The 123,123-nt window shown below is 45.2% G+C and overlaps 1 protein-coding gene across 3 annotated transcripts; it reads left to right on the top strand.

The window, feature by feature from the left end:
* Positions 1-1,539: 1,539 nt before the first annotated feature.
* On the top strand, positions 1,540-87,853 carry PPP1R14C (protein phosphatase 1 regulatory inhibitor subunit 14C). 3 transcript variants are annotated; one of them, XM_067701777.1, is made up of 5 exons: positions 1,540-1,992; positions 66,998-67,081; positions 68,512-68,544; positions 82,591-82,695; positions 86,275-87,853. In XM_067701777.1, exons 1-4 carry the CDS (start codon positions 1,687-1,689, stop codon positions 82,672-82,674), a joined length of 507 nt encoding a protein of 168 aa, XP_067557878.1. In that variant the 5' UTR covers positions 1,540-1,686; the 3' UTR covers positions 82,675-82,695; positions 86,275-87,853. The 3 variants fall into 3 exon arrangements, with proteins under 3 accessions (XP_067557878.1, XP_067557877.1, XP_067557875.1); XM_067701776.1 differs by lacking the exon at positions 82,591-82,695 and having other exon boundaries at positions 1,543-1,992; positions 68,516-68,544; XM_067701774.1 differs by lacking the exon at positions 82,591-82,695 and having other exon boundaries at positions 1,552-1,992.
* Positions 87,854-123,123: the final 35,270 nt, after the last annotated feature.

Genomic DNA, 123,123 nt, shown 5'->3' with positions numbered 1-123,123 from the left:
AAAAAATCTCTAGGAGCCAATCAGCGTAGTTTTGTCTCCCTTCTCCATGAAAGGTTGGGTGAGAAACCTACCACCTTAAGGACTGCTGGCCTCTTCCAGGGGGCAGGGATTTTTAGCCTTGACCTCCTCTAATTACAAGAAGAGTCCAAGACGCACACCAGCCACCTATTTCACACAGTCCCCACTAGATCTTTCCTTTCACTCTTCAAGGCCAGACCTGTCCCGATGATGCACATTAGGCATGGAACACTTGGGAAAATCCCTTCGCAGTCATGTTCTGGCTGGAAAACCCCAAGTGAAGGAATAAAGCGGACACAAATCTGGATAGAGCAGACCAGGGCACCAGCCAGAAGAGTCAGGACAAAGCTGCTGGCTACTTTTATTTTCAGTGTCTTTATAGCTGTGAGTCTAGGAGCCCCCCCAGAATCCTCTCCATCATAGAAAGTGTTCAGAGGAAATTGACTTGATTCTTTATCTCTGAGAAACTTGAGTAGCTGCCAGTAACCTTTACCAGGTTTTAAAAAAGTTCATAAAAGCTACTTACTTGTGTTTGAACATCTTTTGCGGTTTCTTCCAGTTGCCTGAACAGAAATGTATTGTTATGTACAACAGAAACATATTAGTGTCTCCCTATAATTTTACACACATACACATGCAGTTTTCTGTTTAGAACTTTCCTCCCCATCTCCTTGCCCTAAACCGCATAGTAAGCTCATTCATTTGTAACCCTTCTTGGCTGCCTGATGTTTTAAAAGTAGTCAGTCAGTGCTGTAACTTTGCTAGCTTCAAAGACGTTGTTTGGAAATGGTATTAAGAAAGCTGGCTATGCAGGGAATACAATACTAGAAATGTAAGACCAGTGACCAGCACTGACTCTTAGAGAAGTATTTGCTGTCAGGATATCCCCAGTCCTTTGCCCAAGAGACATCAAGCCTTCTGCCCTTTAGATACGAAGATATCTGAATGCACTGTCATTGAGGTAACAAGACACTGTCTGGTCTGAAGAGAATTTCTCAGGCGCGGTGATTGCCTGATGGCACAAACATCGCCTCGTCAGTTTTTCTCACTCTCCCAGAGAGGAAGTGGCACGGATAGGAACGGGTGTTTGGAGCGGCGGGATGGGCCCGGGAGGGGAGGAGACACCGCCCCGCCCTCAGAGGAGGCGGCAGGGAGAGGGAAACCTCTGTGAGGAACCTGCGCCTCGGCCCCTTCCCGCGTCCCCTGCCCCAGGCGGTCGCCAGCGCAGTTCCCGGCAGCGCCGGCCGAGGCGGCGGGAGAAGCGCAATCCCCGTGTCCAGCAGGGCAGCACACGGTCACCCGCGCAGAGGACCTGGCCCCAGACCCACGCCGGTCGCCCGTGTGTGTCTGCGCGCCCACACCCCCTTCGCCGCGCGCAACTCCCACGCCCCGGGCCCGCTGCCTGCCGGGCGCCGGATCCGCCTCCGGGGCTGGACCCAGACGGTCCTCGGCTGAGTCCCTAGGGCTGCGGCCCCCGCCCTCCCCCGCCCGCGCTCCTCCCGGTCGCCGCGGCTCCTCCTCCAGAGCTCCCCGCGAGCCGGCGGCGGCGCGGAGCAGGTGCTGACGAAGCCCGCGCATGCCGCTGCCCGGCCCAAGGCGGTAGCGGCGCCGGGCGCTCCGCCCGCCCCCTCCTCCGGGCCTCACTCGGTCTCCGGCGCGCACGGGGACATGTCGGTGGCGACGGGCAGCAGTGAGGCGGCCGGTGGGGCCGCCGGCGGCGGCGGCGCGCGGGTTTTCTTCCAGAGCCCCCGGGGCGGCGCCGGCGGCAGCCCAGGCTCGAGCAGCGGTTCGGGCTCCTCCCGGGAGGACTCGGCGCCCGTGGCCACGGCGTCCGCTGCCGGGCACGTTCAGCAGCAGCAGCGGCGCCACCAGCAGGGAAAAGTGACAGTGAAATACGATCGCAAAGAGCTTCGGAAGCGGCTCGTGCTAGAGGAGTGGATCGTGGAGCAGCTGGGACAGCTTTACGGCTGCGAGGTACCTGGACGCGGGACCGGGAGGGTCGGGGGCCTCCCTGGCCCCGCTGCGCAAACACAGGAATTCTCCAGGGCTCTGACTCCCTGGCGCGCACCGCCCTGGCTCCTGGGGACCCAGGGCTGGGAGCGAGGCGCGGCGTGTTCTCTCTCCAGAGTGCCCTCTGGTGCCGGGGCGCAGCGATGGGGAAGCCCCTCCTGGGTTCAGCTGCCGGGTGCCCGGAGAGCTGGGGGCCCCCTTGATGGCCGTACCGAGAGCTAGGTCTTGCTCGGCGCGCTGCGTTTCTGCCAGCCCCGGGCTCCTCTCGGCTCCAGCTGCAGCTCCCCGAAGTGGGGCTCGGAGGGGATCACCCCGGCTGCGCGCAAACCCACGAGAACAGCGCTCACTGCTGGGACCCTGGCAGACCCGGTTTCTGTGGAGGGGGAGCAGGGAAAAGACTGAAAGCTGCTTAACGGAGAGGAGAGATTCTGGGGATCTTAGAGACCACCTCGGTTTCTGAAATATACAACAAAATCATAAGCTGAACGCTTTCCCTTTGCTAGCCAGCCCCGACGCACGTCTCCATAGTTCGGCCTTGCATTACCAAAGCTGCACACGTTGGGCTTTGTTGAAGCCGCTTTCCTTCTTCCTGCCCAGTTTCAGTTACTCCCGTTGACGGGCGCAGAATGAGAGCCTTGGGCAACCTGGAAGGGTGCCTGGGTGGAAGGAAGGGAGCCTGCGGGTGGTGTGCGGGATGCCCGGAATCGCCCAGCTCCCCCTCCGCCACGACATTTACTTCCCACAGTTCAGGGGCTAAGCTTATACGCAAATCTGACTGCCGCGTCAGGAGAAATAGTTGATGTAAGGAGAAATATTTAGAATAAGCTGTAACAAAACTATGGCAGAAAAATGACCGAAGCCAACATGATCGCCCATGAGAGTCTTTAATAACAGTATTTGTAAATGAAGTATTCTACTTCTTTTAAGGGAGTGGAGTTTGGAAAGGGTGGAAGAATGAAGAGGGTTAATAATTAAGGATATGGTTTCTAAGTTAAAGCTAGGTTTGTGTCTATAGGGCTGTTACCCTCTACAGCAAAAATGAAAGCCAGATGAACCCACTGGCTTTTCCTCTGGTTTAGATTTCACACATTTTATGGCCTATTGTGAATACATATTTTCCTTAACATTCTCATCGCGCAAGGAAACAGCATTCTCATTACAGACTCCTGATGAATGATTGTGATATAATGAAGCTTGACTATATGACTAATGGGCTTGTAAAAATATATTGTTTCTCCAGCCCAGCTCTTATAAAAAGCCATTTTAATTGCATAAATAAAACTGGCCAAAATAGGAAGTGTTTATGGGTTTTTTTTAAATAGGAAGTTGGCAAAACTCTTTAAAGAAACAATATATTTGATTTAGATGGGATTACTGTGGGATGGATGGATGTGCTCAGTCTTGCCTCTGTAGAATCCAATTACTTTTCACTTATTTCATACTGGTCTTTATACTCCATTTTGGGTTTGGAGAAGATTTGGGTTAGTAGAGAAACTGTTGTTGAAATTAACAATGATTTAGCAATGTTCTTTTTATGGGAGACTAAATAGATGTAGCTTGGGAAAGAGTTCCAGCCTCTCATCAGGTTGGCAAATCATATATTTTAAAGGTTCTTCTGAATAATTGGAAAAAAATGAAAGATTGAATACTCACTGTATTAAACATGTAGGTTAGGTACCTATTTTAAAGGGTAAATTGACCTTGAATCTTTTCCTTGTACTTCTCCCATTTCAGACCTCAACGTATAGCAAACAGCTAGAGAGTTGAGAGGTTTTGTGGTGAAATGACACAAGATGCTATAGGCTGCCCGCATGTCATTAAAATGGGGCAAATATTCCTCTTCAAGTTGTTCTGTCATTTTAGGTTGAAGAAATATAAGTCATTGAAAGGGCTGTTGGCAATTTGTAAATACTATATTGATGCTACACCTTCGTTGAATAATAAAAAGCCTGTGGACTAATAAGTATCCACGTAAGGGATTGTCTTCTGCCATCTATTTTTCCACTGTTAGGGCTCTATTTTTAGCTTCATTTCTCTGGTCTGGTAGCCTTTCCTTGCTGATAGCTTCAAGTATTTCAGCCTCTGGTTTGTGAATCGAGAAGGACCTACCTGGCTTGTAGCTCTGAATCTCATGAATATGAAGGTTAGGAAATGTCCTTTTTTACACTTAAAATTGGTAATGTCTCCAAATGTTTAGCCCGTGAAATTGACACGGAAAGCCAGCTTGCCACACTTCAAACCAGCCAGAGCCCTGAGCTATCTGCCAGGTTGGGGGTCTTCCAGATGAACATGTATTTAATTTCAGAAGAACTTGCATCAGGCAGGTCAGCAGTTAGATGACTTGTCCTTTTAAGAATAGAAAATAGTGGTCTTTTAGAGTGGCATAAAGTATGATATTTAAAATTAGAAAGGAGTGGGAGAGAAGAAATACACAGAATAACTTCCTGGCTATGGTTTTATCTAGAAGTTTTCAGTGGCCAATCGGTTTTATACAGAGAATAATACAAAGACAGAATTTATGGAGTACTTATATTACACACGGCGTGCTGTTCCAGGCACTGATTCAGTTAGTCATTACAACAACCCATATGAAGAGAGTGCTGTTATCATCTCTGTTTTACAGATGAGGAAACTGAGACACAGAGGGATTAAGAGGCTTTCCCAAGTTCACATAGCCGGTGAATGTCACTGGGTGAGGTGGGGTAAGAACCCAGCAGTGTGGCTCTGGTCCATGTTCTAAGCACCGAGCCTGCTTATAACTCTGCAGGGTCCTGTGCAAGAGAACAGATGGGGGCCCTCATAGCATGTGTCAAAACGTTTCAAAGTTATGAATCAAGCTAATGAGCATTTATATATATTCTGTCATCCTACCTTGGCAAAGATATCTTCATAATGGCCTGGAAAGCTAGGCTTGAACTTTGAATTCTCAGATTTCCCAGAGCTCATAGCTGGTTGGGAGAATCTTCCCCTGGGCCAGGACCTGCTTCCCTCGGTTCTTCCCTCGGTTCTTCACCTGTGATACCTTCAATGAGGTAAAGGACATCGTGTCCACTTGCATGTCCAGTCTGTCCACACCCTTTGTCCCCCCTCTAACTGTGCCTCTGGCTCCAACCAGTGGCAAAGTCCCCCTTTGGGAGGCCAGACCTGGAAGGAGCCTGTTCATGCCCTGGAAGTGTCCTGGTATTTGATCAGGGAATTCTGGGGACAGAGTGTAGGCTAAAACCAGATGGAGGGATACCTGCTCTGGATGGGTAAGTCCACCTGGTCCCAGGAACTCTGCAGGAAGATGAGTGGGCCCAGGGCTGTGGCCCTCCTACACAGTCTAAGGGTGGTATTGTTCCTACACAGTCTAAGGGTGGTATGGTTAAACACCACATCGTACATAAGTAGAAACGAACACAACATTGTAAAGCAACTATACACCAATAAAAAGTAATAACCCCCGCCCCCCACATCATACAGCCTTTTGGTTACATAAATAAATGTCTTTATAGATTCTAAAATGATTATTTACGTTTATAGTTATTTTCCATTTCATCTTCTTGTACAGTTAGTTACATTTTCACCTAGGAATTTACTTATAACAGAACTGCTAGGTTAAATCTACATCCACATGTAAGAATTTCTGTTTTAAGACATTTTCATATCTCTCCCAAACCCTGATAGTTTTTAAGAGCATTTGATATCTGGCATAGTGTTTACTTTGACGAGTATTGCAAGAGGACTTAACTGGATAAGTCATGTCAATTTTTCCCATCTTGCCCAGCATCAAGATAACATCTGTACTTCCAGTTTTGCGGTTTGATTTGCTTTGGAAATAAGAGCCTGTTGTTAACCTCGGATTACTGAAACGCCCGCAGCAGCCTAGCCATAAACAGACTTGTACACTGAGAGTATCTCCTGGGTTATCCTGAATGTCCATTTGGGGGGCTTTCCTTTTGCTGCAGCTGTCTACATTTTAAAAAGTGGTTTCTGGCACATCACACTTTTTCATCTTCCCTTACTCCCTACCATCCTCATTCTGTAAGTCAGTGGTTCTCAAATTTTTTTGATTGTGGCCCTAGAAAGAAACACTCTTGCTGCCTGATAGATACACTGACACATGGATGGATGAAAACAGAGATTCACGAAGCGCCACTTAATGTTACCATGTACGTGAAAGAAAAATTACAACGTTAATATAAAATATGACTTTATTAATGTTGAAATACAATATTCTGTTCTATTTAATTTACCACAATTGCTGGTTGTGACCCTCTAAATTGATTTCATAACACATTTTGGGGTAACCTGCCATTAAAAAAATACTGCTCCTGAAGGGGAAACGCTTAAACATATATAAGATAATTAGCTAAAATTTATTGAGTGCTTTCTGTGTATCAGGTATGGTTCATGGAATCCTAGTAACAACCTCTGATATTCCCATTTCATGGATGTGGAAACTGAGGCACAGAGAAGTCAAGAAGTTGCCCCAGGCCCCTGAGCTGGGACACAGCAGAGCAGGGCTGTGTCCAGAAAGTCAGCTGTACCTTAATCACTGCTTCCTGAGGTGGGCCAGTGCCTGGCACCTTCTTGAACCCCTGTAGGTTTTCTACTCCCCTGATGCAGCGGTTGTAACTTCTGAGTTGACTGATGTTGCATGTTGGGGGACTCCAGTGTCCGTGGATTTGTTCTCGGATCAGGCCTCCTGTTTTTAGTTCAGGTCGTTGCTTTGTTCTAGATTCCTCCTCTGCAACACCAAATTAGCCTGCTTTGCTGCCTTGTTAGTCCCTCAGCTGGAAGGTAGAAAGTGCTGTCTAGAAGATGGTTTGTGGATAATGTGGTGAATCCCCATTTGTGTAGGTATTTGAGAATGAATAGACTTTTAAACCAAACTGCTTAAAAAAAAAAAAAACTCCATAAACTCAATCTGTAAAATATTAAGGAATAAATTAAACATGTTAAAAGTCCATGAATAAAAGAATTCTAAATTGCCAAAGGATGAAATGAAAACTGTACTTAACAGGTTTCCCTTTGGAACAGTGGTTAGGGAAATTTGGTGTGGAGGCAGTGATTAAAAGAGTAAATGCTTCGAAGCGAGGTGAACCTGAAAGGTACGTTGGCCCCAGCATTTAGTAGTGCTTAGAGATCGGGCAATTTCCTTAACCTCTCTGAGCCCCACTTTCCCCCTGCGTTGAAGGGAATAGTCCTGGCCCCTTTGTGGTGGTGTTAGGAGGACCAAATGGGTCAGACCGTGGAGATGGACCTTAGTCAGTGTTGTAGTTTGAATCATAACCAGCCACTAACTGTTGGTCGTTCTCTGTGATGTGGGAGAGCAGGAGGGGGGAAGAAAAAAGAAGTATTCATACCTATTTGGTGGTAGAATTTGGAGACGGATGTGAGGTCAGAGGCATTGGTGTATTTCTGAACTTGAACATGGGCAAATATTCGCTCTGTCATTCCCTTTTTTCCTAGAGCCTTCCTCATTCTGGAAGTTCCTGTGGATTTTCATATATGTGGAGAGAACTTAGGCATCAACAATTTGAAGGCAGGATTGGTCTGAATTTTCTTTGTGTTCCTTGTAGGGCACAGTTCTTCGGCCCTTAAGCATTTATTTGAGTGAATGAAAAAGGGTCAACCTTCCGAAAACCTTTTAAAAGTCATTGATCTTTTACTATCGGCTTATTTGGTGGTGCTCCTTGATCATACTCATGGCTATGGAAAAAAACTGATGCAGGGTTCGGTTATAATCATCTATATCAAGCTCTTGCATCATTACTGTTTTATTTCAGCATTTTTGGATATACACCTACCTCCATTGACCTATTTGCTCAAAACAGGAATTTAAAGACAGTAGTCGCAGCTAATTGATTTTTAAGCTTAGACTGAGAGAATTCTTTTGAAAATTGAATCTTCCTCATGTCTCCTGTCCAGCCTTTTCCTTTGCTTCTACTGTTCCCCTTGCCACACTAGCCTACCTGCCCTTCTCATCTCTGACACCTGTTTGTTTCCAGTATCTTCCGTTTTTCTCTCACCTTTGAAACAACCTGGCTTCATAGGGTACCCTTGCTCAGCTCATAGTCTCCTCAAAGACATCATCTCTTTCTAGATGGAGGGAACAACTGAGTCTGTTTCATTTTCCATGTGGTGTGTGCACCATGTGCATAACTGCATTTTGTAGTTTACTCTCTTGTCTCCCGTTTCCTGCACTTGTCTATTTCAAACCTTCACCTGTCTTTTAAAAAACCATCATTATTATTATTTTTATTTTGTTTTTGGCTGTGTTGGGTCTTTGTTGCTGCACATGGGCTTTCTCTAGTTGCGGCGAGCAGGGGCTACTCTTCGTTGCGGTGTGTGGGCTTCTCATTGCGTTGGCTTCTCTTGTCGCGGAGCCTGAGCTTTAGGTGCGTGGGCTTCAGTAGTTGTGGCTTGTGGGCTCAGTAGTTGTGGCTCTTGGGCTCTAGAGTGCAGGCTCAGTAGTTGTGGCACACAGGCTTAGTTGCTCCACAGCATGTGGGATCTTCCCAGACCAGGGCTTGAACCTGTGTCCCCTGCGTTGGCAGATGGATTCTTAACCACTGCGCCACCAGGGAAGTCCCCACCTGTCTTTTCAAGGCATCCTTTCTGTTACCTGCCCTGCCCCTTGCAGCCTCCCGCTGTTCTAGCCAACCATCCACCCTCCCGGGCACTTCCTCCTCTTAATTACCTTCCTACCTGGGCTGCTTTTCAACCTCCTCCTTTCACCCCAGCACATACACAAGTTGCGGTGTTTCTTTCCCTTACCAACAACCTCCTACCACAAAAATGCTTCCCTTTCTCAATCCTGTACTCCCTCTGGTTGCTGCCCTATCTTCTCCTTCCCTTACTATTTTTCTAGCTCTTTCTCCCCCCATGACACCCACTGTTTATCCACTGCAATCTGATGTTGGCTCCTCCCATGGCTTCCCTGAGGATCTTCTTGCTTTGCAGTCCAGTGGTTTGTTTGGGTCTTTTTTACTTGACCTTCTGAGGCATTAGGTGCCCTTCACCATTTCCTAGGGAAACCTTTGAGCAGTCCTCTCCTGGCTTTCATCCTAATCTCTAGCTACCCTTCCAGCCTCCTTTCCGGCTTTTCGTCCTCTGCCCACCTCTTCAGTGCTGTCATACTGCCTCTGTCTCTGGGCCTCTGCTCTATTCTTTCTATTTTTTTCCCCACTCCTGCATCCTCTTTCTGGTTGATACGAATACTCCTGTGGCTTCAGTTGCTGGCCATGTGCTGACAACTCTTCAATCTGTATATTTCACCCTGATCTGTTTTCTGAGTACCAGACATACTCAGATGCCCCGTGGGAACCTCAACTGCAGCTGCTCTGAAACTGAGTTTCTCATTTTCCTCTGCAACCTGCCCCTCTTCCTCAGTTCCCTGGGTGAATGGTAGGCACGCTGTCCACAGGTGTCCCAGCCAAGAGTATACTGGCATCCTCCTCTGACCTCTCCCTGCGGGTCACATCCAGCAGTCAGGAGGTCTTGTGGACGCCTCCTTAGAGCTCTGGAATCTGATTCTTTGGCTTCTCACTGCCACCGCTTTAGTCCAGCACCATATAATTTCTCACCTGTATTATAGAAGAGACACTTTGGTCTCATGTCCCTCAAATTACTGCTCCTACTAGCACTGGTACTACTACCAGCCCTCTACTATTGCTGCTGTTATCGCTACTTCTGCTACTCGAGTAGCTCTCGGTCGAGGGCCAGGTGATTTATACATTTTATCTCCTCCAGTCGATCCTGACAGTAACTTTATGAGGTGGGTGGTATTATCTTAATTTCTTCTCGTTATAGAGGAAGAAACTGAGGTCAGAGAAGTGGTTCCTTGTGCTTGTCCAAGGTCACGCTGACTCCCAAAGTCACATAGCCTCGATGCTACCATGGCTTCCAGCAGCTGCATTTATTAAGTTCTTACTGCACAACCCGTCCTTCCTGAGCCCTCGTTCATTCCCTACAGTAACTCTGCAAGGGAGGTAGAGAGACTGAGGTACAGAGAGCTTGAGTGACAGGTCAGGGGACACGTGATTCTCAAGTGGCAGAGGCTGGAGTGAAGCCCTGTCTTTGGTTCCTGGGCTAGGGTCTTCTCCTCTGGTCCTTCATCTCCAGCTCTCCCTCACCACGGGAGCTTCAGAGCCCCCTCCACATGGCCGGCTGGAGTGTTTCTAAAATCCTGACCGGATCTAGTCCCTCCCCACAGCTGTCAGGATATGGCCTGCGACAAGGCTCAGGGCTCCGCTGCTGCCCCCTCGCTGGTCTCATCTCCTTCCCCCACCCCACCCTTGCTTCTTCAGTTATCAACCGAGGTCCTAGTGCAGGTCAGGCAAGAACCCCTTCCCGTTTGTCTCCCTCTGCCAGAATCACCTCTCCCTCCTCCTCACCTGCCTACGTCTTACCTGCTCTTCTCCAGCAAACCTCTGTCACAGGTGTCGTCACCGGCTGATAGCCCTTTGCTGGCCTGTGCTCACCCCTGTCTCGGCACCTTTCTATAATTCTGTCTCCTGCAGCTTCTGAGGGCAAAATCTTGTGGTCCCTGCAGCCCTAGTGGCCTCTTGCATCCTGGCTGCACTCAGGGGTCCAGGACCTGGCTGTCAAGTGAGTGACGCAGAAACTGGTCCCCTCGACCAGACGGCAGCATCTTCTGGTGCCGTGCATTTCAGAAATACATACCCCAAGTTAAGGGCATTAATCTAATTTGGCTCTACCTGTATTAAAAATCTGTTCTTCATGGGACTTCCTTGGCGGTCCAGTGGTTAAGACCCCGAGCTTCCACTGCAGGGAGTGTGGGTTTGATCCCTGGTTGGGGAACTAAGATCCCACATGCTGCACGCAGTGCAGCCAAAAAAAAAAAAATCTGCTCTTCTATCGTTGACCTTAAGTTTCAGTTCTTTTTCATGCTTAGGAATTATATACATTTTTTTTTTTGGTACATGGGCCTCTCACTGTTGTGGTCTCTCCCGCTGCGGAGCACAGGCTCCGGACGCACAGGCTCAGCGGCCATGGCTCCGTGGCATGTGGGATCCTCCCAGACCGGGGCACGAACCCATGTCCCCTGCATCGGCAGGCGGACTCTCAACCACTGCGCCACCAGGGAAGCCCCTACATGTGGTTTTTTTGAAACTGTGAGCTAAAAGGACATTATGATGGAATAAGGCACAGATGCCCGGGTGATGAAAGTCTTCAAAGGAAGTAATCACACGTTACTGCCATTCTTCTCTGTAATTTTAACTTTTCAGTATGTACAAGAATATTATTTTGTTTGTAATCGTTCATTTCTTTGGAAGTGGAGATGCCTGCTGTGCTGGGAAGGGGTGAGGGCTTTTCCATTAGAAGATAAGATTCAGAGCAACAGGCTCACACAAGTCTTGATAGAACAAGGAATGAAAGCCAGGATTCCTGCCTCTGCTTAAAAGTCCGGGCCAATAAATTCTCACCAGATTTTTCTTAGTCACCACTGGCATTTTGGAAATCTGTTCCACTGTGTAAAAGCTTAGAAAAAAGAAGAGACCAGAGTGTGAATTAGTCTGTAAAGCGTCACTTTATGGTTGAAGAAAAAGTGATCACAGAAGGGCTTTTCCTTTTTGAAAGAATCCTTAGGTCAAGCTGTGGAAAGACCTGTGGAGGGAAGGAATATTCATTCATTCCAACAGATATTTACATAGATGGGGAAAGAGGAGGAAGATGCCTTCATCCATTTAAACTGTATAAGAGAAAAAGAGAAAGTAAAGGAAACCTTCCTGTTGTAGGGGAAGAACGGAGGTGTCCATATGATTGGAAGCCCTTTGAGGGCGGCAACTATTTCCTGTTCATGGTTGTATTAGTGTTTTCAATACACTTATTTACCACATAGTGGTTGTGTATTTCTTCCTTTACTCAAAGCCTGTTTTCGGGAAAGGTTATCTTAAATTCATTGACATTATAATGTAAATGACTAAAAACACTTTATCGTTCATGTTAATAGGAAGTAAGGTCTTAAGTAAGAGAAAGTCGTCACTTAATAGCTGAACTTCGGGAGTGAATACACAGGGCAGGCTGTATCATTTGTGGGCTGTGGGACCATGTTGGCATCTATGAGATCTATGAAACGTGTTCCCAATATGATGTGGTGGGAAGGGTCCTGGCCTCAGTTCTAGCAGGGCTGCCGCTTACCAGCCAGATGACCTTGGCAAGTCATTTTCACATAGGCTTTTGTTTTCAGGTTTTCTTTCCTCATCTGAAAAAAACAAAAAAGAGGGAAGTCTAGGGCTTTTAAGCTCTGATCTTTATAGAGATTCTATAATAAAGCTGACCGTGCATTGGAGAAAATGAGATTTATTAAAGAGACAGTGATATTTAAAGCAGTAATAGAGGGTCTTTTCTCTCAAGGCAAACCTGAGACAGACTAGTTCACCAAAGGATCATCCGATTTACATAGTCATTTCAGTAGCTAAATTGAGTGTCTCCAACCTTCCCTTGCATGATGTCTTATGTGATGCCACTTGGATGGGAAGGATCCAGCTGAGAAGCCTTTTTAAAAAAAACCCTCTTTTCCCCTCCAGCACTTCCTCCCCACTGTTGATTTCCAAGTTAAATTAACAGGGCAGATACTCAGAGCTACCCTATCTGCCTATTGTTTTTTTTTTTTTTTTTTTGCATTTAATTGGGTTAACCTTTAAGAAGAGCTGGCATATTTGACTTAAAGCTTTTAGGCATATAAGTTATAATACTGCCTGTTGGAGGCCTTTCCTGTTATTATTTGTCCATTATCTTGGCAGTGTCTAATTAACTAATGGTGGTGTTTATTTTAACTTGAGGAAGATTTGTGTTGAGATATAAAACGAGCATCTGAGAGAGAAAAGTGCGGCAGCTTTAGGAAATAAATTTTTAAAAAGGCAAAGAGTACAAATTAGCCTAAATAAGAGTCTGAATAAATCTGTACTAAACAAATTAATTTTCACTGGGGAATTTATTCCTGGAATGTCACTTTAGAGTTAGTTTTAGAACATGATGGGATAGAAAAAAGAAAGTAAGATTTTTCATAGGCAGTTCCGGTAGGAAGTGAAAAGCAGAATTGATTGATCTTTATAATATTTGTTTATTTTGTTTCATGATAGAATCCATAAAGCACCATCAGATAATCCCATTCATCCACACAAAAGCTCTGTGATGTAAGTAGTTATCCTATTTTTAAAATGTGAAAATTGAGACTCAGAGGGGCTTCGTAACATGCCCACGCTGAAATTGCCAGTAAGAAGAAAAGGAAGACTCAGAGTTGGAAACAGCTCTTGGAAACCATGAACATCATTTTCACCTTCACCCCCTGATCATTTCCATGTATTCTAGCATTTTTGACTGATACACTGGGCAAGCCTTTTCTGCTTAATTTATTTGACATATTTTCAAATATACTGCATTAGTTGAACAATTTACAGTATTCTGTTATTTTTTAGATGAACCATTTACAGGATTCAGCTGTTTCTTTAGAAAAATTCAAATCTATTAGTTCTCAAGTATACATCACAGTTGAGTGTGCTACTTATTTCTGATTGCCAGGTTTGCATGAGCAGTTAGTATTGGAGTCCTTATGTTCTCTATTTATCCAGTTAGATGGAATTTTGAGGTAAAAAGTTGGAAACTCACTTTAAATAAGCCATTTTATCCTACATGTTTGAAAGTACAAAATATTACCTTTGACATGGCTGAACTAAAGAAATAATGCTTCTTCTAAATAAAATGTGAAAAACCCTTAACAACATCCTTTGCTTCTCTGCCTAAGGATGTTTTTGTCCTGAGCTGCTATGGTCCACCATCTATTAATATCTTTTATGTTTTCTATGTCAGTAGTACAGCTGACAGAGCTCCTTCATTCGTTTCTGCAAATGTTAATGGAATCAAATCTGTTTCAAGCCAAGCAGGTAAGATGTTGAGTTTTCAGATTGGTAAAGATAGCTTTTCTGCTTAGTTCTTATGAGCTAATACTCCACGTAACAATTCTAACTAGTCAACTGGTTTTTCTCCTGTTTGTGATGGGGTGTGGAAGCTCTCTAACAAGTCGGAAGAGAGTGAGTCATTGATTTGGTGCTAAAACATGATTATGCTTGCTATAATGAAAACACTCTACAAATATTATAACTAAAAAAAAACATGTACTATCTCTGGTAGACAAGGGCCTTTTGTTAAGCTAAAATATTCCATTTCATCATCAAACCCCAGATGGTTCAGTATTTAGTAAGCTTATGCCAGAAGCAGTTTATATGGATGGATGTTTAGATAGTGAAAGTGTGTGTGTGTGTGTGTATCTAGGTAAACAGACAGACCATCACCCAAACTAGCCTGAGTCTTTAAAAGCATCTAGTTGCCAGTCACGTCTCAAACTTCTGCAGTATTCCCATGTTAAATTTCAGAGAGGGACAGTGAGCTGCATTTAATACGTGGAAGATCCTTGGGTTGCGTTAACTCATTATTCTGAAGAAGAAGAAAATGAGGAACGAGTTTATTTATCCTTGACACCTTACTGTAAATTGCCTTGCATAAAGCAATTTAAAACAATCAAGGAGGGCAAAGAATGAGATACAGAGAACATATAAAACAGTAAAGTGAAATCCAAATTCTCAAGCCAGTCGTTATGACTAAGAGGCTAACCCCCTCTGCTGCCTCTGCGGGTGCGAGGCCGACCTCTGAGCAGTCCTGAAGGGCGTGAGTGTGGACCTGGCCTTCCTCCCAAGGAATTCAGGCTATCTTTTCCATTTCACTAATCAAAACAAACTGAAGTTTTTAGAGACGGCTTCTTACTGGTGATAGGAAATAGGTTGTCTCATCTCAAGATCCCTACTGGTTGGGATCACGGTTCTTTTTCCATCCTTTATGCCGGGATGGGTAGGGGTGGGCGTGGTCTTCCAGAAGGAGGAGGCAGGCTCCCCCGACCCGCCTTTATTTGCAGACTGTGTGTGAGCCGTCATTCTTGGCTTCCTTTAATTTCCCCCTTTAAATGATAGAGCCCTCTCGGGGATGTTTTGAGGGTTAATAAGGTTAAAAAATCATCCCAGGAAAAGTCAAGGATGCTTATGAAAGTACTACTAGCAACATCTGTGATCTTTTTTTCCATAGTTAATTCTGCCTTGTTAATACATATATTCAAATGAAAGGTACGTCCTTTGGTCAAAAAGAGAGAAGAGGCTTTTGGAGTTTTTTTTTTTTTTTTTTTTGCGGTACGCGGGCCTCTCACTGTTGTGGCCTCTCCCCTTGTGGAGCACAGGCTCCGGACGCGCAGGCTCAGCGGCCATGGCTCACGGGCCCAGCCGCTCCGCGGCATGTGGGATCTTCCCACACCGGGGCACGAACCCGCGTCCCCTGCATCGGCAGGCGGACTCTCAACCACTGCGCGACCAGGGAAGCCCTGGAGCTTTTTGTTTTGAATAATTTTTGGTGGAGTTTACACCTTGATTGAAAATTTTGGTCACACACCAGGTTTTGTGGATATAGAATAATCTAGTCAGTGTCCCAATGAAAAGTCTTCTTGTTGGGTTGCTTCAAGAAAATTACCTTTTTAATTCAAGAGAATTATCACATTTGAGTTAAGTGATAATGGTTAACTTGCATTCTGGATACAAATCGTTTTCATAGGATGTCTTTGTGCTTAGAAAAAAGACCGCAAAGATATAATAAAAAGTGCTTTTTAGTATCATTATGGGTACTTTTAATTTTATTTATGCTTTGTACAATGAATGTGTATTCCTTTAATAAGAGAAATCTAAGTTATTTAGAAAAAGAGGTGGGGGTGGGTATCCTGCTCTGCTGTCATCGTAAGAAAAGGCTTCCTTTCTCTTCCATGATCAATCTCTCTCCTGTCACAGGGCTTGATAATGTTCAGAGCAACTTTTGGGGTGTTTTGCCTTCTCAGGCAGTTTTTTTTTTTTTTTTTTTTGCGGTACGCGGGCCTCTCACTGTAGTGGCCTCTCCCGTTGCGGAGCACAGGCTCTGGACGTGCAGGCTCAGCGGCCATGGCTTACGGGCCCAGTCGCTCCGCGGCATGTGGGATCTTCCCGGACCGGGGCACGAACCTGTGTCCCCTGCATCGGCAGGCGGACTCCCAACCACTGCGCCACCAGGGAAGCCCAGTTTTTTTTTTTAATTGCAAACAATTAAGGGGAAAATGAGCCAACAAGTGTGTTCGTATTAAATGCTTTTCATTTTCAGAATAACTAGTGATAAGGCTTTTGGAAAGTAGGGTGTCTATCTTTTTGGGTGGAAAGACCATCTGTGGAGAGGATGGTGCTACCAACCACAGGACAGAAGGAAGTTTAGAAGGAAGATGGGATCACCCTTTACCTTCTCTGAGGAGCCCATCCCCATCCTCCTACGCAAAAGGGGCTTTCTTCTTCATCTTCAGCCTTTCCTTCAAGAGTCATAGAGCTGTACACTTAAGATCTGTGCATTTAATGGTATGTAAATAATGCCTCAATCAAGTGCTAGACACACAGACACAAGACTCTCTCCCTGTTTCCTCCTCTCTTTGCCCAGGTCTAACAGGGAGCTTGTCTGTACCTTTTGCCTGCATTTTATCACCTTCTGCTCCCCGCAGCCCACTGCTGTGTCGCTGTCTCTCCACCCAGAGGGCTTATGCCCTTCAGGTTGCTGAGACCCTCGTGTCCATCTCAGTTCTCGTCTTTTGTGTTTTTTTGTTTCTATTTAAATAAATTTATTTATCTCAGACCATAGTTGGAATCCTGGGCATTTTCTCTCTTCTTTTTTTTTTGAATTTTATTTTATTTATTTTTTTATACACCAGGTTCTTTTTAGTTATCCATTTTATACATATTAGTGTATATATGTCAATCCCAGTCTCCCAATTCATCCCACCCCCCCCCCCAGCAGTGTTTGCCCTGCTTTCTGAAGCCACTCTATCCATTATCCATCCATCAGCCATTGTGCCATCGTCTGTCCCTGTCTCCAATACCCATCCATCAGTCCTTGCAACCACTTTCTGTTGGGCCCACTTACTTTTCTTTTAACAAATAAACTTTTATTTTTTTAGATGGCTTTAGATTTACAGAAAAACTACAAAGACTGTACTCCATGTACTCTGTGACCAGTTTTACCTATTTACCTTAAATTACTATGGTAAATTTGTTACAATTAATGAACCAATCTAGATACTTGATTTTAACGAAAATCCACACTTTAGTTAGCTTCCTTGGTTTTTATCCAGGGTCTTTTTTCTGCTCCAGGGTTCTGTCCAAGACACGACGTTACATTTAGTTGTCATGTCTCCTTAGACTCCTCTTGGCTATGACAGTTTTTTAGGCTCTCCTGTTTTTCATAACCTTGACAGTTGTGTGAAGTACTATTAGGTATTTTGTAGAAATGCTCTGCAGATGGGTTTTGTCTGATGTTTTTCTCATAATTAAACTGGGATTATGGGTTTTTGGGAGGAAGGCCACAGAGGTGAAGGGCAGTTCTCATCACATCCTGTCAAGGGGCATGCTATCAACAGGACTTATCACTGTTGATGCTGGCCTTGACCACCTGGCTGGCGTGGTGCCTGTCAGGTTCCTTCACAGTAAAGTTACTCCCTCTCCCGCTTTCTATACTGTATTCTTTGGAAGGAAATCACTACGTGCAGTCCCTACCTAAGGAATGGGGAGTTATGCTCCAACTCCTTATATTTCTGTATGATTTATATGGAATTCTTCTGCATGGGACATTTGTCTCCTCTCCCCCATTTGTTTATTTAGTCAATAATTTATTTAAATCAATATGGACTTGGGGATATTTATTATGTACTTTGGGTTAAAATTCAAATTGCTCAAATTGTTTCAACTTTGGGAGCTATTTCAGGTGGCTCCTTTGTATGTTTGACGTACTCCCATCATTGTGTGTGTGTGTGTGTGTGTGTGTGTGTGTGTGTTTAATACTTTCTGGCACTACAAGGTGTTCCAGGTTCATCTTGTATATTTTTTGCCCCAGGCATAGAATCAGCCGTTTCTCCAAGGAGATCGGGTTCCTTTTATTGGAGAATGGTATCAGAAACCAAGACGTGGATGATAGGTGTGCTTGTTGCTACTGGGGTGTCATTGTTTCTAGGGTCTGTCAGCTGTCAGAGTAAGGAAATGTATGTGTGTATACTAACCTGTGTATATACATATATCTGTAAATATTTCTATACGTAGCCATCAGTATCTATATTAAGTGAAACATGAGTTCAAGATAATGTCTCCAGCTCGAATCCATTACCACGTGAATTATTCTAGCCTCTTTCTCTTGCCCATCTGTAAATTCTCACTCCATCAGCAAGAAACCTGAAGTTCCCACCACCTGCCATCCATTCACTTAATTGTTCGATTGTGGCATACAGGTACAGCAGCATCGGAGTTAACCCATACCCCTGTGGGAAACAGCTTTATCAACTAGAGTGCTTACGCGCAATTCACTTGCATTTAGTCTTACAGACTCTATTCATTTCCCGTTACTTAGATCAGCACCTTTTCCCCATACCTCCTTCAGTGAGATTGTTTCATACATTTGTAATATAGTCAGATTGTTTTATCACATTCTGCATTCCATTTTGGGATCCCCCAATCTCTTAAATGATTTTTTAAAAATTTGCATACGTATTCTTTGTGCTGTAAAGTTCATGTGCCTTGACAAACACATGATGTCACATATCTACCCTTACAGTATCATATAGAATAGTTTCATCACGCTAAAAAAAACCTCCTGTGCTTTACTCATCCAACCTTCCCTACTTCCCCCTGAGCCCCTGACAACCACTGATCTTTTTACCATTGCCGTAGTTTTGCCTTTCCTAGAATGTCATACAATTGGAACCATGTAATATGTAGCCTTTTTAGACTGTCTTCTTTCACTTAGCAACATGCGTTTAAGATTCATCTATGTCTTTTCATGACTTGACAGCCCATTTCTTTTTATAGCTGAATAATATTCCATTGTTTATTGGCTTGTACCACAATTTGTCCATTCAGCTGTTGAAGGACATCTTGGTTGCTTCCAGTTTCGGGGCAATTATAAATAAACCTGGCATAAACATTTGCACACAGGCTCTTGTGTTGTTATAAATTTCAAATCATTTGGGTAAATATGCCAGATGTACTTTTAAGTGCTAGGGGTATGGTGCTAGGGAAACAGCAGAGAGGCAGAGTCCCTGTGCTCTGAAAGCAAATACACATGAGTGAAACAAAATGGTTTCAGCTTGTGAGAAGTTCTGTGAAAGAAATAAAACAGACTGATGGAATAAAGTATGAATGACTGTGCCTAGGTTGCTAGGACCAGGGACGACCTCTCTGAGGAAGTTTGTTTCATTTGAACCAGGACCTACATGGTGAGAAATGACACCAGCTGTGCAAAGATGGGAGAGGATGAGCTTTTTCCCAGCGGGCTCAGTTATTGCTGAGACCCCAAGGCAGGATGGACCTTGACATGGTCAAGGGACTAGGGACAGAAAAAAATGTGAGCTGAGATCATGAGTGAGAGTACTTTAAAAAAAACCTTTTTCCTGTAGTATGGCATACAGAGAACACAAATCCTAAGTGTGTGGGTTGATGAATTGTCTAGAATTGAACCCACCGCGTAGCCACCATCCAGATCAAGAAAGGGAACATTGCTAGCACCACAGGAGTCCCTGCTGTGCCCTCTTTCCATCATTAGCATCACCCCACCCCCCACACCCCTGCCTGCAAGGTAATCTGGTTGCCTTTTTTTTTTTTTTTCGGCACGCGGGCCTCTCACTGTTGTGGCCTCCTGTGTTGCGGAGCACAGGCTCCGGACACGCAGGCTCAGCGGCCATGGCTCATGGGCCCAGCCGCTCCACGGCATGTGGGATCTTCCCGGACCGGGGCACGAACCCCTGTCCCCTGCATCGGCAGGCGGACTCTCAACCACTGCGCCACCAGGGAAGCCCTGGTTGCCTTTTAAAATAACTTTTATGTCTGTTTCTTTTGTTCAACATTGTGTGAGATACATCCAAGTCGTTGCATGCCATTGAGGTTTGTCCATTTTAGTTGCCATGTAGTGTTCCATGTATGAATACATCACAATTGTTTGTTAATCTGCTCTGCTTTCGATGGGCATTGGGGAGGTTTCCAGTTTGGGATTATTCTGAAGTGAGCCGCTGTGAACATTATTGCACGTGTCTTTTGGTGAACATATGTCTGCATTTTTGTTGGGTTGCCTACATAGTGGAGAAACTGCTGGCTTATAGGGTATACATATGTTCAGCTTTGCTAGATATTCCCAGACAATTTTCCAAAGTAACTATAGTGACTTACATTCCCACTACAGTATCTGAAAGTTCCAGTTGTTTCACATCTTTGCCAACACTTGGTATTTTCTCTTTCATTTTAACCATCTGTGAGGTATATATTGTTGTTGCATTGTGGTTTTAATTTGCATTTATCATGAAGTTCAGTCCTCTTTCATGTTTATTGGCCCGCTGGGTATCCTCTTTGTGAGGTGCCTGTTCAACTCTTTTGCCCATTAAAAAATAAAACCTTAGGTTGGGTTGCCTGTCTTACTGATTTTTGTATATCCTGGACGCTAATCTTTTATACATCCTAGATATCAGTCATTTGTCAGAAATATGTATTGTATGTATTTTCTCCCACTTTGTGAGTTGCCTTTTTTACTCTTTTAATGTTTAAGTGTTTTTAGATGAACAGAAGTTCTTAATGTTAATATTGTCCAGTTTACCAGTTTTTTTTCTTAATAGTTAGTGCCTTTTGCATCCTGTCTAAAAAATCTTTGTCTGCTCCAAGCTCATGAAGGTGTTCTCCAATCTTTTGGACCCTTCATTGTTTTACCTTTTATAATTAGATCTGTAATCTATTTGAAATTGATGTTTGTGTATGGTATACTGCAGGGATCAAGATTTCGTTTTTTTCCGTGGGGATATCCAGTTGACCCAGCACTATTCATTGAAAAGATCATCCTCTTCCCCACTGTGCAGTAGTCACAAAACAGAGGACCTTGTATGTATGGGTCTATTATAGCTTCTGTTGAGTGTGTTTTCATGCTGGATGGGACCTTCCCGTCACTCTCACTGTACTCCATCTCCAAGTCCTGGCACAATGGCCCATGCACTGTAAAGGGTCAGTAGGTATTAGCTAGTTGATGATCAGGTCTGAACTTGCCTTTTTGGTAAGAGTATGTAAAATCCCTAGGTTCAGGCTCAAAGAAAAGATACTCAGATTTCATTTTAGAGAAGACTTTGCTGACTACTTAACTATATTTCTTCAACAGGCCCAAATATGGTTTTGGAAAAGTCCTGCTGGCCACAGTCCTAGGGAAGGTCAGTTAACTTCAGACGAGTTGGTAGGGCCACGTCTATTCAACCATCCAGTCAGCCACCCAATAAATAGCTGTTGAGGGCCTACTATGTGCCAGGTGTAAAGTAGAACTATGAAACAATAGGATTCTTGGCAGAGTTTCTGTTTTTCTTATTTATTTATTTATTTATTATATCCTTATTGGAGTTTAATTGCTTTACAATGTTGTGTTAGTTTCTGTTGTACAACAAAGGGATCAGCTATATGTATACATATATCCCCATAACCACTCCCTCTTGCGTCTCCCTCCCACCCTCCCTATCCCACCCCTCTAGGTGGTCACAAAGCACCGAGCTGATCTCCCTGTGCTATGAGGCGGCATCCCACTAGCTATCTATTTTACATTTGGTAGTGTATATGTGTCTATGCTACTCTCTCACTTCATCCCAGCTTCCCCTTCCCCCTCCTCGTGTCCTCAAGTCCATTCTCTACGTCCGTATCTTTATTCCTGTCCTGCCACTAGGTTTATCAGTGCTGTTTTTTTAGATTCCATATATACGCGTTAGCATACAGTATTTGTTTTTCTCTTTCTGACTTACTTCCAGAGTTTCTATTTTTGATTTTAGAACATTTGTTGTTTCTTTCTTTACAAGTTAAATGTTCAGTGTGAGGAGGGTAATTTTTAGAATTTTCTTCTGTTTCGGGGATAGCTTTGTTGTTCTATTATAGTTATTTTAAATTATTTTTGTGTGACAGTCTGGGTAAACAGGCAACAAGCCTAAGAATTAGAGCTTTTATGTTGCTATCAGAATATTTTAAAACAAAACCCTACAAAAGAAAAGAGATTAAACATTTTTTAAAATTTTTTAAAATTTTTATTTATTTTAATTTTTATTTTTTTTGCGGTACGCGGGCCTCTCACTGTTGTGGCCTCTCCCGTTGCAGAGCACAGGCTCCGGACGTGCAGGCTCAGCGGCCATGGCTTACGGGCCCAGCCGCTTCCGGCATGTGGGATCTTCCCGGACCGGGGCATCGGCAGGCGGACTCTCAACCACTGCGCCACCAGGGAAGCCCCAAACATTTTTTTTAAAAGCACATTATTTCATCCAGTGAATTTAGTGAGCAGTGAAATACTTTTTTTATTTTCAGAATTTAGTGCCAGCCCAAAGAACACATTCAGAGGAATAGAGACGTGCCTTTTCAGGAGGTTGGCACTGTGCCTAGGAGAAGAGTCGGTGCTGTTTCCTCAGTTTGCACTGTAAGTGGGTCTCATGTTGGTGCCACTCCTGCTACCTGTCCGTTGCGTGACCTGTCGGTTGATGGCTTCTCCGTGGCCGCCATCTTGCTCCGTGTTGCTAGGGCTCTATTCATGTCCCAGGGCCCCGCTCCTTGCCTCTCTCCAGGGATGTGAATGAGGAGGGCTGGGTTGGGCAGATGCCCTAAGCTGGAGCCAGCCGCCAGCATTAGCTGCTGGAAACTGGGGTTGCCCCCGCCTGCACTTCCTTGCCCACTGTTGCCTGTTTCTGGTGGTTTCCGGCACTCAGAGCCCTTTGTTCACACTGGGAGAGGCAGCCCTGGAGCTGGGCCATGGCCGGTTCTGCCCTCTGGCTCAGGAAAAGGACAGAGACTGGCAAGAGAACAGGGTTTCCTTCCTTCGACTATCACTTACATGCAGGACTTTGATTCACTTTCTTATTTAGTGAATGTTGGCCCTTTATTTTCTCTCTCTCTCTTTTTTTTAGTTTGTCTCAATTGAATGTTTTTATGTGCTGAGTTAAACCTCCCCTATCCAGAGGCCACTCATTTGGACACAGAGAAGAACCTAAAAGAAAGCAGAATGGGAAACTTTGGGAGCTGAAGGAGCTGTCCCGGAGTGTCTGTTCTTTCTTCCTTGGAGAGGGCCTGAGGCTTTGGGGAGAGCTTGTTTCCTCCTACTTTAGCCGTGGTTCTAACAAGCTTGATTTCCCGTCTTCTTAGTTCATTCTGATTTAGAAGCAGCAAAGTAGGCTGCTAGATAGAAGTACGGGGAGAACATCTTCAAGACGGCTGGCAGCCTGACGGTAGGGGGTTGACAGGGAATCTATAAAAAGCTCAGGAGATTGGAGCCATCTTCACAGAAGACAGAGAGCTCTACGCGTGTCAGTGGCCTGGAGGGTTGCAGTGCAGCGCAGTAGGACGTCTGACCTGAGTTATTAAGAGAATATTCAACTCTGTTGGTAACCTCTGCTTCAGAAGGCAGGCACATTTAGAGCAAATTTCAGAAAAAAAATTGTAAATATTGGTTGTCTGGAATAATTTGCTTACACATATAGAGCCATTATTTTCCTCAGAATACTGAATCGAGAAAACAATTCTTTCTCTCTCTGTCTTCCCATCTCTCCTCCTCCTCTCTCCCCTCTTCCTCTGCTCCCCCCTCTTGCTTTCTTCCTGCCCTTTCTCTCTCCCTTTCCCCTCCCCACTCTCCTCCCCTGTCTCCCTCCTCCCACCTCCCCATCTCCCCTTACTACTTTCTCTGCCCTTCCACTTTCTCTCCTCTCTCCCTATCACCTTCCCCTCCCCAACACAATACAGTTTCCCATTTCCATTGTCTTTGAAGGACACAGAGGTCCAGTGCGTTGATGGTAAATGTATAACAACCAGCTCTCAGAAGAAAACTCCCCTGATTTATAGCATTTGCCCATGTCCTCGGTGTAAACACTCCCTCCATGGTTGATTTCAGGCTACCATTGTGAAGTCACAAACTCAGAGCAGGGAATTCACCTCAAGAGCATAGATAATAGTGAAATTAATAAAATCATTAGAAAGTGATGAGTTTTGAATATTTACTAACTTTGTTTTATATATAATTAATTTACTTGTATGTCTATAAAATTTAATTTTTAATAATGATTGTTTACTAGCTGTCTTGTAAAATTCCTGAAAAGCTACCAGTTGTCTCTGGTGAGCTGGTATAAACCCGCTCCAGCACCCCACTGCACATACCTAACTCCTTAGAGCTGAGGGATACTGTGTAACCTTATTTGACCATAACAACAAACTAAACTCTGTGAAAGAATCCCAGAACCTCAGATCTAAAAGAGCCCCTAGAGATCATCTATTCCGCCCTCTCTTCCTGACACATTAATTCCATCTACAGTCGGGTAAAAGGATATTCCAGGGCTTCTGCTGCTCGGATTTCCCATGTCCCTGTACAGAACCCATAACTGACATACACATTTGAAAGTTAAGGGACTTTCTTCAGGCTCCAAACCAGGACAGGAGTTTAATCTCTTTCTCCTGTTGCTCTCTAATTTCACTCTTATGGAAACAACCCGATTCCTGATTTCATAATTTAGCATAAGATATATTTTATTTGGAAGGATTAATTTAAAGACCACCAAACCAGGGCTTCCCTGGTGGCGCAGTGGTTGGGAGACCGCCTGCCGATGCGGGGGACGTGGGTTCGTGCCCCGGTCCGGGGGGATCCCGTGTGCCGTGGAGCGGCTGGGCCCGTGGACCATGGCCGCTGGGCCTGCGCGTCCGGAGCTTGTGCTCCGCGACGGGAGGGGCCACAGCGGGGAGAGGCCTGCGTACCGCAAAAAAAAAAAAAGACCACCAAACCATGTCATTAAGTAAAATCAATGAATGTTTATTAGCATTTATTATGTGGTAGGTGTTCAGAATCTCTCTTGTTTTTTACTGAAGAATTTACTGATTCATCACTCATGTTTTAAAGGATATTCATTATATAGGTTTTATTTAACCTATGTTCATTATATGGTATATTCACGCACAGGTATATATACATGATACGTATATTTTGTATACATATATATTCACTCTATGCTACTTTCAACATTCAGAACTGATGGTTCAAGTTGTATAGGTAGGAAATATTTGATTCTCCCAGGCCAGTGAGACTAGTCAACTTTCTAGAAGATCTCTCTAACCCTGGGGTGTTGGTGCTTTTGTGAGATGGTGAAGCTCTTTTGTGAAAGTGCATTTCTGTGTGTGTTTGGCAATGCAGCAGACGACACATGGCCTTCTGTACGAGGCCGCGTGGAGTGGTGGGGAGCACAGTTGCAGAGCAAGGCTTGCTACAGAGCAAGGCCGACCTGAGTTACTGAGAGCCGCTGCTAGGGGTATATTTTCCTTAAGAAGCCTCGGTTTATTATGGGCCTCAAAATAGAAGCTTCTTGGTCTGAAGATAAAGTTCTCTGGAAATGCTATCTGACACGGCTCCTGCTGGGCAAAATTGCTGTAACAGGAAGCAGCGTGCGTGTAGGGGGATGCTCTACGTAACTGGGCTGGGGAGGTAGCTTCCTGACGAGGACCGTGAACATGGTGACTGGAGAGTATAGTCCGGCCATCCCACGTCCCTGAGAGGCCAGATTTGTCCAGATCTGACTGAGGACCTTAAGTTCTTAAACACACCAGTCTCTCCACTCAGATTTAAGATGGCTCAGTATTCCCCTTCCCCAAACCCTCCTTCTCCCTCGTTTAGGATCCTATCCATCCTCCGAAGTGCAACTCAGATCTCATCTCCGTGATGTTTTTCATTTTAGGCAGAAATCAATCAGCTTACCCAGCACTTCTTAGCACATTTATAAGTCAATTAAAAATAAATGTGATAGCATCGCTCAGCTGGCTCTTCCTATATGCTGCCTGTGGTTTCTTATGTGTATGTGTCTTATCTTCCTAATTCTTCTGTAAGCTCCTAGAGGGTAGGAACTTTGGTTTATGGTGTATTGTGTCCTCCGAAAAGTCCAGCAGATGTTCCCTGTTTAATGGATGTGGGCACGAGGTCACGCTCTCCCATGTCAGGCTTGCGTATCTCCTTGGTCTCCCAGCAACCGTATTGCTGTCTAAGTTCGTCAATCAACTCGTTACCTGAACTCCAAACCAGTACTTGCCGTGGCTTCCCTCTTTTTATTGATGATGTGATGACTCACCCAAAAAGACCTGGAGTTTTGTTTTTGAAATAATTTTGGATTTACAGAAGAATTGCAAAGATAGTATTCAGTTTTCCCATATTCCCATTCACCCAGCTTCCTCTAATGCCAACATCTTATCATCTGGTCCATGTACCAAAACTCAGAAATCAACATCAGTACAATACTGTTAGCTAAACTACAGTCTTTATTCAGATTTCCTTGTTGTTGTTTTCCCACTAATGTCCTTTTTCTCTTCCAGGACCTAATCTAGAATATCCCAGTGCATTTAGTGGTGTTTGTTCTTGACCCCTTCTCTCCTAGCCCAGCCATTCTTGGAGCCACCTGGTCTGGCCCCTTACACCTGCCCGTCTTTCCCATTCCTGGGACAAGTGCCTGGATGCAGCTGCAGCTCCTTATCACTCACATGTGGACCCTGGCCCGTTATTATCAGACTCCTGCCCCCAATTCTCCCACCTTCTTGTGAGATGCCCAGAGATGCCAAGTGAACCATCGTAAAATGACTCTTCCCAGGCGGCTCAGATCTCTCCCTGAGTGAAAGCTGGGCTCTCCGCAGCCTCCTTTCTCACCTTCCAGCTTCGTCTTGCACCACATTCCAGCTTTGACCTCGGCCTCTTCTGCAGAGAAGCAGCAGCCTCCCTGACACCACTTAATGTCTCACAATGCCTGACCTTGACTCCTACTGTGTGCCAGGAACTGTGCTAAGCTCCTGAGATGCTTTATCTTAGTCTTCAGGACAGTACCTATGAGGGGGACCGATTAGGAAACTGAGGCACAGAGAAGGTTAAGTAACTAACTGCTCACAGTCCCACAGCTAGTATGTGGTTGAGCAGGGGTTTGGACAGGGGCCGTCTGACTCAGGACCTTAAGTTCTTAAACACACCAGACCATCGTCTCAAATTTAAGACAGGCCAATATTACCCTTCCTCAAACCCTACCCGTCTCTCTCAGTTAGGCTCCTATCCATCCTCCAAAGCCCAACTCAGATTCCACCTCCACGATGTCTTTCACTTTAGGCTGAAATCAATCAGCTTATACAGCACTTCTTAGTATTTATAAATCAATTGAAAATAAATGCTAAGGCATCGTTCAGCTGGCACCTCCCATATGCTGCCTGTGGTGTGGTTTCTTATGTGTACGTGTTTTATTTTCTTAATTCATCTGTAAGCTCCTTGAGGGTCGGAACTTTGGTTTATAGTATATTGTGTCCTCCGGAAAGTCCAGCAGATGTTCCCTGTTTGATAAATGTGTTTTAATAAGTAAGTGTGATTTCCTGGGAAGTCATGTGATAATAAATAATGAAGAGTGTGTGTGTTTTGGTCTCATTTCTACCTGAAGCATACTGTGAGTGGCTTGAACGTGGCTAATGGTGCTGTTATGGCTTCTAATCCCCGCTGAGCAAATAATAAAACCCGAACAACAGTTAGCCTTCCCCCTATTAACTCTTTAGCCTCTTAACAGACCTGTGAGGCGGGTGCTGTCACCTCTTGTTTTGTTTCCTGTCTCAAGGCAATATCTTTTGTTTTAAACTGAACTTTCTCCTTGACTGCAAGTCTTAATGCCAAAGGGATGACAGAAGAGCAGCATCCTGTTTCTGTCTGTGCTGACATTTAAAGTACCAACTAAGTTGAAGCTCAATAAATGTGAGTACTGCCTTAGTGCAGCTGAAGGGACTGTTCTCTGCTTCACGCTCTGCTTCTTTATATGGGTATTTCGGTGGATTCGTGGGTTAGTGTGCTGGGAACCAGCAGAGCCTTTACGATCATCTTCAACTAGTCCACATTCAGACAAATCCCTTTCAGGTCATAGAAGCGAGATTTTTCTTTTAAGCTGCTCTTGGGGGTGAGGCCCGTGTCAGGCAGGTCCCTGCCATCGCGCAGATGCGTGGTTTCAGCAGAGGGCTTAGAGGAGTGACTGAATCAGGAGAATCCTGTTCGCTGTTGGGGGGACCCTGTGGGTGAGGCGGTGGGTTTTATACTGACGGATGAGGCCCCTCAGGGAAGTGGGATGAAAGATCTGCAGGCACAGCTAGTTATTTAAGGCAGGTGCCCCCGGGCAAGTGACCTGGCCTTGCCCTGTGTGTTAGCTGGCCTGTCTCTCTACCTTCTGGTTTCCCGAGTTCATGACTCCATGTCCTGTTTGCTGTCTTCCTTTTACCAGAAATTCTAATATCCATGTTCCCAGCCTGCAAACTGGGCCCTAGTTCCCGACAGGTGACTTGCTGAGTGGTTTTGTTGTAGATGCCCTGGGCCCTGTATTGTCCTCTGTACTCAGTCAAGCCCAGTCGCAACAGGCAGCAGAGAGGATGCAGGCCTTTCACCTGCATTGCGGGTTGGCCAAGAGGGAAGGGGCGTCTGCTTCAGGAGAAGCATCCCAACAGTTCCAGAGGAGCAAGGACACACCACTCTGTACCTGTCGCTTCTGTGAAGGGATCTGGGGAGGAGAGATGGAAAATGAAGTGACAGTTTGGGCCCAGGTGTGGGTCTCACTTAATGGGGCTTTCAGGCCAAGTCTATATTGGGAAGGGAACTATCTCGGCAGATAAGAAGTGAAAATCCTTGCCAATGTGACCGAGGACTGGACCCTGTCTGTTGACAATAAAGAAGGGAAACAGGGTCATGTGAGGTGTATCCGAGGGGCTGCGGAGATGCGGTGATTCCCTTCTCCTTTCCATTCTGCACGCCTGTCTTCCTCTCCCATGGACGGAGGCAGAGGACCGATGGGGGAGAGTTACTTTAATTGGGCCGGTTGGTCCTGCATCAGAACCCAGTGGCCAGGGCTGCTCAGAGATCCTCCCAGCGAGTAGACAGGACAGACCTCATCGCCAGGGCCCTGTCTCGGGCGAGGAAGATGGGCTTCTTTGCTGTCTGTGTCCTTCTTCTTTGCACTTAGCCCTGGCCGTGGAACAAACATTGTTCAGTTGCTTATTGGTTTAATGTTTTACCTCGATCATGAACATGCTTTCCGCACATGGCTGTGGGCTGTGACATCATTTCCCAGCGGGCTTCATATGTGTGTCCTGGCACCCGGGGCCCTTCGCCACCACCCACAGTTCCCCTGAGGAGGCTTCCTAGTCCGTCTGCGTCCTGGGATCAGGGGCTGGCACCATGCTGGAAAGGCGTGCGGTGGCCTGTCTCGGGCCCACCTGGGAGCAGTAGTGGGAGGTCTGGCGAAGGGTCTGGTCTGTCTGATAACCCAGCCCATGCGGGAGGCTGGAGGAAACCCCAAGTGTGGGCAGAGGAGCATGTTGGGGGCCACGAGGACGGTGGAAGTCCTATGGGGGCTGACAGAGAGGGAGGGGCAAGACCAGCTGGAGGGTCTCAGGAGACTCCGGGCTCTGATTGGAGGGGAAGGGGGTTACCGCAGGTGAAGATTTGTTGTTCTCCTTTTATGCCCGGCCAGCCCTTGAAGTTCAGTTCTTCATGTTAGTAAATTGATGATTGATCTAGAGACCTGCTGGAAAAGTATCTCAACCCAAGAGATGACTGTGTGTGTGAGCTAAGCACAGTCATAGACACATCACCACACGGCTTGGTTTCCACTTTCCTTTTTTGGATTCAGAGTTACACCTGGCTTTCAAAATAGTCATGGTGCTACAAAATACGGCATCAGGAACCCTGAAGAGGATCTCTGTGCTGTTGGTTGTTGTGTTACTACGTCTGATCTGAGATGAAGAGCTGGCAGACTCTGACCTGGCGTGAGGAGATACGGAGGCATGTAGGCACGCTCCCTGAGATGGGGATTTTCAAATCGCACAGCTGACTCATTTCTTCATCCACAGAGAAGGAGGGAAGATGAGATCCGTGCTCCTCTTGGATGCCGCAGACACAGCAAGCTCTCCAGGGAAGGCCAGCCAGCTGTGCTTGTTAGCTTCCTAGACTCTGTCACTGGGAGTGCAGAAGTCCCTTTCAAAGCTCTGTTCTACTTCCTAAATTACCCTCCCAGCCCACTTCCTCCTGGACGGCAGGGAGGCCTGTGGTGTCAGCTGTCCTGAGAGTGGATCCAGTGTGGGGAAGCCTGGGGAGGGGCACAGGGAGGGAAGAGACTTCCAGGCCCAGAGGCCTTCATCCTCAGTGAAGGGAACGGCCCCCCAGGGCCGAGGGTCCCAGTAAGTGTCCGGACTTGGGGGCCTGTCTTTTAAGGGGAAACTAATCCAGCAGATTTGCCCTTAATTAGAATCTGAATCCCCAAATACGCATCTCATGTTAAAACTCTATTGTTGGTTCATGAGCTATTAAAATAATGGCCATTATTCAGGATGATGATGTTATATATGTTCGACGAAACATCCTTCTGATTATTTTTTAATGTGGTTGTGATGAAACTGAAGGATAATAGCATGCAAAGAATGAGTGAGGAAGAGGAAAGTTTGAGCACCAACTGTGCCACATAGTGACTGTGCAGCCTTGGGGAAATTACTTAGCCTTTCTGATCCTCGGTTTCCTCATCTGTAAAATTGGGGGTCACGAAAGGGATGTTGTGAGATTGAATTGAGGTGATCCAGGTGATAAAGCATTTAGCTCGGTGTCTGGTAGATACTAGGCTCTCAGTAAATGTTAGCTATTATAATGTTTGAGGCGGAATAGTGTAGACTGATACAAGGCTCCAGTTGTGTGACTGTGGGCAAGTAACTGAACCTCTTTCTCTGAGTCTCAGTTTCTTCATTCGTATAATGGGGAGATTAGTTCACCTATATGAAAAGGCTGTCACAAGAGCGACCGTGATAGTGTTTGGGGAAAGTGCTTTCACAAAATATAAGTACTTTGGACCATACGTGGTAGTTTTTTAATTCTCCAGCATTGCATAAAGAACTCTACACATGGAGATAAATCTCGAGAGCTCCTCAGTTTGCCTTTGCTTGTTTCCTTTGATGTAAACATTGTCACAGCCATACAAGTGATGCTTTAAGCGTGTGTCTGGAGGACATCCCAGGGGTCACTTCAGTGGGAGTCACAGGAGAAGCCATTTGTGTGAGCTCCTTCAGCACATGGGATGTGGAGATCAGAGTGACACCAGGGTGATTTTGCAGAGATTTAGGACTGTCACCAAACAGTGTGATGGGGGAAGGGGTGGGTGAGTGTGAAAACTACAGGTTTGAACTTGAAGGAAGCCTGGGTGTGGTTTTTACTGCTGAATGCTAATCCTGAACCATATCATCAGGTTTCAGAGGGGCTCTTCTTGAAATAAGAAATGACTCAGTTGGAACTTCCCTGGTGGCGCAGTGGTTAAGAATCCGTCTGCCAATGCAGGGGACACGGGTTGAAGCCCTGGTCCGGGAAGATCCCACATGCCACAGAGCAGCTAAGCCCGTGTGCCATAACTACTGAGCCTGCGCTCTAGATCCTGCGAGCCACAGCTCCTGAGCCCACGTGCCACAACTACTGAAGCCCACGTGCCTAGAGCCCACGCTCCGCAAGAGAAGCCACCGCAATGAGAAGCCCGCGCACAACGAAGAGTAGCCCCCGCTCGCCGCAACTAGAGAAAGCCTGCGCACAGCAACCAAGACCCAACGCTGCCAAAAATTAATTAATTAATTTTTTAAAAAAGAAATGATTTAATGCCAATCTGCATTGTCACTAGAAAAATTAATGTCCATGTTCTTATCGCAGTGCATCTGAAATAAGGACAGACAGTCAGAGTTTAGGTTTATTTGGGTGAGAGCAAGGTAGACAGACTATAGCTTCTCCCTTAGGAACTAATGGTCAGATTTAAATTTAGTAGTAAATGATATGTATCTTTTTTAAGGTGAAATCAACTAAGCCTGTCTTCAGAAGTGCAAGTTTTCTTCGCTCTGCTTCCTTGTCTATTTTTCTGCAAGGGGCTGACTGCTTCCGGTGAGGCTGGCAGTCGAGGAGATAGTCTTGATAAGGATTGCCCAGCCCGGTGGGGAATCACCTCCTCACCTGGAGTTATCATTTGAGGGCACTTTTCAGGGAGGGGAGGCACCGGTGGGCATTTCCCCTTCCTTTCTGCTTTATGATTCAGATTGTCCTTAGAGGAGAAATGTTAACAGTATGGTAGAACCTTTAAAAAATCTTGTCTTGAATATTTAACTGTTAGTTATTCATGTTCTTCTCTGTTATGCCAGCTCTTCACTTTTACTCCTTCCTGTTTCCCCAGGTGTCACACTTCTCAAATTTAAAAAAGGTCTCTTACACATAATGGTTTTCTTGCTTATACCTTAATTAGGGAAAATGTCACATAGGAGCCTAGACTTCTTGTTTCTAAACATAATAAGATGCTTTGTCCTTTGCCTTAATTGTAGCACACTGGAGAGAGAGGTTGCCCACAGTCTGTGTGAGCCATCTACCTGACAAACATGGCACACTTTGTGGGTATCTTTGTTAAGATTTTTCATTAATGTGATGATTGATTTATTTATTTGTTAAAATTGATTTATTTTTGGCTGCGTTGGGTCTTCGTTGCTGCGCGCGGGCTTTCTCTAGTTGCGGTGAGTGGGGGCTACTCTTCGTTGCGGTGCGCAGACTTCTCATCCCAGTGGCTTCTCTCGTTGCAAAGCACGGGCTCTAGGCGCGTGAGCTTCAGTAGTTGTGGCTCACGGGCTCTAGAGCACAGGCTCAGTAGTTGCGGCGCATGGGCTTAGTTGCTCCGCTGCATGTGGGATCTTCCCGGACCAGGGATCGAAACTGTGTCCCCCATAGGCAGGCAGATTCTTAACCACTGCGCCACCAGGGAAGTCCCGATGATTTATTTTTGATTTGGGTCTCTGACTGGTTTTCTTTTTCATTGCTCCTCTAACTTGAGACTTGAAATAAAACTACCTTGTGTGGTAAATGGTTTGTCTCTTTCTTCCTTTTCTTCCATAGCAGCTCCTGGATGAAGTGGGAAATTGGGTGCAGGGGTAGAATAAGAATCCGTTTTGGGGGGCTTCCCTGGTGGCGCAGTGGTTGAGAGTCCGCCTGCCGATGCAGGGGATGCGCGTTTGTGCCCCGGTCCGGGAGGATCCCACATGCCGCGGATCGGCTGGGCCCGTGAGCCATGGCTGCTGAGCCTGCACGTCTGGAGCCTGTGCTCTGCAACGGGGGAGGCCACGACAGTGAGAGGCCCGTGTACTGCAGAAAAAAAAAAAAAAAAGAATCCGTTTTTTGGAAATGCTGAACTTGATGTGGACTATACAGCTAACTAACTTGGGTGTCAACAATATTAAAGAAAAATAGAACTTAATCTAGTCATTGGATTACATTGAACCATTTTTATCAAATTGGTTAGGGTCAGTACCAGAAGCACCGTTAGTTTAGTATGGCCAAGGGCACATATTCAACATTCAGACCTGCTGGGTTTGAATCTGGCCTGGTCACTTCCAAGCTGTGTGCCTTGGGGCAAGTTACTTATTAGCCTCTGTTTGCTCAACTGTAAACTGAGGATAATAAAGGTGTATACCTCCTTTATAGGGTCAGTGTGAGGATTAAATGAAATGGTACGTGTAAGGTGCGCTGTACCGTCACCAAGGAAGCACGCTATAACTCTAGAAGTTCATAAATCCCCAGTTAAAGTGCAAATATTCTGCTGGCTTGTGGGTTGTCTTCTTCATAATTGCTGTGGTAACTTAGACTTTCCACATTTGAAAGGGAGTGATTTTTTGAGATGAATTATCTTGGACTATTAGCAAGCAACTCTAGCTAATGTTAATCATAAATTTCAATTGAGTGTTCTATAGTACAGTTAGCTACAGAATTATAAAAAGGAAAACAAGTTGGTGAAATGGGTTTATAAATTCAACTTTATCTCCACAGAATGGAAATAGAATGAAAAATAAAATGTATTTTGTCTTAGGACTTCAGGGAAGTTCAGCGTTCAGAAAAATCCTTCCCAATGTCATAGTACACGGAGAGTTATTACAAACCTATGGCGAAACATCTGAGTGTTGCTTTCTACCTTTCTAAACTGGGAAGTTTCTTGAGATGAGTGAGTAAAACAGAAAAGTTTCAGTGATTTATGTAAAATCTCACACGGATGCAAACATTAATAAGTCTTTATTTTAAACATCTGAGAAAAGCAGAGGAGACGTGCTATGGTGTAATGCTCTCCTTTTGACCGTTCATATATTTCTCAAGTTTTGAGTAGTCACTTTGGGTGTCAGGTCAGTGATTCATCTGGCTTTTGAAGAAGGATTGGTTGTCAAAACTTGATGAGCAACTAAATCGGGCAGGTTAAATATCATTTTCTTCCTTGTCATAGACGGACTCAGAAGTTAATGTCTGGGCTCTCCATTGACTAATCTGCAGGTGTAGTCATGCGTCTGAGTACAGTAAGTGCTGCACCTGGTGAGCATGTATCCCAGGTAGCATGTGATGCTCTCACAGCAGGGGCTCAGCACTGGGCCTGTCACGTCTTTGAGCTGAGGTGGCACTTGTGTGGAGCACCGAAGGGCTGTCTTACTCACTGACACGTCCTCCTGTTAGCAGGCAAGCTGCCTTCTCTTTGATGAGCACATCCAGCCAGCTCCAGGTACATATGGATGCCTATTTCTCTGTCCCCTTCCCCACTGCTCTCCCTTTATGGCCACGTGCAGTGATTCGCCATTGCTTGCAATTTGGGGGATATTGCTTTTTAGGCATGTTTAGAGCTTCTCTTTGCCGAAGATATAGAGTGACCCCTGGTTTGCCCACGGGGTCCACACTCGCAGTTTGTCTGTTTTCTTCATTGGATAAAAGCCTCCTGGAGTTCAGCTACTGCATGGGCTCATTAACGATTGTATCCTTGAATGTACAGTAAATAGTACCTTGCATGTGGCAGGCGCCCCAAAAGATTTGTGAATGAGTCAGTGAATGAATGATTTTATGTCTTTGAGCAAACCAGAGCTGGCACACGTGGCCTGCCTGAGATACAATGAAGAGGTTTTGGTCTTGACTCATCCACCGGGGGAGGGAATGACTGATTCCCCCTTCTTGCCCTTGATTCCTGGCCGGGCAGCCAGGACCTTCTCTCTGCTAACCATACCATCTGTTGTTGGATCTTGGCTATCACATTCTGTTACAGATCTTTCCCCCTTTTAATTTCATATTATTATTAAGATAGCTAATTTCTAATGTCTGCATTCTCACATCCCTACCTCTCAGCTTAGCTGGGTTGCTTTGGGTGAGTTATTGAACTTCTTTCCTTATCACTTTCCTTATCCATGAAATGACAACCGTGGTTCTGCCCATCTGATGGGCTGGCCGCGAGGAGGAGAGGAGTTAATGGTGTGAAGTGTCAGTACTTAGAAAGTGCCTGGCAGTGGTCAGCTCTGATCACTAACAGTCACTCTCAGTGTCGTGTGCACATGCAGAGCTGTCTCCACTCAGGCCCTGGGCCATCTCTGCTTTACTCTTGCCCCTGCCAGCTACCTCACTGGTTTCCGAACTTTGTTCAACTTGCCCTGGGGACACCCCTCCCAGCCACCAGAAAATTTACTGTAGTTTTCCAGTTACAGTCCACTGTATCCCTAGCACTTAGCCCAGGGTCTGCAAGTAATGCATATCAATAAGTAACTGTTGATTGGAGGATGCTGAGGTTCCCTGCCTAGGCCCCTGCCAGGTGTGAGGCTTAGGGCCCCACAGTCTGAAGGCCTCTACTACATAACAGATCTGCAGACTCCTAGTCTGTAATAGGAAACTAATGATGATTTTTTTTTTTTTTTTTTCGGTACGCGGGCCTCTCACTGTTGTGGCCTCTCCCGTTGCGGAGCACAGGCTCCGGACGCGCAGGCTCAGCGGCCATGGCTCATGGGCCCAGCCGCTCCGCGGCACGTGGGATCTTCCCGGACCAAGGCACGAACCCGTGTCCCCTGCATCGGCAGGCGGACTCTCAACCACTGCGCCACCAGGGAAGCCCTGATGATGATCTTTTATTACAACAGTCAGTGACAAATCAGCTCAGCGTTGTCAGTCAAGATAGGTTAGGTTATGTTGCAATCAGGTGTGACCCCAAAATTTCAGTGGTCTGAAACAACAAAATCATCATTCTCACTCATGCCGTGTATCCAGTGTGGGTTGATGCGGGGGGTTGTGTTCCTCATCACCACTCAGGGGCCCAGGCCGACGGGGCTCCCTCTAGACACGTGTTTCCACGATTAGCAAAGCAGCAGATCAAGTGGCCTGTGAGACACCCATGGGCTCTTAAAGCTTCTACCAGGAAGGGCACACAGCACTTCCGCTCCCCGTTTATTGGTCAAAGCAAGTCACTTGCCACACCTAACTTCAGAGGGAGCAGCAAAGCACAGACCCTCCCTGTACCCGGACGGAGCCACCAGAATATTTGCAACCAGAGAGATTTTGCTGAAAAATGGAGTGTTACTGTCACTAAAGGGATTGTTTCCTGCCACGTCTCTGCCCTCATATTAAATCATTATTTTATTTAGTCAAGGAGACAAATTAATCCCAGGAAGCTTAACAAATGGGGTTTTCCTTTTTGAGGGTCTTCCAAAGCCCCCCCGGAACAGTCTTCCCGTCCACGTTGAAGGAAATAACCGCTGTCTGTCTGAAGACCACATGTCCTGTGTAATCTAGAGCCGGGCCTCAAAGGGGAGTGTTTTACAAGGAAAGCCCCTCAGTTATTTTATCAGGCTGTTGCCAGGGGTTTATACAGCCTTGCATCCTGATGACTGGGTGGGCCTGTCATTGTATGGATAAGTTCCACGTCCAGTAAGCATGCTTTGATAATCTCGTAAATAACCCTTTGGGGGGGTAACCTCCCTGTGCCCAGCACTGTGCTGGGAGCTGGGGTGCTATGGTCATGCGGTTAATAAACACAGCGATGGTGGCTTGAGAGAAGAAGCAAAGGGAAGTGTTGGGCTGAAGAATGAGGGAGGGTCAGGCAGGCTGGGCCTCTCGCAGGCGCTGACCAGGTGGTGGAGCTGTCAGCAGTCAGCTGGCCTGCAGTGGAAGGCGTGTGTGTGTGTGGGGGGGGGGGCGGTGCACTGCAGGACAGGCTCGCAGGCCTACATGGCTGCCTCAGGCACAAAATGAAGATGGTAGAGTCAGATCAGGAGACCCTTGTGGGCAAACTGAGGAGTCAGAATTTTGAGTTTAGTCCGTCGCGGTGGAAGCAGGGGAGCAAGGTGTTCAGATTTGATTTTTTTTTTAAAGTTATTCTTGATTTAGTCATAATTTTTTGTTTCCCATGCTTTACTTCTTGGTATGATTTATACTTCCACGACTAATGACTCTCTGCAAAATTTCTGTCTTAAACCTAAAGCTATATTTTATGCTGAATAACCACATTTAAACTCATCTTTTCCAGTATTTTTCACTCACACAGAAAATTCAACAAAAAACAGAGGGAGAATATTATTCTCTCACATAGATTCAGTCACTGTGAAGAGAGATCTGTTTATTATCAGGGTTTATTTCTCTTGTTAGGTGATAGCTACCATTTGTTGTTTTGTCAAAATTTAACATTGTGTGTGTGTGCTTAAAGCATTAAGTGTTTCTAATTTCAACAGATTAATCTATATACTTCTGGCTTTGCTGGTTTTATGGTGAGATAATCTATTTACTTGAATCTTTCTTCTTTTGGTAAGAGCTTAATTAGATGGTCAGACAAATGTTTATCCAACACATTCTAAAACTATAAGTTTTGTTTCTCAATGTTTGAAGGCAGATCAGAATTTGGAGAAAACCCAGGTGGTTGCTGTGTGTAGACAGTGCCAAGTTCGAGAGAGAGTTAGGAGGCTGGTGGGGCCCTGTAGCCTGGACCAAGGGGGTGGGGCTGGGGGGAGGGGGTGGGTGCAGGTGCTCCTTGGAGGTGAGTTGACAGGACTTGCCAGTGGATGGGTGTCATGTCTAGCAGGAAGGCGACAGTGGTCATTTGCTCAGGGCAGCTGTCCTGCAAGGCAGGGGCACCAGGGTACTGAGAAGGGAGATCAAAGGATTGGTGGTGAACAGAACAAAGGGAGCTGCCTTTGTAGGAGGTATTTTCAGTTCCCTTTGTTCACTCCCTAAATTCCCCCTCCTTTGAGTTATGTTTTGTGGATCTGACTGAAATCAATCCTTGAGAGGCAGTGCGATCCCTCTCCCCCCAAAGTGCCAGATAAAGAGTGACACATTTAAAATGTTTGCGTCCACGTCTCATCCCTCACCCGCTGTGCTTCTTGACGTATTTCCTTCTGTTGACACAGTGCCAGCTCAGACGGAGGTCAGAATGCAATAGAGCAGATTGCAGTGTTCTTTCATGACTTAATTGACATCCTCGTCCCATTTTTCATGGTCACTGTTATTGGATTTGAGGGAGACTCCAGACTCTTGATTTGATAAGGAAGACACCTGCGTGTCCCTGATTGAATTTGGCAGGTGTTCTGGTCGCCTTGTGGAGGACTGAGGAAGTACCCAAGTCTCATCCTCAATATGTTATCAAGCCATCTTTTACCTTGGAGGGATTCTGGTGACGGCCAAGCTATTATAAGCATACCTCTGGGTAGAGTTTGAAAGCCGTAGACATCTTAACACCGACAACTATGGTTTGGAATCTTAATCCTGGCTGGCTCTGTACTGAATCCAACCCCCTTCTTCCTAGTGTTCTGAATCGATGGAGTCACACAGATCTGTTCCGGGCTGTAACCTCCCACTCTCCCCAACACAGACCAGCTCCTGGAAGGTGAAGGTCAAGTAGGTCACTGCCCATCAAGACCTTCCCGGCTCTTAGCCTGGCTTTGATTCTCCATCTCACTTGCAGGTTAAAGGAGGAAAAAGATGTTTTTGGTCAGATCACCTGTGGGTCAAGCTGCCTGACGGAGGACAGATCATGGAACCTCTAGAAGTCTACATGTCCTCACTTGTTATACTAGTACCTACAATTAGGTTGAGATGAGAAGTAATTAAACTCTTGATTGTAAAAGTTACAGGCACAATGCCTGGCACAGAGGTGTTGATAAATATTAGCTATTATTATTTTGAAAAACAGAGGACTGCCTTACTTACTTTTGCACTATTTGACCAGACCTACGCCTGTGCTTTGTGATAGTTTGTGTTTTACACAGATTTCTTAGAGAAAATAAACACGTAGGCTCTAAGTCACTGATTCATAGCTGATTATGGTTCAGGACTTTGCCTTTTTATTACTAATCAGTGGATATAATAGTCTCTACTCTGGGGCTTTCCTGATTCTCAGAGGCTGTAGATCTGGTGGTTGCTAAGCGGTCTTCTGGACAGAGGCCAGTCGCCCTAAAAAGCTGCGTAATAAAATATTTTGAGCTCGGTAAACAAAGGCATCGCTCAGATATGATAAAGAATTTGAATCAAGACTAATCTTTTCCCTGGCCTGGGTCCACTGTTGACTTCCTCGGATTATAGAAGCTCTCATTGGTGAGCACTTACCATAAGGCCGGCACAGTGTTAAGCAAAAGACGTGCTATTTAATCCTTGAAACAGCCCAGTGAGGTAGGCTGTCTTATTCTTCTTCCCATTTTTATGGACGAGGAAATGGAGCTGCAGAGGGGTTAGGTTGCACAGCCTATAACTGGCAGGGCTGGGACCCAAACCCTGGTCTACTCGGCTCTAGTGTCTATGTTCTGAAATACTGTTACGGCTTGAAGGTGCAGGTGATGTTGGGTTTGAGAATGTTCCTTCGGGAGCAAATATTGAATGGAGTGTCAACAGTGTGCAAGGTGACGTGAGAGGTCCACTAAAAAGGAACCTGCTTTACTTGTGTCCAACCCTGGGTTCTGCCCCAGCACTTCACCAAGGCCATTCTTGTCAGGGAGCTGTCACGTCCACGGTGCTCAGTCCAGTGTCTCATCTCACTTGCAGGATCTGATGCAGCTGATTGGCCCCTCCTCCTTAAAACTTGTTCTTCTACATCTGGCTTCCCAGGCACCACACTCTTCCCATTCCCTTTGCTGGTCCTCCCACATCTTTCTTTTTTCTATTTAAACATCTTTATTGGAGTATAATTGCTTTACAGTGTTGTGTTAGTTTCCGCTTTATAACAAAGTGAATCAGTTATATGCATACGTATATCCCCATATCCCCTCCCTCTTATGTCTCCCTCCCACTCTCCTTATCCCGCCCCTCTAGGTGGTCACAAAGCACCGAGCTGATCTCCCTGTGCCATGAAGCTGCTTCCCACTAGCTATTTTACAGTTAGTAGTGTATATATGTACATTCCATTCTCTCATTTCGTCCCAGCTTACCCTTCCCCCTCCCCATGTCCTCAAGTCCATTCTCTACGTCTGTGTCTTTATTCCTGTCCTGCCCCTAGGTTCATCAGAACCATTTTTTTCTTTAGATTCCATGTATATGTGTTAGCATACGGTATTTGTTTTTCTCTTTCTGACTTACTTCACTCTGTATGACAAACTCTAGGTCCATCCACCTCACTACAAATAACCCAATTTCGTTTCCTTTTATGGCTGAGTAATATTCCATTGTATATATGTGCCACATCTTCTTTATCCATTCATCTGTTGATGGAAACTTAGGTTGCTTCCATGTCCTGGCTATTGTAAATAGTGCTGCAATGAACATTGTGGTACATGACTCTTTTTGAATTATGATTTTCTCAGGGTATATGCCCAGTAGTGGGATTGCTGGGTGGTATGGTAGTTCTATTTTTAGTTTTTTTAAGGAACCTCCATACTGTTCTCCATACTGGATGTACCAATTTACATTCCCACCAGCAGTGCAAGAGGGTTCCCTTTTCTCCACACCCTCTCCAGCATTTATTGTTTGTAGATTTTTTGATGATGGCCATTCTGACCAGTGTGAGGTGATACCTCATTTAGTTTCGATTTGCATTTCTCTAATGATTAGTGATGTTGAGCATCTTTTCATGTGTTTGTTGGCAATCTGTATATCTTCTTTGGAGAAATGTCTATTTAGGTCTTCTGCCCATTTTTGGATTGGGTCGTTTGTTTTTTTGATATTGAGCTGCATGAGCTGCTTGAATATTTTGAAGATTAATCCTTTGTAAGTTGCTTCATTTGAAAATATTTTCTCCCACTCTGAGGGTTGTCTTTTCGTCTTTTTTATGGTTTCCTTTGCAAAAGCTTTTAAGTTTCATTCGGTCCCATTTGTTTATTTTTGTTTTTATTTCCATTTCTCTAGGAGGTGGGTCAAAAAGGATCTTGCTGTGATTTATGTCAAAGAGTGTTCTGCCTATGTTTTCCTCTAAGAGTTTTATAGCGACTGGCCTTACATTTAGGTCTTTAATCTATTTTGAGTTTATTTTTGTGTATGGTGTTAGGAAGTGTTCTAATTTCATTCTTTTATATGTAGCTGTCCAATTTTCCCAGCACCACTTATTGAAGAGACTGTCTTTTCTTCATTGTATACTCTTGCCTCCTTTATCAAAGATAAGGTGATCATATGTGCATGGGTTTATCTCTGGGCTTTCTGTCCTGTTCCATTGATCTATCTTTCTGTTTTTGTGCCAGTACCATACTGTCTTGATTACTGTAGCTTTGTAGTATAGTCTGAAGTCCAGGAGCCTGATTCCTTCAGCTCCGTTTTTCTTTCCCAAGACTGTTTTGGCTGTCCAGGGTCTTCTGTGTTTCCATACAAATTGAGAAATTTTTTGTTCTAGTTTTGTGAAAAGTGCCATTGAGAGGTTGATAGGGATTGCACTGAATCTGTAGATTGCTTTGGGTAGTATAGTCATTTTCACAATGTTGATTCTTCCAATCCAAGAACATGGTATATCTCTCCATCTGTTTGTATCATCTTTAATTTCTTTCATCAGTGTCTTATAGTTTTCTGCATACAGGTCGTTTGTCTCCTTAGGTAGGTTTATTCCTAGGTATTTTATTCTTTTTGTTGCAGTGGTAAATGGGAGTGTTAATGGGAGTGTTAATTTTTCTTTCAGATGTTTCATCATTAGTGTATAGGAATGCAAGAGATTTCTGTGCATTAATTTTGTATCCTGCTACTTTACCACATTCACTGATTAGCTCTAGTAGTTTTCTGGTAGCATCTTTAGGATTCTCTATGTATAGTATCATGTCATCTGCAAACAGTGACAGTTTTACTTCTTCTTTTCCAATTTGGATTCCTTTTATTTATTTTTCTTCTCTGATTGCTGTGGCTAAAACTTCCAAAACTATGTTGAATAATAGTGGTGAGAGTGGGCACCTTGTCTTGTTCCTGATCTTACAGGAAATGGTTTCAGTTTTTCACCATTGAGAATGATGTTGGCTGTGGGTTTGTCATATATGGCCTTTATTATGTTGAGGTAGGTTCCCTTTATGCCTACTTTCTGGAGAGTTTTTATCATAAATGGGTGTTGAATTCTGTCAAAAGCTTTTTCTGCATCTGTTGAGATTATCATATGGTTTTTCTCCTTCAATTTGCTAATATGGTGTATCACATTGATTGATTTGCATATATTGAAGAATCCTTGCATTCCTGGGATAAACCCCACTTGATTATGGTGTATGATCCTTTTAATGTGCTGCTGGATTCTGTTTGCTAGTATTTTGTTGAGGATTTTTGCATCTATGCTCATCAGAGATATTGGCCTGTAGTTTTTTTGTGTGTGTGTGACATCTTTGTCTGGTTTTGGTATCAGGGTGATGGTGGCCTCATAGAATGAGTTTGGGAGTGTTCCTCCCTCTGCTATATGTTGGAAGAGTTTGAGAAGGATAGGTGTTAGCTCTTCTCTAAAGGTTTGATAGAATTTACCTGTGAAGGCATCTGGTCCTGGACTTTGTTTGTTGGAAGATTTTTAATCACAGTTTCAATTTCAGTGCTTGTGATTGGTCCATTTATATTTTCTGTTTCTTCCTGGTTCAGTCTTGGAAGGTTGTGCTTTTCTAAGAATTTGTCCATTTCTTCCAGGTTGTCCATTTTATTGGCATAGAGTTGCTTGTAGTAATCTCTCATGATCCTTTGTATTTCTGCAGTGTCAGTTGTTACTTCTCCTTTTTCATTTCTCATTCTGTTGATCTGAGTCTTCTCCCTCTTTTTCTTGATGAGTCTGGCTAATGGTTTATCAATTTTGTTTATCTTCTTAAAGAACCAGCTTTTCGTTTTATACATCTTTGCTATTGTTTCTTTCATTTCTTTGTCATTTATTTTTGGTCTGATCTTTTATTTCTTTCCTTCTGCTAACTTTGGGTTTTTTCTGTTCTTCTTACTGTAATTGCTTTAGGTGTAAGGTTAGGTTGTTTGAGATTTTTCTTGTTCCTTGAGGTAGGATTGTATTGTTATAAACTTCCCTCTTAGAACTGCTTTTGCTGCATCCCATAGGTTTTGTGTCATCGTGTTTTCCTTGTCATTTATTTCTAGGTATTTTTTGATTTCCTCTTTGATTTCTTCAGTGATCTCTTGGTTATTTAGTGGCATATTGTTTAACCTCCATGTGTTTGTATTTTTTATAGTTTTTTCCTGTAGTTGATATCTAGTCTCATTGCGTTGTGGTTGGAAAAGATACTTGATATGATTTCAGTTTTCTTAAATTTACCAAGGATTGATTTGTGATCCAAGATATGGCCTATCCTGGAGAGTGTTCCATGAGCACTTGAGAAGAAAGTGTATTCTCTTGTTTTTGGATGGAATGTCCTATAAATATCAATTAAATCCATCTTGCTTAAAGTGTCATTTAAAGCTTGTGTTTCCTTATTTATTTTCATGTTGGATGGTCTGTCCATTGGTGAAAGTGGGGTGTTAACATCCCCTACTATTATTGTGTTACTGTTGATTTCCCTTTTTATGACTGTTAGCATTTGCCTTATATATTGAGGTGCTCCTATGTTGGGTGCATTAATATTTACAATTGTTATTTCTTCTTCTTGGATTGATCCCTTGATCATTATGTAGTATCCTTCTTTGTCTCTTGTAATAATCTTTATTTTAAAGTCTATTTTGTCTGATATGAGAATTGGTACTCCAGCTTTCTTTTGATTTCCATTTGCATGGAATATCTTTTTCCATCCCCTCACTTTCAGTCTGTATGTGTCCCTAGGTCTGAAGTGGGTCTCTTGTAGACAGCATATGTATGGGTCTCGTTTTTGTATCCATTCAGCCAGTCTATGTCTTTTGGTTGGAGCATTTAATCCATTTACATTTAAGGTAATTATTGATATGTATGTTCCTATTACCATTTTCTTAATTGTTTTGGGTTCGTTTTTGTAGGTCTTTTCCTTCTCTTGTGTTTCCTGCCTAGAGAAGTTCCTTTAGCATTTGTTGTAAAGCTGATTTGGTGGTGCTGAGTTCCCTTAACTTTTGCTTATCTGTAAGGCTTTTAATTTCTCCGTGGAATCTGAATGAGATCCTTGCTGGGTAGAGTAATCTTTGTTGTAGGTTTTTCCCTGTCATCACTTTAAATATGTCCTGCCACTCCCTTCTGGCTTGCTGAGTTTCTGCTGAGGAATCAGCTGTTAACTTTATGGAGATTCCCTTGTATGTTATTTGTTGCTCTTCTCTTGCTGCTTTTAATATTTTTTCTTTGTATTTAATTTTTGATAGTTTGATTAATATGTGTCTCAGCATGTTTCTCTTTGGGTTTATCCTGTATGGTACTCTCTGTGCTTCCTGGACTTGATTGACTATTTCCTTTCCTATGTTAGGGAAGTTTTCGACTATAATCTCTTCAAATATTTTCTCAGACCCTTCCTTTTTCTCTTCTTCTTCTGGGACCCCTATACTTCGAATGTTGGTGCGTTTAATGTTGTCCCAGAGGTATTCTGCTCCCTGGCAGTTATTTTCACCATTTTATCTTCCAGCTCATATACATGTTCTTCTGCCTCAGTTATTCTGCTATTGATTCCTTCCAGAGTATTTTTAATTTCAGTAACTGTGCTCTTCATCCCTGTTTGTTTGCCCTTTAGTTCTTCTAGATCCGTGTTAAATGTTCCTTGTATTTTCTCCATTCTGTTTCTGAGATTTTGGATCACCTTTACTATCATTCCTCTGAATTCTTTTTCAGGAGGTTGCCTATTTTGTCTTCATTTATTTGGTCCTTAGGGTTTTACCTTGCTCCTTTGTCTGTAACAAATTTTTTTGTCGTTTCATTTTTTTTTTGATGGATGGTGCTGTATTTCTGTCTTACTGGTTGTCTGGCCTGAGACGTCCAGCACTGGAGTTTGCAGACAGTTGGATAGAGCTGAGTCTTGGTGCTGAGATGAGGACCTCAAGGAGACCTCACTCTGATTGATATTCCCTGGGGTCTGAGGTTCTCTGTTAGTCCAGCAGTTTGGACTCGGAAGTTCCCACCATAGGAGCTTGGGCCCAGCCTCTGGCCTGGGAACCAAGATCCCACAAGATTCATGGTGCAGTTAAAAAAAAAAAAAAAAAGGAAGAGAAAAAGGAGCAGTATAATACCAAAGAATAAAAAACCAAATAAAATTAGATAAAAAATATATTAGGAAAAATAAAACTATATTTGAAACAACTGCAGCAAGGTAAAATAAAACCACAACAGAAAAAAGAAAAAAAAAAGGGTGGGGGGTAGGAAACAAGCCAAAAGGAGAGATCACTAACAAAGTAAAAAGAATAAAATAAAATTAGAAGAATAAAAGATTTATCAGGAAAAATAAAAATATAAAAGAATCAACAACAATGAATCAACAAGGTAAAACAGGACGCCAATCCAGAAGAGGAAAAAAGAAAAGAAAAAAAAACCTTGGCCATGGGGGCGGAGTTTAGGCAGGGGCAGTGTTTAGGGTGAGGCGGGACCTAGGCGGGTGGGGAGGTGACGTTTGAATGTGGGGCGGAGCCTAGGTGGAGCGACGTTCAAGCATGGGGTGGGGCCTCTGCTTAGGACCTGCGCAGAAGGGAAGAGGCAGCACGTGGAAAGGAGGGCCTCCGGAGTGTGGCGTTCTGGAGCTTGGAGGCACGGCCCTGAGGAGGGTGTGTGGGTGTGGTTTAGGCCCAGCTCGGGGTCTCCGAGTGTAGAGGTGGGGCCCTGGGGGTGGGGGTGTAGGGGCGGGGCTTGGGCTGTGCGCAGCAGGAGGGAGGCTCACAGGGCAGAGGATTAGGCCCGGGAGCCCAAGAGGCTTGCGGGTGCCTAAGTGGACAGGGAAAGCACTGGCCCCGTTCCCTTCGCGCCCCTCCCCCACCATCTCCCCGAGGGTCGCCCCTGTCCCCGCTGGACCCCTAACTGTGGGTGGGTCCCACTGGGTGTAGGAACTCGTCCCCTCCCCCAGCCACCCCTCAGGGGTGCCGTACCCGAGGTCCAGCCTTTACTTTTGCTCGCCCTTCCCTCCCTCCTGCTCCCTCAGGACCCGCATGGCTGGAGGGGGCCTTGGTGGGCAGAGGATCAGGCCCGGAATCTCAGCAGGTTCCTGGGGGCCCAAGTGGGCAGGGGAAACCTGGCCACGCTCCCTTTTGATCCTCTGCCCTCCCAGTGGTACCTGTTTATCCCTTTGGGCGTGGGATCCTTTCTGGTCCCCCAGCCGCCCCACAGGGTGCCAGTCCCATCCCACTTCTCCTCCCCCTTCACTCCCCCCCATGCCCCACGTCCTACCTGGTTGCTGGGGGTTCCTCCCGTCCCCTTAGATGTCTGTGGTCCCCCACACCGTGCCTGGTAGGTGCCCTAGTTGTGAGGAGATGCGAATTCCACATCCGCCTAGTCCGCCATCTTGACTCCCTGCCTTGTTATTTTTGTTGTGAGGATTTCCACATCTGAAGAATCAGCAAATTCTCCCAGACTTTGTGGCCTGGTTTTCCTCAGGGAAGACCTTCCAAACACCCTCCCACATCTTTATAACTTCTACACATTAGAGGTCTCGAGGATTAGCCCTCAGACCTTTTTTCTTTCTACATTCCATCTCTTGGGGGTTCTTATTTGGTTTCATAGCTTAAAATGTCATCTATACACTTGTGAAATTTATGTCTCTAGCCTGGACCTGTCCATCAGACTTCATCCTTACATATCCAACAGCAACCTCTACATCTCCGCTTAGATACCTAGAATGTGGCCGAGCCTCAGTACGTCCAGAACCAAGCTCTGACCTGTAGCTCCATCCCTCCCCCAACTGCTCTTCCAGCCCATCTTGCTCATCTCAGAAATGGCAGCCCCATCCTAATGGTTCCTCAAGTCAGAAACCTTGGAGCCGTCCTCTCCTTGCATCCTGTATTCCAGCGGTCAGCAAATCCCATTGGCTCTACCTTCAAAGTATAACCAGAGTCTGACCGCCTCTACCGTGATCTGTATCACCTACTTCTCTTGCCTGGATTATTTTAGCTCTACCTGTTCTCCTTGCTTCCTCCTTTGCCTCCTACCCCTTTATTCTCAACACAGGAGCTAGAGTGATCCTGTTACTGTAAGTCAAATCATGTGTATGTCTTTCCTCTGATCTACAGAGTCTGCATGATCTGACCCTCACCCCCACCCCGTTACCTCTCTGATCTTCCCCTTCTTTTCCCTTCACTCTTTTCCTGAACAAGCCATGTGTGTTTCCTCTCCAGGGCTTTGCAACTTGCTGTTCCTCTGCCTGGGATATTCTTCCCCTGGACGCCTGCATGTTTTACTCCCTCACCTCCTTCAGCGCTTTACTCACAGTGAACCTTCCACAGTCAACATTTTTGGTGTTGCAATACCTCAACCCCTCGTATATCCCTTTCTTGCTCTAATTTTCCTTATAGTACTTATCTCCACTTAACATTATTTTGCATACCTAAATAAGTCCCAGGAGGACAAGGATTTTGTCTATTTTGTTTCCTACTCTATTCCTAGTACCTAGAACAATGCCTTGCATATAGTAGGCACTCAATAAACATCTGAGGAATGAATTTATCTGCCAAATGTTTACTTATGGTCACTATGCACAAAGAATGGTGCTTAGAATTGGGAGGGACACAAAAATAAATTAGACTGTATAATGCTCTCAGACTGTTCTCGATAGCATGACAGAAAAGACATGTGCATAACACCTATTTTTAGAATCATTATTTAAGTGCCATCCCGATATGAGGCTTTAAAAGAGAGAGATCTTACCCTGCCATCTGTTCTACAAGGAAGTGGCTTCAGGCACCAGAGTGGTCTTAAGCTGGGAGTGAGGTGTAGATGGGGATGGAAGAGCATTCCAGGTGTGGACGCCCATGTATGTGGAGGCGGGAGCTTTCAGACTCGATGTGCAGAATGAGTCACTTGGTTTGCAGTTCCATTTTGTCTGTTTCTAAGCTTCCCGTAGGAGATACGCCCTGGAATATTCTGAGTGCTCGGTTCCCTTTCTGCATGTCTCCTCTCTTAATCTCTTGTTTAACTGCAAAGTAAAAATCATTTGTGTAGGCTACCACTGGACAACAGGTAGGGGCCAGGCCTTGATTCATGGAGGGAAAAGCTTAGAGGTTATCAAGTCCTGTGTTTCCCAAGCTTACTGCTTATCAGAGTCATCAGTGGAGTTTTCTAAAGCCACTCCAGGCCTACTTCATCTGCATCTCCGGAGAAAGGGCCCAAGAATCAACATTGAAAAACAGAAGGAGACTATAGTCTGGAGGAGGGATGGTGCCCTCCATCTGTCTCTGCTGGGTCATTCAGGTCTGGAATGGCCTTCCAGTGCAGCCCATTCTGGTTTTGAACAGCTGGGCTTGATAATAGCTCATTCCCCGTTTCCTTCAACTGTCGTTCCTATGATGTGGCTCCTGACACCACTGTCCTAAGCCTCCTTACCCTGCCTCTCATCCAGTTCTCTGGCAGACATTCATTGAATGCCTGATGTGGGCATGGTTTTCTTAGCTCTTTTTCCCCCAAATCCCTCTTCCATTTTGATTACCCTTCTCTTATCCCAAGAAATGGTTACTCAACGGGTCCATAACCCTTCTGAGGATTCGGACACAGCTTGAGCCAAGATTTATCTTTGTATTGCACAGCTCTGTTTGTTTTCTTTTTAAAGAATGTGTACAGAAGGATACAGTCAACAGGACTTATAAGCGGTGTGTGTAACTTAGTGACGAGAACCAACTAATGTCCCACCATAATTTACGTGTCAATTACAAATCATTCTTTTTCCATTACTTAAAGGAAGACCTCTCCAATTGTCTACCAAGTAACAGTTTATTATCCTAGGATGGTTTTTTGAATGTTATTTTGAAGTGATGAAAAAACTTCTCATTTAAAATATTTTACTTTGTATAGAGTTACATCGGCCTCTCCTCATTCTGACATCACTAACCCTTTTACTTAGTAAGAAGCTGGCGACTCTTGCGTCATTTCACCTTTAGCACCAACAGTTTTGGCATTTGTTAACTTTATGAAATGCCTGCCTTGGCCGACTACAAAATGCAAAAGATGCTCTTATAATTTGTTCCATAATTTAAAACCCTGTTTCATTTATTTAAACTCCTGGGCAGTAGATGTTTTCTATTCTATAACATCTCAATGAGTCAAGGGGAAATCCTCTTGTTTAAGTACTGATGCTTATTGAATTTAATTATTGATATTGAATTTAAAGGTGAGCTCGAGCCAGTTCATAAATATAACGATAGATCCAAGAGGGTCTCTGTCTGGGTTGAATCAATCAACAAAGGCAAGAATTATAAAAAGAATGTATGCCCACTTTCTCTTTGGACTATCTTTACTTACATACCTAGAGCAGTTACTATCTACAGCCTCTCTTATATAACCTGCATGATTATCTTATCTCCAATTCTGGGTCAATTTCAAGAGGAAATTAAGTACCCATGCGATTATATGGCTTCCTCATTCCTAACTTGAATAATCTAGAAAGTGTGTTTAATGGTAAAGCTTCAGGCCTAAGCATTTTATTTGGGAGAGGGTTTCATTTATTCACTCAATAAAAATTTCACTGCGCGGTTATGTGGGTTGGATACCATGGTATACATGAGGGTTACTGAAATAAACGAAGCACAGCCCCCGCCCTCCTAGAGCTCTGAGTTTGCCGGCGGAGACAGCAGATATACATCTTGATGAGTTTTAATGTGCTAGTGACCGTGATGAGATTTAATGTGCCAGTGACTGCAGAGTGCGGGCGGCTGGAGACTCCAGGTGCTAACACAGTGTCCGCTTGTGGGCAGTGGTTGCCCTGAATGGCTGGCACCCCATCTACTGATGCTCACTGGATACCGAGGGGAGAAGGCCCGAGACCCTTTGGCCTGATCACTGTCTGGGCAGAAGAACCTGTCTCAGTGAGGGAGAAACAGGGTTCTCCTGTCCTGTGTCATAGACTCTGAGGACTATAGTCCTAGTAGAGCCTCCCTTTCCAAGTAGGAATAACAACAGGGTTTTCAGAAGGGAATCATCACAATATACTGGCGTTATGCCTGCTGAGTACTAGCTGGGCTGCTTCAGGCAGCCTAGAGGCTGGCAACGATTTATGGTCATGGGGGCAACTGGGCCATCATAAATCTTCAACCCTGCTTGCCTTTGTAACAGCGGAGTTAGCTTGTTGGTGCAAAGGCCCATCGGGACTCAGACTAAATCATTCAGGCGGTCGCTCACAGATAATTATGGACTGCCCACTAGGTGTGAGGCCTTCTTCCCCCATTTATGTCAATATTTATTTTTTTATTTTATTTTTTTTTTGCGGCACGCGGGCCTCTCACTGTTGTGGCCTCTCCCGTTGCGGAGCACAGGCTCCGGACGCGCAGGCTCAGCGGCCATGGCTCACGGGCCCAGCCGGTCCGCGGCATGTGGGATCTTCCCGGACCAGGGCACGAACCCGCGTCCCCTGCATCGGCAGGCGGACTCTCAACCACTGCGCCACCAGGGAAGCCCTATGTCAATATTTAGCGGAGTAGGAGCAGGCATCGGATTCTTGAATCTAATTTCTGTTCTAAGGACTTTCTGAAAAAATTGGTAAGGTGGTTTTGAGTGTATCACCTTCAATCCAAATTGTTCTCTGCTCAGGACAAAATAAATAAAGCTTTGGGGGAAGATTAGACCATTCAGCACCTTTCTGGGAATAAAAACGTAGTAAATGCAAGAAATTTGCCCCCCCTGTTATTTGTCACCGTTTTTTCCCTTTGAAAAATAAGTCTGTAGTTCAATCCATGCATTTGTTAAAATGAAAAAGTATAGCAGCCCTGCTCCTGTTCCATCTGCCAGTGATGGTGATCTCAGGTGGGTGTCTGTTCCAGTAGCTAAAGTCACAGATGGAGGCGAGGTGGCAACCCGCTGCCTCACTAGTTGAAGTTTACTTTGTGTCTGAATCAGAATAACAGAATTGGGGTTTTGGGGATTACTGGAATTGTATGTGACTTGCCCAGGGTCTAAGTTACAAAGCTGTTATCGTAAAGGGGAAGCTCTATCATAATCAGGGCTGACAGCATTTATGGAAGACAGATGAGAATTCCCAGGTTTCAGGAAGGCCTGGGCGTCCTCCGCTCCCCTGCCCGCGGTGCCACATAAACCTAGTAACCTTCCATTCACCACTGACTAAGCCTTGAACTTCTGCTGCTTGCCTCACCCCTTTAGTTCCCAGACACGTAGCCTGGGGGAACGATTCAGACTGTCCTAGAAGGACTGCCGAGGGGGTTACAGGGGATTAGCAGCCGAACTTGCCTTCCTCTGGCCACGTACAAGTGGAGGATGGGGGAGTATTTCTGTGGGAGAGGGAAAGTCAGGAGAGGGATCCAGGGTGAAACCTCAGCCCCGCCTGAGAATTTAAACTGGACCCGCTGCAGGTTCAGTTCAGGTGAGGACTGCTTTCTATTCCCTGTCCTTTGTCTAGGAGGTTCCACTGTGGACCTCTTCTCACCAGCACCTGCTTCCAGAAGCTGCTCCAGCAGACCCGTGGCTCCGGAGGGCACTTGGCTTGCGTGTAAAAGGCACCACGTGTTTGAATTGAATTTGATGTTAAACCCGTCCCTGGGATCTGTGAAGTGAGGGAGAAGGGGGCCGGTGGCCCCCTTAAGTTAAAGTTAAAGGGCTGCTTGTAGGTTGGCAGATTGCTGAATTCCGGGCTGTTATGGGATGTCTGGTGGTAGGTATCGCCTTCCAGTGTGGAAGCAATCTGCCTGTGACATCAGTCCCCTGACTGCCACGGTCGATGAGGTGGAGGCCCTGGGTTAGGCCCTGCTCTGGCTGCGCTGTTGTCAGATGACCTCCATCCCCCGCGGGAGGAGGGCAGCTCCTTGATGAGGGCTGGTGGATGGCTCAAGTCCCCCTGCCGCAACTTCCTTTATCCTGGGCATTCTCCTGTGTTTAAGACCTGCGCAATTACAAAAGCTATGGAAGATGGCTTTTTGGGGACTCATTTCCAAAATAGAGGCCCCGGCAGGAGTTGGGAAACACTCAGGTGATCGCAGCAGTGCCATCTGTTTGCAGAGGGTCCTGAGCAGCAGCAGAGCAGCGGCGGCCTTGGGCCTGGAGAGAACCTCCCGGGCCCCTGATTTGGTCGGGACAGGGCGGCCGGCTCCCGCTCGCTTAGCTGAGCTTTGCTGTCACGGTCAAGCGGCAGCGTGCCTTTGGGTAGTGGCCACCTGCCTCCGTCAGCATCCTCTGTGCACAGGTGTGGGTCTCCCATCTTGTTCGTGGTCTAGTCCTCAGCACCCAGCCCCTGCCCAGCCCCTGGTAGGCAGCCAGTGTAGAATGAAGGATTTTAAAGGGCTGTGGAAATCAGCCACCACGGACAAGGAAAGGCTTTTCCTTTTTTTGTTGTCACTATCTTAGAAGACGCTCAGAACCTCCTGAAGCAGTGGTTCGCAAGCTGTAATTGGCCTCAGTTCCCCTGGGCTCCGGTTACCTGCGGGGCTTCTGAGTTCCTCCCTACACGCTAGGGTCCAGATGACCCTGAGGGGGGTGCCCGGGAATCTGCACCTCCACAGGGGGCTTCGGGGGCAGGTATTCCATGCATCATGACTTGAGAAAGAGACCTTCAAGTTTCTAGCTGAGAAGTGCTCTGGAAAAATCTCTCCAAGTGGGGAATCAACAGTTGGAGAAGGGAGCTCTTGCCCTTTCCCCCTGCTTTCATCGTGCACCTGGGGTTTCCCAACCTTTGATTTCTTTTGCCGTCCCACATTGAGTCTCCGAGGCACACTTTAAAATTCTCTTCAAGTACACTTTAAATCTTCAGTGGCATGGTTGCAACCAGCTGACATTTTAAAAATTGAGTACTTTTGTAGGAGAACAATAATAAACAATTACTGGACATACATTTTAAAAACATGTAAGTTTCCAAATATCAGATCTTAAAGAAACTCGATTTTAGCCCCAGGAGACTTAGCGATACATCACAACCGCCCCTCCTGGTGTCAGGGTCCTAATTACTTGCTTCTACAGAACAGTTGAGGGTTTTTTTTTCTCAGTAACCTTGAACCCTTCTCTACCCAAGTCTCCAGACTTGGGCTTATCCTTTGCACCCTAAGGAAATCCATCCAGTTCCAGCTTCCAGCCTGGGGAACACTCCTTTCTCACCACTGACTGCAGGGTAGTGGGCACTGGCCCAGCCCCCGGCTCCCGCCCTGTGGACAAGTCCCCTCAGGGGCAGATGTAACAGACTCAGAGAACAGCAATGTCTAAATCAAAAAACCTCCATAGGATTTGTCACAGGTGAGGCCCAGGCCTCCAGCTGGCGGTTTAGCATGTTCTCTGGAAATGGTTAGTCATTCCCAGACTTGCCCTAAAACCCTGAGTCCATTTGCTTCTATCTCACAAAGGGTGTGGTCCGTGGAAATTTAGAGTTGCTTCCAGATTGCCGTGGGTACCCCGGCTGCTTCTGATGTGCCGAGTGCCTGGAGGGCTCCCTGGCTGCTGGCCCCCCACCACTGACAAGGCTCTGCCATTCTCCCTCGCTGCTCCAAAAGTCATGGAAATCAAAGGGAGAGAGCTTTTCCCCCAACAGTGCCTCATCCTGAAAGACGTAGAGCACACGTGTTGAGTCAGGTTGTCCGGGTTTGAAACTAAACCTATCAGCCCCGTTAGTCAAGACCCTGACACACTCCATCTGTAAAATAGAGATGATAATAATACCCACCTCCAGGAATTGTTCATTGTTTAACTCAAAAAATGATTATCAAGGGTTTACTGTGTACCAGGCCCTGTGCAAGGCGCTGCTCTATGGACTTGGAGTTTAGGGAGGGAGACCAACAGATGGAGATTTTATCTGTTGGTAAGTGCACAAAGGAGAGATGCATGATGTTAGGAACGCACTTTTCAGGGGTGGGGAGGGGGACCTCGTTACAAGGGAGACCAAGGAAGTAATTGCTGAGCTAATGAGTATTGCATATCACATATGCACGCAGCATGTGCAAAGGCCCTGTGGAGGCCTAAGTGGGGAGTGTGAGGAGGAATTAAATGAGGCTGGAGAGGAGGCCAGGGGCCCGGCATCCAGAGCCTGGTAGGCTGTGTTAAGAATTTGGCTTTTAAGAACGATGGGAAACCACTAAACGTTCTCAGCAGGGAAGTGACAGATTTGTGTTCTCAAAGTTGGAAGCTATTTGGAGGGGGAATGAGAGTGGATGTGTGGAGGCCATTAAGAGAGTCCTGGAATAATTTAGGCAAGAGATGATTTAGCTTAGACTTGGAAGGTGGTAAAAGTGCAGGTTCAGGAGACAGTTAAGCCGTGGAATTGATAGACTTGGTGATGATTTGATGGTGGGGACAGAGGGAGAGGAGGGGTCGGGGGCAAGGTATCCTTGAATAGTCACATTGCCTACACAGAGTAAGCCCTCATTAAATGTAAATTATTATGCTAATTATAAAGCAGCTCTCCCTTTGGTATGCTGAGTTCTCATGGAAACTCTCGTTAAATGACTTTTAAGGGGGGACGAGAGGGCTGGCCTGTCTCCCTGAGGCTGGTGTTTGACCAATGGCAGTTGGGCCCATGTACCCTCTGACAGCGATGTGGCCCTTTCAGCATGAAGTTGAACCCTCCACTCAGGCCGAGCAGGCTCCTTTCAGTCTGCCCCCAGGGTCCTCATCCTACACCCTCATCCTGGTCCGTGGTGGAGCTAAGTGCCTGGATACACCTAAGTTGGCTGAATGTCATAGTTTGACTCACACTTGGGACCTTTTACACCTCCGTATACTGTAATAAGGATTCACATGGCCATTAACGGGAGGGTCAGCCTCTCACACTGCTGTGTGTTGTCACCACCAAACAGTAGTCTTTCTCTCTCTTTTTTAATCAGTAGGCTTTATTTTTAGAACAGCTTTACATTCATAGAAAAACTGAGCGGAAAGTGCAGAACTCCCATACACCTGTCACGGTCCCCGCCCCTCCCTCTGTTTCCCCTGTGATGAACAACTGGTATCTAGTCTGGTGTATTTGTTAAATTGATGAGCCAATAGTGATACGTTATTATTCACTGAAGTCTATAGTTTACATTAGGGTTCACTCTGTGTTGTACATTCTGTGGGATTTGACAGTGATGACACGGATCCACCATGACAGTTTCATACAGAGTGATTTCACTGCTCTAAAAATGCCCCGTGCTCCACCCATTCAACCCTCCTTTCCTGTGAGCCTTTGACATCCACTGATCTTTTTACTGTCTCCATGGTTTTGCCTTTTCTAGAATGTCATACAGTATGACTTACATATACAGTCTGTAGTCCTTTCAGATGGGCTTCTTTCACTTAGTGATATGCATGAAGGCTCCTCCACGTCTTCTCGTGATTTGATAGCTCCTTTCACCAAGTCTTTTGAATTCCATCTGCACCGTGGCTACCGGTCTGTACCTGGAGGTCTCCTTGTGGAAATCACAATTTCTTTTCGGTGCCTGGTGTATCTTCCAAGCGGCATTTCCACATCATCTTCTCAGTCTTGCCCTTCTCCGCACCTGTCAGTCCTGAAGACATTTGGCTGATTTAGGAGCCTTCCCAAGACAGGAGCTGGAAAATGACTGGATTCAGTGTTCCGTGTTCAGGAAATCACAGTGACTCCATATTCCCATTGGAATGATTCAGTGAAAGTTTTGGTAGCTGGGAGAACTGCCTTCTCTAAGAATTGGGCTGTACCACACTTTGCGTTATTATTGCCTTTGTGACACCCTGGGGGTAAATTGAGGGTTTCCAGCCTAAAAAGTTTTGCTTGGTCCCTAAGCAGTTCTACTGCAAAGGTGAGTGTATACCATCTTTTATCAGAAGACGTTCCTGGCCAGATCACTGAATGGATGGGAAGCGGGTCATAGCCAAGTGTGACTTCTTGGAGACAGGCTGCACGGCCATTGCCTCTTGCTCTCCTTGGACGACATCAGCCCTGTCCTTTGGCACACTATTCTTCCCCAGTGTCCTCATTCACTGCCTGCAGTCCAGGACCAATTTGAGATCATTGCTGAGTTGCCTTGTTCATATTATGTTTTGGAGCTGCCCGGTCCCTCCTGTCTTTTCATGGTGTCCTAATGTCTGTGTCCTCCACTCCCTCGGTACCCACTTGGGAGCTTACGTGAGGTGTTCCTCATGATGCAGGTGCTGCCATGGAGATGAGAGGGTCAGAGGCCAGGCAGTGCTGTCAGTCAGCCCAGGGAGCATGAGGATGGTGGTTGAGCATCTGCTGTAGCCAGAGCCTTTAGGATGTCCGGTCCCCACTGTCCTCAGGTATGCCGTGGCTAAGAAGGTTGTCCCTGTCATCCTTATGATATGCCTTAGCCACCCCTTATTTTCAAATACCTTGTTAGGGACAACCTCCCAGTTTTCTTGTCACTTTGGCATTGTTATAATGTTCATATGCAGAAATGCAGAACCAAGTGTTATTGTTTCCAGAAAGCTCTGCATCTGGGGATTTTTGCTTACATTTTCTTTTTCTTTTCTCCTCTTAATCCTTATGTTTTTGTTTTTTGTTTTTTTGTCTTTTGTTTTTTGTTTTGCCGTACGCGGGCCTCCCACTGCCGCGGCCTCCCCCGCTGCGGAGCACAGGCTCCAGACGCGCAGGCCCAGTGACCATGGCTCACGGGCCCAGCCGCTCCACGGCATGTGAGATCCTCCCGGACCGGGGCACGAACCCGCGTCCCCCACATCGGCAGGCGGACCCCCAGCCACTGCGCCACCAGGGAAGCCCAGTCCTTATGTTTTTGACCAAGTTGTCAATGTGCTAGGTCTTTACTTACCATTTTCAGTCATCAGGAATGAAAGAGTTCTTGGAAGAGACATTTACATGGAACTTTATTTATTTATTTTTAAAGAGGAATGAAGTGATCAAAAGTGCCCAGTCAACTGAGCACCTTCTGAGGTCATGTTACCATTTGCTACTTTGCACTACCTGGCCAGGCACCTGCAGGCCAGCTTCTTATCCAGCCCTGAGAATTACAGGTGTGGGAGACAGGGTTAGGGAGGTGAGTTATCTTGCCCCTCGCACGCCAGTTGTAAGGGGGAGGGACAGAATTTAAACCTGGCCCTGTCTCCAAACTCCGCGCACTGGGCCCACCACTATGTGTCCCCTGCCAGAGGGGTGTCATATGTGCTGAGAAGCAGAGCCGCCTGAGGCGTGTGTGGGAACATGCAGGGTCTGACCCAGATCTCCCTGGTGTCCTTTTATCACAGAAGGATGTGGCCTCATGAGCTCCTGGGACCGAGGATGGGACATATAACCCTTTCTGCCCCGACTCTGAGTCCTTTTTTAAAAACCTTGTTTGGAGAGTTATGATGATCTCTCCAGAGACAATCCTTTGTTCAAACGAATTGCTAAGTGTTTTAGGAAGGGCAGAGATTTGGGGGTAGAGGAGGCCCCCACCCCGGCTGCCCTGTGGAAGGGGAGTGGCATGCATGGAGGGTAGGGAAGGAAACCGGGGTGCAGCCTGGGGAGAGCCCCTCAGCGGGCTCCACGCTTTCCCAGGCAGCATCTAGGTCGTCTCCCCCAACATTCGGCCTGGGCACCCTCGCCAGGTGCCCTCCCTCACTGCCAACAGCTCACACCCACCGTCGCACCCACCGAGCTCAACAGGGGGCCTTGAGGTCAACTCCTCGCAAAACGCTCCGGCTCAGCCCCCCTTGTTAACCGGTGCAGCTACACATAGAGGAGTTTGCCCTTTGAGGTTTGGATTAGCGGTGACCCAAATAAGAACAGAATACATTTTGTGCAGTCGCCCTGGTCTAAGCCAGTGTCATCTCTTACCCAGTTATTTCTGCAGCCTTGTAAGTGGTCCTGCCTATGCCCTCAGCCCTTTCTTCACAAAGCAGCCAGGGCGAGCCTTTGTAAAAGGTAAATCAGAGGGGATATGGGGATATATGTATACGTATAGCTGATTCACTTTGTTATACAGCAGAAACTAACCCAGCATTGTAAAGCAATCATACTCCAATAAAAATGTTAAAGAAGAAAAGAAAAGAAAAGAAAATCAGATCACGCCATGCCCTGCTCAAACCCCCAGAGGCTTCTGTCTCAGTCGGGGTCCAAGTCAGAGTCTTTACAGGGGCCCTACCCCAAGTCCACTGCAGTGACCCTGGAAACCTTGCTTCTCAGACTTACCTGGGCACCTGCTCTGTTCCCCTTCGGTGCTCTTCCCTCAGATTTCAGCACAGTCCTTCTTCAGGTCTATTCTTCAGATATTTCTCTCACTACTCTGACCACCCTATTAAAATTCCAGCCATCGTATTAGCCCCTGTCCTTCTCCTCTGCTGTTTTTTCTTGAAAATATTTATCACCATGTGCTACATCATATATTGTACTTAGGTGTTTATTGCCTGTCTTTCCCATCAGGGTTTTTTTTTCTTTTAATAAATTTATTTATTTTAGTTATTTATTTTTGGCTGCATTGGGTCTTTGTTGCTGTGCGCAGGCATTCTCTAATTGTGGTGAGCGGGGGCTACTCTTCGTTGCGGCGCGCGGGCTTCTCATTGCAGTGGCTTCTCTTGTTGCGGAGCACGGGCTCTAGGCGTGCGGGCTTCAGTAGTTGTGGCATGTGGGCTCAGTAGTTGTGGCGCACAGGCTTAGTTGCTCCTCAGCATGTGGGATCTTCCCGGACCAGGGTTCGAACCTGTGTCCCCTGCATTGGCAGGCAGATTCTTAACCGCTGCATCGCCAGGGAAGTCCCCCCCATCAGGGTTGAATCTCCGTGAGAGCAAGTATTTTTGTCCCTTGCTCATTCTTTATCCCCGGCGTCTAGGAAGTTTCTGGAAGATAGCAGGTCCTCAGTAACTAGATGTCCCATGGATTTTCACGTGACCAGTAGTGTGGATCTTTATATCTCTGAGCTGGTATTTGTTTTATATTGTTGATTGTTAGGGTGACAGTCCTCAGCTGGGCTGCTGTGACACGAGGATGTGTCCCGAGTAATTGGTTCAATGTTAATAGTGAAAGGACCAAATAAAAGTGGTGAACTATCAAAAAATTAAAACATATTCTGGGTGTTTGTAAAATAACGTCAGTGGTATCACAGTGTATTTTCTTAAGCAGGAGGAAAGGGGGGGCGCTCGGGACAGGGCATGCCCTGTGGCTTTTCTGCTTTCTGCTGCAGCCGTCATTTGTATGCGCTGATGCCCCAGAAATGAACCTTAGCTGTGGGGAGTGTGGTATAAAGGGGCGTCCAGACCTGCTCTCCTGGGCAGCAAGGACAGCAGCCTCTCTGCATACTATTTAAACCATCCCTTCAGTTCATCATAGGATGAAGTTCAGTCAGGATATTTTAATCTTTTTAGAGGAGGACTTTGGGGGATTTTGCTGTTTGAGCAAGCCTTTGAAGGTTATTTAACTTCTAAAACAAGCGTGTATTAGGGTCATGTTAGTAACGTGGGATGGTACCATTCGCCAGTGTTGAAGTTGGAATGACCTACAATTGTTTACCCCATTTTAGTTCCATTTAAGGCCTCTCCTGCCCCAGCCCCTCGAAGTGGCCCAGTAGATGTGTGCCCATCAGGCAGCGGACCCCATGCCCGTATTAAAAATAGGCTCATCTCCTCTCCCTTCACGCAGCTTCCCAGCGCTTTAAGCCTCCCCGCCTCAGTCTTGATTTGTTTATGCCTCTGGCCTTCATGGTCCACAGCTACAGGTGACTTTCCTAGTTTATTTCTTTGTTTCACTGGAGCACTTCTTCCTGAAATGGGAGGTAAACATATAAGATATTAGGCCTGATGTGTCATAAAATGTCTATAGTTTTTCTCTAACTCCTAGTCGACAGTCTTGGGGGATGTAGGCATCCAGGTTGGAAATCGTTTCCCTTCAGGATTTTGGAATGATTGTTCCCTTGGCTTCCAGCTCACAGCGTTGCTGTTGGGAATCTTGGTGACGTTGATTCTCTGTCCTTCTGTGTGTGGCCTGCTTTCCTCCTGAAAGCTTCCCAGGTCTCCGCTTCGTCCCCAATGTTCTGGTGTTCCACAGTGATGTGCATAGGGTAGGCTGGGCTCCTTTTTAAGTAGAAAAAATTTCTTGCGGATGCCAGGGCTGATTTAAAGATTTAAGACGATAATATTTAGATATGTACCACTTAAAGGGAAAACTCTTTATGCTATGGTTCTTCCGATTAGAAAATCAAAATTGCAAATTAAACACAAAGTAACCAGCCAACGGAACTCAGATGTCCAACGTGAATCACCTGGGACGGCTGATGTCATTCTTTCTGTGAGAGGAATTAGGTGCAGTTGGGGGTAGCACAGAGTCCTTTGAGCGATGGCTTCGGGCTTCACTTGGTGTGAATAAGTAAGTCAGTTATGCATTAAATCTACTCTCCGGCCTTTTTCTCATTAGGTCATTAACCTAATTCTGCTTGATGATAAACACAGGGCTGATCTGATTATAGAATGGTCATCCAGACGATTCTTAGAATAAATGTGCTTGCTTATGGAAATGTTTTTGGGTTGTCATTAAAATGAAAGCATGGGGGCTTCCCTGGTGGCGCAGTGGTTGAGAATCTGCCTGCTAATGCTGGGGACATGGGTTCGAGCCTTGGTCTGGGAAGATCCCACATGCCACGGAGCAACTAGGCCCGTGAGCCACAACTCCTGAGCCTGCGCGTCTGGAGCCTGTGCTCCTCAACAACAGAGGCCGCGACAGTCAGAGGCCCGCGCACGGCGATGAAGACTGGCCCCCGCTTGCCACAACTAGAGAAAGCCCTCGCACAGAAACGAAGACCCAACACAGCCGAAAATAAATAAATAAATTTAAAAAAAAAAAAAAATGAAAGCATGAAATGTAAATAATTTCACAGAGAAAATAGTAATACTCACATGGTCCCTGGGAGGCGGCGTGCCTCTGTTCTTCTTAGGTTTTTCCTACATCAGTTTCCCCGTAGACCTGTGGAGGGGAGCCCTGGGGAGTGTGGGCTGTCAGAATAGGCCAGTGCCCCCCGACCCCGACCCCTGCTGCCCACGTTTCTCCCTCACTGCCACGGTGTCCACCACACTCTAATCTCACGGTCCTTCACGTCCATATCTTGGGACAGAGATGCAGAGAACTGGGAGCCGCTGTCACTTTCGGGGAGCCCTTAAGCTGTGTGTTGTGGAGCGTGGAAACCATCATCCGTTTTCAAGCTGTTTTAGCGTTCCTGCCCCCTTCACTGTTGTGGAGATCGGCGAGCATTTGTATTTTTTTAACAGCTGACGCCACGCTTGACGGGGTTCGTGGTGTGGATTTTCTGGCGAGTTGGAAGTGTGTGTGAGTGTGCATGTGTGTTTTCACCGCAGGCCGTCTGTTTCGGGAGCACAATGCTTGTTGCACCACTGCATCCTGGTGCCTGGGCCCCGGGTGGTTGCAGGCCCGGCTGAGGTCCTGCCTGCGCGGGGCTGTGCCTCTGGCCCTCGGCGCTACCGTGTGTCCCTGTGCAGTGGCAGCGCGGGGTCCCCCTTCTGCATAGGGTCGGTGGCTGCTGGAGGTGGCTTCCCTCTGAACTGCCTGTTGGTTTATGAGTGTCTTCGAGGTCCCAGGCATGCTCTCTGTCACTGCATGTTTCTTCAAAACCTCACGGGCTCAAAACCTGCACCTTCCTTCTACCTTTCCCTTCTCCCTCCTCCAACATCCAGTTCATCTCCAAATTCCACCCCTTTTCCCTTCCTGTTTAAAATCTTTCCATTCTTGCCACCGCTGGCATCCAGGCCCTGATACCTCCCACGGGATGGCCACGTCTCAGCAGCCTCCCCTACCCCCTCCTCGTTCCTGGGGCCCTGCTGCTGGGCCAGCTCTCCCAGCATTTCCCACCCTTGCTCTGGAGCCCTCATGGGCTACAGTCTCTGCAGGCTGAGGAGAAACTGGCAGCATGAAGGCTGATGGATTTTGTTTGTCTTTCACAATATTTTAAAGAGTTGTAAACCAACTTAAAAAAGAAAAGATATTTTAGCATTAAAAATCTGTATTTTCAGGTTTTCTGAAAAGTTGGAAAATCTGGCAGCATAGAGCACGTGTTCCTAAAAGGTTACAATAGTTGGAAATGGAGGGTTGTTTTGTTTTGCTCTTTGCTGCCTTTCCTTGGGGCATGCTTTCTCTTGTTTGCCGCACTCCTCACTACTCCTTATAGCCCCCCACCTGCCTCAGCTCTCATTCTGGCTTTCATAGTTATTAATATTCATAGCCCAGAGCTGTCTGAGCCCCAGGCCAAGGACCTTTCTACACCCTGTACTTAGAACAGCCCTTGTATTTTGCCTTCTGTGTATATCATTCTGCCTCTTTTGCGTGCTCTCTCTCTCCGTCTAAACCTATCCAAATCCTGCCGTTCCACAAGGCCAGCTTACATGCTCTCTCCTCTGTGAAACCCTCCCCGCCTGCCCCCTCCTTAATCATAAAGCACTTTGGGTTTGTCTCTGTCTTTTGGTGCCGTTGGATATCATTTGTTTCTATGCTTCGGCTGCCCCTCCAGAGCAGGGCCTCACAGTGTTGATACAGTGCTCGTGTATGGTGGATGCCCAACGCCGTACAACCAGAGAGATGCACAGACATGGTCAAGGGCCTCGTTCTGTGGGTATCAGCAGGAAGGTGAATATAGGATGCTGTTAGCTGGTGACTTACCCCAGCCACTCCTAAGAGGTTGTTTCGTTTTTGTCACCAGAGCCCCGTTTGCAGATCTATTTTTAACGTGGGGAAATCCCCCAGAGCAGGCTGTGGGTGTAGTCACTCCCTGGTAAGTGATTTGATCTGTCACCAAGGTTATTCAGTGATACTGCTTTATACAGAAGATAGAGCTCAAGAGAACAATCGAATTTGGACTATTGCTGCACTCGTTAAAAATATTTAATACCACATATACACAGGATTCTATGCTGGATACTAGATCGGTCTTTTCTGCCTACGTGCACCTCCATGACCCCCATCTCTATGTCCTCAGTGGGGCTTTGGTTTCAGTATCGCCGACCTGCAGAACCCACCCTGCTCCACGCTCCTGGCTGAGCCTGACCTCCTCCTGGCCTCTGAGAGAAGTGGATGGGGGTAATGAGAAGCTCATAGGTTGGGAGAAAATGCCGATGTCTAGTGATTTGTTGTAATTACTCAGCCAGTGAATACTTGTTTCGCATCGAGCCTAGCCCAGGGTTTCCCAGCCACATGCCCTTGGGGCCTGGTAGTGACCTTGCGATGCTAGCTGTTTTCTTTATTCCTGTCAAGCTCCTTTGAGAGGGGAGGAGGCTTTGCTTTGTCTGGGCCAGAGGGTGAGTGGACTCAAGGGCCGTCCCGTCCAGCGGTGTGAAAGGCCCCGTGTCTGGTGCAGCAGTCACTCGCCACGTGTGGCAACTGAGCCCTGAAATGTGGCTAAGGTGACTGAGGAACTGGATTCTTAACTGTAGTTCATCTTAGCGAATTTAAACTGAAATACAGCCCGGACCTCAAGGGTTGGGAAAAATGGGTCAGATGCGGTCAGCGCCTGCGGGAGAGCCCAGTGCAGTCGTGCTGAGAGGACACCTAATTGCAGAAGCTGCTGCGTGGGTGCGACTCTGCTATGCAAGTAAAAGCCTGTTTGACCAAACTTGGCCGGGCTTCAAAGCTGAACGGTGTTTGCAGGGAAACCCGTGGCTGTGCTGTTCTGCTGGGGGCATTGTTCGCTTATTCTTTTATTTCCTTTCAGAACAGCAGACACAGAGCTCCCCTTAGCTGTGATTACTTGAACAGTTTCTACAACCTGCTTCCTCTGCTTGATTTCATTAAACCGTGACATAAATACATACTTGGTGCCCAAACCACGTATAAATGCTGAACCCAAATGACGGTTTTGGGGGAGGAGCGGGGGAACTTAGGGGGAGGCTGTATAGACGGTTACACAGATTGATACTTGTGGGTTTATCGCTTTTGCTTGGCTTTTCTTGAACAGAGTCAGCTGAAATCGGTTCTGGGTATTTTGACCTCACACGGTGGTTATTAAAGCCACGCCAAGCCATAGACGTAGGTGAATTAATCTTGAGCCACATTTGCTAGAATACACACACAACGTGTGCCCGGCGCTGCTCCAGAGGCTGGATGGCTGTGGCTTCATCATTCTTTGGCCTGGGGAGGGTCCACGTGGTCCATGTGTGATTTATCCACACTGCAGCTTCCCAGCTGCAATCTGTGTTCATGGGCTGCCAGTTGTTCTACAATGCAGTGAGTTTCTTTGCTGGTGTTTCAGTTCCCACTGGTCCTTTCACTGTGGAAAGTCTGGCAGACCCTTGAGAGCTGTACCACTATTGGTGGCTCCCCAAATGACTCCTCTCTCCCCCTGCAGTCTTACTTTCAGCCACAATTCCAAATATACACAAAATCGGAAGTCGGGCATAGGCCACATTGGGGCAAGAGAATGCCAGGGTGGAGGGGACGCAGTCCCCTGTATGGGAGGCTGGTACCCATACAGGGAAGCACTGCGCAGCATCCTTCCTGAATGGAGTACAGCCTTGGGATCCTCCAGCATCCTCCCCCGTGATGGAGGCCACATCTGTACCCATCTCCCTGCTCTGCCCTGGAGGGGGCTTAAAAATGGCATCTCATTTGAAACAGCAGCTCTGTGCCAGTCTGAGAGACAGACTGGCTGGATGAAAGTGTGGGATGGATGGCTTCTAGTGAAGGAGGGAAAAGCCACAGCAGCTCAGCCGGATCTAAGCGGAGGGCAGTGATGCTGTGTCCATTGCCATACGTAGATGGAGTCTCAGGGCCTGGTACATACTGTCAAATATTCCCATAGGCAGATACACCTCCACCCCTGTACCGTTTTCCTGATATCCTCGGAAGCCAGGTGATTCCGTTTTAGTTTTACTCCTATCCCTACTCTCCAGTAAGAAGTGTTCTTTCCTAGTTCTAAGGTCATTTGAATTTTCTAAGGAGATATGCTTTTCTTTTTTTTTTTTTTTTTTTTTTTGCGGTATGCGGGCCTCTCACTGTTGTGGCCCCTCCCGTTGCGGAGCACAGGCTCCGGACGCGCAGGCTCAGCGGCCATGGCTCACGGGCCCAGCCGCTCTGCGGCATGTGGGATCCTTCTGGACCGGGGCACGAACCTGCGTCCCCTGCATCGGCAGGCGGACTCTCAACTGCTGCGCCACCAGGGAAGCCCAGGAGATATGCTTTTCTTTTTCCCATTTTTTGTTAGTATTATTATTAAAACTTTTAAAAGAGATTTTAACCTTAATAAGGCTAAGATGTTAGACTTGCCCCTCTGCTTTGGGTTCAGTTTTCCTTCTGCTTTATCTGAGCTTTCCAGTATGGATTGCATATCTCACCGTAGTAAAGAAAGAAGTCAGCACCTCTATTTACAAGGGTTTTAGGAACTCTGTGTCAGGAACTGGAGGCAGAGACCAATATATATATTTCTTATTATTATTCACAGTGGTGTATAATATTCCTCAGTTTTCTCAAAACACTTGGGTCGTCACTTTTGTGTTGGAGCAGGAAAGAGAATGGTTGAGCACTATTAGTAAATGCATTTTACTAGAAAGGACGTTCTCAGAAGGTCAGCCTTGCCGCTGAAGACCAGACAACACAGCTGGCACAGAGCGGCTAAGCCCAGGGGTCCGCACAGGTGTCCCCCACACAGGTTTCTCCATGGCTTCTGCAGACACTCCTCGGCCATCCCTGTGGCTGGGACGAGTTGGCCTGCAGGTGACTCCTCGTGGGAAGGGGAAATGCAAAATTACAGCCCTGTCCTAAATGCGATTTTCTCTCAACGTTCTCAGAGATGTGGGGAAGATCAGGTAACAGACAGAATGTGAGGTAGCCAAGACCTACTGTGGGTTGGAGCTGCAGATTCCAAATCAGTGAGGTCTGTCACTGCATTGCAGCTGGACTTTCCTGCCCTCTGTTATGGACTGGATGTCTTTGGCTGCAGGAATATGAAACTTGACTCATAATAACGGGGCTTTACTAGCATGTCGGTGGGCTTCAGAAGTGGTTTGACTCGGTGACGTTATCCAGAACCCTCTTTCCGTATTTCTCCCCACTCTGCCCACCGTGAGTCAGGCTCTCCCTTCGTGGTTGCATGATTGTTGCCAGCAGTTTCTAGGTTACAGGCTTCCTCAGCTGGCTCTCCAGCAGGGATGCTTCTATTGAAAGAGCTTCTGTTCCCAGAACCCCCATTAGTCTCGGTTGAGTCTGTAACTGGGATTGGGGTGATATTGACCCAAGAGCCCTGCCTCAGAAATGAGTGGCACACTCAGGTTTTCCCAGACCCAGAGCTAGGAAGGGAGATGCGGACCTCCCCTCTCCCCCCCAAAAAAGATCAGGGAAGGGTAGATGTTGGGCAGGAAACTGCAAGTCTCACTACTCCTCCTATAATCTGCCAATCCCCCATTACATACTCAGATGTGCAGGTTTTTTTGCCAGAAAGTAGAAAATCGTCATTTTTGAAATAGCGTTACTTTCTACGCTTTGTGACTCTTAGGTCTCCTTTGCTCCCTACTCCTCCCTCGGTTCCTTTTCCCTCCTTCCCCTTCCCACCTCTTCTTCCTTTTTTCTACTGTTTCCGCCTCTCTCTCTATCTCCTACTTCCCATTCCTTCTTCTTTTCCTCCCCCTCCTCCTAGTCTCTTCTTCCCCCCACCCCGTAATTGTCAACGCATCTATATAACTGAACTAAATTGGTTCGATACAGTGTAGTATCTCACTAAATAGAATGCTTTCACATTTGCCCCCCAGGAAGAAGAAATGCCGGATGTGGAAATTGACATTGACGATCTTCTTGATGCAGACAGTGAAGAAGAGAGAGCTTTAAAATTACGGGTAAGCAGCACTCAAAATCTAGAACCTTTGATGGATGCTTGAATCCACTTGGGTCTCCTGAGCTGGCTTGCACTGATTCTGCCCCGGGGCGGCACTCGGGCCATGGCCGCTTGCAGAGAGAAAGCAATGGGATGCTGAGTATTCACCCTCACAAACTGCATCTCTGGTGATAAGGCCGGTCTTGACTATAGTCAGTTCTTAAAGCACCTTACAGATATGAGTTTCTCCAGCCTTAACTTCTTGGGAGAAAGATGGTTCTTTCTTTCCAAGAAGGATGGTTCTTTCTTTCTTCTCTCCAAAGATCCATTTGCCAGAGAAGGAAGTGACGTCCCACAGTTATATGAGAAGGAGAGGGGCTGAGCTAGAACTGGAGTATCTAAGCTCAGGCTTCTGGTCTTGCAGTTGTGGATTATATTATTCATGGAATTAATTTCTAGATAAGATTGTTTACTGTATCATTCTGTTTAATAAAATAACCTTTATTGGAGTATGCTCGCCTGATACAATGGATGTTGAGATGCCCCCATGTCTCCTTTGTCCAGAGCAATAAATTATTTATTTCCCTTCCCCGAAGGAAGTCAAATCTATCATTTTTAAATCTGCATTTGGGAGTTTCTAAAGCCAATTAACCTTTGACCTGCCATCGTTCTTAATGTTCACTGATATTTACTGTTAATGGCTGTCAGTTATCACTGATGGCAAATGATCACTAAAGGCAAGTAAAGGGCACATATGAATGTGTTTAATGTGTTAACCATTGCTAGTGTCTCTTGAGTGGTGAACAGTCTCAGTTTAATGTTTATCTCTTGTTGGTAAATTTAGCTGGGAGAAGATAGCATCCTAGTTCTGAAAGTTACAATACAAAAAACACAAAAACAAAAAAACAGGCACCAGTTCTATAAAAAATGTAATGACATAAAGTATTTTTCTTAAAAGAAAGAACTTGAAAGGGGCTTTGGCTGCCATCAGGTCACCCCCTTTGGTTCCCAGGGGAGGACAACCAAAGCCTGCTGAGGTGTGGCAGGCTACTCTGTGGTTAAATCACAGCCAGGCTCTCACTCTCCACGTCCAGTGTGATTGTCACCATCTCTTACAGGCTGTCTCAACTTAAGTGTATCCAGTTCATTATTAACCACATTGGCAGCCAGAAGGACAGGTATGTGTGTGTGCTTCTGTGTGTGTGTGTGTGTGTGTGTGTGTGTGTGTGTGTGTATTCTGAAGAGTGCAAGGCATTCCTGCAAAGGAAGGGTACAACTTTTTGTATCTTCAGAGGACCAACAAATGCTGAAATAAAGTGTGGTTCTAGGTAGTCAATATGAAAAATTGGTTTACCATGTTAAGAATAATACTATAAAGATGAAATGATTTTTGACTTCACTTTTAAAATGATACTGAATTTTAAAATAAAACTTCTGTGTATTTCCTTCTAGGAAGCTCTTGTAGACTGCTACAAACCAACAGAGGTAAACAAATTACTTTTCCTAAATGCCAAGTTTGAATTTGTTTTTATTAAATCGGGGTGATTATGTGTATACTAAGTAGCCATTATTATCCATAAGTGAAGGGCATGTGTTTGTTTGTTTGTTTTTAATTAATTAATTAAGTAATTTTTGGCTGCGTTGGGTCTTCCTTGCTGCACGTGGGTTTTCTCCAGTTGCAGTGAGCGGGCGCCACTCTTGGTTGCGGTGTGCGGGCTTCTCATCGTTGTGGCTTCTCTTGTTGCAGAGCATGGGCTCTAGGCACGCGGGCTTCAGTAGTTGTGGCACACGGGCTCTAGAGCACAGGCTCAATAGTTGTGGCGCACAGGCTTAGTTGCTCTGGGGGGGATGTGGGATCTTCCCAGACCAGGGATCGAACCGTGTCCCCTGCATTGGCAGGCGGATTCTTAACCACTGAGCCACCAGGGAAACCCTCACGGGTTTGAATAATACTAACTTGCTTATTTGTAAACCTCAGCACGTCTGGTTCTGGAAGACTTAAAACTAATGGAATTGGGTGTGTTGCCTGCTTTTATATAAAAGCCAAACTTCAGAGGAAATTGTGAGAGGGTTTCGAATCATTTCAGTAAAAGTTTTAGATTTATAACTGGAGAATACATTCTATTAGTGTATAGGTATGTATTTTTTTAAAGCTTAAAGCTGATTCTGTCATTCATAATTGAGCGATTGCCTTGATTGGAAGGATACATTTTATGGTTTGTTTGGATATTTGTCAAGTGTGTTTAAGTATTAATGTAAAAAACAATAGATGTTAGTTTGATTAGAGCAAAGCATTTAATGTATACTCTAATGACCAAAAGCTTGAACAGTGTACAAATTAAGAATTTGATCAGTTATGAATATATTGGTAAAAGAGGTACTTTCAGTTTGTTCCTGTGATAAATCAGAGACATTAGAAGATCCATCAGATGTTTTGTAGTCTGTTTGCAATATCAAAGCAATGATGGTAGGACTTCTGTTTTTTGGAAGTGGTATAATTACAAAGTGAGAGGAAAGCATGCTTTTAAGAGTGTGTAACATTTAAATGAGTGTGGGGTTTTAGGGTAATTTGGTTTGAGGTCAGTTACTTATTTGAGCTTTGTTCTTAACAATCTCCAGTTTTCCTTTATATTGATTACATTCTGTATTCATAGAGATTTTTTAATTTTAATTTTAGTTATTAAAAATATATTTTTTAATCGATGTAATACATAGTCATAATTTTGAAAGCCGAAAATACTATTAGGCTTATGAAGAAAAAGTAGGAGTGTCTTTCCCACTCCTTAGTCCCCTTCCCTAGAGGTGTAGATTTTATATTTACATACTATATTTATATATTTTTATACAACAACACTTTTGGCTGTTTCTCTGCTATTTACTCTTTTATTCCTAAATATACATTTACTACTTATTTTTTCACTTCTTGACTTAAGAGGAAATATGATAGATCCCTCACACTCCACACAATTCATTTCCCTCCATCCCCTCAATAAAGTTACATAAGAGTATTAGTTTAAATCAGTAGTCAAGGTGCATAATATTATGATTTAAACAAATTTTTTCACTGCTAAATCAAACAGTGAAGTATGACCACTGCTCCTTTCTTGTATAGTCATTTGTTTTTCCTGGAGTTGATAACTACCTTGTCATTTATTTTTGTCTAGTGCCTATTGATATTTTTTGTTAAACTCTCCAGAATCTTTGTCCAACTTGTAATTTTTTCTTTGTACGCTCCAACGTATAATTACTATTCCTCCATGCCAGGCTTTCTTCCTGGAGCCCCTATGCAACAATCTGGAGAAACTTCTCTGGGTTTCCTGAGTAGCTACTGTCCTGAAAGTTCTGTTCAGATGCTTTGTTTCTTAAATCCCAGTCTTCCTCATTTTAGGTGGAGTACATCATCCAGTAGCTTTTTGAGAAAGGATGCATAAAAGGTAAATTTTTCCATCCTTGCATATATGAAAATGTATCTTCATCAATAGGTTGGATGGTGTAGAATTCTAGAATAAAATTCATTTTTAAAAATCAGTTTTAAAGGCATTATTCTACTGTTGTATTACTTCTGTTGTTAAGACGTCTGATGCCTTTTCCATTCTCAGACCTTTGTAGGTGACCTATTCTTTTCCCTTCAGTTAACTTTTAGGATTATCTACATATTTTGAAATTTTACAGTGATACGCTCTAGTGTGTGTCCTTTTCTATTCATATGCTGGGTACTTTGTAAGCTCTTTTATTTATTTTTTAAATTAAATTTTATTGGAATATAGTTGCTTTACAATGTTGTGTTAATTTCTACAGCAAAATGAAACAGCTATACATATACAGCAAAATGTACAGCAAAATGAAACAGCAAAATGAAACAGCTATACATATACATATATCCCCTCTCTTTTGTACTTCCTTCCTGTTTAGGTCACCACAGTGCATTAAATAGAGTTCCCTGTGCAATACAGTATGTTCTCATTAGTTGTCTATTTTATACATAGTATCAATAGTGTATATGTGTCAATCTCAATTTCCCAATTCCTCCCACCCTTGTAAACTCTTTCAGTCTGAAGATTTATGCCTTTCAGTTCTTCAGAACTTGCCTTTTATCATTTATTACTTTTGCCCTCAGTATTCTATATTTTTGGCTCTCCTGTTATTTAGATGTTTCACCTTCTGGATGGGACCTCTAATTTCTTATCTTTTCCCTTCTGTTTTTCATCTCCTTGATCTTTTGTTCTACTTTCTGAAAGATTTCCCTGACTTTATCTTCTAGCCTTTTTACTGATATTTAAAAATTTCAGCTATCTTATTTTTAATATCTAAGAACTCTTTTTTTAAATCACTGTCTACTATTTCATTTTAGTATTTCTTCTTATATTATGGCTGCACTCATTTCTTTTTTTTTTCCTTTGAGACTATCAGTCAGATGTTTTATTTTCTTTGTTTTTGTTTTCAAGATTATTCTGCCCTCTGCATTTTCTCAGAATCACCTTTTTTTCTGTCTGTTTTTGTCTGTCTTTAGTGATTCTGGGGCGTGTACCCATGTTTGAATGTTAGGACCCAGTACACTGATTGGAATCTGTGTGAGCACAGCATGTCCATTGGTGGGTCTCACCATGGAGTGACCAGGTTGCAAATCAGATTTTTTTCAGTGTGTGTGTGTATGGAGCAGGGGGATTCCTCATACTGTCACTATTTGGACGTCTTTTTTTCTGGAGTTTTTTTTTTTTTGAGTTTGATCCTGTTAACTCCTATCTGAGGGTTGATCATCCGGTTTCAGCCTTTTTGGAAGCAAGGATGGGAAGGTGGCAGAAGACCTCACCATTGAATTCTTTGGGGACTAGAACTCCTTTATTTATAGTTAGTTGGGAAATTAAGGTAAGAGTTAAAACAATTAGGTATTAGGAGAGCAGTAGCAAATTGTTGTGAAGGGTTAGACAAGCTTAGTGGGATCGTAGTCAGGAAAAGTGACGGATTATGCTGATGAATTAACACATGATGAGGGGGTGGGGGATTGCAGCTGAGAGTAGATCTGGACTGATGGGTGTAGACGTGCCATTTACTCACTTTATCATTCCCTTTTTCTTCAGTTCTTCTGGGTGGAGAAGTTCATGTTTTGGTGTTTAGGTGAGAAAGGTTGGATATGCATGAGTCCCCCTCTCCCTCGAGGTTTTGCAGTGTCTAGGGAGAAAAATATTTACACTCATTCACAACAGTTAGATGAAATGCAAGGTCTTGTCCTCCTGGAACAAAAGCGTTCCTCATCCGGTCTCTGTAAGGAGGCTTATGAGATGAAAGGATATGGTATTTGAATGCTCTCAGAGTTCCAAAGGGAGAAAGAAGAAAAAAGCGCTGGAATTTACGAGTGAGCCTCTCCTGTTCCTTGTTTAGCTCATGGTTTCTAGGAATGGAAATGGTGTCAAATGCTGGGGAATTTCAGTCAAGGTCATTGATCTATTAAAGAATCATTTCAGAAAAGTTTAGGTAGTTTTGCCTTTGAGCTTACGTGCGTAAGAAACAGATTTTACTGGCCCTGGGATTGTGATGATAAACATAATAGCTTGTGTTTCCCCAGAGCTCTAGAGTTCAGATTGCGGGAACAAGCATTATCTTATTTAATCCTCACAACCATCACTTGAAGTAGAGAACTTGCATACCTTGTCTAAGACCTCATGGCAGTGAGCAGAGAGGCCAGGACTCATCCCCGAGTTTCTGACACCTGATCTTGTGCTCTTTCTTTCTATCCTGCCAGTCTTCCTAAGCTGCTTGACTCGGCAAGACCTTTAGGACATTAAAGGACTTTGTCTTATCTCAGCTAAATGCCTAACAAATTAATGATGTTCTTTTTCAAGTCGTCTTCTCTGGAGGTGCTATTTTTTTGATCAAAAGAATTTTACATACAATTATTATTCCACTTTGAAGTTAGAAATGTAAGGAAGCCATTTTTGCGGAATCAGACACGTCTATTTATAGTCTCATTGCAGAGGCTGGGGTGGGGAGTGACGGGTGGAAAGAAGGCTGGGCTTTGAATCAAGAGTCTTACACCAGCACCGGCAGCAAACGCGTGTGACTTTAAGCAATTTTCTCAACCTCTCCGAGCCTCCATTTCCTCCTTTATAAAAATGGAGGTAATCATAACCACCTCCCTGGGTTTTAGTAAGGGCTGTTTGCAATGATAATTCTCTTAGCCATAACAACAACAACAATGATAATAACAGCTCAGTCATTGCTGAGCACATGCCAGGCACTGATCTAATCACATGTATTAACTCATTTCACCTTCGCAACGGAGCTGTGAGGTTGGCACTATGATCGTCAGCTAGAGAACGTGAGACACAGAAGGCTGCATAATTTGCGTCAGGTGACATAGTAAATAAGTGGAGAAGTCAGGGTACATAGGAAAGCAAGTAACATGGAGCTGGACACATGCTAGTTGAATCTCGTTCCATATAAGGCCGTGCTACTCCATTACATATTAAATACACAACATGCCCAAATTCACTGATAATGATATTCAATTTGAAGAGCAGACTTTAAAGAAGCTGCTTATTTCACTGAAGTGATATTGTTTCGGCATGTCACTTTCTGTCACAGACTGTGGCTCCATGGTTTCATCCTGTGTGGGTCCCTGGCTAATAAGAAAGGGACCCATGTGTCCCCATGTTGATTCATATTCCAAACTGTGGACCCTTGACATTTAAATCTTTCCTGACTTAGACCCTTTAGAAAACACAGCAGTATAATTGTGGTCACCACACTAACAGATTAGTGATTAACTAGGAAGAATGGTGTTTTAATTTTTTCCCCTTGAGCAAATGCCATTTCTGATGTAGTTGATGTTAAAATAGAGCTGATTTAAAGGTAGAAGAAGGATGTTTCTTCTAAAGGTAGAAAAGGAGTAATTTTGTTTTGGTTATTACTTGGATTTGAAGGATCCTAGTGGACATTGTAGAAATCAGGGAGAAGGATGTCGAGGCCAGCTAGCCAGGCTAGAGAGGAGCTTCTTTTCTTATTTCTCACTCTTACTTTGCATGGTTTCCAAATCTCAGGATCACGGAGGAGCGCTTTCATTGTGCTGGGATGGTGGACAGAAAAATGCATGTAGTATGGGCTTGAGGGCATCTCTCTTACCATCTGTTAAGGGAGTTGCCAGTTCTATCTGTGGACTTCTAGAAGCCTCTTTTTATAGTTAAAGGGGGCTGTGCCATTGCTCTCTGATAAACATCAGAGTTTTCTTTCTGATTTATTTCCTTTCTGTTATATGGAGGTCGAGGTACTACTACCTGTCATCTTAGCGATCAAAGCCTGTAAGTTGATATGCATCAGGGGTTCACTCAGGATGACTCAGTCTGTGAGTAGGTGGTGAAAGGCATCTTTGAATTCCAGTAGTCAGCTGGGTCATGGAAATGTCATGCCATGTGACGGTACAGAAGAAGGACGTCTAATTATTGTTTGCACATAGGAATTGACCAGAGCTTTCAAAAAGGCTGGCCTGCTCTATTGTTCGTCCTGTGTTGGTGGTAGGAAGGCAGATTCTCCTTCTTTGCTTTGGTGTCACAGTGACTGCATCTTACTTTTCTGACAGGCTTTGGTGATGGCCATTGTCAACTCATACTACTCACGTCAGTCCTCTATCCATTTAACATCTTTTTTTTTTCCATTTAACATCTTAACCTGTCGTTTAAAATATTGTTCAGTTTATGTGTACATGGAAGTACTCCCAGCCCCTAATCACTGAGCCGACTGCAGCAGAGAGAAAATATAAACTGGGAGAGGCTGGGTGAGTGACTGGAGGAGGCATGGCTCGGCATTTTGCTATGTTCTCTTTATTCATTTGCTCAACAAATGTTTATTGAAATCTGCGTGCCCGTAACTAATCTAGGGACTTAGGGTAGTGAATATGTGATTGTTAAAAACAATCTCTTAGAAGGACACAGCCAACTATGGTGAGAATTTCAATGCTCAAAGAATATTAAAATAGGAATAAAAGGACAGAAATGCCAGGGTGTCAGCTTATCGCATGGTTCTCTAAGTTAGGAACCAGTTACTCAATGGAGAGTGATTTTAGGGCATCTGTACTCTGCTAGGAAAAGCAGAAGAGGCAGGCTACATGCAGGGAAACCTACCCTTTGAAAGCTGTCACCTTCAGAACGATGTTTCTGAAAAGTGAGAATTGGGAAATTACAAAGAAAGACCCAAATCAATGAGAATGACATTCTAGTGGTGGGAGCCATTGGCGATGAGAGCCTAATTATGTCTTAGTGTAATTAGACAGGTAAATAATAAAGAGTTGGGATTTGTTAGCCAGAAACATGGGAAGCTTCACCTGTGGCCCAAAGGATTTTAGTCCCAGTATGTCAGTTGCTCACACACGCTCATTAGGCCTCCTCTGACCAGGGGAAAGAGCCAGGCTGTGCTGGGGCTGGCATTGGGCACAGTGTGAGTCGACATCCCGTGCTCTGTCTTCTTCTCACTGCCTTTCTCTTAACTCTTACTAGGTGAGCACAGGCTCTACTTCGGAGTATTTATAAATCTGATTCTGATTGTCTTTATTGAGGAAAATCAACCCTGAAATATTAGGAAAGCTTGCCAAAGACATGTAATCGTGGAGCAAAACTCTGCATTTATTTCCTGGTCTTACTCAGCACTCTGCAGTGTTAGGGGATGGTCCCCAAGACCGTCCTCACTTCTGACACCAACTGCAAGTTCCAAGGTCCCCACACCACACTCGTGTTTGACAGTTTGCTAGAAGGACCCACAGAACTCACTTAAAGTTGTCATACTCACATACTCTGTCAAAGCAGACTCACAGTTAAATAATAAGTTTTATTACAGTGAAAGGCTACAGGTTAAAATCAGCCAGGGGGAGAGATATGTGGGACGGAATCCAGGAAATGCAAATGCAGAGCCTCAGGCTGTTCTCCCCGTGGTGTCACGGACAGTGTTGATTCCCTCAGCTGTGATGTGTGTGCTATGTACAGAGTAGCCAATGAGGGAAGCTCACCTGAGCCTGGGAGTCCAGTGTTTTTATTGGGACCTGGACACGTAGACATGGTTGACTGTGCATGTAGCTAACCTCAGTCTCCAGACCCTGGGGATATAGAGCTGATACCACATGACCTGAAGTGTGTCGTCCCCCCACCCCCCCGCCCCCGAAATCACACTGTTAGACTCTCTTGCGTGGCCCAAGGTCCCCGGGTAAACAAAGGCACTTTTATCAGGGAGGCATTCCAAGGATTTAGAGCTTGCCACCTGGGATTCTAGGGCAAAGACCAGACCTCCTTTAGGGCAAGGTTAAATTCTTTACTACACTCTTAGAAGCAGGATGACCATGAGAATAATGATAATGACGATGATAACAGTAATTGCAAGAAAACATTAGGAAAGAGGAAAGAGATGCCATTCTAGGAAGAGCCACATGCATCTTGCCTTTTGGGAGGCTTCCCCCCTCTGACCTCCCCCTGCAAGAAATTAATGATTGTTATTTTATAAAAGACTTGGTGGAGGAGGTACAGGCTTTAAAGGGCAGTGGATCTTCAAATGGTTGGCATTTTCCAGTGATTGATTGTGATTTTATGGCCTTTTCTTTTTCCATTAAATTCAGAATGAATGATCATGTTTTAAAAGCTGATCAACCCTATATTAAAAACAGCTTTACATTCTTTTGTGTTTAGACGTAAATGGACAGAAGAAAAAAATATGAGTTAAAGACAATTTGACACGACTTTTGGATTTCTATATCTTTAGCAAAGGGAGTCACAATCAAAGAAGCAAGTCTCAAACAGTTCAGAAATGGGTTTCTTTCATTTAGACAAGATTCATGTATTTGTAGTAAATAATATTGTTCTTCATTGATAATGGGACCCATGATGAAAGTAGTTTCTTTAGTGATTATAAAGTGGGAGATTATAATTTTGCTGAATTTACTCCATTGATAATTTACTGTGGTTGGATTACTTATGTGGACCTTACGTTGAGGGAATTGCAAGTGTACGGATTGTGAGAAACCCATTAGTAAGTGAAGGAAGAATTTAATGCCAGTAAGGTTGAATCTGGTGAGGGCAAATGAACTGTTCCGCTGCATATAAACCAAGGTTAGAATTTGGCTACAAAATAAATTAATCTAAGAGCAGTGGTCTGAATCTCTAGAATAGATTAATGGGACTGCTCTCACCAGCAGAACAAATTAATCTTTAATAGTGGATAGTCAAGAAAATAAATAGAATAGTGTCAGTGGTTTTAAGTTGAAGGCGGGGAAACCAGGATGCTGTTAAGACCTTCAGGAATTCATGTTGGCAGAAGTCATTACGAGCACAGCAGGCAGAAACCCTCACCCAAAGCAGATTCATAAACCTCTTTTCAGATAATGAGAAACAGGATCAGTTCTGTGTGCCCTGTCAGCAAATGAACCTCTCTGAAGGTAAACCCTCTCCCTTCCCCCCAAGAAAGCAGGGGAAGTGAAGTGTTTCAGTGATGAGTGATGATGGCATTTGTGGTACTGAATAATGCCAGTGGCTGTGGGGAGCAAATCCCAGCATCACACAGGGATGGGGTCACCCCTGAAGCTGTGTTCCTCAGGGCTGATTCACTGCGTGCCCCTTTTGGCCTCCTGTGTGACCCCGATATCCAAGCCAATGAAAGCTTATAGTGTGATTTTTAAATGCTTAGCCAGTTCTTCGGGTGAGGACATTCTGCCATTTGGAACAGTTTTCAGGTGTTGCCATCACGTTTGAAAAGAGGTACGTACTACCTACCCTTCCATTGTTCTCACGTATCTAATCTTTGTTGGATCTAGAAGTTCTTCTCATAGAGCCTGGTGACTCTAGTTCACAATACTGTATTATATGTGTGAAAGCTGGTAAGAGAGTAGATCTTACGAGTGTTCAGCGTAAGAAAAAAATTGTAACTCTTTGTGGTGATGGATGTTAACTAGACTTACCGTCATGGTTATTTTGCAGTATATACATATGTTGAATCATTGCGTCGTACTCCTGAAACTAGTATAATGCTATATGTCAATTACATCTCAATTAAAAAAAAAAGAAATTCTTCTTTCTCCACCCGATCACTACTTGCCTGATTCCCATGTCATCTGTTGAATGTCAGGCTTTTGGGAAGAAGCGTCAGGTAGCTATGTAGAACGTGCGCGAGGTGACTTGATTTGCCGTTGTTTGGCAGTGAGGCTCAGGACCTGGGGCAGATGGGCCCTGTGAACGTGCATTTTTAGGAAATGACTAGTGCATTGATTGGGGTGACAAAGAGGAGGCAGCACACGGGGAAGCCGCTGACCCCCATGATCCCAGGCTTCAGAACCCTCCCCTGCTGTTTCTCCTCACCCCGGTTGGTACTCCGTGGAAGGGGTGGGTGGTATTTTTCTGGCAAGTAGGTAGAGCATCCAGCGTTCTGCTGGGTGCCCTTGTTCGGCGCTCGCATGATCTACACGATCACTGTGGTGGGTGGCACCATTCACCGAGCTGCGGTTTTAAGCATTTCTTTGGAAAGTCCTTTTGTCAGGAAATACTTCCAATCAAAGGGCTACCGCATACTATCCATTTGTCTTGTTTATCTTTTCCAATGACTTGAAATGCTTGAAAGAACACGAGTGCAGCTGAATCATGCACAGAGCAGCGACTTGCAGTGATACCCTGGTTTCTCCTTTTCCCCCTTTCCGTTGGACCCACCTTCCTTAAAGCAGAGCAGTGTCATCACTGAGTGTCACGGATGAATCACTTCACTTTGAGCGACTAGGGAAGGGTCCCAGACGCCTGCCTATGGCGTTAATTACAAAATGCGCGTCCATCTGCCGCCTCTGGCGCAGACCCCAGCAGGCAGGAGGGGGTGGCAGCTGAAAGCCGCGGGACCCAGGAGGGATCCGGGACAAGAGCTCATGGCCACTGCGAGGCCATGCCCTGTGCCAGCGCCACACGGCCAAAACTCCAGAGCGAGGAGGGACCTTGTGTTCTCATGATGCTGCCAGGTCCCTTCAGAAGTGTACTTTGGCTTCTTTCTCTCTTAGGAGTCTCTCTGTAAATCAGGTGGCTGCATGTCATATAAAGTCAGGTTTCCAGGGTCACTGGAAATGTTTCTTTTCTTTCTATTGCTTCTTTGATCTCTTCTGTACGTGTGTGCGCGCGCACATGCCTCCCTGACCCCTCCACCCCCAGCATCCTAGGCTCCGCTTTTCTCCAAGTGCTTCTCCTTTTCCCTAACTCTCCCAGGTGGCCTAATGTTCCAGGGCTGAAAGGAGACCCTCTAGAACCTTCCTCCATGGTAGCTGGAGCCAGTTGATACTTTGTACAATTCCACCCTCCCCCACTGATATACAAAGACTCTTGGGTTGCCTCTCTCTGCTACTTCACTTTAATGCCTCAGCCGTATGAATTAATTGCTTCATACACACATATCTTTACTTTGCAGACCTTTGCTGAGCACCTCCTGTGTATTAAGCTCCACGCTAGGAAAACAAAGAGGAGTTGGATCCTTGCAACCAAGTAGGAGTGACAAGTGTGCACATGAATTACCTTGCATGCTTTTTAACTATATAAATGATACTTTGCAAGTTTTCTCAGCCTGCTTATTGTGCCCAACGTGAGATTTGTCCATGTTGATACAGGAAGCTCTAGTTTATTCATTTTTATTGCATTCCTGTGCAGTAACATTTTAAAAAGTGTGTATAGTCATCTTTATTATAATTCATGAATACATTAGAAACCGACATGGATCTCTTTAGTAAGACATCTAGGTTCTCATGGGCATCTGCTTTCCACTCGTTAGAAAATCCTCTGTTTATTTGAGAATGGTAAAAAAGGCCAATATCTTAGTGTCATTATGACAAGTCTTCACCTCATAGGAAAGCTGAAAGGGTCACTGGGCCTCCCAGGTCCTGAGACTATACTATCTTAGCAGACCTGCCCACACTCAAGTGTCTTCTGGAATTCCTTATAAATTTCAGTGGCGAGGGCTTCTCTGGTGGTGCAGTGGTTGAGAGTCCGCCTGCCGATGCAGGGGACGCGGGTTCGTGCCCCGGTCCTGGAGGATCCCACATGCCGCGGAGCTGCTGGCCCCGTGAGCCATGGCCGCTGAGCCTGCGCGTCCGGAGCCTGTGCTCCGCAGCGGGAGAGGCCGCAACAGTGAGAGGCCCGCGTACCGCAAAAAAAAGAAAAAAAAAGTTTCAGTGGGCACCTGAGCAACAGAACATTCTATTACTCTGCTGGCTTTTAACGTGCAGTTCCAGGGTTAAATAATTGTGCCCAAACTTAACATTTTCAAACTGTCCAGGCTTATCTTCCAAAAATAGTGTATTACTCACTTTACCAACTCTCCTTGCCAAGTAAAGGACCCCGAAGCATTAAGTGTTAACTGCAAAGAAGTTAGGCGAGGCTTCTCTTCTCTCCCCAAATCAAGTTTTTTGGAATCCCAAGAGAATGCAAGTACTGCAAATGCAGGGCAATGGTCTTTCCCGAAAAAAGCAATAACATTCTTATGTATTAATATACTATAATACACTTATCCTCTCTTCTGCTGATACTCACTTAGGCTGTCTTTGTTCACAGACAACATGATTGTCTATGTAGAAAATCCGATAGTGTACAAAAAAGTTACTAGAACTAATATGTGAGTTCAGCAAGCTTGCAGGATACAAGATAAATATTTAAAAATCTATTGTATTTCTCTATACTAGCAGCAAACAATGTAAAATTGAAATAAGTGCATACCAGTCACAATAACGTAAATATGAAATATTGAATACTTAGGAATAAATCTGACAGGAGATGTGTAATATTTGTACACTGAAAACCACAAGATGTTGCTTAAACCAGACTTAGATGGGTGTAGAGATATACCATTTTCATGGGTGAGAAGATTCATTATTGTTAAGATGTCAGTTCTCTCCAAATTGATCTATAGATTTAATGCAGTCTCAGTGAGAACCCAGCAGGTTTTTATTGGTAGGCATTTACAAGCTCAATAACTCTAAAATTATGAAGGAAATTTCAAGGACCTAGAATAGTTTTGAAAAAGATTAATAACTTTGGCTGACTAACATTACCTGATTTTAGGACTTCTTATAAAAATCTATACTTATCAAGACGGTGGTATTGGTGTAAGAACAGACACATAAATAGATCAATGACCCAGCCATTCCACTCCTAGGTATTTACCCCAAATAAATGGAAGCATATTTCATACAAAGACTTGTACGTGATGTTTTAGCAACTTTATCTGTAATAGCCCCAAACTGGGAATAGCTCAGATTTCCATCCACAGGTGAATGGGTACACAAATTGTGATACTTCTCTGAAGTGGCATGCCACTTGGCAGTATAAAAGAAATGAACTGTTAATACATGCAACAGTATCACTGAACCTCAAAATAATTATGCTGAGCTAAAGAAGCCAGACTAAAAAGTATATAGTGTTACAATTCTGTTTATAGAAAACTCAGGAAAAATGCAAACTAATCTATAGTGACAGAAAACATCAGTGTTCTCCTGGAGTAGGAGGAATAGGGAGAGGAGGGAGGGATTGCCAAGGGAAATGAAGAAACTGCTGGAGGTATTGGATGGGTCCATTACGTTCACTGTACAGATGGTATGCTCATAGTAATTTTATGCTTTAAATATGTCTAATTTATGGCATAACAATTATATTTTAATAAAGCTGTTTACAGAAAAGTCCCTGGAATCCTTTTAGTGTTGAGAGCTTCTATCCCAACCATTCTACTGAAACTTCTGTCCTCCAGGACACAGTGGCCCCTTTCTTGCCTAATCCAATAGCTCTGTCTTTGACTGATTCAACCTCTCATCAGCAATTCCTTCTGTTGGCTTTAACCACACACTTTCTTCACAATATTGTAAATCAACTATACTTCAATTAAAAAAATTTTTTAAACATTTTAAAAATAAAGTAAAACAGCACACTTTCTTGAGTTCTCCCCTATCTCATTGGTTCTTCTTTTTAAGGTGTCCTTTGCTGGCTGCAACTCTTTTGCCAGATCTCACTTGTTAGAGGGCCTCTGGCCTTGCTTGTGGCCTTTTCTTCCTCTCTATGTACACTTTCCTCCAAAGTTTTCTCAGCTGGTTTTGTGATTCCAAGTATTGTCATCTTGTGCTGTTCGATAGAATTTTCCGAGATGATGGAAAAATCCTATATCTGCATTGTCCAATGTGGTAGCCACTAGATGTATATGGTTATTGAGTATTTGAAATGTGGCTACTGTGACCAAGGAAGTGAATTTTAATTTTTATTTATCTTAATTAGTTTAAATTGAAATAGCCACCTGTGGTTAGGGGCTGCTGTATTGAATAGCCTGGGTCTATCTAGATCATTGTGTTTACAAACTGTGGGTGGTAACCATTAAGTGGTCTTGACCTGTAGTTTTTTCAAAAGATGAAATAGAATAGAAAATATCTCACATGTAGTAAAAGTTATGTTTTTACAGAAAACTTTTGTTTCCTTCTTGCATCTCTGGGTACTAGGTTGCTATAACCATGGATAGATCACATAGAGATTTTTAGGGGTTTTTGTTTGTTTTTGTTTTTAGGTGAAAGCCACTGATCTAGATGCTGGTGATGCCCATATTTATGTCTTCAGCCATGAGCTGAGACCTGAAGTTACATTTATCTGACTTCTTGACACTTACCCTCAGGTACCTACTAGGCAACTCAAGTCTGTAAACTTGTTGTTTTCTTCCTCCAGTTACCTCCATCTCAGTAATCATCACCACCCTCTGCCAGTGTTCTGCTAAGGATCAGTGACCTTCATTTCCTTTGTTCCTGTGCCTGTTCCCTGCACCTACTCCCACTTTCAGTCCAGCAGCAAGGTCTAGGCTCTGCCTCTGAAATGGATCTCAGATCTACCCATTTATTTCCATTTTGGCTTCCATGGACTTACTCTAAGCCACTGGCATCCCTTGCCTGGACCATTGCAACAGCTCCAAACTGATCTCTCTTTCACTCGTGTCTTCATAAAACTCATTCTCCACATAGCAGCCAAAGGGATCTTTTAAAACCCTAAACCAGACGATGTTGCTTCTCTACTTAAAGCCTCCAGTGGTCTTCCATTACACCAAGGATACTCCCTCGTGGCCTTACTGTGGCCTACAAGGCCCTGGTGAGCTAGCCCTCGCACCTCCAGCATGGCGCCCATCACGCTCACCTTGGCCTTTCTGCACGAGGAACACCCACTTCCTTGCTTGTTTCTCTGCAGTGACTCTGCACACGTGCCATGACCCAGACCCCAGATCTTCTTCAAGCTGGCTCTCTTTATTAATTCAAGTTTCAACTCAGAAGTCATTTCTTCAAAGGGGCAGTCCTTCTTTGACTAAAGTAGTGTCCCCAACCCAAGTCCCGGTGATCTGTTTTGGAAGTGAATGAGATATGTTGTTACTTATATAAAGTATTTTTGAGTAATATAAGCCAAGACCCATCAGTCAGTTTTTTTTTTTTTTTTTTTTTGGTACACAGGCCGCTCACTGTTGTGGCCTCTCCCTTTGCGGAGCACAGGCTCCGGACGCGCAGGCTCAGCGGCCATGGCTCATGGGCCCAGCCGCTCCGCGGCATGTGGGATCTTCCCGGACCGGGGCACGAACCCGCGTCCCCTGCATCGGCAGGCGGACTGTCAACCACTGCGCCACCAGGGAAGCCCATTATTTTTGATTAGAGATCCTTGAATCTTCTTTGAGAATCATCTGTGATCAACAGAATCCTTCTGTGCAAGTTGTGTTACAAGTTTCTCTCTGAAGAATCAATGTTGGTCTTGCTATTTTTTAACTTAGCTGAGCATCTCATTATGCAAATTTATTGAATGGTTTAAAATATGTACAATACAGTTATATTAAGTTATAGACATATAAATTGCATTATTATAAAACTTAAAATTAGTTTTTCATTAATGTCAATGTATCATAAATATAAGATGCATTATTTAAACTTTTTAATCATTGAGATTTATTTACAGCATGACCAGTTTTTGGAGAAAATTTGAATTTGATTTAAATTACCAAACCGCTTTTCTCTTGAAGAAGAAAGGTCTGTAGTTTAGGGTACATTATTCCTTATGTGATTTTAGTCTTTATTTTTATAATGGTCTATATGAAAAACATGTTATTAAAATAGTGCAGAAATATGACCAGAGTTAAGATAAATGATAAGGTTTGTGATTTTGACCTTTGCTTCAAAAAAAAAAAAAGGGAAAGGAAAACTGCACTCCAGTGCTGAAATTTTCACAGCAGTCATTTGAGTAACAGATTGCAAAAACAATGAAATTAAAACTGTATGCTCAGTATCCTATGTATTGTTTAAACCACATGGTAAAGGGGGCAACAGGAAATGCATTTAACTTTACAAAATGAAAATTGAATATAAGTGGGGAAAATATAAGTGGGGAAATTTGACATTATTTCATCCTAGAAAGTTCTTAAATTAGATAAAAGTAGTGTTCAGAAAACTAAAATGGGGTGTCATTTTACCTCCCGTGTATTCCATTGTGTCCAAGTTCAGAAACAGTGGTGATTAAAATGTTTATGTCCTTTGACCTACTACTGGATAGCTCTCCAAAGGGAATAATCCAAATTGCAGAGAGAGATTTATACACAAAGATGTTAATTGTGGCATTATTTATAATTTTGAAAAGCCAGGAACCAACCAAATATCCAGTGATGGAGGAATTGAGCAGACTCCATATAATAAAGGACCGTATAACCATTAAAATTAATTTTTAAAAAGACTAATGTTGTGGGAAAAAGCCTTGACATAATGCTAAGTGAAAAAAAGATATATTTATACAGTATGATCTTAATTAGGTAAAAATAATTTCCATAGAAGAAAATACGTTAATAGTGGTTCATTCTGAAGAGTAATTGTTGCTGGTTTGTATTTTCTAGGTTTTCTAGAAAAAGCACGTTATTTTTATGATAGCAAAAAGATTATTAAAAAAAGAAATCGTGGTGGCTAATAAAATATTAACTATTTAAGCATATTGTGTTTTAGAGCTGGAGAGAAGCACGGGATCATTTAGTCTGGGTGCTATGACTAGGGGTTGTAATTGGTAGGCGAGATTGTCTGAGAGCTGGTTTTCAGAGGCCGTGACGGTGAGGAAGCCTCCTTAGTGTTTTTGCTCTGGGATGCCCCTACTGTGCACAGTTCTGTCGTGCACTGGCTGTCCTTTGCTGATCAGAAGGTCTGACTGGCTGTCAGCTTTGCTTCAACAAATATAAGAAAGGAGGACAAAGTAATGTTATCTAATAAATGTGACATTTGGTAGGCAAAAACTTTAATACATGAGGCAACAATGAAAGATTGTGAGGGTTTCAAGTGGGAAGCATTCTAGGTTGTCCTTTATTTAATCTTTGGGTTTTCATCCATTATTAGTCACGACATCATTTTAGTGGGTCTCCCCCAGCATTACCTTTTAAATAGGAACGATAGGGTGCATGGCATATAGTAAGTATTTATTCTTTAAATTCTTACTTCAGTTATGTTTTTGTACGTACGTACTGGGCTGTAAATGTAAACGTGTCTGTTTTTCTTTTCAAACTGTGATTTGTAGTCAAATAAAGTCAAGAGACTCTTACTGTGATCTAGACCAGTGGTTCTCAGGAATATTCTGAGACCAGAAGCATAGGTGTCACCTGGGAGCTAGTTAGAAATGCAAATTCTCAGGCCGCACCCCAGACCTACTGAGTCAGTAACTCTGGGAGTGGGCCCAGCACTCTTTGGTTTATATAATAAGGTCCCCCCCGCAACCGGTGATTCTGATGTGCACTCAAATTTGAAGACCACTGGTCTAGTCTTGCTGTTTCAGGTGTGGTCCAGAGACTAACCCTGGCAGCCAGTTGGAAATGCAAAATCTTCAGCCCTAACCAGACCTACTCATTCAGTCTACATGCTCCCCAGGCGATTTGTATGCACGGATTAAAGATTTAGTAAAGGTTGGGAGGCATTGATCTAAGCCACAAAGGCCTCCAGGGGCCAAGTGGTTAACGTCAGTGAGTAAAGGCAGCTTGGTTTTCTCTCTAAAGAGTACAACAGTGAGAAAGCAGGATGGTGTGAAGGTTAAGCATCTTCATTTGTTAAAAAATGTCCTATATTGTACCAGTTGAGTTAACACACCCAGCTAAGCTCATCAACTAAGGTTAACTGCAGTTGACATCAATGACTTCAAGCAGATTTTAAACCCAAATTTTAATAGCGTGACCCCCTCATAATAACTTCTTCTGATCTCTTAGGAATTTATCAAGGAGCTGCTCTCCCGGATAAGAGGCATGAGGAAACTGAGCCCCCCACAGAAGAAGACTGTATAATTCCGGACGAGGTGGAGCTCTCCTGGAGACCCAAGAAGGGATTTCGACTTCACGAAGACTTTTATTAAAGAATAGTTGTCCTTATGAGCAACTTTTTTGGGGGTAGGGAGGGGTGGTATCTATTCGACATTTATTCAGGAATGTTACTTTTGTTGTTGTTGTTTTTAAAGGTTTTGATGGTGTAATATTTTAATAGCAAAGACATCACCACTCTGGTTTCAGCCCAACCAGGGACTGACAAACCAGGCAGACACGCAGGGCTGGGCTGGGCCAGGCATCTTCTTGGAGAAACCAGATGTTTAGGACCTAACTATACAGGGATGATGGTTTTCTTAGACTTTTTTCTGAAGTTGTACATTTGACTCAGAAGTTGAATTTCTCGTGCTTGTATATATCTTCAGGCAACTAAGTTAACATGTTGATGTGAGTTTTATTTCACATTGATGGAATACACTTGTGGTCGTCCTTTCATTGGAGGTCACGGCACGTATGTTTTCACGAGGCCACTAGGTATTCTTCGCGTGAGTGCTGGAGACCTACAACATTCACTTTATGCACCAAAGTGAAAGAATTCAGTGTATCCGTTATTTTAATGAGCTACACTACAACAATGTGGAGTTGGTCAAGGGCTTAATTTATGGACTTTGTATCATTTTGTTAATCGGATGCTTTGCCAGGTTATGTACTTATTGCCTCCTTTGTGGTATTATTCGAGTTTTCTGAACCCTTTCTTTGAATGTTTATTCAGATTTCTAGAGAAATGCCCACGCTACCTGAGTGGTGTTTTGCAGTGGAACGAGGAAGCGCCGTGTAGCAATTCATCCTCTGCTTTCAACCAAATACTAGGTATTATTCTCTCTCCATGAAAGCAGGTCATAAGGAAGTGAGCAGATTAAGTTTCTTCCTCCTTAGAAGTAGTTCTGGTCACTTCGGTGCCCGGGCAGCATCAGACCAGGGTGGGGTGAGCTGAGTGATGAGCAGGTGTGAAAGAGAGAAAGCCTCACCTCCTCTCAAGAAGGTGGATACAGGAGCATTTGCTGGTTTGGAAGCGTGGTGGAGATTTCATTTCTGGCTTCTCTCAGTGGCGTGTGGTGAGGACTCTGGCCCTAATTGTGCACCCTGATCCCTTTGCTTGGAGCGGAGCCTGGGATGCCTACCCTGCCCCTCTCAGTTCTATACCAGATCCTTGGAGAAGGATCAAAATGCAGATGGCTGTGGGCGGGGTCAAAGATCAGAGGAGAAACTCTTGCTTTCCTCCAGGAGGTCCCCACTGCCTCCCCACAGAAACCCCCCATACTGTAAGGTGTCTCTAGGTGACCCTGTCAGAGGACAGGGGTCAGGCATTTTATATCAAGGGTGCTCTGAACATATTTTATTTTTTAAAAGAACTATGTTTGTGAATTTTATGTACACTGGCAAGCTTTTGAAAATGTATTTAATTTTGTAATGTTTACCAATGATTTATTTACAAGCTATTTACGCAAATAAATGAAGCTGCTTACAATTCTGCTTACGTGTTTGCCTTGGAAAAAACAACACTGACATGATGATTTCACTTTGTCAGATGCTCTGCAGACAAGGGTCCCAAGCACTTATATCTAGCTTGTCATTTTCAGGTCTTTTGTCATTTGATCCTAGACCTCACCTGAGGTGTCTCCAGATCAGGCAGTGAAAGCAAAGGGGCCGGGACACATCCCCGGCTTGAGAAGGAAACAGAAGGTGACTCTGTGCCCTTGGCCCTGCCTGCCTTCTAGTCCAACCGTCTCAGGCCATGCCCCTTGCATTTCACTAAAACTCCCTTTTGCCCATCTGGTGTAAATCCTCAAGATTTCAGATTACTCAGATATTCCAGCTATTGTTAGAAACCCGTGCACCCTGTGAGTACAGAAAAATCAGAATTCGCAGGACTTCTGTTAGGCTTGACCAGCCCAAGTTACGGTCTTCAGAGGAAATAAGAATGAACTTGTCCTGCAGAGGCCTCTGGTCCTACCACATCACGCATTGCCTGCCTTTCCTCCCTGCCCTTGCTCAGGGACTGGCATCCCCTGACTCCCCTGAGCGCTCAAGCCACAAGCTTGGGGTGTCTGGAAGGTTCTCTATTTTTTTCCTCCAAAGCTTTGCTAAAACTATTGCCTGGGTCTGGAACACACTCTCCACCAACAGGCTCTCTCTGGAGAGCTGGACTGGACCCCTCCTAAGTGTGTGCAGGGCTTCGTGGCATGTCTCCACGGTATCACTACTGGCTATTCACCTGTTATCTCTTCTGTTCGACTCTAGGATCCTTGAGGTTAGAACTGGGTCTTATAAATTAAGCCCCTGGTGTTTGCCATTTGAATAAATATGATAAAAGATTCTTCAAGAAAACTCAACTGTTTCCTTCCCAGCTAGGAGGGTGATTCTTAGACCTGAGTGTACGTTTGAATCACCTGGGAAGCTTTAAAAACAGCTGATGCCTAGACCCCAGTCCTGACCAACTTAATGAGAATTTGTAGGAGCAGAGCTTAGGCATTTTTTAAGGTCCCCAGGTTGAGCGGCTCTGGGCCACTGGGTCATTCTTGTGTAGTCTGATGCACACATCTGATCACATGGCATCCTGCTTGTGCTGTCACGGCAGGTGGCAGCTGTGACGTGAGCACATTATCTATTTCTCCTTGTGTTTTCTACTGGAGGGGAATTAAAGCACAGGACTAGGAAAATGACTCCAAAGTATCCAACTTCTGGCCCAGTGATCGCTCGAACACTGGTGAATCTAAGTTTAAACTTTACGGAGGGGCGTCCATTTACAACAATCATAATAATAGTTCCCATTTCTTGATCATTGTGCTAAGTGCTTACCTGCCTTATCTCATTAAATCTCGACATTAATCTCATGAGGTGCGTTGCATTATCCTCACTTTACAGATTAGAAAATCAACTCAGAAAGGTTAAGCAGCTTCCCTGAGGTCACACAGTTACAGAGCTGAGATTCAAACCCTTTGACCATTAGGCTTATCTGCCTCTTACAGGGGTTACTCTCAGTGCCATGCACAGGAGTGAAAGCTGGGAACTCCATCAGTGGAGTGTGAGCCGAGCTCCTGAGCTGGCGGGGGCGCGTGGGGAGGCTCTGCGGTCGGAGGGGTCCTCGGCCACCTGCCGGTTCTCTCTCAGTCCTGAGAACGAAGGGCTCCCGAGCTGTAGGGCAGCCAGGCTCTGTACCGCGGCCCCTCTGTTTCCGGGCTCTTATGCCTTCTCCCCTAACAAAAAGCTCCTGAGCTTGGCCTTAGCCGCTTGGCATGGAGCGCCCTTTCATCAGTTTCCTGAGAGAACAAAATTAGGAGAAAGAGAAGCCCAGGGTAATGTGGTTTCCAATTCTTGCAACACACAGATATTTGATTTTCATTTACAACCTGGAGTCCCCACGAAGGACTGTGTGCTGCGCAGAATCAGTTTATCAACAGTAGGGGAGTACGTGGTTGTATCTGGCTCTTTCCAAGAAGACTAAATGGTTGGGAACATGAGCCCTGTTTGAGTCATGACTACCATTTCATGGAGGGGTACAGAGAAGGGGCCACAGCGAAGAGACAGCCAGCCAAGCACGAGGCCCACACCTGGAGATGCAGGTTGGGGAGCATCTGGGAGATGAGCTTGTCCCTTTCCACGGTCAGAGTGGGAGCCAGATGTTTGCCCTGTGGCTTAGTGCTGCTCTGGGCATTGCTCCACGCCCGGCCCACTGGGATTGAGCTTGTCGTTCTTTTTGCTGCCACTCAGGTGTTGCTCGTTGAGACGCCCAGGCCCAGAGCCACCTGTTCGTGTGACTGCTGATCGACACTCCCCTGCTCCCACCTCATTTTTGCTTCTGAGTCAAAGGTGCTGGGGTTTCCCTCTGCTTCTCAGGGACCTTCCCTGAGTGTAGGCACTTTGCGGGAGCTTCCTCCCACCCCTGTCATCCCCCTCCTTTCACCCCTGCTTTGGGCACTAGCCTCAGGACCCTTTGATGGCTCAAATAGCTTAAGGTGGCTTGGCGGGGAAGTACTGTGGGTGGGGAGGACCCCTTGTCTGTGGTCTGTCCGAAAACACAGAAGAACTCAGTGTATTTGGTAATTGGAACTTTGGGAAAGCCAGTTTCAAACTGGACACAGACAGGGGGGACCGGTGATTTTCCACATTGCTCTTTTCTTCTTCCTTGCATTTATTTCAACCCAAAGGATCCTGGAGAGTTACTACTGGGAGCTAGTGCCATTCCCTTTGGGACTCGGGACGGAACTAGCTATGTGTTTGTAACTTGCCTGTGAAAATCAGGTGGCTTCTCACGGTCTTCTGTGAGTAAGAAAGAACAGTCCAGACTTCATGGAGTTCCCTTCCCCCCCGACTCAGACACAAGGGCTGGAAATGCTTCACTTCTTAAGGGTTCTGATGCCACTGTGGTGTTGCTTGCCTGGGAATGAATTGTTTGTGTAAGACTGGACTGTTCACCTCTCGGCTGTGTAGATGTTCCCACAACAGCACACCAGGCGGGCAACTTAGTAGAGTACTGATACGCGAACGACTGCAAGTTAGTCCTGGAAATCTGTTTTTCTGGTGCTTTTATTGGCTCCATTGAATAAATAAGGCCAGATTTATCTCTGCTACATATTACCTTTGGCGTTAGGCTCTTCAAGTAGGGTGTATTAAATGACCTTGCTGGTTGGGGTTCACCTTGTTTTGGTGGATTCTGGAGGTAGGAAGTCCTATCAAACATGGGGATTTAAAAAAGGGCACTTTTAATGTTAGTGCTGTTGACTTGCTCACATTTATACACACACACACACACACACATATAAATTCAGTGTTATCCTTGTAAGGAGACAGTTCTACACAGGTCTCTCATGTTTCTGCATGTTTGTAGGCAGACATTGCCTTAGTTATGGACAAATGTTTTCAATATGTTTGTATGTGCAGCAAACAGCCTTGGAGGATAGAGATTGTTTCTCCCTCTAAAGCAAAAAGCACGTGAGCTTACTGCCCATTATAAAAGATGCAGGTTCCGGGGACTTCCTTGGTGGTCCAGTGGCTGAGACTCCATGCTTCCAATGCAGGGCGCATGGGTTCGATCCCTGGTCGGGGAACTAAGGGAAGCCAGTGGGGCTGGTCCTGTCTCACTCACACACAGGCTCGTTCGGGAGGTGGGTTCCACGTCCCCGTCCTCTTCTGCTTTGTGTGGTGAGTTCCGCCCATAGGTTCTGAGGATCACAAGCCTTTGGTGTAGACTTAGCTTCAACAGGCTCAGCTTCACAGGTCTGCTTCAACGGCCAAAGCCCTTTGCCTAATCTGTGCACACCCGGGGCTGACAGAACACCTGGAGAAATACCTTTCCTCCTCCTTCCTCTCCCATCCCTTCTAGCTTCTTGCTTAGGTCATCAAACAGGCAAACACGTGAAAGACAAGCATGTGAACACTGGTGTGCAATGCAGAGCAAGGAGTGGAAGAAAAGTCCACACTTCATCATCCTGTCCCTGGGAAAAAAACCGAGGGAAGAAAGGATAAGAATGATGTCCTGGACCTCAACAAACCACTTTTCTGTACATTCTTCTGTTGTTTCCTAGGTGTGCAAAGAAAGAAAGTTATTGTGTTATATTTGGGCCGGGAATTTAAATTCCATAAACTATTTTATAACGTCTAGGAGGAAGCTCTTTCTTTTTTCCTGAGCTTTTAAATAAATTTATTTATTTATTTATTTTTGGCTGTGTTGGGTCTTCGTTTCTGTGTGAGGGCTTTCTCCAGTTGCGGAGAGCGGGGGCCACTCTTCATCGCCATGCGCGGGCCTCTTACTGTCGTGGCCTCTCTTGTTGCAGACCACAGGCTCCAGACGCGCAGGCTCAGTAGTCGTGGCTCACGGGCCTAGTTGCTCCAGCGGCATGTGGGATCTTCCCAGACCAGGGCTCGAACCCGTGTCCTTTGCATTAGCAGGCGGATTCTCAACCACTGCGCCACCAGGGAAGCCCAGGAGGAGGAAGCTCTTAATTGCTCTTTTTGCTCGTGTTTTATCATGAAACTCATTTAATCCAAGGTGCTGCTTCGTAATTTATGATCTTTATGTGGAGGAAACGCGGAAGATACGTCATAAAGCCACTCTACAAGCAGGCTGCACATTTAACGTTCGGGACAGAAACTGCCCTTGCTTGAGCAGTCTCCCACCCTTCCACCTCCCTGACATCAAGAATGACTCATCCATGTATAGGATGAACCAGACAAAGCAATATTTCTAATGAGCTGCAGACCCTGAAGGCAGAAACCCTTTAAGCGTTGAAACTCCCATTTTATTGCCAACAACAGATATCAAACCGAATGTTAGTTCAGTGACGATCGTCTGGGGAAAAACGAGCAGAAATGAAGAGGTTTGAAACTGATAACCAATCATTAATCCAGTCAACTCCCTCAAATACTAACTTCATTACTAAAGGGGTCATTATTTTTCTGTTGTCAGAGTTTCAGTGAAAAGTCCTTGAGGGTTATTTATGAGTAATTGGGAAAGTAAATGTTGATGTCTGCTATGGATGTTTTATGACTAACTCTTCAGATCTTTATATGGGATTGGTTGAGTCTGGAAATCGCATTGGTTTTCCACCCAAAGCTTTTATTTATTTTTTTATTTTTTGTTTCTGTTTTTGTTTTATTGGAGTATAGCTGCTTTACACTGCTGTGTCATTTTATACTGTACAGCAAAGTGAATCAGTTATATGTATACATATATCCCCTGTTTTTTGGACTTCCTTCCCATTTAGGTCACCACAGAGCACTGAGTAGAGTTCCCTGTGCTATACAGTAGGTTCTCATGACGCGAGAGCTTTTCAATTACCTGTAGTTGTCAGGTGGGATTGTCTCCTCAGGAAAGTGGATGGAGCTTGCCCACCACGCTGTGCATTTCAGGTTTTTAAAATAACGTTGCTGTCGGGCTTCCCTGGTGGCGCAGTGGTTGAGAGTCCGCCTGCCGAGGCAGTAGACGCGGGTTTGTGCCCCGGTCCGCGAAAATCCCACGTGGCGTGGAGCAGCTGGGTCCGTGAGCCATGGCCGCTGAGCCTGCACGTCTGGAGCCTGTGCTTTGCAACGGGAGAGGCCACAACAGTGAGAGGCCCGCGTACCGCAAAAAAAAATAATAATAATGTTGCTGCCGCCTCTGGTCTCCCCCTTTCATTTGTTTTTTTGTTTTGTTTTGTTTTTTTGCGGTACGCGGGCCTCTCACTGCTGCGGCCCCTCCCGCCGCGGAGCACACGCTCCGGACGCGCAGGCCCAGCGGCCACGGCTCACGGGCCCAGCCGCTCCGCGGCATGTGGGATCTTCCCGGACCGGGGCACAAACCCGCGCCCCCTGCATCGGCAGGCGGACTCCCAACCACTGCGCCACCGGGGAAGCCCTCCCCCTTTCATTTTAAATGGTGGCCCTGAGGCCAAGCTATAGTGCCGCTAATTTTATTTGTTTTTTTTAATTGAAATATAGTTGATTTACGATTTTGTGTTAATTTCTGCTGTACAGCAAAGTGATTCAGTCATACATAGATATATATACACATTCTTTTTAAAATTCTTTTCCATTATGAGTTATCACATGATATTGAATATAGTTCCCTTAGTGCCACTTATTTCATAAGAAAGACTCCTGTAGGAAGCAAGCTTAGGTTATTATAAGGGGCTTAGCAGCACCTACTAGAAGAGTTTTCAGCAGCCAGAGGTGGGCCCCCGGGCCCCCGCCCTCCTCTGCATCACAGCCCTCCACCACATTCATCAGAGACCCAACCGTCAGACATTTGTTCTCCTTCAAGTTAACCAGCACATACTCTTGGTAGGGATCTTAAACTTTAATCATCTCTGCTTTTGTCAGATTCCTGAGGGGGAGGGTCTGGGTGTGTGAGGGCTGTGTAAGGGCCATCACATCTTTTGGCTCCCATCTTGTGATGTAAGCCTCCCCAAACAAAGTAAGGGCATCTCTCATAATTAAAAATTTTTAAATAGCGAAACTAAATACGCATCGAGGCAGGCCCTCCCTTGGTGCTCGATGAAGCAGTCTGTGATTCTGGTACCTCGATCTGCGTATTTCCTCCACAGAAAAGTTCATGCAATACAAATATCATAGAGGAAGGTCTAGCTCAGAACAATACCCGAGGGGCCATGGGATTGAAGTTTGCAAGGGGGTGGGTGGGGCGGGCGCGGTCTTCACTGTGATAAGGTCCACAGTGGGCCTCCAGTGGGCTCTAGGGGCTTGGCAGAGTGCAAAAAGCACTTGGGTCTGTCACAGCCCAGCCTGGGGTCTTCGGGCAACTGATTCTGTCTGGGCTTCTGTTTCCTCCTCTTAAAATTAAGAATATTTGCCTTAACTATCTTGTGGAGTAGAAAGGCGCAAATGAACAATAAATGTAAAAGGTCGGGCACAGCATAAACATCGACCGGAAGCAGGGGAATTCCCTGGTGGTCTGGTGGTTAGGGCTCCGCACTCTCACTGCTAAGGGCCCACGTTCGATCCCTGGTCAGAGAACTAAGATCCTGCAAGCCGTGAGGCGCGGCCAAAAAAAACCAGACCATCTACCAGAAGCAAGTGAGTGTGGTAAGTGTATTCATCAGATCGGAAGCTTGAGTAACTGCAAAGACATGGTGCCAATCAATCAATCAATCAGTAGCATTGGGCTTGGAATCAGCCCCAGCTCTGCTGCTTACTATCTATGTGATTTCAGGTGCTGCCTTAAGTGTCTGCCCCTTGCTTTCTTTATCTGTAAAGTTGGAAAGCAACAGGATTAGAGTTTATATGTATGTTAGCATATATAAACATACAGCACCCTACTATTATATAACTAGAGAGATACTGCATGTAGTTACTTAGAATACTTCTCTTGCTCATTTTCAGTTTTGAAAATGATGATCTCTACCCTTAAGGCCCTTGCTTTTTTTCCTCCCTCTTCCTTCTTGATCTGTTCCCATCGTTGATCTGATTCTGCTCGACCACAGGTGTGAAACCAGGGGGAGTTCAGTGGAGTTGACAGCACACCTTAAGTCTTCAAGTCTTCAGACTCTCTAGAAGCAAGACTGGAGCATCTGCCTGTGAGGGACAAGTGTCTGTACCCCACAGTTCTCAAGCTCTCCAATTCCATAGTTAGAAGCTTGGAGGACCTGAAAGAACTTTTGATTTGATTTTGTTGTCTGTGTGTGACACTTTCTACTCCTTAGTATTGAAATGTGTTTGTATCATTTCTCCCTCTTGGGGTCATACTTGGCTGGGGGTGGAGGTGGCCACTGAGTAAGTACCCTAAATCCAGTAGCCATCCCCATGGGGGAAAATTATGGGTAGGACAATGGACGTCCATAGCTAAGTTTCAAAGAAGGAGAAATTCGTCTAACAAGGCACACATGTTTTTTTCCAGCATTTCTGGGGGCCGATGTTTTTTTAAATCAAGGACAAGGCTATGGAAAATCATCTTTAATTAAACCTGCAGTCATTCCCTCTAGGGCTTTGTACTGTGTTCACCTCTTAAATTATACACTCCAATTAGCAGAATCCTTTCTCCTAGCCCCGAGGTTTTATTTGCAGGTCGCACCATACTCTGGCAGCTCCAATCTGTTTCATTCTGTCTGGAAGCGTCATCTGTACGATTTCTTCCCTGGCCGCCTTAGGCTGCATTCTTTTTCTCTCCCAGTGTGTCTTTGTTGTAAGCCCGCCTGAGACCACAGCCTGTTAAACCGCCACCCCCTGCCTATCCCTACCCCACTGACTTTCACTCCTGGCGCTTCCCCAAATCAGTCTCCACCTGTCCATGTATTTAATAAAGATGCTGACCAGCATTCTTTGCTGCTTTCAGAAAGAAGCTCACAGAAGTTATGTTCCCTACTTCAACCAGAAAAACCAAAGTGTAAAAGGAATTCCAGGGGAAGAAATGGAGGAGCCTCCTTAATCAAGCATCAGCCCAGCTGACATCACGCCCTAAAATGATTAGAAAAAGTCACTTGATATTTTAAATCTTCATCACTTGATAAATTAATCTAAAAAGGGAACAGAGACTGTGCATTTTCTTTCATGTGATCCACATGTTGACCCTAAAAGACTTCAGCTTCTTGGAATATCTATTAAGAGCTGTAAATTACTGAGCAGTAATTTTAAAAAGAAATTATTACAACAAAATATTTCTAGTGTACAAAAAAATCTAAGGAACAATATCAAAATATCTATATCCGGGGAATCCCCTGGTGGTCCAGTGGTTAGGAATCCACCTTCCAGTGCAGGGGACTCAGGTTCAATCCCTGGCTGGGAAACAAAGATCCCATATGCTTCGGGGCAACTAAGCCCTCACGCCGCAGCGAAGAGCCCGTGTGCTGTAACTAGGCCCTGAAGCAGACAAATAAATAAATTTAAAAAAAAAAGAAATATATCTATCTATATCCATGTAAATATCTATTCATCACCTATTTATCTACTAGTCATAAGCTTAAGAAGGGAAACAGATAAAACTGAAGTCCTTTTTATATGCCTCGCTGACCCATCCCTCTCTCTCTGCAGCTGTAAATATGAACCTGAATTTGGTGTGTATCCTTGCCATGCATGTCTTCATATTTTCACTACTTATGTAGGATCCATAAACAGTACTACATTAAAAACTTCATGTAGGGCTTCCCTGGTGGCGCATTGGTTGAGAGTCCGCCTGCCGATGCAGGGGACACGGGTTCGTGCCCCGGTCCTGGAAGATCCCACATGCCGCAGAGCGGCTGGGCCCGTGAGCCATGGCCGCTGAGCCTGCGCACCTGGAGCCTGTGCTCTGCAACGGGAGAGGCCTCAGCAGTGAGAGGCCCGCGTACTGCAAAAAAAACAAAGCAAAACAAAAAAAACACAACTTCATGTAAATAGCATCGTATTCCATGTATCTGTCTGCAACCTGGTTTTTACATGTGAGAATTTCCTGTATGATAATTTGGCCACGTCACTTATTCTACAGGAGGTGTCCATTCTCTCCTGGATGGATGTTTAGGCCCCGACTTTTAGTGATTATGAACAATGCTGTGAGGCACTTGTCATTACAGGGGATCTATGCATGTGACTGTCTTCACAGGTGAGTCTTAAAATGATCAGGCAAGTTTGGGAAACTCCAGAGCAAACTTTTCCTGTAAAGGGCCAGATCATAAAAATTTTCAGCCTTGTGGCCACAAAGCTTTTAATAGCCTCTGTCAATTCTCTCCCTACACCCCACCCTCCAACCCAACTTCTTCACAATCCTGTAAAAATATAAAAACCATTCTTAATTTGAGGGCTGTACACAGTACACTGGCAGATTTGGGCAACTAGCTAGTGCATGGTCCTGCTCTGAGTACCACCGGGATGAGGCTACCTGTGTCTCTAAGCCTATTAGATACTGTCAAATGCTCCTGAGATGATTTTGGAGAGTCACACAATCTGTCACCTCCCCTTTCTCCCTGATAGTCCATGACTCCCTCCCTCCCTCCCTCCCTCCCTTCCTCCCTTCTTTCCTTCTATCCAATATGCTGCTTGCATGTTTTATCATTTTTATGGGAACCTCTTGCTTGAACTCAGATTTTTTTTTTAATTTATTCATTTATTTATTTTTGGCTGAATGGGTCTTTGTTGCTGTGCGCGGACTTTCTCTAGTTGTGGCGAGTGGGGGCTACTCTTCGTTGTGGTGCGCGGGCCTCTCGTTACGGTGGCTTCTCTTGTTGCGGAGCACGGGCTCTAGGCGCGCAGGCTCAGTAGCTGTGGCACGCGGGCTTCAGTAGTTGTGGCTCGCGGGCTCTAGAGTGCAGGGTCAGTAGTTGTGGCGCACAGGCTGAGTTGCTCCACAGCACGTGGGATCTTACAGGACCAGGGCTTGAACTCGTGTCCTCTGCATTGACAGGCGATTCTTAACCACTGCGCCACCAGGGAAGTCCTGAACTCAAATGTTTATCAATTACCTTTGAGGAGCAGAGTGCCAGAGTCACTCTTCTCCATAAAATTCTTACAGAATGAGGCTTATCCCACTTCTGGAAACTGGTGTGTGGCCCGAGCAGGCAGTACAGCGTGGAAACGCTTCCTGCCTCTTGCTCCAGAACAGATGCTGCTTGGGGACACAGGGTGGGCCAGGCAGTGTTCACTGGACGCATAGCCATAAATACTTGGCATCCTTAATGATGCATACTAATGAGGGCTTTTAATTTTTATGATTATCTAGGGAAGAAAACATATGGGGAATGGCGGTAATCCTGGAAGACAAAGATAACATTAACACAGAACAGTCTTGAAAATACAAAAGAAAAATATGACCCGTCTTGAGGGCTGAGTGTGAAATCAATATTTGTGATGAAAAATGTATGGTAAGGAGCTTTGAGAAAATGGAGAAATTCCAGACCACAGGCTGCAGGGCTTCAAACAAGCTCACACCAGTCACACGACACGTTTTAAGTTTGAACTATGATATTAGAGGATTGGGTTGACTCTGTTGGATTTGAGAAGAAAGCATTTTGTTCTCAGAATTAATTAGTTGGCCGGGATAAAACCTGGAAGACCAGGGAAATAGTCAGTGGCCCTGTGGCCCTACAGGTGTGGTGTCGTTTGGCTTTTGGTGCCATTGGCTTAAAGAGGAGTAGAGAGAAGGGCTTGGATGGAGGCTGCTCCCCAAACACCCGAGATGGTGACTGCCGAGCGCTCTGTAATGCAGGGGCGGAAGCACGCGGACTCACTAGGGGGCTCCTGGAGGAACTCAGCTAAACCAGCAGCTTGGCCTCCGTGCTGTGTAGACCGGGAGGTAACTGCAGGGCGTCCCGGTGACAGGGGTGCTGCTGGGTGGTTTGGTGGCTGACTTGTCCACTCCCTTCTGCACAGGGCACACTCACTGGGTTCCCTGGCACTCTGCGCCCCACATCTCACGTCCTTCCCACGTGCAACCTACAAGGAGGCACCCCTCCACGGGACACCGCTCCTAACCCAGCCAAAGGCTGTGCATCTCTGAAGGCCTATTTCTGGCCCACTGGTGGGTCTAGGGGTTCCCTCCCCACCTCTCAAATCACAGGGGGCTGCTCAGCTGGAGCTCAGGGACATCCTGACCCAAGATCCCAAGGCTTCGGCCAGTAGTTTCACTGCCCGGCGCGGAGCAGGCACTCTGCCTGCTGGTTTTCGTGGTCACGCTATTACAGTGTCCAAGCTCACTCTGCTCACCGCATGACCGGCCAGTAAATCGGGAGATGAGGTGCGGAGGCAAGGAATATGACTTTATTCGGAAAGCTGGACCGAGGAGATGGCAGACTGACGTCTCCAAAAAATCATCTCATCTGGGTTTGGATGCCAGTTTCTTTTATAGAACAGAGAGGGGGAGGAGGTGGGGAAGTAAAGTAAAAAGGCCACAAGTCTTGCAAATATCCCCCGGAACGGCCAGCCAGGGGGTGCGGATGTGTTAATTTCTTCTTTCTTGCGGCCATCCACAGGTGGACAGGGTCAGGATACTTCCCTGAACAAAGGCACTTTGGTTTAACATTCAGGCAGAGGGGCGGGGTTCCCCGAGGCAGGCCATTCTGTATAGACAGTATCCGTTTAGTGAACAAAAGCAATAGGAAGCAAAGGTAAAAGAAACAGGTCCAACATGGAGTCAGGATTGGCTCTTCCCTGTTATAACGTGTCTCCTAAGGAGATTGCAGGGTTGATGGAAAATACCTTCTCTCCTCTGTCTCCATGCCAACAGAGCGCACACAGGTCCTGCCTGCCTGCCTCTGTCCTCCCCGGTGCCCCGCGGCATGTATTGATCACGTCCTGGCCCTGACTCGCCGTGACCTCCAGCTGGCTCGTCTTCATTCATTCCCTCTGATGCCGAGCACCGTCTTTTTATTGTCCCGCTTTGAGGCCAGTTGTGCAAAGTTGGAAAGGAAAAGAAATAGTCACCTATCACCTGTAAGAAATATGCCCTTGGAATTTAATAACTGATACTGGTGTGGCATTTTGTTTAAAAAGTATTTTCATCTGTATTATTTGATGCTCATCACATCAACTCTATGAAAGAGGTGAGGCAAATATTATTATTCAAAAAATTTTTATTGTCACTTTATAAATAAGGAATTGAAAGCTTGAAGAGAATTTCTGAAGGTAATTTTTATGTCTTCCAGAAACTTCTGAAGTTTCCAGAGCTGGTATGTGATGGATCTGGGACTCATACCCAAATCTTCAACTCTTAATCTTGAGATTTTTAAACAAAACTATTGTTCCCTCAGCGTTCGCCAGAGAAACAGAACCAATAGAATACACACATGCATATACACATATGCATATATCAATACAAACGTGTATGTGTATATGTGTGTATATAAAATTTATTTTTTTAATTGCAGAATTATGTATTATCAATATAATATTATTATTTATTAATATTATCATATTATTATTATCTTAAGGATTATTTTATGTGATTGTAGCAGCTGGCAAGTTTAAAACCTTTTGGGCAGACTGGCAGGCCAGAGCTCAGATGAGAGTTAATGCTTCAGTTTTGCGGCAGAATTTCTCTTCTCTGGGAAACTTCAGTTTTTGTTCCTAAAGTCTTGAACTGATTGAATGAGGCCCAGCCACACTATCGAGCTTAATCTCCTTATTTACTCTCAACTGCTTTGAGAAATTACTCACATCTACAAAATACCTTCTCAGCAACACCTAGATGACTATTTGATGAAATCACTGGGTACCACAGTCTAACCAAGTTAACACATAAAACTAACCATCACAACTATATCATAGAAATCCCCCTAGTATAAGTCTCAATTTTGTGGTAAGCAGAAATAAGAGTTAGCACAGAGGGATGAAAATGAGATTAAGGATTTATGCACTGGCCTATGTTCCGTGGATGCTGTGTCCCCTGAAGGCAGGGTCTGCGTCAAGTTCAGCTTTGCTTCCCCAGTGCCCAGAATGATGCCTGGTCATGAGAGGCCATCAGTGAATATGGGCTGAAGGGATATATGTGAGCCTTCCTTAATATCTCAGAGGCGCTGATCACGGAATTAATTTTATCTTATAAAATTGGTGGCTTCCAGGTCTTTCTAGCCATAAGAGATGTGCTCTGGTGCCTGACTGCCAAGAATCGAATCACAGCATTCCCATTTACTAGCTGTACCACCTTAGGCAAGTAACTAAACCTGTCTGGCCGTCTTCCTCATTTGAAAAATGGGGGTGATAATTGTATTTACTACGTAAGTTTGTTGTGCAAGTTAAATGAGTTAATATATGTGAAGGGCTCAACTCAGTGCCTGGCACATAGAAATAGCCAATAAATATTAGCTATTATTCCCATTATTATTTACACATCTATCCTAGACTCTTTTGCTTTGAGCCCCACATTCTTCACTTGTAGGAAGGCCAGAGTTCTACAAATTCTTCTTTCTCGAACATTTCGTAGATTCCTAGGTTACCACTGCTAATTGTGCACACTGGAAGCAGTATGCTATTTAATAATTTAAAAGATATTACCTTATGGGAGAGAGTCCCTCCAAATTAAAATAATCAAGGATAGCTTAGTGTATTAGTTTGCTAATATACTGCTAAGACGAAGTGCTACAAACTGCGTGGCTTAAACAGAAATTTATACTCTCATTGTTCATTAGGTCAGAACTTCAAGATCAAGGTGTTGGCGGGGTTGGTTTCTTCTGAGGGCTGCAGGGAGAATCTGTTCCATGTCTCTTTCCTAGGTTCTTGTAGCTTAGCCTCAGGTGTTCCTTGGCTTGTAGAAGGCTGGCTTCTCCCTGTCTTTACATGGTCATTGTCTTCTTTCTATGTGTGTCTGTCCCTATGTCCAATTTTCCCCTTCTTGTAAGGACACCAGTTATACTGGGTTAGGGTCTGTCCTAATGACTTCATCTTAACTTGATCATCTGCGAAGACCCTATTTCCAAATAAGATCATATTCACAGGTACTGGGGTTAGGATTTCAATGTCTTTTGGAGGGGACACAAACCCATGACACCCAGCTTTCATACTGGGCCCAGTGAACTGTAAACAGCTTATGCTTGGCCTCAGGCAGTGCCCTTTAGCTGATGAGTAAAAATACCCAATTCCAAACAGCTCTGTGGTATATGCTGAGGAACCCCAGCCAGAGTGCTGTTGGGGGCCATTGTGCTGTTAACATTCACTGTTGTTATACTTTAGTATCTCACTATAAACAGTCATTTAGTTGGTGGTTGTAGTGCTGAAAGATGGGTTAGAATGATTTAGAAATAAAAAGCTATGGCGGGGGCTTCCCTGGGGGCGCAGTGGTAGTGAAGTAAGTCACAAAGAGAAAGACAAATACCACAGGATATGACTTATATGTGGAATCTAAAATATGACACAAATGAACCTGTCTATGAAACAGAAACAGACTCAGGGACATAGAGAACAGACTGGTGGTTGCCAAGGGGGAGGGGAGGGGGGAGGACTGGAGTGGGAAATTGGGGTTAGCACATGTAAGCTCTTATATATGGAATGGATAAACAACAAGGTCCTCCTAATAGCACAGAGTAATATATTCAGTATCCTATGATAAACCATAATGGAAAAGAATATTAAAAAAGAATGTATATATATGTATAACTGAATCACTTTGCTGCAGAGCAGAAGTTAACACAACATTGTAAATCAACTATACTTCAATTAAAAAAAAAAATACACAAAGGACTTGTTCCAAATCTCCCAGAAAGACAGGAGAACCCTTAATGATGGGGAAAGGTGAAATTGCACAATGTTGATTCATTCCCCTGGGTACCGTTTCTCCTTGAAGTGGAAATCAAACACCGGATAACCAGTTGTCCTGAGGCCTCCACCTTTTGAAGGTGATTGACCAAAAATCAATTGTCCAATTGAAGTCGGTCCTGCTGTTAACTGAAGGTCAAGCCTGGCAGTGCTGGTCACTAAAGACAACCGTTCATCAGCTGTTGGGAATAGTTCTCGGTACAGCTGCCCCAGGCGCTTACAGACTTTCACAAATACCCATACTGTCATCACCTTCCTTCCCACAAGACCAGACACGTCCCCTCCCGCTGCACCTATCCAGGGGGATGCTAGCAGCCTTCTGTGAGAACAAGGCCCTGAGATGCTCGTGGGCACAGACACAACTGCTGGCAGGACAGGAAAGGGAGTCAGGTGGCGCCGTGCAGGTCTGTCATGGGCTGGAAGTTCAACAGAGGATGATAGTAAGAGCTGCTGTTTTCTGGGGACCTACCATGTGCCAGCTGGCACGCAGCCTATTCCATGTATTACTTCATTTAATCCTCTCAACATTCCTGTGAGGCTGGTAATACTATCCTGTTTTACAGATAAGAAGACTGAGGCTTGGGCTTCCCTGGTAGCACAGTGGTTAAGAATCCGCCTGCCAATGCAGGGGACATGGGATAGAGCCCTGGTCCGGGAAGATCCCACATGCTACGGAGCAACTAAGCCCGTGCGCCACAACTACTGAGCCCATGTGCCACAACTACTGAGCCTGCGTGCCTAAAGCCCGTGTTCCACAGCAAGAGAAGCCACCGCAATGAGAAGCCTGTGCACCACAAAGAAGAGTAGCCCCTGCTCGCCGCAACTAGACAAAGCCCGCACACAGCAGCAAAGACCCAGTGCAGCCAAAAATTAATTAATTAATTAATTTTTTTTAAAAAAAGGAGGGCTTCCCTGGTGGCGCAGTGGTTGAGAGTCCGCCTGCCGATGCAGGGGACACGGGTTCGTGCCCCGGTCCGGGAAGGTCCCACATGCTGCGGAGCGGCTGGGCCTGTGAGCCATGGCCGCTGAGCCTGCGCGTCCGGAGCCTGTGCTCCGCAACGGGAGAGGCCACAACAGCGAGAGGCCCTCGTACCGCAAAAAACCAAAAAAAAAAAAAAAGAAAAACAAAAGAAGACTGAGGCTCAGAGTGGTTAGAAACCTTGCCCAGGTATACAGCTAAAAGTAAGAGAGTCAGGAAGTTAGCCTAGTTGGTCTGACTTCAGAGCAAGGTCTTAACAGCATTTTAAAAACATCAAGGAGTTTATGGTCTGGAGGGAGAGATTGGCAAGCCCACAAGAATTATGATACGGAGTGTGATGGGGGCCGTGGGAACAGAGAGAGGGACCCTGAATGGAGTCTTGGTGGGGATCATGGAAGCACTTCCAGAGTTGGGGGTCTGGCTGTGTGTCCCCATGGCGCCCTGTGATGGTTAATTTTATGTGTCAAGTTGGCTGGGCCACAGGAAAATTAGGTCAAACATTATTCTGGGTGTTTCTGTGAAGGTGTTTTGGATGCGATTCACGTTGAAACGGGTAGACTGTCTAAAGCAGATTGCCCTCCCTGCTGTGGGTGAGCCTCAGCCAGTCAGCTGAAGGCCTGAAGGGAACGAAAAAGCTGCCCCTCCCCCAAATGAGGGCGAATTCCTCCTGCCTTGGTGCTGGGACGTCAGATCTTTTTCTGCTTTTGGACTAGAATTGAAACTTTGTTTTTTCCTGTATCTTCAGCCTGCTGGCCTTTGGCCTGGAGCTCCACCACTGGTTGTCCTAGTACTCAAGCTTTTGGACATGGACTGGAGCTAAACCATTGGCTCTCCTGGGTCTCAGCTTGACGACTTACCTGCCGGGCTTGAGACTTGCCCACCTTTGTGATCACACGAGCCAATTATTTATAATAAATTTCTATATCTCTGTCTACACACATGCACACACACACACACACACACACACACACACACAGTCTCTTGCCCACTAGCTCTGTTTCTCCAGAGAACCCTGAATACACACCCTGTTCTTATCCTGTCACACCATCTCCTCCCAGCATCTTATCACTGCCTGTTTACTTATGTCCCTTCACTGGGCTATGAACTCTGGGTGGCAGGGACCAGGTCTGTTGGTTCCTTGCTGTACCCTCAGTGCCAAGTACCATCACGTAGGGAAAGAACTAGCAGAACGCCTGTGGGCTGACTGACAGGATGAATGAGGTGCTGGGACCCGAAGGAGGAGTGGGAATGAGCCGGGAGGAGGCGTCCTAGGTGGTGGGTTGGCGGCTGGAGAAGGATGTCGCAGCAGCGGTAATGGCACGGCTCAAGCATCTGGCTGAGAACGGGCACCAGGAGTCTCGGAGGTCAGTGATTTCAGCAGGGCTGGAGGCTGCAGCGCGAGGCCGGGAGGGGTGAAGCCGACAGCCATTCACAAGGGGCTTTGCACACGTGCTGAGCAGTTTGGACTTTATCGGCGCAAGGAGCCATTGAAGAGTTTGAGGATTCGGAATCTATCTTGCAGCGTGACCTTGGCCAAGGTGTTCACACCACCTGGGCCTGGGTTTTGCTGTTGTTTGTTTTGTTTGCTCCTTTTCATCGTTAGACGCATGAGGGAAATATCTGCCTCGAGAGGTTGTGAGCCGCCGTGGAAGTGTCGGGGCTGTGTGAGGGGAGGCCTGCCGAGGGCTCGGACGGGGCGGGGCCCAGCGTGCCTGTGCGGAGCGGTCCCACCTCACCCTTGGCCCATGGACGCAACTGCACCACATCCTTCTGCTCTGAGGGGGGACGGTCAGCGGCCTGTGATGAATGAGTGTCCAGGGGCGTCAGAGAGTTACCGCGCCTGCCCTGAGTGCCCCACACAAGGGGAGTAATTTCTCTCTTGGGAGCATCTAGATGAATAAATGGTGTCTAGGAGAGTCCCTGGGGAAGAATCAGCAGCATGAGCGGGAGGCTCTGTGTTCTAAGCGAGGGCCGTTGAGTTCCAAGTTTAAAAAAACCTTGGATCCATTTGAGGGCCAAGTCCCTCCATGTGACGCTTTTGTGTTTATCCATATGCTCAGAGAACATTCAGCGCAGCTGCCGACGAGCCTTTTCATTGGTCAAATGTACGACCCTATATGGGGACATGTGGAAGGTGACTAGATTAAATAAATATTGCAAAGCCTTCCAAACCCGGTTTGCTCCCAGGTAAACTCCTGTTATAGCACTGGCTGGTTGTAACTATTGTTTTGTTTAGCCAAATGTAATTATCAATAAGGTCTTGAAGGGAAAGGATATCAGAGTGATCCGTGGCACATAAGAGGTGCTCAATACAGATGAATGAATGCTTACACTCTCATCTGGAGATAAATATGTGGAAATAAATATTACAAAGGCTTCCAAATCCTAGTTTGTTCCCAGAAGTATTTTACTTTTCTGAGCTCAGTAGAGAAAGAGAGGCAGATCGGTTTTCCCAGCAGTGTGGTGGACAGGAAAGGATGGATAGGATTTTGTGTTTGGTACCGGGACGATGGAAATACAGTAAGTACTTAGGAAATGCCAGTGGTTTGCACCACCTCAGCTGATGGGGATTGTGAATGGCAGGCTGGGGTCATTATTAAGAACTTGGCCTCTATTGTCACACTCATATGAGCATCAGGAGAATTCAACATGATTCATGTCATCTGAACAGGCACTCAGGAAGTCAAACAGGTACCAGCTAGGATGGCGATGCTACTCAAGGAAGACAGAAAAGTATTGTCTAGCTCAAGGGAAAAGTATTTTTTCCCTTCCCTCTTTCATTTGCTTTCTTGTGTAATACCCTCCCTTTTCCCTGTCTTTCTTGTCCTCTCTTCACTCTTAAACTGAGTGTACCCCGCCCTCTGCTTCCTTGAATTCCTATTTGTGCTGATCTCACTTCCGGACAGCAAGGGTGAGGGCCATGTGGATAAACAGGTGACTCACACAGCGGAGGCTGTTCACATATCAAATGTATCTAGCGACTGCCACGTGCTTAGTGCCTAGTCCCTTGCTTATCCATAGCGGGATAAGCAGATGGGTGACCATCACAAACTATACAGACCCCACACGAGGAAGACTGAGCTCAAAGCAGTGAGCGTGGCCCCCAAGTGCTGTAGGAATTCAGAGAAAGTAGAGATGAGTGAGGAGTTTTGATGGGCAAAGAGGAACACTCAAGGTACGAGGGTTAAAATGAGAAACGACGGTGAGGTGAGAGATCATGAGAAGACCAGCCTGGCTGGAGTGAAAGTGTTGAGCCTAGCACGCAGGCAGACAACCAGAAAAGGAAGCAGGCTTTTGGAGAAGCCTAAGAGCAGTTAATAGCAGTGTTACATTTAGGGGGCACGGAACCCCATTTTTGAAAGCTTACCTGACTCTTGGTCTCTGTCTTCTCTGCTCCTCCATAACTCTAGATCTCCTGTTATCCACTAACTGGTTGTATCATAACGTACCATTCGTAATTATTTTTGTTTATCCAAATGTAATTTTATCATCAATAAGGTCTTGAAGGGAAAGAATAGCAGAGTGATCGGTGGCACATAGGAGGTGCTCAGTACAGGTGACTTAATGTCTATGCTCTCATCAGGTAGCACAGGGCCTGGCATATGGGACTTTCAGCACATCTTTGCTGAAAGTCAGGGTTCAGTTGCAGATAACAAAGTCCACTGTAGTTACTTTGCTTAGAAAATTGTTGGAAGGGCTAAAGGCGTGGGATTTTAGGCTGGGTCCCCAGGAATGATTTTCAGGAGAACATGGTTGCAGGACAAACCGGCCAAGGGTCTGGTAAATTCCATTTTTAATCCTTCAAAGTGACTGCAATATATGAAAGCTCTTAGAAGAAGGTTGGAATAGATAAAGAGCTACCAAGCTATCATCTCCACAGCACTGAGGAAGTATCTGAATATTCCTTTGTCCAGCGTATGCCATTAAAAATCAATGCCGGGAGTTGGCGAGAGGGGAAATTCTCATTGCTTCCTATTTTTAACATACTTTCCTAGAAAGGTCTAAACACTTACCCTCTTCCCTGATCCCAATTTGTGCTTAAGCTCTCCGCAGTTTGGAGAAATGATTTGCTAAACCAGGCTGGGGCAAGCTCCAAGAGAATTGCTGACAATGGTCACTTTTATGGGCCAGAGACACAGAATCAGATGGGTCAGAGGCAGCCTATTCATCTCCCTTTCTTTCTCTTCTAATTTTGTTCCTGGACCCCTTAGCCAAGATTGGATGGCTAATGGTAGCTCTCATTATAGTTGAGCTTCTCAAATTCATAAGGAAGTTTCTGGAAGCCTGAATTTAACTGGTTTTATAAATGTGGCTGGGAGATACCTCACCAGTCTCTGCTTCCACATCTAACCCCAGGGCTGGGTGGGTTTGGGCATGTTCCTGAAGGAGGGCAGCTCTGCCCACATGGAATACTTGACACTGGATTCCAACGGCATGAGTCATGGAAATGATGCACCTGCCCGCCCTCCCCCACCCCCATGAAGCATCTGCCCCTAGGTTAATTCATTTGCATAGTACAGCCTACAGCTGTCCAAGCGCCAGGACAGCGTCTCCCCCAGTCTTTCTGATTACAAAGGTAATAAAAGCTTGTGCTGGCACGTTAGAAAATACATCCAATAGGAAGAAAGGGAGCCCTCATCTATAATTGTACCACACACTGTTTGCCACACATTTTGGCACTTTTCCCGTCTTTTTTTTTTTTTTTTCGAAGTCACAGGATTTTAAAAGCAATCCAAGAAAACAAGTTAGTCTGTGCATATCTACCTACGTATAGCTGAGCAAGGTCTTCATCATGTGGCTGGGGCTCGCTCCTCTTGTAGGGACATAACCAGGGAGACATCACCACTTCCCATTGCAATATTCGCCGCTCTGTCAGAGAAGTCTTTTTTTATAGTTAACTTAAAAAATTGGTGTGCTCATGGCCCATTTTTTCAGGCCCCCGGTGATAGATGACATTAGGCCCCCACTATCTGGAAGATATGAAGAAAGACCTTCTTCGGACAACAAGAAAACTGCTCGGTAGAATTGTCAAGGGGCTGACAGATGTCTGGGGAGGGGGGATATGTGAGGGGTGCATTGAATTAATACGGGCTTTTGTTCTAGAAAGTGTGTGGACAAAGGCTGCACGACATGGGCAGTATCTCCACAACTCCCTGGACATATGTTCTGACTCGGCTACTCAAGCACGTAGAAAGTCAGCAGATGGCTGTCCTTCTCTGTCGGCCGTGGAACCCAACAGGCCGGGGAGTGTCCGTCTAGTCTGCTGCAGCCCTCGCTCTGGAAAAGGAGTGTCTGTAGAGCAGCTGTCAGAGCATGATCCTTCTTAGAGGTCTCCCAGCAGGCCTGGCCCGGTGAGTGAGGGGTGGGTGAGAGCAAAGGCCAGTCTGGCCGGTTCCTGAGGGAGCAACCAGCCCTCACAGCAGCAGAAGTTCAGATTTGGGTTTGAAGTTAAATATAGCTTCACACACCTTCTAGAGTTGCACTTGGGTAGCTTAAAAGGGCAAATCAGTTGTAAAATGATTCTCTCAGGAGAAACACATGTCCATCTGGGTTGCAGGGATGAATGGCCTTCTTGATCTTTCAAGGAGAATGACCTGAAGTGAAATGACCCAGCTGTGGCGAAACCGTCACCTCAGCACTTTCCTTCTGTCTCCTTCCCTCAACCCGGATTCCGCCCCCAGCTCCTCCTTTTCATTGCTGACACATCAGAAGCATCCAGAAGACATGGCGAGGGCTGGGAGAAATTAACTGGGAAAGAAAGAAAGCAAGCCAGGGGAGAGGAGAGGGCCTGGATGGGAGGTTTTCAGATCAGATTAGTGCTGCGAGCTTCAGCCTTCTCTGAAAGGAAGCATAATCTTCCACCTGTTCCTGGTGATAAGCCAGTCCTGTATTGATTGTCTGACTTTGACAGAAACACGTGGATCTGACAATGTTGCATCCTCTTCCCACTCAATTGCAAGCAAGCTGAAAGCTCTCCCCACACCCCAAATTAACCTGTGAAGAGAAGGTGTGATATTGTGATTTATAATTAAAATAAGATGTGAATTTGGTCTTAGTCCCAGTTCCTGGCACAGAGCTGCTAAAACCCTTGGAGTTTATTCAAAGTGATGAGAATGATAACGGTGTCTTTTGTTATGTTAATGAAGCGACTTTTGGAAGGCCCCTAGGTCACCTAAGGAGGGGAGGTGGTTGCCAGGGGAACCAAGGGGGTGATTAGAGGGTTCAACTTTCAGTCCTGCCCCCTGATCTGGGAGGAGAGGAGGAGACTAGAGGTTGAGTCAATCAACAATGGCCAATGATTTAATCGATCATGCCTATATAATGAAGCCTCCATAAAAACGCAAAAGGACGGGTTCAGAGAGCTTTCAGGTGGGTGAACACGAGGAACTTTGGGGAGAGTAGAGCACCTGCAGAGGGCGCGGAAGCGCTGAGCCCCTTCCCCATGCCTTGCCCTAAGCCTCTCTTCCATCTGGCTGTTCCTGAGTTACATCCTTTCATAATAAGCCAGTGATCTAGTAAGTAAAATGTTTCTGAGTTCTGTGAGCCACTTTAACAAATGCACTGAAGCCAAGGAGGGGGCTTCTTGGAACCTCTGGTCTATAGGTGGTCAGTCAGAAGCACAGGTGACAACCTGGGCTTGTGATTGGCATCTGAAGCAGGGTGAGGGGGCATTCCTTCCTACAGGACTGAGCTCTTAACCTGTGAGATCTGGCTCTGTCTCCTGGTAGGTAGGGTCAGAATTGAGTTGAATTGTGTAACACCCTGCTGGTGTGGGAGAATTTGTTGGTGGGGGGGAATCCATACCACACGTCCAGCCACGCATATCAGATCTGAGTGCGCAATCATTAGAAGGCTAATAAACACGTTTGTTGTGCAGTAATTATAGTGCTTCCCTATCTTTTTCACCTCGCAAGATGTATAGGAAGAGATATTTGATGGCAGAGTGCAGCAAACGGAGAAGCTGGCCTCGGAGGGATCGGACCTGTAACCCACCCCACAGAATGGGGCATATTCTGAATTCATGAGCCCGGTCACGCTGCATGATCTGGGGAGGAGAGGGCAGAGGGCCTTCAGCACAGAGCAGCTGGAAACTCTTCTAGAGACGGATGTGCACACGATTGATTCCTCTCCTCTTGGTCTCTTTGCCCCTCTTTGACTGACTGGTTCTTTCTCTCAGCAGAATCCGTCTTTGGAGATCTCACCTTCAGTTCTGGGAAAAAAGGCCTGTGACGCCACCACAGGCAGCGTGAATGGCAGGAAGAGGGAAGAATGGTCCGAGTATATTTATTGAAACACGTTTCTGCACCCCAGCGTCTTCTCTGTAGGTGCAACCTCCCACCTCATCCTCAGATTCCCTGCGGGAGGTCAGGAATCTCCATTCTACCGTGCCCGTCAGGGGGCCCTCAGGTCCCATTTTGGGAAACCTGCTCAAAATAGCGCCCCTCCCCCGCCTTCCTTCCTTTATGAACTGCACGTCAGGATGATTAGACTCGCACTGTGTTTCTTTGGCCCATTTGGTGTTTACCTCCCACTGCCTTCTGTCCAGACTTAGGTACTTGTTTTTCAACACCAGGTAAGCATTTCTAAGCTTTCTGTTTCCCAGAGGGCACCCAACTTCAAAGGCGCACCTTCCAGGCTGAGAAGGTTTTCTGGAGCTTTGGTGTGGCTGCTCTCCCGGGAGAGTCAGGAGGGGCCGGGGCTGTTCCGAGGGGCGGGGCCGATGTGCTGCAAGGTGCTGTCTGCGCCGACCTGCTCCTGCACCTGAACTTGTCGGTTTGTGGGCATGAAGAAGATGACTACAGAGTGTACAGGACCAAAGACTCTTTGCACTTGAAGTGATACCTAGGCTAAGGGCTGGGTGAAGAAAAACAGAACATTATGAACACAGGCTTCAGGCCGTCCCAAGAGGGCCTGCCATCCTACAGCTGAGTCGGGGAACGCTTCCCCTCTGATCAGTCTCTGAGGCCTGGCAGACACTGGCTATCTGTCCAGCCAAATACTAGGGTGACCGTATCATTTGCTGTTCAGCCAGACACTCTGCTGAGAGTGAAAAGGTTACTGTTATTTACAGGACAAAAATAGATACAAGACTGTCCTGGGCACCCACCCTAACGCCCACTTCCTAAAGTGGAGGAACATGAAACCGTCGGTGTAAACTGATAGAAATCCTGTGATTTCAGCCAGTTTGCTAATAGAAGTCTATGTCTGACGTGTGCTTCCCAGCCTGGGACTCTGAGGTCCAGCCTTCGCTGTACCTCTACCTGGCCAGTGGGCTTGGACGAGCCACTGGCCTTTGTGGCCTCGTCTCTTTCTCTGTAAAATGAGCTGAAAAATGGGTCAGTTGTGCAGCCTCAGGACTGATTAAGGAGCATGTGCTCTGGTTCCCTTCTCCTTTTCTTTGTTAACTCCTGTTCATCCAGCATCTGTTCCTTATTCTGCACCAACGTGTGAATGGCAGCACCTACGGTTACTGTTACTATTTCAAATCTCCTGTTTCAATTTGCAAGCCACTAGATTACAAAATCAGAGACTTTTTTTTTTGCGGTACTCAGGCCTCTCACTGCTGTGGCCTCTCCCGTTGCGGAGCACAGGCTCCAGACTTGCAGGCCCAGCGGCCATGGCTCACGGGCCCAGCCGCTCCGTGGCACGTGGGATCCTCCCGAACCGGGGCACGAACCCGTGTCCCCTGCATCGGCAGGCGGACTCTCAACCACTGTGCCACCAGGGAAGCCCCGGAGACTATTTTAATTGTGGAGGCGTTGCTACTAGATTGAACCACACCCTTGGTTGTTTACATGTCACTTTCCTCAAGCGCATCCTAAGCCCCTTTCCAGGAGGCCGGGAGCTTAGAGCTTCCATCTAGTGTAACACCTTGCATGGCTGCTCCAGAAGTGAATTATAGCGACTGAACTGAGCTCATTCAATCCTGGCAACAGTCATGAGGCTCAAAGAAGCTTTATCTTAATGGTGGTAGGAGCCCAGAATCCCCTCATTTTAGAGTGACAAGGATTTTTCTGAGTTTCATCCTCCTGCCATCTGAGACAGCAACTGCTCTGGAAGGGAGGGGTGAGAAGCTGCAGACAAGGAAAATGGATGAACAGAGTGAATCAAGCTGCTTCACTAAGTCTCAGATGCAGAGACCCTTCCCAGCAGAGAGGCTGTTACCATCAGCCCCGGGAAACGGAGAGAAGACGCTTTAGGTCTGTAGTTTGCTAATGACTTGATAGGATTAAGTCTTTATTTAGAACCATCTTTTAAACAGGAGTGGCCAAACTATGGCCTGAAAGCTGAATTCATCCTATATTTGCAGGGTCTTGGAGCTAAGAATAGTTTTTCCACTTTTAAATGGTTGGGAAAAAAATCAAGAGAAGAATGACATTTTGTGGCATGTAAAAATGATCTGAAATTCAAATTTCAGTCTGTTAATAAAGTTGTATTGGAACACAGCCACGCCCATTGATCTAAAGTTGTCTATGGCTGTTTCCTGCCATAGCTGCAGAGAAGTTGCCAAGAGCCCAAATGATGCCCTCATCGCCTCGCTCTGCTGCTCTGTTCGCCGTAAATCTGCGTTTGTAACTCGACAGCATTTGGGGAGCTGCCCCTACTGCTGTACTAGGGCATTTCCTTTTATTTCTTATTACCAGCTGTTCCAGAGACTTCAAATGACAGAGAACAAGAGGGTAGAAGTGAGTGACTCTGAAGCTCTGGGTTCTAACACAGTGTTGCTGAGGATGGATTTGCTAACAAGTGTAGACCAGAGAATCCCACAATTTACCTCGGTTGTTTTAATTTTTAAACCTATGCTTACACTAAAGTGGGGTGGGGTGCATTTGAGATGGGGTGGAATTAAGCCATCCAACTGCACTAGGCTCACCTAGGAGTTGTTACTTACAGGCAGACCTCAGACATTTAGGATTGAGACAAAGGCAGTGAAGCAAGTACTGAACTCGAGTGAGGCACATAAGATTTTGGTTTCCAAGTGCATATAAATGTTTACGTTATACTGTAGTCTATTAAGCATGGAAGCGCTTTATGTATAAAAAAATCAATGTACACGCCTCAGTTTAAAAATACCTTAATGCTAAAAAATGCCCAAAGAATTACAATAGTAACATCAAAGATCACTAATGGCAGATCACCATAACAGATCTAATACTAATGAAAAAGTTTGAAATACCATGAGAATTACGAAAATGTGACAGACACAAAGTGAGCAAATGCCATGGGAAAAATGGTGCCGACTTGCTCGGTGGAGGGTTGCCACAGACCTTCAATTTGTAAAAACCGCGGTAAAGCGAAGCACAATAAAACGAGGTAGGCCTGTATTTATAGTTATGTAACAGGTGCATAATATCCTTGATTTTGACTCCTGACCCTCAAAGCCTAAAATATTTACTACCTGGCCTTTTATAGAAAAAGTCTGCATACCACAGCTTTAATATTTTCTGTCTCTCCCTAGAGAAGTTCAGAATCCTGGCATTCTTTGGCTTCGCAGCTGAGCCAATCTCCACTCCAGTCTGATCTTGCCCATCTTCCCACAGGTACCCTGGGTTGTGGCCACAGCATTGACGTGCCCCCCTCAATTCCGTTCGCCTCCCTGCCTGAGCAAGGGCTGCTTCTTGGGCCACAGCGTCCTCTCCCACGCTGACTGCTAGGTCAGGGGGGGCACCTCTTTCCCTGGCTCTCTGTTTCTATGAGAGTAATAATAACAGCTTACACTCATCGAGCACTTACTGTGTTCCAGGGACTGCTCCACCCACTTTGCTGTAGGATCTAATTGAATCCTCTCCAGCCCACTGAGGTAGATTCTATTGCCATCTCCATCTTACAGATCACAAAACTGAGACTCAGAGATGTTAAGCAACCTGCTAAAAGTCACACAGGGAGAAAGTGGCAAACCCAGGCTTTGAGTTCAGACAGCCAAGCCCAAGCAACCACGGGCTGAGTGCTTTGCCTTGAGCTTCTCTGGAAGCATATCTGGCCTCTTGCAACCTTTTCTTGACCCTCCATGGAGGCCGCCTTAGTGACCAGCTTTGGGGTCACAGCCAGTGGCCCATGGTTGGATGGGGCCAATCAAATAAATGCCTTCAGATCTTGGGGATTCAGTTTCCTCTCTTTGCGGTCCTGGGCAGCAATGTTGGGTCAGGGGGTCTGCTCCGCAGTTCCCAAGTAGCTGACCCACTGTCTCCACTTGGATGAAGGGCTGGGGTATATTGGCATGGCCCACCTGTTTTTCTCTTTGATACTTGGGTTTGACAAATTTTAAATTTACAGAAAATCTAAGAAGATGGTTTAGAGAGGTCCGTATACTCTGTACTGTTACCCCTATTATTAACATCTTACATTAGTATGATACATTTGTTACAATTAATGAAGCCAGATTGATATATTCTTATTAACTGAAGTCCATCGTTTATTTAGATTTCCTTAGCTTTTACCTAATGTCCTTGTTCTGTTCTGAGCCCATCCAGGACACCACATTGCATTTTTTGGTCACATCTCCGTAGGCTCCTCTTGGCTATGACAGTTTTTCAGAGTTTCCTTATTTTTGACGACCTTGAAGGTTTTGAAGAGTACTCGTCAGGTATTTTGTAGAAAATGCCTCATTTGGAATTTGTCTGAAGTTTTTCTGATGATTAGACTGGAGTTACAGGTTTTGGGGAGGAAGACCTCAGAGGTAAATGTTACTCTCATCATATCATATCAAGGGCACTTGGTATCAACGTGATTTACAACTGTCAATATTGACCTTGATCCCCTGGCTGAGATAGCATCTGTCAGGTTTCTCCACTCTAAAGTTACTCTGTTTTGGACGTGCTTTGTTGACCACATGTCTAGAGCCATGTTCTCCAATAGGCTTTCTCAGCAATAAAGCTGACGTTTTGACCTCCGTTTGTCTACCTCTTGTGTCTTGTTTCTCAACTGAAGAAGGGAGAAGGGAAAAAATAAATGGATATTATATAGTGAACCCCTAAGACCTTAATACGATCAGTCTGGCAAAATACTGCTCATCCTTTAAGGCTCATCCAAGCGTCACTTCCTCTTTGAAGCCTTCCCTGATCTCCCCAGGCAGAGTCAATGTGTCCTAGGTGCCGCCACCACCTCCACCTACAGCTCTTGTGGGACTTTCACTTCGCTGTGATGATTCATGCACCCTGTTGTTTCTTCCACAGGACTATCAGCCGCTCAAGGCCACTGGCCGTGTTCTATGAATCTCTACATCCCCAAAACCCGGTTCAGAGTGGAATTTAGAAGACACTTAGTAAATAAATGTTTGCAGAATGAAGAACCATTCCCTCCAATTCTCCTATCAGTGAGAGTTGCCCGAGTCCTCCAGGATGGAGGCTTCGTGGGACTCCTCTTGATGGTTTGAGGAAGTCATTGCTGAGAATCAGTTCTATTCTCTGTACAGCTCCTTGGTAAGGAAACAGGGCTGCCTAGCTTGTACAGCTAGAATAACACATGGGTCCAGGACCTATGTTCTGGTTTTGACAGTTATTACTGAATGAACAGCAGGAGGAAGGTAGTCTTCCCTGGGTATTAGGCTTTCTCTTGGTTGAGGTTTAAAAAAAAAAAATCTCAGAAAAGGAGTATAGTCTTAGAGACTGATAAATATGGAGTAATCATAATAATAGCTCTCATTGTTGAGCAAATACGCTAAGCACCGTGTTTCACACAAGTGATAGTTAATTCTTACACCTCTGTAAAGTAAATCATTGCCTGGGCCTTACCTGAAGTCATATGACTGGAGACTCAGAGAGGGAAAGCAATTTGTTCATGATCCCACAACTATAAAGACCTGCCCCTAAGTGCGTCTAATTCAAAGTTCACTCTATTTCTATTGATTCTACATTGATTCCCTTCATGAACTTTCTGCTTCTCTTCATTTTCTGCTTCTGTAATTAGCTGAGTCTAAGAAAATGATATGAGAAAGGACAAAGTATTGGCCAACAGAACACAGCAGATGGACCAAGATTCTGTTCTTTTTTCAAAAATAAGACTCCATTTATGTAATTTTGCCCTAAAGAAGGCTGACTCTAAACCGTTTCTGTACATTTTACCCAAATCCTCACTGAGATAACTTACTGTGTTTTCTTGATTTTAAGATGCACATTTTCCCACATTTTAACATCCTCTAAAATTTGAATGTCTCTTCAGTTGCATTCAACCTGGATTGAAATCAAGTTTCTTAAGAGGGGATCTTAGATTCTATTGATATTTAAAGCTCTCTCAGTCTGGGGGTCCTATCTGCTTGGGTTCAAATTCCTCAGGGAATATTTTTTCCCCACCTTCACTCAGTGCAAGTTGAGACTTGCAAGTCTTCTGCTGTTTCTTTTTGTGGGGTGAATTTATTCTCATTTACCCCAAAACAGAAGGTGTAGCTTTGGTGGACTAGCTTTACTTGGAGAGTCTCCCAATCTTGGCCATTTTTTCTTTCTTACTGCTACATAAAATAAAGATGTATCTTACAGTCAATGGTATTTAAGATCCAATTAAATGTGTGTTTACTGAGGTCTGGTGTTCATTTCAAGCAGTGTGGAAGCCAGTCTCCACGATGCCTTCCCTGTCCACCATGGTTCTTGTTCCTGATACCTACGCCCTTGTGTGTCCCTTCTCATACTGAATAAGACTGACCTGTGCAGCCAACAGGATATTATGGAAATGACTGAGCATGACTTTGAATGCTGGTTCATAAAAGACCTTGCTGCTGCTGTCTTGTTCTCTTTTGGATCACTCATTTTGGAAGAAGCCAGCTGCCATGTTGTAAGGACACTAAGCCGTCCCATGGAGAGGTTGGTGCAAGGGGTGACAAGCTTTGTCAACAGTCAGCACTAACTTGTCAGGCATGTGAGTGAGCCAACTTGAAAGAAGATCTTTCAGCCCTAGTCGAGCCTTCAGATGACTGCAGCCCTGGACTTGACTGCGACCCCATGAGAGACTCCAAGCGACAACCACCCAGTTAAGTTACTTCCAGATTTGTGATTCACAGGAACTGTGAGACTGTACATGTGTATTATTTTAAGTCACCAAATTTTGGTGCAATTTACAACATAGCAATGACAACGAATATAAAAGCTAGAAAAATCTATTTTGAAACAAAAAGTTTGACTTTTCAAAAGCAGTTTTCAATTCTTTGTTTTCTAATGATCCCTTTTCCACATTAATGAGAGCATTTCTATTATTTTCAGGATAACTGAGATCTAAAGAAACTATGAATATTTGCTGTGTCTAATATAAAGGTAGAGACTTGCAAGTGACTTTATACTGCACACTTTATGCTTCAAACTTCTTAGTTTCACTGAAGAGATTTTTCTTGTAATACTATAAGGAGGGATAAAATATGTATTGCCTTTTTTTTGGAATGGGAAAGTATTGGTTGTATTATTTATAATCTAGAAGGAATACTTTACTTGCAAAGATGTCCTTAATTACCCTAAAATGGCTTATTTTGAGGCACCAGCTCTTATATATTAAAAAGACCTTGCCAACCCCTGGTTGCTAGTCTCAGCTATGTATTTGGGGATACTGTGGCTCTGCCCTTTGGGCTTGCTGGACTTCCATTTTAATGAGCATTTAATCAACACATCCTTTGGGGAGCCTCTTGGTTTTTTATATCATCTTTGGAAAAAGCCAGTTTGTGTTGTCTTGTGCCCTAGACATCGACTACAGCTATTGAAATAACTGAATATTACTTTTCCTCTTTGATATCCAGTCGATTGTTTTAACCTGCATTTTGGTTATTATCATGGATTGTCACAAAAATCCAGTGGTTTCTAAACTTTGTTACTCATCAAAATCACCTTTGGGGGTGTTTGTTTTATTTTTTAAAATGTAGGTACTGGACCTCATGCCTGATTTTCTAGCTTAGAATCTTCAGGAATGGGCCTTGGGAGCTTGTATTTTTTTAGTTAACAAACTCTCCAGTTGATTCTTTTAGAATCATTCCAAAGTACCACTAACAGGTATGTTAGAATCCACTGGGTTTACTCCCTACCCTTCCTGCCCAGCCTCTAAGTCTACAGGGAAGGGAAGACACAGCATGGTATTGGCCAGAAGAAGTCTTAGGGATCAGCTGCTCTGCAATCCCTCATTTTTCAGATGAGGGAAACCCTACTTCATGAGAGAAGTGAAGTGACTTGCTTTCTTGGGAATTTTAGTTATCCCATTAAGCATTATGACAGTGTCACTGGAAATAAAAAGTTAGTAAAAACAAATACAACAATGATGTCTACAAATCTCTGTTCTAGGGAAGGGCTGTCATTTATCTTCAGGACACAAAAGCTTGCACATGACTTCATGATTTTTTTTTTGTGGTACGCGGGCCTCTCACTGCTGTGGCCTCTCCCGTTGCAGAGCACAGGCTCCGGACGCGCAGGCTCAGCAGCCATGGCTCACGGGCCCAGCTGCTCCGCGGCATGTGGGATCTTCCCTGGCCGGGGCACGAACCCGTGTCCCCTGCATCGGCAGGCGGACTCTCAACCACTGCACCACCAGGGAAGCCCCATGATTGTTTTCTTGAGATTTTCTAATAATGAATATCTGTAGGAATAAAAATACATCTCATTTTTAGGTTGGGTAAAGAACTGGTTAGAATATTTTTAATCCAGAAGGAAATACATTACTTGCCTGGATGCAAAAATCTTTAAAAAAGAACCAACGTTTTCTATGTTACAAGTAGCAGGATTTCTGGGTTAGGGTCTCATAGCCTGGGAGAGAGGACGTACTTGGTAGGAACATGAAGATAAGTAGAAGTCCATAGGATTCCTGTGAACGTAGGCAGGCAGGAGCCCTGAAAGGAAGGAGCGCCTAGGAGAAAGTCTCTATGGCGGGTGTGGCTGGGGAGATGAGGGCTATGGTGTCGGAAGCTCAATTTGATGTCATATGATCTGTGCTGTAATTCTCTCTCTATGATCCCAGCCTTCACTAAACCGTCTTCTTGTATTGGTGGTGCTTTGGGGAATGAAGGAAGAGGGACAGCATAGGGTGGAGTGATATTGCATGAGAACAGAGCATTCAGTGGAAAAGGAAGAGGAGAGAGAGAGAGAGGGAGAAAGAAAGTGAAGGGGGAAGGGAAGGGAGTGGGGGGAGAGAGAGAAAGAGAAAGAGACAACACTGCAAGCAATGTAATCCCTCTGAGACTTCCAGGAGACATGGGGGTACTGGGCTTCATAAAGAAGGGGGCATGGACTCAAGGTTTTTTCTTTTCTTTTCTTTTTTTTGGATGTTAAAGGAAAGAGTGACCTCTCAGAAGAAAGACTTGGGGACTAACATCCCAAGCAGACACTTGGATTGCATCGTAAGTTTTCTATGAAATGGAAACATTTCTATCATGCCACACACATTCCTGCCACATAGAAACCTCGGGTCCTGATGGACATCCCTCCAGAGGCCGAGACTGCCCTCTTTCTGATATACCCAGCTGTTCTTTAGGCAGTGTCTCAGTGCTCCCCAAAGAATAAAGCCACAAGTACTCCATCATAAGGAAGACAGGTTTACAATAGCTGGGGCAAAAAGCTTAATTTAGCCCCCAAGAAAAAGCCAGAGTTGTCAAGGGAGAACTGAGGGCCACCCCACAGGTCTTCCCAGCCTTTGTATTCTGTGATTCTCAGGAAGAGAGGGGTCAAACCCTGGTTTTGTGCCATGATGAATAAAATGGCCTGGCTGGGTGTCAGCTGGCCTGCCAAATCTGGCAGCTGGCAAGGAAGAAACAGAGAACTTCCAAGGAACTAACTCAATTTGCATGTGTAATGTGTTCATATATGCTGTCTGCATATAGATTGTATAACATTCATGACATACAGAGGAGGACTTTGGGTTCCTGGGGAAAAAAGGCTCAGATACAGACATTTCTAGGGTAGCACAAGTCAGGATATAGATGCTGGTCTCACATGTGGGGTGATCTCAGCCACCAGAGGACATTTAAAAGGCAGGAAGGCACACATGGGGACAAAGGAAGTCGTTCCCACAGTCAGGGCCCTGAAGCTCAGGGAGGCAGGGGGGTTGCCTGGCAACAGCAGAGAACTCAGAGGGATGCTGGGGGGTGGGATCATTTCTCATGGGGAAGCTGAGCCCTAAGGAACCAAATCCCATTTCACTGAAGCATTTGGTTGCACGTAATGGGTTTGCCAGCTCCTACTGTGGGCAAAATGTGCTGACAAAAGCTCACAGCTAGGAGAAGAGAGGTGATGTGGTCCTGAATGCCTGCAGAAACAGCAAATAATGGATCCACTGCTTTGTACGATTATTCCTACTGCAGGCCATCCCAAGAATCAGGCGTTAGCTTCTCGTCTAAGATTCATCCCTGGCAGTTCATGGTCACTTTCCCTGTCTGGGCCTTGCAGTCTCAGCCTTTACAGGAAATGGACTGCCACCTGCCCCCGGTGTGGTGGTGTTTTGAGACCTGGTGTGAGAGCAAAAGAAAATTCACTGGATTATAAAAGATCTTGAGGATGGGACCAACACTTTTTAATCTCTATGTATTTTATAGGCTCCTAGCATTGAGTTTTTAACATAATAGGTCCTCAAAAAAACATTCATTTTGTTGAGTAATCAGAAGCAGCTATATTTCCTTGGGGCTACGTGGCATCTGGCCTTTTCAATTACACTGTGCCATTTTGCTTGGATATTAAAGGCAAGGGTGAGCTCCAGGAGAAAAGCTTGGAATGTAATATCTCAATAGCGAACAGTTGGATTACATTATAAAATATTTTCTGTGAAATGGAAGAGTTGGAATCATAGCACAGGTGCACTTGTGTAGCTGGAGGAATCCAGATATGCCCTCACCCAGTGTATTTCTGCTGGTGGAATACTGAAGGGGTAAAATGGGATTCAATACTCCTGGTTGCTTCAAGTTTTATGGAAAAGGGAGTTTATTGTACTTTTGTGTGTCAGGTCAGATCTCCCCAGGATTATCTCATGGGAAAGAGAAGTTCTTCATTTCCTTAAAGCTTTGAGTTTTTGGATTGGGGAGAAGAGTAGAACCTTCCTGGGGAGAGAAGTGATGCAACTGAGTGCTGGGCCTCTCCTGAGAAGAAATAGCAAACAAAGGACAGGAGGCCCTGTGGGAAGCATCCAACTTGGAACTGAGTGAGTGAGTCTGTGGGATTGGACGGGGACCCTAAGCTATTGTTGAGGGATTCTTGCATTAAGTCTTCTAGTTTTTATTCCTAGTAGTGTGACCCAGCAACTTTTAAAAATCTCTCTCTCTCTCTCTTTTTTTTTTTTTCTGGTTTTACATTATAATTTCTTTCTCCTGCTAGGTCTGAACCATTGAAAAAAAAGAGTGAGCATGTATCCTTTACATGCACCTTTGGTTTCTGAGTCTTGTGAAAACTCTTTTTAAATGAAGCGAGAGTAAAAACAAAGACGCCACTCACTTCCTCCCCAAAGTGGACCAACTTCATCCCAGGACCCATACATGCCAGGATGCCCAGGCAGGGTCAGAGGTTAGCCTCAGGCAATTGAGCCAAATCCCCATCTTTGTTCATTCTGATGAGAATAGAGAACTTCTCTAGTTTGTTGTTTTCTTTTGGGGTGATGGTGTTGGTGGTGGCTGTCCATTTTGCGAGTCTGGAAATGGTTTTTCTAAGGTTTTCTCTCATCACTCTAAGTCTTGAGCTTCAAGAAAAGTTATGTAATGCTGACTTACGTAAAGCACACTTCTCTGGTTTTTTCTCCAAAAGGCTGACAGTACCCTGTCTAAATTTATGAAAGCTGAACCTTGTGAAGAACTAACTTATCTCTTTATAAAAACTAAATGTTGATTCTTTAAAATGACCTCAGAACATCCAGGTGCTTTTCCAAGGAACAGAGAAAGTAGTAATAACATGGAAGCCGCTGGTCAGTCCTGGTACTCCACTGGGGAAATGGCAGCATCACTTCTAAATATGTAGGGAGATGTAGCGGGTGTGTGATCAGACTGGTGGGTGAGCCAAGCGCATGCAGAGGTGAGCTACCGAAATACTGCTGGGCCCCAAATAAATACTAGAATCATGATATTGCTATTTCTATACTTTATTTTATTTTTTCAGGTTCACTGAAGTATAATTGACCAATAAAATTGTCATATGTTTAAAGTGTAAAACATAGTGATTTGATATACATACAGATTGTGA

The sequence above is a fragment of the Pseudorca crassidens genome, chromosome 13 (assembly GCF_039906515.1).
Source record: "Pseudorca crassidens isolate mPseCra1 chromosome 13, mPseCra1.hap1, whole genome shotgun sequence".
Taxonomy (NCBI): Eukaryota; Metazoa; Chordata; class Mammalia; order Artiodactyla; family Delphinidae; genus Pseudorca; species Pseudorca crassidens.
The sequence above is the reverse complement of the archived record's forward strand: the minus strand, read 5'-3'. Positions and strand labels throughout refer to the sequence as shown.

What these genes read in the sequence shown, in the direction of transcription:
- PPP1R14C (XM_067701777.1), top strand. Translation starts at nt 1,687, where the DNA reads ATGTCGGTGGCGACGGGCAGCAGTGAGGCGGCCGGTGGGGCCGCCGGC. An exon ending in GACAGCTTTACGGCTGCGAG is followed by an intron (nt 1,993 to 66,997) that starts GTACCTGGACGC and finishes TTTGCCCCCCAG; the next exon opens with GAAGAAGAAATGCCGGATGT. An exon ending in ACTGCTACAAACCAACAGAG is followed by an intron (nt 68,545 to 82,590) that starts GTAAACAAATTA and finishes TTTTGTTTTTAG; the next exon opens with GTGAAAGCCACTGATCTAGA.